Source organism: Megalops cyprinoides, chromosome 12, assembly GCF_013368585.1.
Source record: "Megalops cyprinoides isolate fMegCyp1 chromosome 12, fMegCyp1.pri, whole genome shotgun sequence".
Classification (NCBI taxonomy): domain Eukaryota; kingdom Metazoa; phylum Chordata; class Actinopteri; order Elopiformes; family Megalopidae; genus Megalops; species Megalops cyprinoides.
The window spans coordinates 4393348-4533259 of record NC_050594.1 but is presented as its reverse complement, the minus strand read 5'-3'; the positions used below and the strand labels follow the sequence as shown (position 1 = coordinate 4533259).

General features: G+C 43.0%; 7 protein-coding genes across 12 annotated transcripts; 4 read left to right on the top strand and 3 right to left on the bottom strand.

Annotated features, from left to right (window-relative positions):
* The first annotated feature begins 20606 nt into the window (after positions 1-20606).
* On the top strand, positions 20607-24864 carry zgc:113142 (uncharacterized protein LOC503524 homolog). The gene is made up of 5 exons (XM_036542914.1): positions 20607-20722; positions 22860-23343; positions 23471-23623; positions 23834-23967; positions 24119-24864. Exons 2-5 carry the CDS (start codon positions 22950-22952, stop codon positions 24497-24499), a joined length of 1062 nt encoding a protein of 353 aa, XP_036398807.1. The 5' UTR covers positions 20607-20722; positions 22860-22949; the 3' UTR covers positions 24500-24864.
* Positions 24865-26047: 1183 nt separating this feature from the next.
* LOC118787020 (centrosomal protein 43-like) lies at positions 26048-44314 on the top strand. Of its 4 annotated transcripts, XM_036542409.1 has the most exons (19): positions 26048-26157; positions 27641-27694; positions 28396-28450; positions 28680-28768; positions 29405-29533; positions 30028-30054; positions 30543-30599; positions 30969-31039; positions 31835-31896; positions 32120-32349; positions 34106-34159; positions 35288-35511; positions 36867-36935; positions 37693-37767; positions 38750-38809; positions 40001-40119; positions 41815-41851; positions 41980-42064; positions 43595-44314. In XM_036542409.1, exons 1-19 carry the CDS (start codon positions 26074-26076, stop codon positions 43667-43669), a joined length of 1656 nt encoding a protein of 551 aa, XP_036398302.1. In that variant the 5' UTR covers positions 26048-26073; the 3' UTR covers positions 43670-44314. The 4 variants fall into 4 exon arrangements, with proteins under 4 accessions (XP_036398302.1, XP_036398301.1, XP_036398298.1 ...); XM_036542408.1 differs by lacking the exons at positions 34106-34159; positions 43595-44314 and having other exon boundaries at positions 32120-32181; positions 41980-42097; XM_036542405.1 differs by lacking the exons at positions 34106-34159; positions 43595-44314 and having other exon boundaries at positions 41980-42097.
* Positions 44315-47787: 3473 nt separating this feature from the next.
* ccr6b (chemokine (C-C motif) receptor 6b) lies at positions 47788-54955 on the top strand. Its single transcript, XM_036542803.1, has 2 exons — positions 47788-47965; positions 53716-54955. The coding sequence occupies exon 2, from the start codon at positions 53734-53736 to the stop codon at positions 54832-54834; it is 1101 nt and encodes a 366-aa protein (XP_036398696.1). The 5' UTR covers positions 47788-47965; positions 53716-53733; the 3' UTR covers positions 54835-54955.
* Positions 54956-58855: 3900 nt separating this feature from the next.
* LOC118786708 (ras-related protein Rab-10-like) lies at positions 58856-66206 on the bottom strand. Its single transcript, XM_036541984.1, has 6 exons — positions 65549-66206; positions 63696-63756; positions 62691-62829; positions 61995-62084; positions 61404-61505; positions 58856-59997 (listed from the first exon to the last, which is right to left on the bottom strand). The coding sequence occupies exons 1-6, from the start codon at positions 65673-65675 to the stop codon at positions 59911-59913; spliced, it is 606 nt and encodes a 201-aa protein (XP_036397877.1). The 5' UTR covers positions 65676-66206; the 3' UTR covers positions 58856-59910.
* A 3589-nt stretch (positions 66207-69795) lies between these two features.
* Positions 69796-84309, top strand: LOC118786889 (microtubule-associated protein RP/EB family member 3-like). 3 transcript variants are annotated; one of them, XM_036542237.1, is made up of 9 exons: positions 69827-69902; positions 73027-73083; positions 77840-77903; positions 80027-80154; positions 80536-80681; positions 81192-81348; positions 81649-81800; positions 82282-82434; positions 83400-84309. In XM_036542237.1, exons 4-9 carry the CDS (start codon positions 80034-80036, stop codon positions 83466-83468), a joined length of 798 nt encoding a protein of 265 aa, XP_036398130.1. In that variant the 5' UTR covers positions 69827-69902; positions 73027-73083; positions 77840-77903; positions 80027-80033; the 3' UTR covers positions 83469-84309. The 3 variants fall into 3 exon arrangements, with proteins under 3 accessions (XP_036398131.1, XP_036398130.1, XP_036398129.1); XM_036542236.1 differs by lacking the exon at positions 73027-73083; XM_036542238.1 differs by lacking the exons at positions 73027-73083; positions 77840-77903 and having other exon boundaries at positions 69796-69902.
* A 4828-nt stretch (positions 84310-89137) lies between these two features.
* LOC118786759 (otoferlin-like) lies at positions 89138-114155 on the bottom strand. Its single transcript, XM_036542059.1, has 41 exons — positions 114107-114155; positions 112898-113024; positions 112465-112519; positions 112242-112373; positions 111663-111725; positions 111212-111296; positions 110510-110669; positions 110006-110192; positions 109713-109899; positions 109116-109339; positions 108322-108430; positions 108006-108192; positions 107342-107462; positions 106812-106912; positions 106257-106347; positions 105703-105819; positions 104933-105085; positions 104367-104556; positions 103964-104088; positions 103273-103407; positions 102588-102749; positions 102002-102121; positions 101718-101879; positions 101148-101310; positions 100681-100751; positions 100264-100293; positions 99903-100031; positions 99554-99609; positions 97886-98012; positions 97366-97503; positions 96965-97102; positions 96368-96495; positions 95752-95922; positions 95269-95429; positions 94403-94545; positions 94060-94148; positions 93598-93696; positions 92807-93048; positions 92381-92559; positions 91814-91914; positions 89138-89318 (listed from the first exon to the last, which is right to left on the bottom strand). Exons 1-41 carry the CDS (start codon positions 114153-114155, stop codon positions 89138-89140), a joined length of 5388 nt encoding a protein of 1795 aa, XP_036397952.1.
* A 12036-nt stretch (positions 114156-126191) lies between these two features.
* On the bottom strand, positions 126192-131053 carry LOC118786720 (superoxide dismutase [Mn], mitochondrial-like). The gene is made up of 5 exons (XM_036542005.1): positions 130931-131053; positions 128763-128956; positions 128159-128275; positions 127531-127710; positions 126192-126785 (listed from the first exon to the last, which is right to left on the bottom strand). Exons 1-5 carry the CDS (start codon positions 130957-130959, stop codon positions 126640-126642), a joined length of 666 nt encoding a protein of 221 aa, XP_036397898.1. The 5' UTR covers positions 130960-131053; the 3' UTR covers positions 126192-126639.
* Between the last annotated feature and the right edge of the window lie 8859 nt (positions 131054-139912).

Sequence of the window (139912 nt, the reverse complement as noted above, 5' to 3'; positions counted from 1 at the left end):
GATCGCTTCACTCGTTCGCTCCTCCTCGAAACCCTTGTTTGCGAATGGCCCTCCGAGTTTGAGTCACGCAAAGTGAGTCGAGGGCCAGCAATCAGCCAGAGGCCGCACGCTGTTCCTTCCGCCCGAAACGCGATGCGTCGTCTTTTTTTGAACACAGAAAGGTTGTGATATTCGCGGTGTTATTTGCAGCATCCCCTCTCGTGAGGTCACGGGCTGACACTGAAGCGAATCACCCCGGCAAGGAGCCCGGTGGCCCAGTCGAGGAGGGGGTGCGTGGGAGGTTTTAGTGCAGGCTCTGCTTTCTCTGCCGTTACAGTAACACCCCTCTCAGGAGTCACTGTAGAAGCTCATCGTGCTCCGTGGATGAGTTTCCATGTTAGCGTTCCACTGCTGTTAATCATTGTAATTTTTTCCTGTTGTTTTCAGCTCTACTGTTAAGTGACTGACGGCTGCACTCGTTAGCGGTTAAGCCGTAACTGCCTCTTTCACACTGTGCTTGGCATCGCCCGGACAAAGCTGGCATGATGTCAGTGTGTGTAACGTGCAGTATATTAGATAAATGTTGCAGGTGTTTTTAGGAACGTTTCATGTTCCCTAAAAAAAAAAAAATTAAAAGAATGCCATAAAGAGCAGCAGGAGGTTGGTGTAAAGTTGCATTATCTCAGTGCATTGCTTTCGCCTGACTCTGATACGTTAAAAAAACACCCACCTGCTTTTTCTTCCTTTTGTTCTCCAGTGTTATCTTTTTTCTTTTAACCTCACTGTTGCGCTCACTCATCTTCCTCTCCTGATTGCACAGACTGTGCTCATCCAACTTCACTGATTGCACAGACTGTGCTCAGATGTCTTTCTTGATTGGACATACTGCGCTCATCTGCCTTCCCTGATTGGACAGACTGTGCTCATCAAACTTCACTGATTGGACAGACTGTGCTCATCCGCTTTCCTGGATGGCACATCCACTGCTTACTGAGAGGAAGGGCTTGCGGGCCATGTGTCACCCAAGGTGCTCACGCAGTGCCTCTCCGAGTTCCACTGGTTCTGTCGAGAAACGCAGGGGAAAACCAGCCTCTCCTTCAGCCATATTTCTTCTCCGAATGTTTTTTCAAAGCCCCCTTTGTGGTCTACCCCCCCCCCTCCTCCCAACCCCAAAAACTCACCCCGCTGTCAGAGGAGGGTGTAGCGCTGCAGGACTGGTCATGCTATACCCACACTGTTTCAGAACGAGCGCTCCGAGTGGACACCTATCTGACCTTTGTATTGTAAAAAAATAAATAAATAAATAAAATTTAAAAAAAACAACAAAAAAGTAAGTTTGCCAAAGAAATGTTTGCACTGTAATGTATGCCTGTCAACCAAATTAAAATAGGCCACATTTTAAATAAAACCACTGTGCTCTTGTTCTTTATGCACGCATGGTTGTCATTCTCTTTAAAGTACCTGTGGTGTGAAGTACTCTGTGGTGTGAATAGGGGTCGCGTTGGGGATTTGTGGGGGTCATGGGACTCCCTTCCCGTACCTTTTGATGTCTCTGTGCTCTTTGTATTAGATATCCTATTGACTGAGCTACAAAGGTCACATAGTGAGGCCTACTGTAGCAGCAGTTGTTAAGTACAGTAGAAACGCATGAACTGTCAATTGTCCTGAACCTCCTGGAAATGTTCATGTATGTGATCTGTATGTGGGAAATGACAAACACGGTGTTGCCTTTAAACTAGATGAAAATCATTAAACTGGGAATGAGGATATAGACTGTAAATTGATAGTACATTTGTTCTGTTATGGTACATGAAGACTGGAGATGATCCAGTCATTGGTCTGAGTGGTCACACGGAGTTCAGAATGAACAACGGGTAACGCAAGACTGGTCAATTACTCTGAAACAGTTGTATCTTTCATAACAGAGGAAGACAGAAAATTAAAATTGATGAAAATGCTGCTGTTGCATAACGGGTCCTAATTGCTGTAGAGCTGGGAGTTCATCCAGGAACATATTCCATGAATTGTGCAACTGCTTCAAAGGAACCAATGTGTTACATTCATTAGATCTGTTAATTTCCATCTATTCCATAGCTGTTCTTGGATATGAGACAAATTGGCCTTTTAGCTTATAGAGAAGGCTGTCTTATGTCAGTTGTCAGAAGAGCACAGATATCAAACAGTAAAAAGAAACCAATAGATATTAAACTCTAATAGGACTGATTGTCCTACCGCATGATTTGTTTGGTTTGTACAAGCCAGTGATGGAGTGGCACATAGAAACTCCAGCCACTCAGCGGTTCATGAAGCCTCACTTTCCCATCACTAGTGGGCCCTATTGAGCAGGCAAAGCTCATCTTAATTATAGCACGGTTTTGACCAAACTGCTTTACCAGAGTATGCTAAGCTAGTGAGGGCGCCTTCAGAGTTTAACTTCTCTGGTGCTGCCTACACCCACCTAAATCCTGTTTATACAACTTTTTGTTTCATGTGTGTGTCATAAAAATTGAGACTAGTGTCCGAATGTTGAGTGGAGGTACTGCTTCCACGTGAAACCTCCAGGGATTTTGGTCGTCTGGCATGTTTTAAAGCCAGATGCGTGATTGGCCAATGGCATCTTGTTTTGCATGGCTGGAAGTGATTAGCTCCTTGTTAGGCCTGTCGCTAGGAAGTGCTTGGCGATGACAAAAGGACTTCCTGCTTAAACTTTGTGTCCATCTGGTTTTCTCTGTGACACAGGGAATTCTAGAAGTGGTGGAGCAACCAGAACTTTTCATACCAAGAGTAGACACTCTCTCTAAACATGTGTCATTCTGGGGTTTTTTCTTTGACCTAATTTCAGGGGTGAATGAAGGAGAGCCATTTACAGACGCCTTTACCCTGGCAGTTTAATCCACCGTGTCTTACGGAAATTCATTCTCTCCTGTTGCGCCATGCCACGGTTTACTCAAACCTTTCCAGGTTTGTGTCCGCTGTCTGCCATTTGGCAGAGTGTCCCATCGTTTGAATTTTCAACGGCGTGTCACCTGCAGCCTTGCTGCGGATTACTCTTCTTCCGCCGTTGGCTTGTCACCCTGGAGTAGTGCGCAGCGGGAACCTGAATGGTGTCATCACGATGCAGATCACTCACCGGGAACCTGGGTGATGTCATCACGATGCAGATCACTCCCCGGGAATCTGGATGATGTCATCACGATGCCCCCGGGCCAGATGATGCGGTCGCTCAGCATTGCCTGAGGTCACATTCGGAGTCGCGGCCGTCCTCAGCCGTTCCCTCTGCACCGTCTGGTATGCGCTCCCCGTTCCTGCCCCATTGCCCACAAATGCAGAGGCATGTTGACTTCACTGGCAGAAATATTGACTCCACACGGATGGAATGTTGTGTCGAAAGCAAAGGAGGTCAGACAACAGAGAAACGCGTTCACCAGAGAGACCAGTGCGTGCCATGAGGAACGGAGGTTTGGATAAGCAATCGGGGAGATGTGAGGCTCTGGATGAGTTTTAGGATTGAGGGTCAGAGTTAAACTGTGGGTCAGTAGTTTCAAACAGGATTAATGACTGGGTAAGTGTTAGACTGGGATAAAGAGCTTCATTGTCTGTAACTTCATGCAAAGCTCTACTACCCCCTGCCTTGAAATTAAGTGCATGCATGTGAGCTAATGTAGAAAATGATTTACCTGCTTGTATGATTACGTGTCCTTAAGGTTGTATAATCGTAAAGGATTGTTGCATTTCATCCTACCACACAGGCTACGTTTTTTTTTTTTTCTTTTCTTTTGTCTGAAACTCGTTTACCGTTTTTCTATTTGATGTCTGGTCCTTTGACACAGGTGCTGTGATCAGGGATGGAACATCGTGGTAGCTGCAGTAGAAATAGATTAACAAACAAACCAAGCAGATGCAGGAAGCATCTGGCATCTGGGTGTCATTGTTGATTTTGCGTCTGGATTTCCCCCACGATCGGTGTACACAGACGGAACATACTAAACAAACATCTAATAGGGGTTTGAAGTGTTGGCGCTCTGGAAGGTTTCGCAGGAAGGGAGAGTTGACGATCACTGCTTAACCCTTCCGTCTCTCAGTTACATCGATGTCGGATGTCTTTTAGGGAGAAATGAAGAGTTGTGGACCAAATATTTCTGTGTTCCATATAATAGGCTCCCACAGCAGTTACATAGCCCATAGCAGTTACATACAGTTTTGTATTTTATACTCTGAATGCTATCCATATGTGGAGATGGTAATGCTTTCTCTTTGCAGATCCGGGGTTAGAGGTAGGAGATGGTCAGCATCAATGTTTAAGTCTGTAAAAGGGGGCTTTCCTCTGACCTGGAGGCTCCATGTACACTTACTTGCACACACGTGGAATATGGCATTGGCTGTACACACTCTACAGCTTGGTGCTAGTGTTCAGCAGTTTTTGCAGTATTGAATGTGCTACCTCTCTGATTTAACACTGGAAACGGTAATTTTGAGAGCTGTGTGAGAGTTGGACGACCTCATTGCAACCTGGTTTCTTTGTGCATTTGCTTTCAAGATGCAAAGCATGATGGGGGAGTTTGCCAAAGTGAAGTTCATGGCAACATGTTTTCGGCCATGTCAGGACATACTGCAAGCATGGGTTAAGACTAACCCCTATTAGCAGCGGTGACCGATAACTTGTTTTTAGCAGGACAAGCTTACAACAAGATCTTATGAGGTGGCGAGTACGGACACACCCATGCCAAGCAGCGAAAAGGTGGGATTGACCTAACTTTACAGGCAAGTACATGCACTGCTTCACGCCTGGGAAGCTTATTCCAGTGGCATGTCACTGCGCATCTGAAGGGTCTGTCCCCATCGGAGCTTTGGAGTGAAGGGGGACAAGGCCCGACCGCAGTGGGCCCGACCGCAGTGGGCCCGACCGCAGTGCGAGGGAACATGCGGGTGTAATTACTCTCCCAAACATGCGGGTGCTAATCCATTTAATGCTTTGTTGGGTCAACAGCAGTTTTCAGCATCTGCTTTTGCACAGTAAAATGCGAGAATAACCCTAATGCTTTTACTGTGTGGCTCACTTCTCCAGTTTTCCCTACATATTTTTATGCATGAATTCATATAATGGCAAAATGCATTTGTCCGCGCAGACTGGGAAATTATTATTGACTTCCTTTGACTGTAACCACAGTGGTGTTCTTTACGTTATCAGAGTCAGTAGGCCCTTCTCTCCACCCCTGGCTTCTGCATCTCGGTCATCCATGAGTTCCCTCCATTGGAAGTGGTGGTGATGGCCAAGGCAACAGAAGTGAAAAGAAAGATAGAAAGAAAGGAAGAAATTGGCCGGGGTCAGCGCCGTTTCCAGTAACATATGACGAGCTCTGTCTGGCGAGGAAGAGGGCGGTATTACAAGGAAGGGATGACCCCCCGCGCCGTTTCTCGTTTTGACGTGATCCCAGACGCAGATTTTAGACACCAGATAAAGCCCTGTTGAAGGCCGCTGCCTCTCGCCTACTCCTGCGAGCAGGCGCCGTGAACCCAGCTAAGAAATGTCTCCTCTCGCCTGTCCCAGGCTGAAGGCCTCGTGTTTACATTGGAGGGAAACCGCCGTGTTATGTAAGCTCGCAGAGAGAGGAGAGAGCAAGCGAGGGAGGGAGGGAGAGGGAGAGAGAGAGTGCTGTTCCAGACCAGCGCTGAGGCAGACGGTGTGAAGCAGGGCAGCGGATACTACAGCTGCAAGCTGCTTCTCACTCATTATACTGTTAATCATTCGCAGGAATTTAATCTGGATGACAAGCTCTCCGCCGTTTTCTGGAATGCTCCGTCTCGCTCCGGCGTTGCTATGAGGGGAAAAACAAGCCTCAGCCTCCTGCTGTGTCCTGTAAGGCACGCGTTTGAAATGCATAAAAAAATAGCCTGCATGAAATATGCGTGCGATGCCCCATTCACCATCACTGTGCAGAAACTCTCACACGATTGCAGACGCGCTGTCCCGAGTTATCATCGCTTTATCCTGTCTTTGGTTGTAAGGATAAAGGGAACCCTACTGGTTCAAAGGTCAGATCTATCACTGCTGTGTGGCTTTTGACCCTTGAACCCATTTCATCGTAATGATGTCTTAGTTTGTCCAGATGGTGTCACCAACCTGTAAGCCGTAGCCCACCAAAGGAAGTCCAGAACAGACCGAAACTATCCCCATGGGTAAAAATTTAGCCAGGCGTTTCTGACATGGTGAATTAAGTGTGAATGAATTAATGGTATGAATGAATTGGATAGCACACTTAAGTTCTGAGAAGGAATGAGAAAGCCATGTGAAGGAGTGGTGGGATTGCTGAAAGCCCCTTAGCAGCGTCTGCTAGTAATGCTAGCTGTCTGTCTTCAGGTCCTTAGAAGATTAAATTGGATATGACATCTGAATTCAAATCAAACGTAAAATGGGTTGTTGATAAATTTTCAAATATTTGTTAACTCAGGGTAGAGGAAGGGAAGCCCTTGTTGCTTTAATGCAGTGAAGTTCTGTTTCTTAATAATATTTCCATGTGGCCCGCATACGGTCTGAAAGTTAAAGTTACAGTAATTCAATTTATGGCCGCAGCTCCGAGCCAAAAAAAAGGGGTGATGTTTCCCTCCAAGTGCATGTACAGAAAGGAAAATGCCAACTCTCTTTCCATACGCCATTAATTCTAATTGCCTAAACAGAACATATCCTGTGACTTGCGCTAAAGAAAAACTGGGTCAGATGTATGGGAGTGATTCGTTCGGCCGGGCCAGCAGATACCATCTTCCTGTTGGGTGGTGAGGGGGTACGCATGAGGTGTCATGAAGTAATTGGTGCCATTAAAAAAAAAAGAAACTAATCTGGTCTGAAGAATGACTGACTTCCCTCCATTCCTCAGTGGACTCCCAACAGGGCGCAGTCAGAGACAAAATAATCTCCTTATTGCCAGGGAACTTAATAAGCTCACGGTTATGAAATGCCCCTAATAGGCCGGACAGCTAATGTGGGCTTTCATAAAATGCAGGAATGTCTTACCCGTTGCCAAAAATGGACGCCTCTGTCACATTTGACCTATCACAAAACCTGGAAAGCAGTGTAAGATACAGCAATAGCTATTACCGGAGACAATCCTTTTCTTTAAGGTTGTCTGTGATTTTGGGGGGGGAGGGGGGAGAGAGAGAAAAGTTTAAAAAGATTGAGCGCTTTGTTGGCTTTGTGGGAGGAACACTGGAGAGACTTGTGGGAGCTGTAAATTTAGTCCGTGAAAGCAGACAAGGCCGCGGTCGAGTGTAACCACAAACCAGGCCAAGACTCTTGTCAGGTACAGTGTTGGACATTCCACAAAGTGTGTAACTGTCACACCACGTTCCCTTTTCCCTGATTCACATGCACAAATTACGCTCAGTGATTGGTTTACAGAGACTGAAGAAAGTCTTCATGTTGTGCAACTCTGCAGCCAAATATTTTATTCACACACATTGTTGCAGTCTGGTTTATTTCCCAAAATGCTGGTACTGCTGCACTGTTAAACTGAAGACCGGGGCCCTCTCCACTGGTGCAACGCACCGCAGGTCCATTGTGAATGTATCAGCATCGGTTGCCGATCCGTCAGCGTTGTAAAGATCGGGCCGGGCGATAAGAAGGCTGTTGTTTTCCTGCTCTGCTGTCAGTGGTAATGAGCTCCCCATTCAGGGCAGCCCCTTTAATGGATCTTGCAGAATGGAAAATCGCTCCTGAGCAAACACCATGCTCGAGTTGCTCCATGTTATATTTTGGCTGAGGGGAGCTCCAGCTTTCTCAGGTCGTTGGTCCTTAACCTCACCCTCTTTCCGAGGAAGTACCAAATTGGCTGCATTAGCACTTTCTGATTAGCTGGACTGGTCACTTCTTAGGCCTGTAAAGTGAGCTCTTGTACGGTTAGCCGATCTGGTCTCCAGTGTTTACAGCAAGCAGACTGTAACCTCAATTGATTGTGTGGACATAATGGCATGGCAATTAACAATCCGTTCTTTTATGGTCGTTTAAAATGATTAAAAGAACATCTGGTCCTGCCTCTTTCTTCGGTCCATAATTTCACTTTGACCGCTGTGTACTGAAGCTGCTCACAGCTGACCGTTCTGTCCTTAGTACAGGGCTCTTGGGTTTATTTAATGAAGGAAACGGAAACTTTTGAAACCTCTGTTTTGGTAAGGCTCACAGTGGCAGTTTGTCCACAGAGCCCATCTTTTCCGTTGAAACATCTGTGGAGCAGCTATACTGCGTGCAGATTTATCTCCTAAAGGCCGGTGGTGGAAGGAACGTAGTCACCGGTCACTGTGCTGTCAGGACAGGCCCAGCACCAACCTACACGCCCGTCCCCCAACTGATGAGACTATGACGCGCAGCATGGATTTTTCACATTCTCCGAGGAGCTTTTACAGAGTCAGGAGAGAGTACCGTGACTCCACTCCCTCCCCCCCCCCCCCACCCCCCTACAACCCCCCTCTCTAAGACATGGGGTTAGATTGTATAAATGTCATGTTGGCTCAGTGGGGAAAACGGTCTCCCCGCCCGAGATGTTTTTCTTCGGCGTTTGCCTGGGATCTCGGCCAAGTCTCGCAACCAGGCCATGTGCTGTCCAGTCCCTGCTCATCTGGAGGTGGGCTCGCCGCACGTAGGACAGTTCAGCGCCCAGGCCCCCCAGCCTCACTGCACCCCCCTGCTCTCTCTGTGGGGCTGGCTGACCGCCGCCGGAGGGAAGGCCTCCCGCTGGTCACAGCACAGAGAGATGAAACCACGCGAACACAAACCACTTACCGTCCCACAAGGCACAGTCTGTGTTCACGGTCTTTGTTTGCGGGGTCTGGCACGCAGCGGTGGAAGCAGAGAATTAATAAGGAGCTCAGACACCGAGAGAGATCATCAGCAGGCTGATATTTATTGCGAAGCTGTAACAAGCACTGCTTGCCACCATGCTTCTGGTTTCTGCCTGTTCGCAATCAGATCCAGCCATTTACAGTTTTGTCAGTTGGTAGACACGCTCACCCAGAGCGACATACAAAGTGAAAGTGTGAATTGCACATAATGAGGCCAAATTAGCAACAGTACATATAGAAAATGACAGACCACGTCGGAACAAGCATCAGGTTGTCACAGAGCTCCATAATAACCAGGCCCATGCTTGATATACAATATGTAGCACAGTAACAAATTTCAACAATTAGTGTCAAAGTACGATAATACCCAGCAGTAATTTGAAAAGAAAAGCTAAGATTTCAGTGGTAAAACTAGGTCGGGAGTGGGCAGGGGGGGAAAGATGCCATCAGATGAGATGAGGGTTGTTAGTCTGTGATGGAAGATGGCCAGAGATTCTGCTGCCCTGGCCGCTGTGGGAAGGTCATTCCCACCATGTGGGGGCCAGAACAGACAGGGGCTCAACTGAGATGTACGGCCCTGTAGGGGAAGAACAGCTAGGCATCCTGAGATCTCAGAACAGAATGGACTGGACCGTACACAAGGTCTGACAGTCTGACGGTAGTGCTGTCCGGTATTTTTCCCCTGCTGCTGTCTGGTCTCTGGGCTGTTCACAGGTGTCAGGCATCAGCGGGGCATCTGGTTCATGCTACCGCTGATTCAAATCGTCCATTTCAGTTCACAGTTGCTGGAACCAAAGTTCTTTTCCAGTCCATGGAAAATAGGCAGGGTCATGTGTTTTCGGTATGATGTCAATGGTGATGCTAATGAGATGTGGATAGCACTTTGCCACATCCACTTTCATTTTATAAAGAGTTTGCTTGTGTTTCCCAGGTTACTGCATCCATACTGCAGCTCCCTCTGTGCAGACTCACTACAAACAGACAGGATTTAATAGACTGACAAAGGGACTTCCTAACAGTTTGGTGACTACTGCCAATGTGGTAGAATAGCTATAGTCTATATTACATTACTGTCATTTAGCAGACGCTCTTATCCAGAGCGACTTACATAGGTATATTTTTTATATTTTATCCATTTAAACACATGGATATTTGCTGAGGCAATTCTGGGTTAAATACCTTGACCAAGGGTACAGCACCAGCACCTCAGTGGGGAATCAAGCCAGCAACCCTTTGGGTACGAACCCTGCTCCTTACCACTATGCTACGCTGCCACCCCTTTATGCGTATAACTCTCCCCTTTATACGTATAACTGTGCATATGTAGCCATGTACATCTCAAATTCAGGAGAAAGAGAAAGACAAACGGATGAAATGCGATCGCCATGCTTCTCGCCAGACGTAACTTTTCAGAGGGGGGCGTCATCCACTCACCTGCCACTGACAGCAGAAAGTTCACTGCTGATTGGCCGGTCCTCTGTGATTCAGCACACAATTCATGACACGTTGACCCCTGTGATTACCGCTCCTGATACAGTAAATTGTGAACAGATGGCCCCCCCCCCCCATCCCGGGGCAGACTCGGTACGCAGTGGAAGGAGCGTGACCTCTCCGAGAGCAGGGGTCATTGCCAGGGAAACGGGGGAAGGGAGAGCAGAACTGTGGCCGGCTCTTTCCAGGGCCCGGTCGGTTCAACTCGCATGAAGCGGCTCCGTGCTCCCACTCTCTCTGTGCTCCTGCAGCTCATTCCAGCTGGCACGGGGGCAGTCCCATCTGCCCACAAACAGCACGTCCAAGATCCCAGCGTGGGCCGGAGCTTCCCCTGGGTCGGGCTGTTGGACAAGGAATTTAACATTGAGCTCTACCTGCGGGGTGCAGAGCCACCAACACCGGTGCGTCACATGACCTGATGGGCTGAGTTCTGATCTGTATCGATGACTCCGCTCAGAAGGATGGTTCTAGACAAGCTCTGGCATCCCCTGATTCACAGCAGCTGTTTGCAGTGTGAATCAGTGTGGATTGAGCCAGTCTCTAATGTTCCCCTTCCAGTGCCCCTGCTGTGATCCAGAGGCCTTCAGTCCGGGACCATTTGGGGCACACGGCAACCAGACCCCACAGAGGACCAGCTGGGTGTCTCAGAGGATTGGCTGCTCTTCCAAGCTGCTCCTCCATCGGATAAAGAGGAGGCTGACCATAAATGGGCCACACTAACTAACTAATTGGGAACTAGTGGGTTCATCTGCAAAAGTGGAGGCAGAGACATTGCAAGGAAAAAAAAACAACATTTTTTGTTTATCTTAACTGTGAAAATGAGAACTCGTTTGGAAGACCCCTCCTCTTGTCTCAGCTGACGTATATATTGGCCCCGAGTTGTATGTCCGACATCAACTCGGAATGACCAGTGGAAAGGGTGACCTTTAAAAACACAAACCATCTTCAGGGACTGACTTTGACCCCTTTATTTTTCCAGTGAAGAGACATGGGCGTGAATATAAAGAGGTAATATTGGAGTACATTTCAAAATGACTGTGGAGCAGGGACATCTGGTGGTGAAGGACGGGAGGCCTGTGTATCTGGGTCATTACAAGCTGCAGACGTGAGACTGTTTGAAACCCAGCAGGCGTTTATGTGCCTTTGTCTTTTTAGGGTGAGCGTTTAGACTGCAAATCCATCCCTCGTGAGAAAAAACATCTCCTCAGGTTGTAATGTGAATATACAGAGCTGGCAGGTATGAGTATCAGAAGGAGATCCTTGTCTGGTTGAGTTCCTTTTCACAGTCGGTTCCAGAAACAGCTGTACAGGAAGTGTCCTCTGTTTTCCATGCTATGCATCTCTTTCTCTGCAGTCACTTCCTCCACGTATTGTTATTGTTTATGAGCTGTATTGTTTTCTAGGGTGGGTTGGCTTACATGACAGACTTAATTTGGTCTCATGGAAAATTCACTGCATAATGAATGCTGCTTCGTAAATAATCTTCTGATTTAATATGTATTCTCAGCTTGTGGGAGTGATAGGTAGTGTTTTCATAAAGGAACTATGAGCTTGCCCAGCTTGACAGTGCTCTGACCAGGAGATTTTTGTCCTTGAATATAACGACACAATTTCCAAACCTTGTTCATACCTGCTTGTGTTATTCCAGTTTTTACCAAAAACCAAAATGTTTTCAGAAAGTATATTTAATGTTTATTTCCTCTCATCTTGAATAAGTATTCTCAAAGTCCACAAAACCTGGTGGCTCAATATTAGGTAATCTACGTTTATCTTTGTATTTATTTATCTACTGTACACAATGTACAATGTGCCCTGTAGAGGAATTCAAGTCTGTGTGCACCTTTTACAGCTTACCATCCCCTCAGATAAGTAAAGTTCTGTATCAAACCAAACAGAAAAAGAGGTTTTGACCGATTCATTCTTGGTTACCACTAGGGAAAGTGGAGGAAATAGTTTAATATACACTTTTGAGGGCCTTTTTTGAGATCTCTCAAGAGCTATCTTTAATACCTTACATAACCATAACTGGTTTCATTAGGACAGCACTCTCACATGTTTTGATATTTTCTTTTTAAGCATGTTGTTAATATATTAATATACTGCCGTACAAAGGATAAAATGGATGGCATATAAACTTCAACCTTTTTCGGCTTGCTTAAGAATGAACAGCTAAAGTTAACCTCTAGATTCTACAGTGTTCAGTTCAGGACAGTTCAATGCTCACAGCAAAATGTACTTTTTATGGGGTGTGGCCATTTTGACTCACAAGACCTTTTTTATGGTTTTTATTGACCTATGTCCTGAAGATAACCATGTGCGTCAAAGTCAGTGGGAGTATTGGGAAGCTGAGTTGTCTGCCCTTTGCTGTCGCCAACAGGCCGCAATTAAGAAGAGATGAATCCAAGGGCTCACAGTAAAAGTGATAAAAGGAAGTTCACTGGGATAAAACTCGGCTCCATAAACAGCTTAAAGGAAGCTGGGGGTCACCAGGAAGACAATATCTCTCTGCCAGTCTTGCCCATAAAAACGGTATCTGAATGGATCTATGACTTAATCTCTGACAGCCCCTGTACCCACCCCTGCCTGTGGAGTCATCTATTCCTTTACTGGTGTGTTCTGGAAAGGTGATGGAGAGCAGGCCTGTTGGCCTCCTCTCTCTCACTCTTCATACGCACACCCAAAGATCAGAGCAGCTGGGGTCACTGCTCTCCAACTGGGCCGTGGCTTATAGGTTGGCGGGTCAAGGCTGTTGGGGGTGAGGGCAGCCAATCGGCACACTCGTCAAATCTTCTCAACTACTACAGGCCTCTGTAGTGTCCACAGAGGAATTCGGTCTGACTGCTAGCTTCTGTGTGCGACCAGTAGAGTCTATGAAAGGCAAGCACTGAGCAGGACCACCAACAAAGAGGGTTAATGTATTATTTCTGTCCTGAAGCGAAGCAGGCCAGGGGAGAAAAGGTGATTGGTCACGCTACGTGTTCTTTTGCAAGGGCATGTGTTTGTTCTCTCATTACAATGTGCTTCCTTTGTCTTTTGACGTTCAGTTCTGTGACCCAGGGGGTGAAAGGTCATTAACTCCCTTCAACCAAGCAGAGCAGGGCCTGCCACTCAGCTGGACAAGGTGAGTTCTCTAGGACAGAAATTCCAGAGAGACTGAAATGAGTTTAAGAATATTTATTGGCGGAAAGGATACAGTGTTAACATGAATGGGGAAACGGGTCTGCTGGGATCGTTGACCTGACTGGAGTCCAGTCCTTCAGGGAAACAAACACGTCCGCTCGGCTATAGTGCTGCACTCAGGGCCCGCCCCCCCCCCCCCCCCCCCAAATAGGCTTGTGCTCCAGACTAAAAGCTGAGCTGTGAATGACCACTATGTTACAGTGACGCCATTGTTAGCTGTGCAGTTTTGAAAGCTTTGAAGGAAGATGAGGTCCATCTGCTGAGCTCTATGATGATGCTGGTTGCGACTGTTCTGAAGTAGAGTGAATGACCTGAGCTATGGTCTCCAGAAAATCTGGAGGGGGTGAGCACTGCCCTCAGGTGTTTGTGGAACCAGTGTCAGGTGACAGGGTGGCTGTTCTCATTGGTGGATTGTGATTAAGACTGAGTGTGTGACTGAGTAAGGGCACAGGGTGGTTCATAAAGACTGATGAGCGTATTGAGTTTGAAATAGAATATGAAAACTCGTGCTCCTTGTTAGTTGGAATGCAAGATTTAGGGTTAGGTGAGTGTGGAGAAGGGAGGGGGGTTGGGCCAGTTTGGGATTTGCTGTTGGGGCTGATTTTGTGGATTTCTGCAGGTTGAAACAGGAGAATTGGTGACTGAGTGTTTTCCAGGACAGCCAGATCACAAGTAAAGTGAAAGCAGGTGGGAAATGAAGTACCAGCCTTCATGGAGTGATGCATGAGGTGAAACCGAGGCGACCAGAAAAATAGCAGTTCACGTTTGAAAAACAGGGCTTCTCAGTGTGATATGGGGACACGTGAGTGAGTTTTCTGCAGGGAATGAGGCCCTATACTGTGGAATTAACTCCGATACGAAGAAACTCCAACGTAGTGAAAAGGCAGATGTTTTGTTGAGAGAAATAAAAAGAGGTGCACAGAGTTAATTGAAAATGGAGACCAGGGTACCGAAATCTGACACAGGGAATGAAAGGGGATCACTGACCACGATCAATGACTCACTGAGGAGATCAGGGCAAATGGTGATTATTCAGCAAAATCCAGCACAAAGCTCTCAGAGAGGGTGGCAAACACTCTCAAGCTTCTCTTTACACCCGGAGGAAAGCTGAACGGGAAAGAAATGAAATTTCTTGTGCCAGCGAAACTCCGAACAAGTGCCAGGAATGGGGATGAAGGGGCATGACTCGGAAGGCGCTTATGATGTCAGCGTTGGCCAGCTGAGCACCGTGACCGGTGTGACGGATGGCAGTAATGCCATTATCAATGGGGCGGTGAGGGGAATTCCGCAATGCGGATAAGGCTGTTTATGCGCGGAATGTGTTTACTGTGATGGGGAGAAGGATAGAAATTGATCCTCTTTTTTTCCCCCCTATAATATTTTCAGGTCATGATACAGTATCAGTCAAAAGTTTGGACACACCTGAATAGGATAATGAGAAACATGCATTGAAAGATATTTTGATCGAAAGACTTATGCTTAATTGCTTGAAATTTGTTTCTTCGATAATTATAAATCACGAAGTTAACACATTTGTATAAATTTCTTTCCAAATAAATTTTAATTTCAAAAAATATTTCTTGGCTATTTTGAAGAATCTAAAGTGTAACATAGTTTTGATTTGTTTAACACTTTTTTGGTCACTGCATAATTCCATTTGTGTTATTTCATAGTTTTGATGTTTTTACTATTATTCTAAAATGCGGAAAATAGTAAACATAAAGAAAAGAGAAGTGTGTCCAAACTTTTGGCTGGTACTGCACCTGTCCAATTAACATTGTACGATTGTAAAACCCAGACTGGATTCCTTTTTCAGCAGGATGTCCTTGAGCATGTGGTTCAGAGTTAGCTGACTGTAAAATGGGGGCAAAGCATAGGTGGCCAAATGAGCAGAACAGGTACGCAGAGAAACGAAACCAGCGGCAAGCAGTCTGAGGTGTGAATGAGAGAACGGAGTGATGGATGATTGGTCATAAAGGGACCTGCACTGCAGTGAGGGCAGGGACGTGATCGGATGTGGAGATCTGGGCTGGCACGTTATTGGTTTATTGATGAAGGCGCACACAGCGATCAGGATGAATGGACCGTGTGACATGGGTGGCACGGGAGAAGGCAGAGGAAAACTCAGGGAAAGTGAGAACAGCTCAGTGACCAAAGAGGAACACCAACGGAGCCCGCAGATTGGAGGAGCACCATTTCTCATTGGAGAAGAAGGGGCAAAATAGCTCTTAAAAAATTCACTGTTCATGGCTGCCCTACTATCATAGGCTAGGAAATCTGCTGTGGCAAAATGGGATTTATGCAGCAAGCTCTGGCGACTGTGCACCGGGCTAGAAGCTAACAAGGCAGTATGGGTACAGGAGCAATGTATGGAACAGGAAAGATGAGTGGACTAGCCGGCTGTTTATATACGTAACGTGCTGGTTTTGGATTGCTTTGGGGGGAGCAAGTAGGGACACAGGGACTTCTTGTCCTCCTGAGCTTCAGTTTTTAAACTTTAATTTCTGGGAAACTTGTAGGGACCATCACAAGGTCAGCTGGTCAGAATTTACTTAAAGTACATGAATAAAAACAACGGTAATGGCCTGTTGTTTTGTCCTTTGGCAAAAGATGTGCTATTCTTTCCTAAAAAGATTTAGCACTATTAAATGGAATTTTTGACAGTTCTACAAGGCTTCTAGGCCTGCCCCTGCAGAAATATGTGAGTGCAAAAATTCAATGTTCCTTTTAGATGCCTCAGTTAGGGGCCCTAGATCAGTAGATTATAGAACATTACAGTCATTTCCTGCCTTTTTGCCAAGTTTTATTAATGCATTAGATCCTTTCTGCATAAAGCGAATCTGGCAAGGATGCTGTTCAAAAATTATCTGCTCAGCCTGTCCTCCCCTGTCTTATAAAGAATTCTTGGCTGAAAAGTTACACTATGAGACCAGCAGACACGGGTGACTGTTCTCTGGCCAAAACTGCATTTTGAGACAGGAACACGTGTCCCCTTTTGTGCCAGCGCTAATCAGCATGCAGCTTCTCCCCCGGCTCTGAGAGAATCCGGGAGATATGATGTCATGGGAAATCTTCAGTTCTCAGAAGCAGAGCTGACATCCTGGGAAACCTCAATCTCCGAGAGCACACGGAAGATCTTGTGTTATTGAAAATCTCTAGCTCTGATTGGGTCGGAGAAATATGGTGTCACAGGAAATCTCCAGCTCTCATTTGGTCGGCGAGATTTGACGTCACTGGAAATCTCCTGGTCTGATTTGGTGAAATAGATCTGATGTCACTTGAAATCTCCTGCACTGATTTGGTCAAAGAGATCTGATGTCTTGGGAAATCTCCAGCTCTCAGCGCATCTAAGAGGTCTCACACTGTGGGAAATTTTCCAGTGTCCGTCACCCAGGATCCCACCCTGCCTCAGCATGTGCACTGGCCATTGGCCAGGCTTTTATGATGTCACCATCTCCCCACCCCTTCCCAAAATGTTTAGCGCTCACTACAAAGGCCTTAGCATCCGTGCTAGGGAAAAAGAACCGCCGCAAGGCATGAGGGCAAGACCTCTGTATAGCACTGCACAGGAAATGGAGAAAGAGGGGGGGGTGGGGGGTGGGGGCCTACTGCAAAGAGAGGGGAGGAGACTCACAGTAACCGTGTGATGAATCACTGCAGACACACACACACACACACACACACACTCGCAGGGAAGAAGGCAGTCGAAGGGCAAAGTCATTTTGGTCATTGATTGATTTCGGTGGTGCTCCAGAAACTCCGCAGCCCTGGTCATTAGCAAACAGATGTTGGAGTGCACGGCCAGTGACAGACAGGGGGCACGCCACTGGGGTCAACCGGTCAACTCGTGTAATGCTGTTCCGCCGTCTGCGGGCAGCTCTGCAGGCAGGGGTACCAGTGTGCTCGGCTGCCGGGTAAACTTTCAGTAGAGTAGAGCTTCAGCTTAATCAAAGCAGAAATAGCAGGAGCAGTTATTGTTCTGTACTTTTTTCTTGATGCTCACGACGGATCAGACAGTACTTATGGACACCAAAGCTTTTCGCCAGCTGCCTCCAGTTCAGAGTGTCAGAGCTTTCTCCCAACTTTTGCCATTTTGTTAACTGTGGCTCGAACCAGAGCGCAGATGAAGCCTACGGACCCCGAGGCCGTCTTCCCCAGTGTACTGTTCTCTCGCATTCCTGCCTTTAGGAAAACAGAGTTCGAGTCTTTATCGTCATCTGGGGTTTCCTGTGCTGATATGAAGCGAGTCGCCCTGTGCTTCAGAGAGAGAGAGAGAGAGAGAGAGAGGGACGGCGAGGGGGTCGTTGAAGGTAACCAGATCCCGGCTATCCAGAGAGAAGTCGGAGGAGCCCCTGACCGTCATCACTATCCCTCAAAAGTAAGGGGCCCCTCTCCCCCCCAGCCCCCAGCCCCGGGCCAGAGCCCCACAGCAGCGGAGTTATCGGGTGACCCCGGGCAGATGAGGGCTCTGCTCTGGGCCTGCAGATAAACAGCGGGAAGCGTGGTTCAGAGGTGGGGTCTGTGGACGCTGGAACGCGGCTCCCGCCGCCGCCACGGCAACAAAGAGACGCGGCCACTCACATCCGCTCTGTCGCAGGCCCCAAGAAACCCATGAAGGAAATCGCAGATGGCGTGGAAAAATGATTTTAAAAACATTCCTGTACCCCACCCCCCACCCCATGACAAAACTGGCAGTGACCCAAAACTTCCCTCACACTCTTGCAGGCTTGCTTTCTTGATTGTTCCCCTTTCATTCCTCCTGTATAGTCCTGTTCAAAAATACCAAATTCCACAATAAGAAGTCATTAGCTAACATCATTAGAAACTGTTAGCTAATGATGTTAGCGAATGAATGAATGAATGAATAAATGAATAAATGTAAACTGCAGCAATCTTGGTTATTCTCTTGCCCTTTTTAGATCCTTATATTACATTTGCTAACCTGAGGTGACATGCCTTTTACGGCTGCACTGTGCCCTCGGAAAAACCATGTGCATGGTTAGCCAGTCATTTGAGCATCCTATTCAGTTTTGATTGGCTAAGATGTCATTAAGGAGGAAGCCCTGGTTATCTTCACAATGTTCATTTCCTGATATTCTGGCAGAAAGACAAAGTGGACATTCTTTTATTCCTATATTGGCAGACATAAAAGACAAAATAATAAACATACCTGACCTCAGCAAATACCAGCGCTAAACATTGTGTGCAATTAATCCATATTCTTCTCATGGGGGTCACTGCAAAAATATAACTTGCACATATCTTTCCTGCCTGTGTTATTCACATTCCTAAACTTAAATAATTTTCTTGATTGACATTAAAAATAAATGGAGGTTTCATCTGACACTAGGTTGTACAATAAAGGAAGTCCCTTCTAATGCTATTTTATATATTAAGATATTTTCACCAAGAAGGTCTTTACAGATTTGAGAACATTTACCAAAGGTGTTGACAATGTTTCTGAGATTGTGCCAGATCTGTCCTCTTTATCAACAGTGACACCTAGTGGGGAATAATAGCAGGACAGGAGGACACAGAAGGAATGGCCCTTCTCGGTACAAACTGAACAATGAATTTTCGGCACAAAATTCCGTATGTGAACATATAACCACTACCCTCAGATTGCATTGTGACTGCTGTTTGAACATTTAACTACCAATTAACAATTAACTGAGCCCATTTGGAATTAAAATCGTCATACAGAGCGGTCCAGAAGGTCCAGGTCTGAGAAATGCTGATGTGTTCCTTTTAAATATCCGTTAGCTGTCAAGTTGCCAGGCTAGGTAAGCGATCATTACAGAATTACCCGGCCAACAGCAGGTGGTGTATTTCTGAAAACACCTGCAGCTGCCAGTATCAGGGATTAAAGGAAAATACGGGATTAGGAGGAATCACTGTTGCGGTTAGCATTTACTAAACCCAGCTGCGGTGCTAGTTTGTTCCTTAAACATGCAATAACTAAAAACAATAAATATGTAAACATCATAAATTATGAACAGGTCTACCTTTAATCTTGGGATAACAGGGAGGAATACATCTGCATTAGACAAATTAGATTTGTTCTGTAAATCTCTCGTGTGCATGCGTAAAATTCACTTAGCTCCTCCATGCCCTGGATGAGAGCGTGTGAGTAAATCAGTGATGGAAAGAGAAGTAATTCAGGGAGAGAGCCCACCTAGGGGAGGTGAGGAGGAATACTCTTCCCAGGTAGAAAAATTGGGAATTTAGCAACGGAATACTGCATTCTGGTGAGTTTTCAATTATATACGCGTTAAGTGGGCAGTGGAGTGGGGTGGGGTCTACTTAATGCCACTTACTTGATGCCACCCCTGACTCCTTGCTTTCAGAGTTTGCGTCGGTGGAGCTGCTGAGGCGGCTTGCAAGATAAAATCTAATAGAAGATACTGATGAACGTTTATCACGTAGAAGTACCGGTCAGTATTCTCTAAGAAGGTAATCATGAAATCATTGACAAAACGCGTAATAGACAGGTCTACAATGGTGGTCGCAAAGAGACCTCTGGAGAGACAAAAAAAGCATCAAAGCACCTATTGATAAAGCTCCATTGTTCAAACGACATACAGGGCGTTGAAATTAAGTATAAAAGGCCAGGTAAAGCAATTTGTAATGCTAATTAGTTAATTGATGGCTGAATAGGCTATGTATTCAGATTAAGTGTTGCATACATAAACGTTCAAGAGGCCGCAGACCCATAGATGAGAAACCGCACGCCAAACTCACAGGAACAAAACTCAGCCCATGTACACGGTCAAAATATTGCTAACAACTCCGCTCCAAGTGAGGTTAAACAAACACTGCCTTCACCAATAGCCCATCCTTTTTAAAGCGGCACCCACAGGGATTGAAATCTGTCAATGTAGGATTAGATAACGCTGAGACAAACTACCGGTGAGCAATCGCCATTAATTAGGCAACACAACATTGATTACAAAAGAATGCGCTGATAGTGGAAATATCAAGTTATCGACTTTCCCGGCAAACACATTGTTGTTGCCCAGACTTCTGACCTCTTGGACATATAAACAGGCCACATTAACAATTAACCAAATTCTGCCGCAGCAGGGCAGGCAGAATGTTTTTTTTTTCTTTTTTGTAGCACACCTGCTTTGTGGATGGAATCTTTCGTCTGAAGGCAGAGACGACTTGCAGTGGCAATTCACCTGTTTTAACGGTACCGAGAATTTGGGTGTGTGACGGCCAGCGGCAGAAGAGACGGCTCCACGTGAGTCCGGTTCATGATTGCTTTTCTGGGGAGATAATCTTCAAAGATGCATACTGTGGGTGTAAAAAAGACAAACGTTGCTTTTCTCGGGTTGTATATAGTCGGTTTCCCTTTTACGGAATCCAGGTTGAGCTGTGGAAAGTGAAATGATGACGTTACCGAGTTTATGACGGAAAAAAACGATTTAAGACCTACGAATAGCGCTCACTAATTGTTGTATTAATTATACGTGGCCACTATAATTGTTTCCCTGGTTGATACTCACAAAAACACGTGGATATGGAACAGGGGAGTTAATAGGAATTAAATTACAAATATGGAATATCTGCACACCGGGATTTATTTTAAATGCTGCATTCATGCAACATTTTAACAATGACATCTATGTCCAGACATGTTTCTGTATCGCTTTCACAATGTTGTGAAAGTCGCTTTGGCACCATTTGAACCATTGCCTCACTGTGACGTTCTGCAGCGCTCTCTGTGGTGCGTCAGCTGAGAATGGGTATGGGTGAGCTCTTCTGTAACGTAGGGGCTCTTGGGTATAGATATATACCTTTTAATCTGCTTTTGGCTTTCATCTCCTCACTCAGTAAAAGGTCTCTGTTGTTTCACTCTCTTCAGATTTCCAGAATGAAATTTTATCGGTCATGATTTGCAAGTCACAGGACAATGGCGCGACAGAATGCAGTTTTGCGCTATCATGTGATTTGCGTTTCTCGGATGTGGGGTTTCTAGGTTTCCTTGGAACCAATATATCTAAGAAATTACAGATAAACTCAGAAATAAGCTTCAGTCATTATACAACAAAGAATTCAAAGAAAGCAGCACAGTTTTGGAGAATATGATGGATGTCATAACATCCCTGCCTCCTAATTTGTGCTTTTTCGTATCTGTCTACCTTTGTGTCTAATGCTGTGCTTCCCGTGATCTACAATGAAACACAACGCTTTATTCCCTGGAATGGTGTTACTCTCCCTTGACTTCTCAAGGAAACTCAACCTTATGCGGAAAGCTCATTTATAAGCCACCACGTTTGTGTACAAGTGGTTTTGGTAATTATAGTTGATTTGACACAACCTTATTTCTCCTTGCAGGAGAAAAGAAACTGGCAAAAAAAGTCAAAAAAAAAAAAAAAAAAAACCCCACCAAAAAACGACCACAGTCCAGGATTCAGGTGGAGTCCTAGATAAAATTCAAGTTCCAAAAAGGACTACCATGTAAACAACAGCATTGGCCCCGTGATAAATGAATCCAATAAACTGTGGAATTCAATAGCTCATGTCTGACACATTATATACACGTAGGTCCTTTTACAGCTGTACAGCCCCGTAAATGATGTCATCATACAAGAGTTATTTAAAACAGCTGCATCTTTGTAACAAAAAAATGATGCAAGTATATCTTTATAAACTGAAAATGTTTTTTCTTTCTGTTTGTTTTCTGTAACGTTGGATATAGTTTTATTTGTGATTTAGTTTGTGTTGCATTGTGCCTAACATTGGGTGCTTAACCTGTGCACCCAGGATTATCTTGTCCTTTATCGGTTGCTTTTTTGGTGTTGAGCTTTTGCTTTTGAGCCAGCCATTTTCAGACACAACTGAATGCCTTTATGTCCTCTTGAGTCTCTCCATACTTGAGTAACCCCTGCTGAAAATGTTTTCTTTCTTTCTTTCCAAGTAAGCTTGTCCTTTGAAATCATGTGCTTGCCTGAATCGTGTTTTTCCAGTCTTTGATGCCCCAAATGGTGCCAGATATTGGTGATATTATTTCATTCAGTCCATGATTTGGCCTGGTATAGCATGTTAAATTTTAGTGTTGCCAATCAATTGTGCTGTCTACCCTGGCAAATCACCATCATAACCTTATACAATGGATAAGACAATAGCCTTGAATACCAGTGAATTTGAGGGAATGTACCTTTATTTTATGAAAAAAGGTCCAGATGGGTGCTATTGGCCTGGGAGCTGTTTTTTCACATAATTTCCCGTTTAATGACCAGTAAATCCAGACCCCTTCTGTGATATGTTATGCAAAAGTTTGCTTTTTTTTTTCCTCCCGTGAAATTGCACCATGATCTGTGACTAAATACACTGATACATTAGTCTGATATTAAAGGCCTTCTGTTGTCTTTCAGATTCACGCTGTACGAGCAAGCTAATGCCCTGTGCTGGTTGAGAAGTTCCCTGTTGAAGTGAGATCAGACAGTCATACCAGTGAGGCAAGAATGAGCAGAGTTCTTTTTGGCGTTGTTGCCCTGGCAACAGTGGGGCAAGCGTTCTATTTCTATGGCCAGTTTATTGGCACCGCTTCCATTTTTGTGATTGTTCTCCTGCTCTTCGTGTATATGTTGCGCCGTCGGGAAAGTTTCGCAATCGACGGACATGGAAGGGGCGTGCTCATCACAGGCTGCGACAGCGGGTTCGGCCACAGCCTGGCCAAGCGGTTGGATGGCATGGGATTTGCAGTGTTCGCCGGGTGCTTGTTCCCCGACGGAGAAGGGGCTCGGAATCTGGTCCAAGAGTGCTCCAGGCGGATGAAGGTCCTCAAACTGGACGTCACAAAAGACGAAGATGTCGCAAGCGCTAAGGCGGTCGTCCAGGCAAACCTGCCAGAGAAAGGTGAGCATCTGCACATCCAGGTATTGCTAATACATGCTTATGTGTGTCCCTGAGCTGATCTACCAAACCCAAACCCATTCACATCTCACTGACTTCAGGTAACTTCTTTTTTGTTTTCCTCTTGAAGGTCTGTGGGCAGTTGTGAACAACGCTGGTATTTCTGATTGGTCAGAAACAGAGTGGAACACCATCAGTGACTACTACAGAATGGCTGATGTCAATTTGTTTGGTTGCATTAGAACCACTCTACCGTTTCTCCCTCTGGTTCGAGCTTCAAAAGGTCAGTATGATTTGGTGAAATGCTATATACAGTGGGTAATTGATAAGTACATGTGAAATGCATATACCTAGAGTTGGGTTATTATAATGTATATCTGTATATATGTATATATATATATATATATATATATATATATGCATGTGTGTAATGAGTTACAGTGGGTAAATGAGGGTGACATTTATTAGTAATAGAAGTTTTTCTCACTTGCAGGCCGTTTGGTGTTTGTCTCCAGTATTTTTGCCTTTTTTAACTGCCTGACCATGGGAAGCTACAGTGTATCCAAAAGAGGCATGGAGGCTTTTGCTGACTGCCTCAGGGTAGAGATGGCGAGCTTTGATGTAAAGGTAAGATTTGTGCGCGAGAAAGCTAAAACCGGGCAATCACGGTTTGTTTTCAGGAGAATTATGATTTGAAATGTACATCCTTCTTAGCAAACTGCAGTTCTAGTCAGTTCACTTCAACATTTGTGCTTCTTTGTTCTGTTAAATGCTTCAGATCTGCATCATCCGACCAGGAAACTTTGGCCCAGCGACGAAAATCGTGAAGGAAAAAACGGCAACGGAAATCTGGGACAAATTAGACGAGGACCGAAAAACAATGTTCAACAGACGGTACATCGAAATAGCAAATGAATATTACAAGTCGTTGTGTAAGGAAGGATCCAAGGACAGCAGCATGGTCATAGAGGCCATGGCCGATGCCATCACGTCCCCACGTCCAAAATTCCGATACCTCCTCACAAACAAGATGGACGCTGTGTTTTTCTACGCCTATCCATACCTGCCAACATTTGTTTCAGATGCTGTGTTTTCACTCAGTCCCTTTTACCATAAAAGAAAGTCCATGCTTTTCTCTCGAAAAAGGAGTTACAGTTAGCCTGCTCACTTTTTCCTCAGCTTCTCAGTCTAAGCTGGCAACCCAAGTTTATATGATTTTGCACAAAAAAAATACTGTGAAATGCTAAACCACAAGCAGAAAGAATTGTCTGTCAGCAGTTAAAGCTGGGCTTCTCCACATTGCTATAGTACACTAATTGGTGACTGCCATTTAAAATTGGTGTTCATGAAAAGTCCAGTCCAGTCTAGTCTACTCTCCCCAGTCTTTAATTCTAAAAAAAATTAAAATGTTGCTGTTTTGTGCAAAATTATGGTGCATAATCGTCATATTCTATCCAAGGGCTCAAACTTGTGGTTAAGCATGTCCCGCTGGGACACTGCTGCTGTACCCTTGGGCAAGGTACTTAACCCACAGTTGCCTCAGTAAATATCCAGCTGTATAAATGGATAATGTTGTAAAGAACTGTAACCTATGTAAGTCGCTTTGGATAAAAGCGTCTGCTAAATAAATAAATAAATGTAAAAATGTAAATGTTTATGTGAAACATGTTTATGTGAAATATGTTAATATTGCGTGTTTTTGAATCATACAACACTAATACTTTGAACTCATCATCACTAATGCCACAGTGAACTAAAGTCAAGAACATTACCTGTATTTAAACTAAAACTTTGCGCTTGTGTGTACCTCCACTGACATATCTACTGTGAATCTGTTTATGGTTATAGCCTACAGAAGTAATAAGTGTATATTGGTTTAGTCTTTTATTTTCACACTATTTCCTTGAAAAATACATCATTACTGAATCACTACTCACCAGGGCACTTTACTGGTTTTAGATTTCTTTTTTCCCTCTCTACATTTTTGGAAATTCTTGAGTATATATCAAAACTGCAAGTAAGGGCCTACATCACTACAAATGCACATCCAAACAAATTCATAAATGTGTCTTACCCATCTTCATATCGCATGGATTTATTTCTCATTCTGTGCTTTGGGCCATATTATTGGTTATTTGCTATACACTGGCATTTTTGTTGAATATTTTGATGTTGAGCTGCTATTCATTGCCTTGGATAAGGTTTTTGCCATGCTCATAATGTTGTGTAAATGATGTAGAAATAAACCTTGTCAAGCTTGAATGACATATATCTTTCAAAAACGCGAATTCAATGACTAAGGATAATTTAAAGTTAGATTATTGTGATGTTTGTATTCGTTACATGTCATTTACATGAGGTGGTATATTGAAAAGGAAAGATAACCATGATAACCTTTAGACACATTGGGTACACTTTTCTTGGTGTTTAAATGGTTAGTTAACTCACGAATACAGAATGTCTTTACTTGACTTCCTCTTTTCTGTTTCACATACATGGCTTTTCAACATCTTTCTGTAATTCGTCCTTCTATTTTTGGAAATTTAATCACATCCAAATATTTTAGTGCCTCGATTTGTAACTGACAGTCCGTGGAAACACCTCTCTGAGAAAAACACACCCACTTTCAGCGAACGAGGCGAATACAGCGAGAGTCTCACGGCTGGGTCTCTCTTGAATGTGCGAATGTGAATCATAAACTGGCCGCGTCAGCTGACGGTGGGTCGGGTCAAAATGTCTGCGGCAGAGGAAGACACAGAGTTACGGGATCTCCTGATACAAAACTTAGAAAACAGCGGGGTCTTAAATAAAATCAAGGCAAGAACCAACTAATCCACTGTCGTCTTGGCGTTTATCACACAGCCAGGACACATTCAGCTTGTTTGCGGCGTGCGTGGCTACGCGAGCAATGCGTGGGCTACTGGAATCGTTTGTTCTGTTTACCTGGGCCGTTTCGGTCACCCCAACGTTGAATCCTTCCAAATAAATGCAGTCTAGATAGCTAGTTTTTGGCAGCAGGGAACATGCCATTTGTCATTACGCATAGCCTGTGATACTTTTTTAAACTAAATTATCAAATATTTTGTCGTGCAGTTGTAAAATGGTTTCTTTGTGTTGCATTTTGGTGTCCAGCAAGGTGGAGCACTACGAAACGTAAACTTAACTATAAGTACCCCAAGTGCAAAGTAAAGTGATACATGTATACAGTGGTTACCACGTGTGCGATAAATAACATTAGCTAACTAATTCGCAGTAAATGGGTTAGGTAGTTAATATCTTTAAAGCGCGTCTGTTCTGTCGTCTAATCGCGAGTTTAACATTAGCAAACGAGACCTTACACACAGCTCGCTATTGGGGTGGCCAGGTGTGGCGTTATTTCGCTATATTTCCGCTGTTCTCGCACAGGTGTTGTGGCCTGTTTTGGTCAGAAAGTCTGGATGTATTTGTATTTTGTGTGTAAGTAGTGTGACGAAAACTGTTGAAACCGTAGTTATTTAAGTTTCAGAGCGAATGTTGTTGGGAGTGGCCGTGTATTGTCTTAGTTTTGGGTAATAGATGATGCGTTCGTTTGGGATTTTGTACATGCATGGCAACCCTAGCTACGTGATCAAGATTGGCGCTTGAAATTAATTTCACGTTTTCTGATCGATAACTCAATGTAAATATCAACAGAAGTTATCAGCTGGCAGTCTATAGCGCTTACCAATTCAGACTTTTGCAAGGCTGAATTATACATGTTTGATAGGTCCAACCAAAGAGCTATAGGGTGCTCTTAACCTTACTATTGTATTGCACTAACACGGATGTTCTGTTGTACAGTGTCATAATATGGAATATCTGTAGCACCAGCCCAGTCAGGTGCCATCCAAGAAAGCATTATCTAATCTTTAGCTTGGTACAGTTCAAATTAAGTGCTGGCCAGCTTACAGATGCCTAATCGGACAAGTCCTGTCTGGTTTCAAGATCAATCTTTAGCGATCCCGAGGCGAGTCTTAGGAAGGTGGCAGGACGTTTTGGTTCTCAGTTGTAATAAATTAATTTCAGCAGAGCAAATGGAGATGAGATGTAATGTTAGCATGTGAGAGAAGATGACTCTGGTGTTGAGTCAGGAGTTTGCTTGCTCATGGCAAACCAAGGGCGGGTGATGAGATTCAAGGGCACTTATATGCAGTCACATCACAAAGGGTGTCAGAGAACAATGTAAACCAATAGACCAGTCAGTGTGTTTATAAAGGGAATAAGGGCTGAAGGTGGAACTGTGTTGCATCATTTCTAAAGCTCTTTGTTGGTTGTTGTGTAGGCCGAACTGCGGGCTGCTGTGTTTCTTGCATTGGAAGAGCAGGAGAAAGTAGAGGTAAGAAGTGTCTTAATGTTCACACCATTATGGTCACAAGAGGCTCGGGTAGGGAAAACCTGATGCTTTCTGCTTTTTTTTTTTTTGTTTGTTTTTGTAGTGGTAACAATAAAGGTGCTTGGCCAGCCTATGATTTCAACAGTTTTCCTCCCATTCAAGGGACCAGCAGAACTTTTACATTGTCCTCTGAATGATTTGGACTTCATTGTACATAAAATCCATTTGAAAAGAAAGTAGGCATTTGTTAACGGGGCTTTCATCAGCCATGATCCTTAAAACATTTGTGTAACCGCACCATGGGGTGCCCTGCTATGTCAAATTAAGATAGAGAAGCAACAGTTTTGCTCTGTACAAAGTTGGTCAACTTTGGTCATCTCTATTTTTCAAACTCATAGTTATTTGAGTCCAGAATTTGTGCAGTGAGCATTTTCCCGAAAGTCAAACATTGTCAAAATTTTCTTGGTAATGGAAAAGGATTGTATCGTACCATTTCAACATTAAGATAAGGGGAAGTAAATGGCTGGAATGAGTCTATGATGATACATGTAAGGTCTCACTTTTCCTCACCGACATAGAATTATCCTCACAAAGATTAATAGACACAAATGACACAATTTTTTTCGTTTTTCATCTTGTTATATTGTTCATCAGCAAGTGATAGTGAAAGTGACACGTCTCCCAAATAATCTTTTGTCTTTTAGAATAAAACACCACTTGTCAATGAAAGCTTAAAGAAGTGCCTGAACACTAAAGATGGTAAGGTTTCATAACAGCAGATTAGCAACAAAATATTCAATGTGCGTCATTAAGTGAAACTTGACTTCTAACTGACTTCGTATGTTGCACGTTCTGTAATTTTAAGGGTTTCAGGATAAGAGTTACCACTGGTTGTTTGTAATCTGAGTTCTTTAGTTGTGGATTTTGTTTTTGGTGGTGTTGCGGTTGAATGTGAAGTTTTACTGTCACTGTCTTTGCATCTCTCCAGGGCGGTTGGTGGCCAGCCTCATCACAGATTTCCTGCAGGTCTTTAACCTGGACTTCACTTTGGCAGTATTTCAACCTGAAATAAATACTGTGAGTATTTATATGTATGTGTATGTGTGTATGTGTATGTGTGTGTATGTGTGTATGTGTGTGTGTGTGTGTGTGGTGCTTCTGAAGTTTACCTGGGGAGGCTAAAGGGGTTGTTTCACTTGCTAATGTGTTTACAGACTAATGCAGTAATGTGAGCTGATTTAGTGTACTCGTTGCCCGTTGCGGTGACCGAGGTACCGTTTTTGCAGCGTGACCTCTAGTGGTGACAGCGTGAGGCATCTTTAAGTGAACGGTAGATGCAGCTCCCGCTGTGCTGACAGTTACTGACTTGTATGACTTCCATGACTTTTGCTTAAAAGTTCAAAACAAAACATGACATTGGGTCACAAATGTGACACGGAACGTTGGTTCTGCACCATAGTTGGCTCAGAACCATAGTTGGTTCACGATAGTCACTGCTAACACACAGCTTCATTTTGCTGTTGCTAGTGACCACAGCCTGTGGTCAGGACGACTGTGCTGAGAGCTATGAAGGAGCCACAAAAACCCACAAAACCCCAAAAAGTCTCATGTTTTCAAGTCTACCATCCTCGACTTGTGCTTATTGTACAGCACAGCTCAGCCTCTCTGTCTGTCTGCCCCTCTGACCGTTTGTCTGTCTGTGTGTCCATCCAGCTGAATGGGTTGGAGAACCGGGAGGTGGTGGCCCGGGAGCTGGGCATCCCCGATCCGGAGGGGAACAAATCCACGCCCCTCCTTCTGGAGCTTATAAAGAGGGGCCGGCACAAGACGACCGGCTTTGAGGTAACAGGGCTTTGCCCGCATCTCTGTACACACTCTTATCCAGAACAAGAAAAGTGGTGCAGTCTTGACATCCAGATCTTGCCCCCCTTACACCATGGTAACACCACAGGTTTTCATGACTGATCTTGTTCCAGAATTTCTCCTAGTATTACGTTGGTGTTAGCATCTCATTCAGTGCTTTCTCAGTTAAAGACATCAGCTACATCACGCTGTATAACAGATGGTGCTTCACTCACAAGCTGACCACATCCTACATCCAGCATTGTCCTATTTTTTCAGCCTTCTTTCTAATTTAATACCTCAGCACGGTTTGGATGTCAAAAAAGATGTGAGGTGGGGCCTAACACACGAGAAACCTTAGACTCACCTGTACGTGACATCACACCAGCATAAGATCTCTAAAGGAGTCTGTTCTTTAAATGTCTTGACTTAGGTTTTTGTTTCCTTTTCTTGTTTCATCCACATGCTTTTCCCCTGTCTGCTTTCTCCATGAGGAGGATAGGGTCACGCAGATTCCAAAGGTATCGATTAAACCTCTTATTCTCTTCTGTTTTTTGAATATAACATGTTTTCTCTGAAGGTGTAAATACTTCAAAAAGTGTCAAAAGGTTCACATACGCATTATAGTTCCAGACGTGACATCACATTCACAAAAGATGCTCTTAGTACAAAATTAAATGCTACCAACAGACCTCTCACACTATCTGTATACAATCTAGGTCATATGTAGGTAGCAATTACAGAGATTTTTTTAAGATTGGAAAAAAAGGCCTTCCTGTAGATCTGTGAGTTTCTGCAAAACAAGTGTGCCCTACTTTTTCACATTGTTTAAGCTCTCCGTCATGTTCTCTTTACTTGATCTGTAGTCATGCCCTGCAGTGAGGGGCTGATGTAAGGCAGAAACATGCCTTCAGAGCTCCTCATATGGATGAAGTCACTTAAATACCCCTGTTTATGTTGAAAAAAATGCATGCAGCAGTAAGTAAGTGCATATGCTGTGTTGTTGTAGGAACTGTCTCCCAAGAAGATTGCTGATGCCAGGAGAAGATTTGACTTTTATGACAAGGTGACACGTTGTGTCTGTCTGCCAAGAGCGTAACGCCCTGTCTTCTCTCCTTACATTCTTTAAAGTACTTTGTTTTGGTACACAGTCGTCATATCGTTATGCTGTTATATTTGTTGAGCTTTACTTTGCAGCTCAATGCAGCGCAGCAACAGTGTGTGAAAACTGTTGTAATGTTGCGTTGCGTAATGTTTCCTGACCTGAGCTTTTTGATCCGATATTTCAGAAAGCTTCCAAATGGATTGCCTTTTTAATAAGTCCTCTTTGGCATGGCTATAGTCACAAATTGACAGTTTATTTCTGAAAGGCTGTAGATTACAGGAGAAAATGTTCTTGCCAATGATTGTATTAATATGTTAATCTTTCTTTTAGGACAAAAAGGGTGCCATAAACAAGGATGCAGTGAGGGCGTTGTTCGCTGATCTGTTCCCGAACTTCAACCAGTATGTTCTCCCTCCTCACTGTAGGTGATAAAAATGCTGTAGTGAAAATACGGATGCATCGTAGAGCAGTTTTAACATGCTCTTCATTCGGCCCACCTTGTGCTTGGGCCATGGCTAATCACTAGCATCTCCAGTGCTCTGTAGCTTTTTGGCTGCTGCTCTCCCACTCTGCGGCAAGATTAGCTACTCAGAGAACCGAGGCATAACAACAGTATCGCTGTAAGATCCCACAGCTACAAAATCCTAATAGTTCGAAAACCAGAGGAAAAACACCGGACTGTGTGCAGTGATCCCTAGGTGGCCTGTCTGAGAGCGACAATGAGACTGAATTCACAAGCGCATCTCTCTCTTTAAGAGTGCAGAGTTCTATCAGCAACCCACTGCACAGCATCAAAGCACAGCAGCAGTCAGGATTACCTCAGGCGAATACGCGGTCGTTACTGATGTGGTCACAGGCAGTGGCCAGTTGACAGCCTTGTTCTCTGTTAAGAGGAGGTGTGAACATAAACCCCGCATCTGTCCTTTTTAAATGACTGTACATGATGCATATTGTATGCTTTTATGCACGTATATACTGTTGTGTTTAGCACCGTTTGTTAGTGTATGCAGATTTACTGAGATAACTACTGTTTTGCGGATCACCTGCTTATGTTCTTGAAGGCCTTTTTTCCTGTCTGACATTACATTTAGTCTTGCAGTGATAGCTTTGGTATAATGTACACACCCATACACACACAAACACACATGTATGTATATAACTTGAATTGCAGCTGTGTTTTTATTTTCCAATTCTAGGAATATGCTAGAGAGATATGTAACAGATGAATTTGCAGCTCTGGACAAAGATTTCAGTAATGGTAAGTATTTCTGGGAGAGTGTTACAGCATTCTTTGTTTCCATTCTCACTGAATTCAGTGACTAAATGAAATGTTTAATGGATCGAATCCTTGATAATATATCTTACTACACTGAATGGAGTTTTTGTGAATAGCTGTCATGCACAGCACTTTATATGGTGATTTTAAGCATGTATAAGGGATCATTGAGCCCATCGCCTTTTTATTTGTTGTTTTGACACAGGAATTGACTTCCAGGAGTTTGTGGGGATGCACAGACGTTTTTTCATCCAGTGTAAAAGTGTGGTGAGTGACACGTGGAATCGTGCACATGTCCTTGCATGTCTGTGTTGTCTGCCTGTTATGACCCATTTATACTTGTCTTCCAACAAGGTCACAAACGATGTCTCTGACATCGCTCAGACTCCAAGTAAATTTATTGAGGAGAAAACATGCACTTCATCAGCTAGTAAGGTAGGCCAGACATTTCTATCAGCTTCAATTCGCTGGCTTTTACATAAATGGGCTGCCCTGTTCAGAAATGCCTGTAATCATACATACTGCTACTGTCAGTGCTTGTGAAGACAGTGGGATGGAAATAATTCAGAGAAGGTGCAGTCAAGCTCAAAATTAAGGATGCATGTTGCAGTGAAGAATATTTGCCAATATATTTATAAATGTGGATGGCGATGTCATTACTTTGTGGTTTTGGATATGTCATCCATGAATTTCACTTGAACCTTTGAGTCTACATCTGTCATAAAGACAACAGGAGCAACAAAAAAATGAACATTGGTGTAAAATGAAAAGCACATTGAGTAGACTTTTTCTGGCAGTGAGCTATGAAAAAGTGGATGAATCGTCTTTCACATGTATGTGCACCCCTAAAGTGTCCTCCAGTAGCACAGGGAGAGGTTGATTTTGCAGCAGTGAACCCAGTCATGGCTTCACTGTGACAGAAGGAACTTGTCATGTAGAAGGGAACTGTGGGGAAAGTCCCTTTCATCTGACAGACTTTTCCCCGACGGCATCTCACTTCTCTTTTCATATTTGCATATTCAGTACCTGCAGTTCAAAACATCGCACAGTAGCTGAGGAGTTTGTTATGGCCTGGTTTTCTTCCATGAGGTGGAAACCGAACAACCTCAAAAAAAAAGTGTTCTGTGGAAGGGCAATAGAACGTTAGCACTGTATTGTGGTTGTCTGCGTTTTGATTGGTGGAAGACCACAAGGGGATGGTCCCCTAAAGAGGGAATCAAAAGAACAAGGGGAAGGTAGTGCCCGTTTTTCCGCAGCGGCTCGTAGCCTTTTAGTTTAGGGTTTTAGCAATAGGCGCGTTGAGCCACTGAGCACAGTGTGAACAGTACGCCAGGAGCACTGAGCATGATTTCACTTAATTTACTGCAGGCCTACTGTGGTGAGTGGCCTAAAGTGAGCGGAATCACTCAGCATTAGGGATTTGAATCAACAATTGATTCAATCGATAATCGAGTGAGCGCGGAGCAATCAGGGAATTAGTCAGCCCCAGAGAGATGGAGCTGACCAGTGGACACAGCGAGGTTTCCGTGTAGACATTTTCACATCTTTCTCATATACTGTTTCACTCCCTAAGCCGAAATTGCATTACATTACATTCATTTAGCAAATGCTCTTATTCAGAGCAACTTCTACCACAAGAGAACAAAATGATACAGAATAATTGTTAAGACTCCTTGCAGGCCAACAAATTGGGGACTATGAAATTCACTCAGCAGCAACCAGGTGCACCAGTTTAAATGGCACAGAATCACATTTTTTTTTAATCGCATGAAAATTATTCTTCGCGCTCTGAGGGAGCACTCAGTTACTTAGCGCCGTGTTTCCCAACCCTGCTCCTGGAGGCACACTGTCCTGCATATCTTCTATGTATCCTTCCTGCTTGACTAAATCAGGTGTGCTCAGCTAATCAAAAGTGCCACTGATGAGTTCAGTCAGGTAGAGCAGGGATAGATTGAAGATATGCAGGACGGTGTGCCTTCAGGAGCAGGGTTGGGAAACGCTGACTTAGCGCACCTTAGCTACCTGACGAAGTCCCTTTTGTCTGTACGGGGAAATAACAAGCCTTCCCTGAACAATCAGTGCCATTCAGTCAGGGAGAGAAGTTCTTTTACATATCCCTCTTTAGGGGCTCTCCCCAGCGGCTTCTGACGTCTGTGTATGAAAAGCCTCATAGTTGTGTTTTTCTGCCCAGATCCCCAGGTATAAAGGATTTGTTAAGCATAGTAAGGAGCAGGCTGATGCCCAGGTAAATGCATGCCCACAGACACGCCAGAGTCCCTCTCAGCCTGGGGCACAGGGCACGCTCATTCTTGCACACTAACATCCGCGGGCCTTAGCCCATGGGGCAGGGAGCTTTCCCCTTCCAAACCTGTGGGGTGGAGGGTTCAGCCTTTGTGTCAAGTTAGTCTCCAGTCTTAGGGTGATTTTACCCTTCTCTTGTGTCCTTTCTATGAACGCCTTTTTTTCCCCACAGAAATGGTCCGGACTTGACCAATCGATCGACCGTTTTTGTGCAGCCTTGCTGGTTTTTCTGTGCAAAAAAAAAAGCTCTGTTAGCACTGCATGCCTTTGTCCATGAAGCGAGCAAATCCAATGTCGTGCTAGCTCGCTGTTTCTCACCTGCCTTCCTCTCCCGCGCCCGGTTCCTCGGAAGTGCAGCTGCGGCTCTTCCTGCTGTTTTTCCACCGCGGTGTCGCTGCAGGCTAACGGTCAATGTGTCGCGGACACGCTTACTGACAACGGGGGAAACTCCGTGGCTGTCTCACGAGCTTTTATGGCACGATTACATAAAATTCCCTCTTCCGGAGTAAACGCCACACGGAGATGGAGCCAGCAGATAAAACACTGCCCTTTTCTGCCTTCACCCCCACACCCCTGCAGCCCTCTGCAGATTGTGTGGCACCTAAAGAAGACCTAAGTCTGATGTGATCTGAGCTTGCTTTCCCGTGAAATGACTTTACGTGATTTTTATGATTTTTATGATTTTCCTAATGCCACATGCCCTGTGCATCGCGCTGCCGCCTTTGTCAGATGGGATTCACTGTTTCATCTTGCAACTGTTCTCTATTAATGAAAACGGATCCCTGAGTACCGATGATTTTATTATTTTGTGAAAATGGCTAGCTGTCAATACAATTACAACATTCATATGAAGGCCGCTGATCCTCTCTTCTGCTTTTTCTGTGTCCCATTGAATAAAGCTGGCCCCTCCCTCCTGGGATCCATAGCAGTCTGATTGTCTGCAGTATTGAGGAAGTAGGAATGACATGTAGCATTATCTAATGCATCTCTCTAACGGTCCTTTTTAAGAACAAATTGTAAATGCGGTAACACAGCGATTACATTTCTTGATCCCTGTTTCTGACGCATGTAGGTCACAGAGGTCACCCATAGCGACACAAGCGTGGCCTCAGGCTCCACGAAGGCCAAAGGTCACGTGCCGGTCACTTCCAGAAGCGCGAAGCTCGGAGATGGCAGCAAAAGGGAGACCCCCTTGCCAAAGAAGGGAAGCGCAGGGCTGGAGGTGGACGAAAAGGAAGACGAGGGAGACTCTTTCTTTGATGACCCCCTGCCCGCACCCCAGAAGACCTACGGCAGGTTAGTGGCTTCTGTATCGTTGCCCCTGTGTGTGAGAGACACAAGCCTGGCGCAGAATATTAACAGTATGGAGATGTGGAACCGAGTGTGATTGGTATTGAAAATGCAGTTTCCCCCATTGGCTGATGCTGAGTGGTTGAATATTCATGAAGGGGTGTGGTCTGTGACATCTGTCTGAAACATCAGTGGCAGTTTTAATAAAAAAAAAATGGGTCTCTGAGTATTGACAGTTGTTACAATAATGCATTTTATCTTTCTGCAAATGCAAAGTTGATTAAAACTACCTGCAACATATGTGAAATTGTATATGCGTGTTTATGAGGTGAATGTCAGGACAGAACCTAGCACATACTACTACTACAGACTACCACCATGCATGCAAGTTTATAAACCAACCGTCGTCTCAATGAAAATGCAGAATTCTCAGTGCAAGAAGGAATGTTTTACTGATTCATGACAAGCTCTTGTAACACAGCATTGTTATTATTGCCGGGCTTTGCTTGAACGAATGTTTTGGCAGTTATTGTCAGTTACCCTTGCTCAAGGTTAAAATGTCAAAATACAAAATGTTACATTCTGTGAATATATTGTCTTTTAATGGCGGGATTAATTCTTCTTTAAGTGATTACTGTCACACAAAGTAAAGCTCCCCCATGCATAGTTTATTTTCTGAATGTAGGTTTCTCAGCACCCCCTAATATCTCTAAATGCCGTCAAGGACAGCATCGCTGCCCTGCCTCAGTGAGAACCTGAACACTTCGACATGACATATTTAGTGTTTCTTGGTGCTGTGGGAAATATGAAAACGAGCTGTGAAATGTTCAGCCATGAGGACCTGGGTAGAGTACCAGAACACAGTAAAGCGTGGGCTTTAAATTTCAGCTTATTAAATTTATTTTTTGTTTTGCAAAAACCCAAAGTATCTGCCAGGCTGCTCATGACCGTTATCCGCAAAATACCCTCAATAGAGCTCCTCAGCTACAGCTGGAACTGCTTTCCTGAACCAAGAAAGATTGCAGGGTGTAAAATCTGCCTCACTGATAGTCTCTTTAGGTCATAATTGCAGCACATTGGTGTAAGAAAATAGAGGAGACTGTTTTTTTTTTGCTAAGAGCGGTAACATTGCAGTGTTATTAAACATTCATCAGGAAACATTATTCACAAGTAATTAGCATATGAAGTACTTAGTTAGCCTTCAAAGGTAGATTTGGAATGGATAAAGACCCATTCTCACGAACTTAAGTTTCACCCCCGCTGCTTTTCACTGGTCATATACAGCACAGAGATCGCGATTGTCCTGCAGATTTACTCATTATGTTGTCTCTCTCTCCCCCTCTTTGCCTCGTTAATGGAAGTAGTCTTTCCGTGGCAGATAAAAACAAATCAGGGGAAAGTCTTTCTGAAAAGATCGGTAATCACAGAGAGTAAGTACAGCAAGCTTCTTCAGGCTCTTCATCGAAATGAGTCTTTTTTTTGTAATAGTACACAGTCTGTCACCACAGCATGCATTTACCGTGAAATCTTTAACTGAAACATGCTCAGTGATCAGCATACTTTAAAGTGCATGGCAGTCTACAGTGACTCACAGTGGTCCTTGTGTGGTGGCTTATTAGAAGTCATTTGTTGCCTTCCATGCCCGCTTGTTGGTGGTAAGCAGTGCATGTGGGTTTGGGGTGTCATCCTCTCTGAAGGGCAATAGATGTGTGGCATGGAGTACAGCAGCGTTTCAGTTAGGGCTCGTTTTCCTGTTCTGTTTCTGTTTCTGGTTCTGTTCTGTTCTGTTCTGTTCTGTTCTGTTTCTGTGCTGTTCTGGTTCTGGTTCTGGTTCTGGTTCTGGTTCTGGTTCTGGTTCTGGTTCTGGTTCGGTTCTGTTTCTGGTTCTGCTCTGTTTCTGTGCTGTTCTGTTCTGGTTCTGTTCTGTTCTGTTCTGTTCTGGTTCTGGCTGTTTCTGTTCTGTGCTGTTTCTGTTTCTATTCTTTTGAATTCTGCTGGTGGTGTGCAGCTCTCCGTGCCACTGTCACATGCTCTTTCTCGCTGCATTTCTCTCCCTCCCTCTCTTCCTCCCTCTCTTCCTCCCTCTCTCTCTCCCTCTCTCTCTCCCTCTCTCCCTCCCTCTCTCCTTCTCCCTCTTTCCTCTCTCTCTCTTTCTCCCTGTTTTTCCCCACTTCCTCCCGGGTAAAGACTGAGCCGAACACAGAGGGAGAAGTGTGTTTCAGGAGGCCCCTTCCAAATGAGAAAGGAGAGTAGCCTGAATGAGTAAGTGTGCTTTCACTTCCTGGTCAGCTGGCTCTGGCTGCAGGGGTCTGGCATCAGTGCCTGTCCCGTCTGTATCAGACTGAAGGTCATACATGCAAGAGGCGTGGCTGAGTGTGTGACACCAGGACATCCTGGTGACATTGGCAACCTGAGGTCCTTTTTAGGAAGTGCATGTGTGTTTCCCAGCTAGCTGTGTGTCCATATCCATCATTGGATATAATTGGATTACAAGGGAACATCTCTTGTTTCGGTGTGTGCGCATACGTGTGTGTTTGTCATTAACCTTATTCTCTCTGTTGCATGTGAATGCCTGCGTGCATCTTTGTGTTTGTTTTAACCCATTTCCTCTGCCATATCTGTTTCTCCTGTCCTCTCCCTTTGTGCGTGCGTGCATGCGTGTGTGTGTGTGTGTGTGTGTTTGTGTGTTTCTGGTTGAACCTTTCTCTTCTCCTGTGCTCTCTGTGTGTGTGTGTGTGTGTGTGTGTGTGTGTGTGTGTGTGTGTGTGTGTGTGTGTGTACGTATGTGTACGTATGTGTGTGTGTACGTGTGTGTGCGTGCGTGCGCACGTGTGTATGTGTGTGTGTGCGTGCGTGCGTGTGTGTGTATGTGTGTGTATGTGTATGTGCGTGTGTGTGTGTACGTGCGTGCATGTGTGTACGTGCGTGCATGTGTGTGCGTGCGTGCATGTGCGTGCGTGCATGTGTGTGCGTGTATGTGCGTGTGTGTGCATGTGTGTGTGTGTGTGTGTGTGCGCATGTGTGTGTGTGCGCATGTGTGTGTGTGCGCATGTGTGTGTGTGCGCATGTGTGTGTGTGCGCATGTGTGTGTGTGTGTGTGCGTGTGTGTGTGCGTGCGTCCGTGTGTGTGTGTGTGTATTTGTGTGTGCATGCGTGCGTGTGTGTGTGCGTGTATATGTATGTGCGTGCGTGCGTGTGTGTGTGGTTGAACCTGTCCTCTCCCTGCCTGTGTGGCGTGTCCCAGCCTCTCTGCCATAAACAGCGATACAGAGGAGGACGCAGAGGGGTCCTTTGCAGACAGAAGGTGAGACCGGGCCAGACCCACGCTCAGCACCCACAACCCCCCCCCCCCCCCCCCACACACAGTGCCTCAACCAGCCAGACCCACGCTCAGCACCCGCCCCCTCACACAGTGCCTCAACCAGCCAGACCCACGCTCAGCACCCGCCCCCCCCCCCTCACACAGTGCCTCAACCAGCCAGCACGTCCTGTTCGGGCTGAATGAGACGCTTATGAAGAGAAGTTCTGCACTATGCCCAAGCACAGCATGCTTTATCCAGCAACACTTACACACCTGCTCACCTGACTCTGAGTTCCGGTGAACGCCAGGCCTTTTTCACACGGGTTTGCGTATTGATTCAGCCTAAAGTGTTATGTAGGAAACAGCTTAGCCACTTCCAGTGTGAAACACCAGCTCAAAGGGGCCCTGCAGTCCTTTTGTTGCACCTGTTGAGATGGAGGGGTTTAGTCTTTCAAGCCCTGTGTGTCAGATGTCGTCCTAGACAGGGAAACTTTTATGGTTTGCAGGGGTGTTTGGTTTATTTTGTCAGGCAGGAAGAGGGGCCTTCACTGGCCCTCTACTCATACGGGCCAAGTGCCCAGGTCTGGCCCTTTTAACCTGGCCAGTCTTGCAGAAGATTGATGTGTGTTGTTTTTGATTGTCCTCTAAACTCAGTTTCTTTGTCACCATGGCTTTCTTTTTCAGTGATTTTCAGTATTGTTTGTGGTTGAGCATTAGGAGAAGTTGAGGAATTATCAGCAGGCTGATCTGTGCTGTCTAATTTGAAGCAGAGCTTTGTAAAACAGTGTTAGCACCTGAACATCACTGCAAGCTGTCTCAAAAGAGGCTTGCGACCACTGCAGTCCTATTTTGACCTCTCGCTATCACAACCCTCCAAACAAAATGGTAATTATTGTTTGATGTTAATCACAGACTTGTATGAACCAATCATTTTGCTCTCAATAGTGGAATATTGTCATTGGTTCAGATCAGTCATTCATTGAGAGCAGGTAATAGCTGCATTTTGGGGTTCATGAAGCCTCAGTCTGCCGTCAGTACAAAATGGCCTTGAGCAGACAATGGTGGTGATGTAAAAAAATGGGCTTCCGGAAGCTTCCTGAATTCCCGTATGGCCGTTTACCTCAAGATTGAATATGACGCAGCTAGTCTGTCAGTCCACATGGTAACAAGGATGCAATCTTCTCTTTATCTCAGGAGGAGGGATCTCGGTAAAGCAGTGGGTGGGCCTACCAGCCTGTCAGACACACCTTTGCCAAAGACTGACCTGGGATCAGTGGGGCCGTCGCTGGAGGACCCATCGGAGAACATCAACAGTGAGATGACCGATCACAGACAGATTTTACCAGTGACTACTGCAGCCACTGAAAGAGTCTGATACAGTACAGTGATAGACTGTGTTTTTCACCAATCTGAATGATCATTGGCCTAAGAGGGCAAAAATTGTAGGCAGAGAGCTTACCTTTAAACATATTTCTAACTGCCCTGAACCTGCTTTTGGGCACGCCTGTGTCAGGTGAAGTGAAGCTCACCCATTAGCAGCCCATTCTTTATCATTATTTCTTTATTCGCATCTGCCGTAGCATCAAAATACCTCTGTGTGCTGATGTGATTGTGGGATTGACACCGGGTCACACAAAATAGTTTTTATTATAACAAAGTTGTCAGGGACGGGCTTGAAGCCAGCTAAATTCTCAGATGAGTTCATGTGAAGTGCACGGTGAGAGTGACCACTTAGATAAATGAATAAATCCCTGCAACTGGACTGGGTACGAAGCAAACAGGAGCAAGAGATTAGGGCACACATGGCAGGCTCCTGTGCAATGGGAACTGGACACAATAGTGTCCTGTTACTGTTCTTTATACTACTGTTCCATGTACCATTCATGTATGTATACTCTGAAGGTGATGCCTTGGGTCCACAAAGGCCACTTGTAGGAATGTGTTGCCAGGTGAGGTTGAAAATGGGTGAAAATATGTTTTTAAATTACTCCTGGTATGTATATTTGTGTGTAAAATGGAGGCAGCAGCGTGGTGTAGTGGTAAGGAGCAGGACTCATAACCAAAGGCTGCCTGTTCAGTTCCCTGCTGGGCCACCGCTGTTGTACCCTTGGCCAAGTTGCTTAACCTACAGTTGCCTCAGTAAATATTCAGCGGTGTAAAAGGATAACATGAAAAACTGTAACCTATATAAATCACTCTGGATAAGAGTGTCTGCTAATAATAAGGTAACATGGATGTAAATATATACAAACAAATACAGAAATATGACTTTAGGCGGTTTGGATTTAGTTGTGAGTTCGTAACACTGCATTTGTTGCCCACAGTATAGATGTTTGCCAGTGTGTTTCAGAGTCATATGATAGTTTTAGCAAGAGTTCCTTTAAAGTGGATTAGTTAAGTTGAAAATTGAACCTTTTTTTGTTGGCAAAACCACATGTCACGTTGGATACCCTGCTGTGAGGAACTTATGCCCTCTGTCCATTTATAGATGGTGGGGTTTGTGTCATGTGACTGTTGTTTTGGTCACTTGACTGTAGTGTAGCTTATGTCATCAGTCTGACGGATGTGTTGACTGGCCTCCAAAACTTGCGTGACAGTTAGGTGGTATTTACATTACATTACATTACAAGCATTTAGCAGATGCTCTTATCCAGAGTGACTGCCATCTCAGTAAAACGTTTTTTTTTCTTATTCTTTCTAGTTGACGGTCCTAACCTGCAGACTCCATGGCTGTGGTTTTTAAATCAGAGTTAAATTTGAAGTGTGAATAGTTTGAGTATTATGTGGAAAATCGAGTCATGTATGATCATATTACTGGAAGTACACATGGAAACTACATTCTCTGACATCCAGAAAACTCCTGTCCGTGTACATTTCCTGTCCCAAGAGTTCAGAGGGAAATTATTGCAGGGGAATTATATATCACAATGAAAGCCAGACTGTTTCCTGTCCAAAAATAACTGATAAACATTTGAAGTATTTTTTTTCTTTTTATTGTCAATGCGCAGGAGACAAGGATGATGACTATGATGATGATTTTAACAGGTACTGAGTTTTTAGGTCCCTCATACGTTACATGCTAAAGCTTTCTAAATGTGATGCTTCTGGCATACTGTAAATTTCCAGCTTGCCCAGGAAACTGACCGAAATTTTAATCTCTTTGCTGTGGTCAGCACCAGCCATCGTTCGAAAAGTGAAGTGAGCATTGGAGAAGAGATAGAAGAGGTTTCTATCGAGGAGCCAGATACTAGCGATAAGGTATGAACCATTTTCCAGCTTACCGTCACTACTTTCACCACACACCGCATGTTAATGACTGATAATTCAAGCAGTTCTGCTACTTTTGTCCTTTCGTCTCTAAATCAGAGGTGGGATCTGAGTGCTGAGGGAAGTATGCGAAGAGGAAGATAAGGACAGTAGAAGTAGTGGACATAAGGGGAAGTTAATTTATAGAATCTTGTGTGTAGTTCGAATAACCTCTCTGAGAGAGGCAACAGACCACCTTAGGGCTGTGGAGAAAAGGCTTGAACCTTAGATAAGATTCCCCTGAGAAGCGCTTCTTTCAGGCAGGGAACTCTGTTTTTTCCCTTTTGTCACAAATAGAGGTAGAAAATTACACATGGTCACTTTTATTAAGATTTTGCATAGTCTGCTCCGAAAACACACTCAGGCTGTGTTTCAGGTCCATCTTCTGTTGCCTCACTGTCCAAGCGAATTGTAAAAAGGATGTTTACCCAAGTGATGATTCAGTAAATTTGACATTGAAAACACATCTCCATTTGCAGGTCTCTTGCAGAGATTTGTTGTCTTACTGATTACCAGATACTCATTTCACCATAGCATAATAAAATATACTGTCAGAAGCACTCAGATTCTCAAATAGTTTTTTCTGAACAAAGTCAAACTTACATATGTCCGAAGCAATTTTCAGGTTCGAACATGTCTTTAATAACTGATCAGCTGTCGGCTGCTGTCACTGTAGGACAAGTCTCAAGTTAATTGAAAACTTGAATTTTTTTTTAAACGATTCATGTGTAAAATCATCCAGCTTGTGACTTGGGTCACGCATCAGTTTCATGTGAGTTTCCTTCACTGGTGTTGCCACCAGTGGTATCAGCAATCTAAGTGAACCCTCATACTGGACTGGCATCACATGAGCTGACAAACCACTGTGTGTCACAGTTAACCAAACTGTATCTCCCTTCTTCCTTAGTTTGAACCGCTTCTTTGTTCTGTGTGGCGCACTGATCAGCAATCAGGATTGGTGATGTTATAGTGGTTTAATGTCTAACCAGCCCACTTTGCAATTGCTAACAGCAGAAAGACTGTGGTTTGGTTTTATTTTCACCTTCTGAACTGAAGGCAGTCATAAAGAAATGCAAGGACTCAGTCTTTCTTGGCAGTTGGTTTCATGTGAAATAGTTTTGCGGTAAACAGGATGTCATAACCATAGTAATGGGGTCACCCTCCATACTCAATAGGTTTGATTGTCAAGCTGTCAACACAACAGCAGTTCATTCATCATTTCTAAGAGGAGAGGATGTTGTATCCATGATGCTAGCCATAGCAGAGTATTTTTTTTTCCTTTTGTTTTTAAATATGACACTGCATAAGGTGGGGGCCGAGGTGGGGTGTGGGGGGGGTGGGGGCGGGGGCGATTGCTGCATCTTCAAAAGTCAGAACAGGAGTCTGAAGTAGCTTTTTGGAGTTTCCTCAAGAGCAGCTTCACCCACGCGTGTGCGGATAACCCCGTTTCACCTCCCACGGCTTCTCTTTCATCTCTGACAGCTCGACGACATGACTCAGGACTGCAGCCTTTCCCAGCCTGGAGACGTGGCGGACTACATGGAGGAGGTCGCCTGATGTGGCGCGGGGTCACAGCTCTGAGGCCCTGACAGACAGGGGCCCTACTTAACAGTGGCAGTGTGTGTCTCTGTCTGTCAGTCTTTAAAAAAAAAAAAAAAAAAAAAACATAAAAGGACCCTGGACCCCTGAAAACAGGCTGCATTCTCAGAAAAAAGGAAGTAACGGGAAGCTCTCTCTGAACCCACATGTATTGTGTGACACACAGTTGTGACTTCCCAGTTGTTCCCTATACCTAGCTGTACAGGCTCTGATGTAAGTCCCTTTCTGTTCAGCAGTCATTATTTGGACTCTCATAATGACAAGAGAGAAGCACTTGTCAATATATAACTCCACACCTATACACATCTATATGTGTACATATAGAAATCAGCATTTATAAATGTACATGTCTGTTGCCAAAGAGTTGCCTCTCTGTTTTACCTTTTTGTTGAATAGAACTCAGTTCTGTATATAGTGGATTCTGTGTGGCCTTTTATTTATTGAGTTTCCATGGTTTTGAATGATGCTGTATCACAAGTCACACCCACATTTAATGAGCACGAGAAATGTCGGTGTTGGACACATTATCACAAGAAGAAAAAAAAGCTTCTGTCTGAATGAAGACCTTTGATACTTCATGGCAGTTGTGTTTTAGAATTTCTTATCTTTGTACATGGCTTTGATAAGTTTTAAAAGACACACGTCATGCGATCTGACTTTGCAAATTACATTAAAAACATGTTCAAACATGAAACGTCTAATTTGCATGTGTGTCCGTACGCGCTGTGTTTGAAACATCTTTGTCACAATAGGTGCCCTTTCTCTCAGACGTGAATTGACTTCACAGCGATGCCATTGTGCTGTTCCTGTTCATTTGTGAATGGATTAATTTGCCAGTCATGCTTTTCCAGAACAAGGCAGAATATATTAAATGCCTGTCAGAGGAGCCCGCCAGCACAGAACTGCGAGAAACGGTGACTGGGCATCAGGATGTTAAACAGGGCTACAGAAACCACATGCAGCAGTCAAAGGTGAAGAATACACTGTGTGCCCTAACATTAAGTGCAGTATTCTCACACACATAGACGCACACAGAAGCATATAATGACCTGTAAGAGCAATATACTCACACACACAGAAACAAATAATAACCTACAAAAACAACATACTTGCACACAAAAAGAAGTACATAATGACCTTTAAGAGCAACACACTTACACACACACAGAAACAAATAATGAGCAACATGTACATAACGAAACCAATAGTGACTTTGAAGAGCAAAATTGACTCATGTCTCAAAACTTTCCTACTAAACTATAAAAGAGTAATCGAAAGGTTTAATGCACCGATATCTGTTAACTGCAACTTTGTTTTCCTTATAAAAAATTCAAATCTATGGTTTCATGCACTCGTATCTCTACCAGCTAGCTTGTACCTTGCCTGGCCGACCATCGAAACCTGGTCATGCAGCACTTCTAACGTTGTTGACTCTTTATGGTTTTTTGCTTGTGTTGTACTGTACTTCACTTGTAAGTCGCTTTGGATAAAACACCATTTTGAAATTACTGTCCTACTGGCAATGACCAGCAAATCCCTCTGCCCACGCAGACATTGACAATTCCAAAGGAATTGTTGTGCAGTTATTAGACTATTCACAAAGCACAAATATGGAAATTTAATCTAAGATGGAACAGTCGAATGAAGTTGTTTGCAACTGTAAGTGAGGGTCAAGATATGAAGTGATAGCTGAAAGCCAGTTCTTGTCACCCACTGCATTGATACGAGATAGACGTTATTTGTTTTTTATCAGTAGCCATTGCACTTTGATGCTGGTGGGAACAAGGTTTTCCTACATTACTGAAACCCGCAGGGCTGAGCTGTTTGAGTTTATCAGATTTACAGTAATAAATTGTCTCTGTATGCCAGCGGTTATCATCTGAGCAGGTAGGTTTGCCAAGCATGAATCATATAGTGATTTTTTTAACATTTCCTGAGAACGTTGCTGGCTCTGTCTACAAATTCCCACAAGCTGCACATTCAGTTTATGAATTATAATTCTTGTCAATAGACTGCCTTATGCTAAAACAATGGTTTTACCAGTGAAAAAGGCATGAGTCTCAGGTGAAAAAGAGTTGTATTTTTGCCCTGGACTAGTCTTTGAAAGCATAGTAAAATTGGATGCCCCCAGGCCTAAGATGCTGCTGAATAGCTAGGGGGCAAACAGTGTGTTCCAGTTCACTGAAAGAGTTTAAGTGCTTACACATTTCCTGATTGAATAAATCATATTAACACAGCAGCAACAGTGTGTTTCTACAGAGGTATGCTCCCAGTCTGAAGGACAGGTCCAGGTGTGATGAGACCACCTTCTACATTACATTATTGTCATTTAGCAGACAGTCTCATTCACTGCAACTTACACAGGGTATAATTTTTACATGTTATCCATTTATACAGCTGCATATTTACTGAGGCAATTCTGGGTTAAGTGCCCTGTCCACAGGTACAACAGCAGTGCCCCAGCGGGGAATCGAACTAGCAACCTTTCGGTTACGAGCCCTGCTTCTTAGCGCTATGCTACACTGCCATACGCCGCATGAGTGCATGCGTATTAGAACAGCAGAAGGTTTCTGCAGTTACATTTTCAGTTCCACAGTGTCAGTGCACGGTGCACGGTGGTAATCAGCATACACCAGCTACCCAATCTGTGAGGCAGTGGAGTAGCACTCACATTCTAACCTTGTTCGGTGACAGCCTGGTTTGGTGACAGTCTGGTGCACTTTACTGAGGTAAGTATGCGCGCATCACCAGAGGGGTTCTTGTTACTCGCTTCTGCAGTAAGACATGCCTTCTGCACTGTGAATGAGCAGGTGAGACACCCGGCACTTGTTATTGGCTGGCCTTTGTGAATATATTATCTAAAGTTACATTGGGAAACCAAGGGCAAGAATGTTTTTACTGCTGTGGGCCCCTGACAGTTAGGTAAATTATTTTATGTAAATAGCAGGATATGCAAACCATTTGTTTACCAGAAAGAGTGTGAACATAGCAGACACATGCAAATAAAGAATACATTTTTAAAAAAACTGAATGGGCAAAGAACAACAGAAGAGGTACTCAACCTATTTCTCTCCAAAGTGAAGTCCACTGAATGCTAATTGCTGTCCTGATGAAATCCAAATTAATGGTGTGAATGAATGTTCTGGCTGAGAACATACAGAACCGCAAAGTTGCATTTGGTAGCTGTATGGTTCTGTGAATTGTGCCTCTCTTTCTCTCTCTGAAATAAATAATTTAATTTTGATTTTATTGTTAATTTTTTTTTACTTAGTTTTTTTTTTTTTAGCTTTGTCTCCTTATTTTAATTGTTGAATGGAAATAGAAATTTCTGTTAAGTTCCACGTTTTATTGTGTAAATACAGGATTCTAAAAAGTCACTCTCTCTCTGACAGTAGCCCACTTGCAGGGAACGGAATACCGTGCCTGAGAAGTGACCTACAAACCTTTTAAAAGTGCTGACGAGCTTTTTAGCCACAAGCTGAATAACCCCAATAACCTAAGTGCAGGGCCACCTTCATGCTGAACCTCAATAGTTTACAGTGAGTGATCTCATAACGCCAAGTGACAGGACTGACCAACTAAAACTACACATTCTCGTAGTTTGTTGTGAAGAAACTATTGGAAGATTGTGTACAAGCATGAATCTATTATATAATATTATTATAAAATATAATAAACTATAATATCAATATTATACTACATTTTACCAATAATGCAACCCCACGTAACAGCACAAAACTCAAAACCGTAGTGCCTAATCTAACACCATCAAGCCATCAATCAAAACCACATTTCAGTGCTACCCACTGAACTGAGTGTCCTAATTAATGTGTGTTGTTCTTAAGAGAATGGAAAACAGCCTCTTTAAAGCACTGGCAGCGTAACAGCATACTGCCTTCTCTCTTTGAAGCGTGCGGAGAGAGAGAGATGAGAGAGATGAAGAGAGCATCAGATAAGAGCACCAGGTGGGGCTGCCACGGCGCAGAGGGAGGACAGACGAGCGAAGCCTCAAAGCCCGACGCTCCCTTCAAATGCAGAACAGAGACTCAAACAGATCGCAAGAGGATCTGCAACACACACCACAGACTGCTGCTCAGCGCTCAGCAGATCTCAAGATCTCCTGCTCCTAGATCTCGCTGGGACCAGGAGAGCTTTGTCATTGGGACTCTGGACCAAAAGCCTCCGCTTACTGGAGCTCCCGGCAGTGAATTTCCCCGAGACTGTCGCTACCTAACACTTGAGTCCTGAGTACAGGTAAGCGCTGATCTCAAATGAAGATATATCTAAATGGATGTGTTGGCTTGGGCTAAGAGAAACAGCAGAGTAATCAATCAAGCAATCAAAATATGCATGTGCATTTTGACAAAGGTACCGGAGATGGAAATATTTGCTTTTTAATAGTGGCACCTTTATCTTTATTTGTGTTTTTGGATTATTTTAAAAATCCCCATTTCACAGTATTTGTCATAATGCTGTATATGATCTGTGTGAGTGTGTGAAACAGGTTACTTTTCATATATATTTTAAGTTAAGTTGTGTTAGCTTATTTGTTCACAGGAAGAGTACAGCAGCAGGCATGTACTATATGTAAACATAGCAGAATGCTAAAGAGAAGTTAGTGTTTAGTCTGAGCTTTGCCAGGTAGGGTTTCTTTTTAATTCAGATATTCACCTTTGGCTAACCTACACATTGCATGAAATTAAAATCCTTAACTCTAGTTAACAGATGTAAGAAAATTTTACTTTTGTTACGTGCGTGTTACGGGTTTGGAGGCTGAAAACATATATGAATAGTAATAACAACAAAATAACAAAAAAGCAGCACTTGCACAGACCTTTCAGACTGTGTCAATGGCAAACTAGGAAGAGGAAGGACTCAACGGTCTCCTGATCTTGAAAAGTTCTGCAAACACACAGACAGAAATTAAACTGCACCTTGCTGGTGAAAGGTCATGATGAAAACAAAAAGGTTCTATGTGTCTGTCAGCCAAACGAGGTGGAAATTTGATTCCCACTCTAGGAACTCAGAGATAAATAGAAGCATGCAATAACCTATTCCCGGATTTGTAGTGGACCCAGAGACCTCAAGAGTGCTCAAGACCAGCCTTGACATTGCACTCAATACATTTACATTTACATTTATTCATTTAGCAGACGCTTTTTATCCAAAGCGACTTACATAGGTTACAGTTCTTTACAATGTTATCCATTTATACAGCTGGATATTTACTGAGGCAATTGTCGGTTAAGTACCTTGCCCAAGGGTACAAACAGCAGTGTCCCAGCGGGGATCGAACCGGCAACCTTTCGGTTACGAGTCCTGCTCCTTAAGCACTATGCTACACTGCCACCCAATACAATACACTCAATACAATGGAGACCACAGGCAGACTGACCTGTCTAGCTGGGCTGTTCTTATCGTTAAACTTATGCTTACTGCCCAAATAACATTATTCGCAGCCCAACCCTCCAATAACCAAACCACAACTACTACTTGTGGAGAAAGAGAGAGCAGCAATACAGGTCACAGCTGTTAGTAAATGGTTAATTACTGGAACAAGTGAAGCAGAAGCCCTTTTTTAAAATAGGGAATACTTCACCCATGGAGTCATAAGCCTTGACTCAAGACAGGTTGTCTCTTGATTTCTTATCACAACACTGTTGAAACCACACATGTGCCAGTAACAACAGAAAGAGGACTTCCTACTGTTCCCCAATGTGGTATTATTACATTTGCCATCTCCACAATGTGGGTAGTTTCCTTGTGAGATATTGTGAAACCACACAAATGCCCCCGATTTTGCAGAGATGTCTGTACTCGTTAACATTCTTGGTATGATTTTAAACAGATTCACTATTGTGCCCTAAATATGACTGAAGCTTACAGAACCCATTAGATTACCATCGTGAAGCATTCCATGGCAGGTATATTTAGACCTTATCAGATGAAATAGCAAGTAGAGCGGGGAAAAGAAAAGTTGATTCCAGTGAACTTCCTGTCCACATCTTTTCGGTGAAATAATACAAGAAGGAAGGTGTCTTTACAGCCCTTCAGTTATGTTCCAAATGGCTTTGATCAACCCATCCCAGCATGCACGGCGAATGGCATATGACATGGAGATCATGAACGACATATCTCTGCAAAGCCAGCTGAGAATCCTACCAGTACCAAGAGGTAGCCAAAGACACAACTACGTCTCAAATTTTTGGCACTGCCATCCTGAAGTTAATTTGGAAGGTCTTTACCTCATGTTAGGCACTTATTCTGTATGTGATCCTGGACAGGTGAAAAAATGTATCAGTTTTCTAATGTCAACATAGATTGAATTAGATTTCTGGTTAGCAGAAATGTTAGTTGTAATAAAACCAAGTGAATTATCAGTAGGTATTAACAAGATGTCTGATAAAAAGATATAAATAACTCTTAAAAGTATGATTCTCATTGGTGCAGAGCTTTTTTTTTTAACTTTAACAAGGCATGGCTTATTAAAAAATTACAGTAACTATTTATTTACAGTCATGTGTGTGTTAGGTTCAGGTATTTCTGGGAACAACTAGGTTCAGAACAAGGGGCTGAAGGATTACTGGCATTGCTTACTTTGAAAATGCAGAGTAATTATTTCTAATGACCCCCATGCTGCAAACGATTTTAAATCATGGAAGTCCATGGACAGAACCTAAAATCACATCATTGTTCTAACCTGAAGGTGAAAAGAACTGCCTGAATGGTAGTTACTGTGTTCTGGAAAGGACCATGGTGGAGAAGTGAAGAAAGGAAGGAGAACAAAAACTGTTCCAACAATCAGAGACTTATCAAGACCAGCTCTATGATTGTTTTCCCTCATGGCGAGGCTGAGATGACAAGCACTATCGTATAGTTTCCACAGTGCATCATCCTCCATGCAATGCTGTCTTCTGGAAATCTTTCCTGACTTTGTTACTACTCGGGGCTCAATTTGAGCCCCTGATCTATCGAGGTCTCGGGTCACCTGTTGTTTCAAGGGGTCAGTCAGCTGCTGGCTGAAAGGTGCCCCTAACACTCTCAGAACCACTGCCACCCAAGATGAGGAGAAAACAGCCCTGCCCTGCTGGGTTGTGGGAAAGATGAACAGATTATGTGGCAGGGTGTAAACACTAGCAGACAAAGACTTGTGTTCTTGTCTTGCATCCTGTGTCATTGAATGTGAAAGCATTTCTTACAGGAAAAGGATGAGACTAAGTCAGTGTGTTACCCTGTGTCACTCTCTACAGAGTAGAGTCAGTCGGACTGACTTTTGCCTGGGAGTGTCTCTCATCAGGCACCTATTTAATTCATGGGCACACAGAGTTTCAGAGATATATCACAACCATATCCATAAGTCATTTATCATTTGACACCAGTTCACCCTGGAGTAGATTGTTTTGTTCAACACACTTGTTGATCTTTTTTCTTTCAAGCCCCCTACCCTGGTTACAACCTCATTTGGATCATTTTTAACAGACATAGAGAAAAATTTCTGTGAAGAGCGATCCCCAAAATAACCACCGCCATCATTCTAGGTGGTTCTTGTAGTTGATTTTGCAGTGTGACCATTTCAATTTGCCATTTAGGCGTTTTTGGCTGCTGTTGGTTTTGGTGCCGTTTTGTGTGTCATTCTCTGTATGATTGGGCGTCAATTAGAACAAGATAAGATGTTCTCAAGAACCGCTCTTTCATAAGCAAGCTATCTCTTGGCCGCCTCGCTGGCCTTGATCTTCGACTGAGGAACAGTCAGACGCTTACGCTAACATCCTGCCCTGTTCTCTGAGCTGGTCGGACCGCGTTTTCCGTGTGCATCTCTGCACGGCGTGTCCCTGCAGCTACGCAGCTTTCTATTAATGCGGTGGACTGACACAGCGCACGGACACAAGTGCGCTGACACGTCACGCCATCAGATAGCGCAGAATACAGCCGGTATCGGAGTGCCACTACGCGGTCGCACTATGTTTGCTTGGCAGGGATCGTCGTCCAGCATTTCAGTCATCTGTTGATTTTTTACGGCTGGATGCTCACCAATATCATTCTGGTCACGCGTTGCATTCAAGCATGCGACAGCAGCGCCCTAACCTCGAAATCGAAACCCTCGGGTTACAAAGCCACACGGGCGCCTGTTACTCCGCTGCTGACAGAAGGCTGAATGGTGTCAGGGAACCTGTGTGAAGTGAAGGCTCATTTCAAGCATTCCGGCTCTGTAGCAAGGAAAGAAACTGGACTTCTATCCATATGCAGAAATCATATAAATAGCAGACTACAGTGGCCTTTGTATTTACTTATGCCCTGATAAAACTGGAACAAACCACAATGTAATGGGGAAAAGTACTTATTGCATAATTTATATTAAGTCCATAGCATGGTTCAGCATAGCAGGGTTTCATATCATAATTTAGACGCAGGAAATGCTGATTAGTATCAGATACACTCAAACAGTTTACGCAATCAGAGCAGAGTAAATAGTATCAAAGAATATGCAAGTATGGTGGAAAATTTATGCAAGTATGGTGGAAAATTTATTAAAAAATATAAAATTGTAAAATGTAGATGCAGACGGAAAATGAGTGAAACGGAAATATGCACTTTTATCTGCACGATAAGCAAAGAATGTCAAAAATCAGATTTCAGAATCATAATGTCAATAACATCAATAATCAGATTTCCTTGGACATAAACAGATGCAGTGAGGTGAGCTCATATTTGTTTTGTCTGATTCAACCCCAAGTGACTCATTTTGGGAATCTGACCTTTGCATGCCAAGTTTCATCTGAACAGAGCCTATGCTCAAAACAAAAGGACATGAAAGATATTAAACTGTCCCCAGCAGTGTCTCTGTTTGAGATGAGACATCTCAGAAACCCATCTTTTCCCTACTGTATCAAATGGAAACTTATATACCGATACAATTAATTAAATTTTTTTTTTGCTATGCAGGACACTCAATGTGCACAAATGCTATTGCTATCGCAGAGGCTTCTGGGTGCGTTTTTTTGACATGGTCTTGGACCTGTTACTACATAGGTATTCCATAAGCATCTAAAGTAAAAAATGTAACACAGAGCAATGAGATAACATTGAAAACCTTGATGGTATTTATATCATTCATTATTGTGGAAGTATTATTCTAGTGTTATTGTTAATATTTTTTTTCTCTTATGGATATTATGAAATTCCTTTACTCAAGTTTTAATCAGGGCTAATATAAAATCTTTTGACAATAACACGTCCTGCCTAGCAGCTGAAGAGCAACATGCACACACATGGTCAAAGGCAATGTGTAAAACATATTTAAATCAAACTGAGAGTCAGAAGATCACGTTAATAGCCAGTCCTGTGAGGTTGAGTTTTGTGTGTGTGTCTCCCCCTCCCTTCTCCCCTAAGTTTAAGTTAATCACAGCCTGTCTGTTTCTCAGCACAGAAACTTCAGACATCAGTGTTTAGGTCAGACAAATCCACTATAGACCCCGCGCACGCGCATGCACACACACACAAAAACACATGCACGCACGCACACACAATCATGCTTAGGTCTGACACCACAATCCGTATTCTCATATTTAGCACACCACTCTCTGCCCATGTAATATCTGGCATTTTATGATGGCATGCAGTATATTTAATATTAGCTGTGATGTGACACAATAACTTGAGCTGACCTACTTGGAGGAAAAGTACCTTTAAGAAGTGCAATTTTCAGCAATTCTCAGCAAGCCCCGATGCCCACGCAGACTGTCTTATTGTGTGAGCTACTGCTGTTTTAGTCAGAGGTGGTGTGGATATAATAGGAGGGCCGTACTAAACAATTTTATACAGTAGCTGTCACTACATACATGAAAGTATGCCCAAGATAATGACTGAGCAGTTGAACTACAATATACCAAGACAGTCAGCACAAAGTTTATGTAAACTTTTACAAGGGCACACATATTTATTAAAATTACAGGTTTAGTAATAAAACAAAAATACTAAGTGTGTTCATTTTCATTCTTCCACAGAACCTCCGCACTGGCAGAATGGAAAACAGCTCTGAGTATGTGTACGACTACGACAACGAAACAGATCCCGAACAGACAGGATTCTGTATCCTGAGCGAAAATCGCGACAAGGAGCTGAGGGTGCAGGCCTACGTGCATTCCGCCATCTGCGCCGTCGGCCTGCTAGGAAACATCCTGGTGATCATCACCTACGCCTTCTACAAGAAGACCAAGTCCATGACTGACGTGTACCTGCTGAACGTGGCCCTGGCCGACCTGCTGTTCGTCATCGCCCTCCCGCTCATCATATACAACGAGCAGTACGACTGGATCATGGGGTCGTGGGCCTGCAAGTTCCTTCGGGGCATGTACAGCATCAACCTGTACAGCGGCATGCTGCTGCTGGCCTGCATCAGCAGCGACCGCTACATCGCCATCGTCCAGGCCCGCAGGTCCTTCCGCATCCGCTCGCGGACGCTGGTGTACAGCCGGCTCATCTGCTCAGGGGTGTGGGCGCTGGCGGTCGCCCTGTCCGTGCCCACGTTCATGTACAACGACAGGTACGAGGATGGCGGCGTGGCGGAGGAGCCTGTGGCGGTGTGCTACTTCCGCTTCGACCGCAACGAGAACGCGCGGCTGATGAAGGTGCTGGTGCCCAGCATGCAGGTGGCGGTCGGCTTCTTCCTGCCGCTGCTGGTCATGGGCTTCTGCTACTCCAGCATCATGGTCACGCTCCTCCGCGCCAAGAGCTTCCAGCGGCACAAGGCCGTGCGCGTGGTCATCGCCGTGGTGCTGGTCTTCGTGGCCTGCAACCTGCCCTACAACATGGCGCTGCTGTACCAGACGGCGGCGCTGTTTAAGGAGAGGGAGTGCGAGGCGGAGAAGGCCACCGCGCTGGCGCTGAAGGTGACCGAGAGCCTGGCCTACCTGCACTGCTGCCTCAACCCCGTGCTGTACGCCTTCATCGGGGTCAACTTCCGCAGCCACTTCTGCAAGATCATGGTGGACCTGTGGTGCCTGGGCAAGAAGTACATCTACGGCAGGCGGCGGTCCTCGCCATTCACCTCCGACGTCTACATCTCTGCCCGCAAGTCCAACGAGGGCTCCAACAACGAAAACGGCTCCTCTTTTACAATATGACCACCAAAGTTGGTCTGATTTTTACTTTGTTTTTGTTTTTTGTTTTTTTTTCCCCCCAATCTTTGAGGCAAACTGATGAAAACTGGTGAAAATGTTCTTTCATGATCTTCCACTACTTGAAATTGTGTATTGATTGCTTATAATATTTTTTCTCAAGTGTAAGGAAAAATGCATTGTGGTTGGACAGAATCTGTTGCTTCAGAAGGTTTGAATTTCGTTGATGTGTCTGTTTTAGTGAAGGTTACATCAATCAGCACATTACCGAATCTGTTAGTGTGATCACCAGAAAATATGCTTACTTGTATATAAATGTAAATATTGAATTCCTCATTTCAAAAACTGCCGTTTTATCCTGTACATTACTGATGACAAACCATAATCATAACATAAATAAGTGTATTTACAATCTTTTATGCATTTGAGATTACATAACCCACAGTGTAGAAATAAAAAATTCCATTCTTTTTGTTAACATTTGGTAAGGTGGGTGTTTGTTCACCATGTCAGGAATCTAAATCATTGGGACAGCCTAAAATGAGTAACACAGAAAAACCCACTGTTCTTTCAACCACTTAACCCATAGTTACTGCAAAATGAATCTGTTCTCAGCAATGTTGAAAGTACAGGGAGGCTGTAGTGTTCCTCTGATGATACGAGCACGATGACAAAGTTTACAGTTTTTCCATGACCATTCCAGGACATGTTTGGTGAACACTTGTCATTGCTTGAACTAATTTTCTCTGAAATTATTCTGTAAATATATACATTTTCCAGAGCACTTCATTTCAATGTACATTGTTTGTTGAAGAGCTGTTTGTTGTTTTTTAGTGTGTAATATGTTCATTTGTTTACAAGTACCTGATAAAAAGTTATTGTACATCTTTTTCTTTGTATCATTGAAAGGAATTTTTTTGTCATTAAACATTTTATTTTTAAATATATATGGCTATGATATTGTCTCTAAAGAGCTTCCATCGATGAATACTAGAGTACAATTGAGGCCGTTGACACAGAAATGGTTGGCTTGTAGAAATGCACAGACACGAACAGAAGATATGAAGAAGATACGCATGATCACTGCAGGCCATCCTACTGTGCTAAATCTGACCATCTCCCTTACCACAAGCGAGACACTGCGCCTATTTACACACCGCTTCACATGCATCAAGACTGAAGAGCGCTTATCTTGCAGGAACGGAACGCCTGTCAACACTGACACCCCACAATGACAAAGTGGTTGTACAGTCTTCCACTTTTTGCCCACTGGCACAACATTGTCCATTCGAATGGTCAGCAGACCCCTTTGTAGGATTTTGATACTCTTGGCGATGTAGAGGGCATTTCTAAGTCTTTCTCAGTCCTGCACCTACCCGTATATGCTAAAAAAGCAGAATGCAGACAAATATTGGGACCAGAATGCCTCTGTGTGTTTAGATCGTGCAATACATGACAGCTGACAATTTTGATAATTTGGAAAAAAGTCAGAACTTTCCAGTATCAGAGCTCATAGACAAAGCATTTGTTGGACACATTTTTATTATATGATGTGAAAAGCTGGTAAAATGAGAACACTTTGGCTTCCAGCTGAGAGTGTCGGACTCTTATCACTGTGCTCACTATTCTCTTTTACTGCCATGTGATTACGCTGCAGTAACATGCAGGTGCAGGATAATGTAGACAAAGTGTGTAGTGCCTGCTAAAATTACACACCCAGCTATGCATGTGTGAAAAGCCATGTGAACATGACCTGCATGCAGCCATGGGCCTGGCTCTTCAGCTGTATCTTTTCATGCCTCACTGAAGGTTGTCCCACCTCCCTACCTACGAACAGGTACGGTACCACACTTTGCAACAGCATTCTTCACTTCCTACTGATCTTGGCCTCAGCTTTGAAGACACAAACTAAGTTGTGTGAAATGGAAAGCGTATCGCTGTTGTGATGAATTCTGATGGGATTGTCCAAGTCTGTACTTATTTTTAAACATAAATTACAGATGAAATACTTTCACATGGAAATCAAATATATACTGAAAATCAGTTTTGTATTAGATCAACTGTATCAATTCAAATGAATTGCTACATTTGCAAATATACACAAGAAAATTATGATTTGTGACTTTGGCATTAAAGTCCATCAGAATTTAAAAAACACACACACTGAGTATGGCTATGCAGATACTAAAAAGCATCATTGTTAACAATAAATACAGTGTAAAAAAGGGGTCTTTGATGAAATGTAAGTAGAGAGAAAACGTTTGTGAAATCCTGATCTTCACAGGAACCTTCTCTGTCAGCCCAAAGGGACCCATAAGTAAGGGCTGTTGTACTGCTGCACATTTGATACAACTCTTGCCTTTGATGTGGTCTGTACGCTTACAGACCATAAGTTCACCAGCAGGTAAAATACTTTCCAGAAGCAGTGTCAGGTTTCACCATGTTGCAGAGAGAGTGGCCTTTCAGTAAGGGGAGAGCACTTTCTTTTAGGACTACAATTGCACGGCATGTTCCCACACACAGTGAATTCAACTGCAACATGCGCTGTCTCAAACCGCTGCCTCTGGTTTCTGGGTAAACTACTCTTCTACTCTTCAGCTGATACATTTGATGCCGGGTATTTATTGTCACACATCCCTAAATTACCAAGTTTGCTGGTTCTGTTGTACAGATACTCCAAAACAAGTTTTAATCTGAATGTGCGAAACTGTCCATACAGCTCTGGCTAAACTAACTCTCAATGCAAATACGATGGAGGAACTCACTATCATAAACACTCACTACCATAAACCTCCTAAGATGAGCTTGTTCATGCAGCATATTTCAATTGAATTGTGGATGAATAAAAACCCTTAGCACAGGATTACAGCAGACACTCAAGACCATCTATTTATCTTATGCCTTTAAGATCCCTGATTAAAAAAACCAAAACTTTTACTGTTTTTAATACCGCCTGACTAAATTACTGATTTAGAATGGACAGACTTGGATTTATGCCACCACCTCCAAACTTTCTGTAAGGAGCAGAGTACTGGCGCCACCTTCTGGACACCGCTGAAACTACAGAAATTCAGGGTCATTGTTTTCCTCCTGGCAATAAGCTAAGTATGGATGTGTACTGACGTCAAATTGCGCCATCTAGTGTTGACAGGACAATAATATGGTATCATTTTTGGCCTGGCCTGGCTATTATTGGCCTGGAATTCTATTCCTATCTATGAACAAATTTCTGTCGAAAAAAATTTTTGTATTTGTGAGGTTAAAAAACACATACCAACAACCACTAAACCCCAACACTTTCAATTTTGGTGTGAAATTTCTGTAGGAAAGTTGGAAAAGCACAGACAGCACCAGCAGCGTTGAGATATGCCACATTGTGGTGGAATTTCCTTTCAATGTGGGCTGCCATAAAAAGGTTAAGAGAGATTTCCAAACCACTGCTGACACTTTCCTACATCTTAAATGATCTACTAAAACTGAAAGCTTTGGGTACAAGGGTTATTTCCTCATCAAAACACTAAAGAGAGAGCAACTCAGGCTTATCTTCAAACTTCAAATACCAGTGCCTTATTTCCGGTTGATGGATGGATAACCTTTAGACAAGCCGAGTACTCATAGCTACCCAGCTTTAGTTAGAGGAGAAAGCCGGTGGAAGATTAAAAAAAAAAGTTTTCTACATCTAACCTCCTGGAAGGAAAAACTAAAACCTTGAAAATACCAGATATTGGAACATCTCCCACTGACTGCACAGTTTTCAGCGATGTCTGTATTTGTGGTCCATTGCTTGAACAATTCTAACCAGGAATGGCCAGTGAAAGCCTCCACAGATCATGTAGGGAGAGCCGATTTTGTTCAAATGCCAAGAGAAAGTAAGTGACATTAACTCAAAAACAGCATGGCCGCATGCAAAAGAAAACACCCCACATCCATTTTACAAGGACCATTAAACAAACACGCACACACACAGACACAAAACCAAAATAAAGGGAGTAACATCAAATATTAAACAAGCTTATTTTAATGGATCTGCAAATTGTTTCACTTTCCAAAGAGTTATTCCTCTATCCCCCCGAAACTGTGCAAGTTCAGTGCCATTTCTTTTAAGGACCAACTCGGCAAAATGAAGTTTCTCCAACCCAAAAGAAATCAGCATGCAGGAAAAAAAAAGACTAAAGAAAAAAATCATAACTGTAAAATAAAACACTGTGGAAAAAAAAAAAAAAAACAAACATTCTCCTTTGTCTATTACAAGAAATTAAAAATGTCTGCGCTTCCTTTTTAGTTCAATTCAAACATTTTCAAGTGTGTAAGAACTTTATATTAATATTATCTGTCAAGTTAATAGCAGTCAATGCACCTGCTAAGTGGGAACCCTGCCCAAGGTTATGTTCCTCCTACTCCACATAAGGCACCGAAAAAAATGAAACCCCACCATGAAAAATGAAAGCTAAATCTACAACGTTCGTCTCCTATCTTATGTACACAAACTACAATGACAATGTTGTACAGACCATACACTTGACTACTGCGCTGTACAAAATAGCTATTTCTAAGTTTGCATGATTTTTATTCCCGCAATTTTTTTCACAAAATAAGTCTTGAGGTTGATCTGGGACAAGCGGAGCATGCAAACCATTGCCATGTGTTCTGCTGATGTGCTGATGGGAAATGTAGTCCAGAGCTGGCTGAAATGCACTGTCACGATTCCCACCCCGGACCTCATCACCCATCAGCCCTACTGCAAAATGTGAGACGATGCTTTGCTCGCTGAACTTGCCCCTGGCATTGGAAAACATTACAAATGTTGTGGTGTGCTCAAGCCTGTGTCGCCATGTTTTTTTTTTTTTCGTTTTGGAAGTAAAATAAATGACAAAAGAAATATAACATGATTTATTGACATCTACAGGCCCTAAATGTTTTAAATAAAAACGGTTTCATCTAGCGGTCGTGAGTAGAAGAATACAGGGGGAGGTTAGAGGACAGAGAGATGGTGGAAAGGACAAGGAGTTAAAACTGAAACAGGTGACAAGGTTTATTTCCAGAAATAGATGGGGGGGAGAGCGGTGGCGAGGGACAAGCCGTTCAGCTGCAGCACTTGCTCTTCCACCCGGTGATGCCACTCCCACTGCTAATATCTACATTTTCACTGTTCGGCTCTTTCACCGGCGTCTGCAACCAATCAGAGCGGAGGAGGGACAGAGTGAGAGTGAGAAAGTGACCCAGAAAACCACCACCCAAACGCAGAAACTACGCTTAAAGACAGAAGACATGAACTACATTTTTACAAACCTTAGTGCTTCACCACCCACAGCTGCTGCAGCTTTGGCTTTGGAACACACCAGCATTGCCCAATGTGATAAATTTCATTAACAGTGCTCTCTCTTCTTTTAAGATGCTTAATCTTCCTTCTCTTAAACGCATACCATTTAAGGTTGATACACTTTATTTCTGCGCATTCAAAAACACCTTTTATATATATCCCTCTGCAAGACGAAATGTTGCCTCCAACTTGGACAAAAAAAAAACAAAAAAAAAAAAAAAAAAAAAAAAAAAAAAAAAAAAACCACACACACACACACAAAAAGACATCCTTCCAGAGGACAATTCGTCCCAAAAACACAGAAGAAAATTACCGGATAGGCCTTGAAATCAGCTGTTACACTGTTAATGAAGAGCAGCGCGAGATTAGCCGGCCGTGCTCTCCTGTTGTGTGTGCAGACAGCATGGCGGAACGCCAGGTGATATCCTAATTTAGCCCCATTACCTTATCAACTGAGTGGAGTGGGTGCACAGGGATCTTACATAATGAATGGGCTGAATACATACACCCATACAACATCACTGCGCCAGTGATAATATGTCTACAAGGAATTATACAATCTGCTAGAGAGAGGCAATGTGGGGAGAAGGAAACATTAAAACAGGCTGCTTTGTTTCTATTTAAACTGACATTTGTCTGGAAATGTTCCTAGAAAAAAATCTTTTAAGATGCTTCATCAATGTTTTTTTATATTGATTAACAATGAGTTTATAAAATTTTTTTGATAAAATTAAATTAATGTTTCAATCAGTATACACGTATTTACTCTGCTAATGCATAATGCCAGCTTCTGGAATAACGGCAGCACACTGAACTGTGGAAGGCTTTGCTTTTCTTCCTCCTCTGTCCAAAGCACCATGATAGATGAGAGTGAAAGTGAAGACAAAGGAAGACCCTGGCAAATATGATTAGGTTTGGCTGCCCTACTGACTGAGTTTATTTCAGAGTGCTCAGAACGTCATACAGCCAAAATAAAATGCTGGCTCTTCCTACTAGATCAATGCTTTGGGCACTCCATCCCAGCAGATAGTTCTTTCAACGCATTAAAAACAACACCGAGGCTAATGAGTGCCTGAAAAGTGAATGATGTGTTTACGAAAATATATTACGGGACATTTCTTTCTTAAGATCAATTTTCATCTTTCACTGAAAATGGTCATTTAGACAAATCGGGTTACAGATGCAAAGGACGCTTAACTGTAGCCTGGAGGCCTTACTGAGGTCTAACACAGTCTGCAGCATCCAAAACACCCACCTTTCGAAGTATGTCTTCTGCTAACGTCAGGAAGGCCTTCTCGATGTTGATATTTGCTTTCGCGCTCGTCTCAAAAAACCTGATGCCGTGCTCCTTCGCAATCTGGAAGAGAAGGGATCACGATAATGTTCCTCCAAACAGGCACCGTCAATGGCAGACAGATAGATTCCCCAAGCTTAATGGTGCTGCTTACTGTCTGTAGATTTTATTTTGTGGCTGCGGTGCCACTGCCCCCTTGTGGACAAACAACATTCACAGCTGCAACTTTATGGAAAATGTGTGTCTGCCAGGAAATGTTTTCACATGCCGGTGTCTTATATTTCAGTTGGAGATTTCAGAAAAGTGTAGGGACATTTTCCAAATGATTCACTATCAACACAGGCGTTTTGGGTTGGTATAGAAGTGCTTGTGATGTGGAAACGCTTGTTAAAATAAAGAAGCCAAGACCAACGAGGATCAAAGAAAGTAAAAAGTAAAAAAGCTAAACAGTATTTTGCAAAGCCAACTTGCAGAGGCGACTTTCTAAGAGATCAACCCTTGTGCTTGACTAAGACGCTGCCAGGCTAATGAGGGGTACCCAGATGACCTCACCTGTTCTCCCTTTGCCTTCGGCACGACCCGCTTGTCTTCTATGTCACACTTGTTGCCTAGCAGCATTCTCTCCACGTCCTCATTTGCATGCTTAAAGAGATACAGCACATCAGATCCTGGAGATACGTCCCATAGGTTGCCAAAGCTAAAATGACTTCATCCAAAAGAGAACACCGTTCAGATCAGATCCCACCACTAATCATGAGCAGTTTGCCAGAGAAGGACCGATGCACAGGTGACTTCAGTTATCGAACTAAAAATACCTGTAGTATTGTTCAACAATGAAATCAAGGCGCAGATCTGCCATTTCACTTCATTGTGGAAAAAAAAACCCCTGAATGTTGCTTACTGCTGAACTTAAACATGACACTTCCAGCTGCAAAGTAAAAACATTATATTCCACAACAAAATGTGCAATTTAATTTGCATAGAGGAACAGTGCATTTTCAAAGCCACTATTAATACTTAAATGCAGAGTTCTGACTCATGACACCATTTTAACTTTTTTTGGCCCATGTCATCAGGTGTGTATTATTTTGCTCAGATGCCTGTATCCATGGCAAACTTAAAATGTAAAGGGAGGGAATTAATAGGGAATTGCACATCTGGGTGGCATGGATGGCAGTGCAGAAAGGAGGGACAGCCCGTTGCAGCGCAGCGACACAGTGCTGTCAGACCTCCGCGCTGGGCGCTCACCTCATCTATGTTCCGCAGCCACTTGCTGATGTTCTCGAAGCTCTTGGCGTTTGTGATGTCATAAACCAGCATGATTCCCATGGCGCCTCTGTAGTAGGAGGTGGTGATGGTGTGAAAGCGCTCCTGCCCGGCCGTATCCCTGCATGCACAGCAACAGATTAAAAAAAAAAAAAAGCTTTATTGTCCATTAAACAGTAGATTAAAATGACTTTTTGTAATCTGTGCAATCATCTCATTGCGGTTTAGCATGAAAACACATGACATCATACCTACATTAATAAAGCAATTACAACAATTCATTACAGAACAACAGTAACTGGATCCACATTTTGTCCTGTTAAACACTGTATATGTTAAGAAACAACTGCTTAACAGAGATCACACACTACAGGCTGAAACATGATTACTGGGTCAATAATGATTATTGGCCATATGTAGCAAATATCCTCATCCAATTTCCCCCCAGGAGTGCGTTTTACATGAAAACGACTCATGTACTGGACACTTTAACCAGCATAATGGTAACAATGCAAATACCTTGTCATTGTTGCAAAATATATCATTTTCACATTTTGCATGGGACATGTCCCATTCGTTAATCTATGATAGAAGGGAGCAGATAACATTAAGCTCATTACACTTTTATAACAGATACAACCCATGTCACACGATGCATAGAGTCTTTATAAGGTTTAAAAACAAGTAAAATGTTCATTTACACTGTTGACATCCAGTAGAGACTCTTATCCGGCACAATGTACAAGACGAGAACATATAACATTGCACCTGAGAAAAATGACATGTTTCTCCTTTTAAGTGCCATGGCATGTCGTAAACCATGCAAATTTTACATATAGTTTTCCGTTATTCAAGACCGTGTTATTAATGTAAAAAAACCTGTACATTCAGTCCTTAACGATTACCAGCCACACCACTTCATTTGCTCCAAACAGCTTAATGTATTAGTGCTTTTAGTGGCTGTGTTAGTAAATGACATTTACTCACCATATTTGTAATTTTATCTTCTTTCCTTGTAGTTCAACGGTTTTGATCTTGAAATCAATTCCTAAGAAAGAAATATGCAAACAAATTAACTTTGTGCCATCTCATCTACAAAATTCAAAGAAACCTGCAAGTGGACATTGCTGTAACACATTGCTGTTAAATTTTTGTATTTTTTTCTTTTGTGCTGCAAATCTATCCCAGCACCTCCACACTGAAAAAAGCCATGAACATGCCCAGCACTTACAATGCTACTGTGTTCACTAAAGATGACACTCCCAGAGACATTACTGACAGCACTGCATCTCTTGAAGTATCTCCCTTTATTTCTTGACTAATAATCAATATTAATGGAAAACCACTTCTCTTCTCTTTCCATTAAAATCCTCTTAATTCCTTTGTACCCATAAGAACAGGCAATTGTCCCCGTATACACATGTGTTCATGACATGGATTTCCACAGACAATCTTGTTGAATGACTCACACTCTAGATTAAGACAGAAAAGTTACCAGAAAATTATTATGTTTACGACATGGTAGTGGGCAAAAGGTGTGGTGCAAGCATTTCAACCTAACCAACATCATCCCTACATGAGTGATATTTACATACTTCTTCTCAACCTACAAGTGCCCCCCTCCATTAGAAGGAGAGACAAAAGGAACACTTCCACTGCTCATACTTAAAGGGACTACCAAATTGTTATCCACCAGTCGGAGACCAAACATCCTCAGAACGGAGCCAATTCCTTTCATTATAAGAACGCAACTGCAGAGTCTTAAGGGTTTACTATCACTGGGATGATACCTTTGGTTAAACAACAAAATAAATCCACATCCCTAATTAGGATGCGGATATGACGTCATGACCACACACACACACACACACACACACACACACACACACACACACACACACCACAAGTAAAAGTTAAGGCATGCATGTGGTACTGAAAAGAAGCTTACTAGGATATTAAGGTTAGAATCACATCCTAATATTGAACGTTTGGTCTCATGTTACCCCACAATTCTGGCTGAACATGTTTGGGCCACAAAAGAATTACCCAGCGTGACTCTTCTCTAGTCTGTCGCTCAAACTCAGCGACATTCTGCTGGTAACCTTACTACATGGTCAGCATGCTCTGTGGATTGTACAAATCACTGAGGTGTAGCTGTTTAGCTACCATCTACTGAAATAAGTCTGGTTTAAACGGCATTTAACATTACCAAACCGTGGCTTGAAGCTGTTGTGTGGGCATGCACACCATGTCTGGTAACGATTTGCAGAAAACGGCAGGACTCAGCGTTTAAATTTGTCTAAAACCAGATGCGTCTCTTAATTTCTACAACGTAATCCATATCGGTGTTCCCATTACTAATTTATGTTAAAACACCCAACCTGGCTACACCCGATTTCCACGAATCACTAACCCGCAAGTACACAGGCGTGTAACTTCGGATGAGCAGCTGATTTCGTGTTAGCGAAATGGCCAAATTAGCTAATTGATGTCAGATATGTAACGTTATGCAGCCAACATTAGCCCACTGAATGGAGCGGGCTATTAGCCATCTGCCTGTGTGACCACACATGTGGCTGACGTTGTCTCACTTGATACAAATATGACACAAATTAAAAAGTTACCTTAGGTAGTTTGATCCCATAACAGATATCTGCCTATCGTTCGTATAAATTGGGTAGCCAGGATACCTTTCTGGATTCAGACTCTCCCAACGTTTAGCTAGCTAACAAAACACACCGCAGATCAAAATTGAAACGAGCACATGTACAATGTAGCTAAGCTAGCCAATATTAGCTTAGCGACCTCAGCTAAAAACAAAACCCACGAGTGCCTCTTACCTATGGTGGAGATGAAGGTGGTGTTAAACGCGTCGTCGGAAAAGCGAAACAGCACGCAGGTCTTTCCCACGCCTGAATCCCCGATCAGGAGCAGTTTGAAAAGCAGATCGTAGGTCTTCTTCGCCATTTGGCATTTAAGCAAATTAGCAAATTACTGTACTGTTCAAAAACAATGGCAAAGCCGATCACCCCAGATATACCCCCAAGAGTACCAATCCAGCTATCCAATGTAGCCAATGTTAACTAGATAGCTGCAGTAGTTTATTTAAAATGACTACCTAATATGCTGGTTCTTGCTTGCTACCTAGACGAATCAGAAACGTCGTTTTCCAAAGTTTTCCTCGTTCTCCCTGCTTACTTAACAGCTCAGCTCTTTCAAAATGTTTCTCTAAAATTTATTTCCTACTCCTCTCTGCCAGACAGGACAAAATGGCTCCCAGTCTTTCAAGCCGGTACTCTGTCCAAACTAGCTAGCTAGCAAGGCTGCTAGCTAGCTAATTCAAATGATCGGCATCCCTCTCTTCACGCCCTGACGTTTAAGGGGTTAAGATTTTGAAAGGCTCATGTATTTTCAAAATCTTAAAGTTTATTTATTTACAACTACGATTCTATGACGATTCTTTTAAGACACAAGCCGTCTTCAATAGAGTAGGCCATAGACGACACCCTATTTTAGCGTCACGACCTGTCTCCGCCCCTACTTCTTCTTTTGGATTTTCATTGGTTGCTTTTTATGCTCTTCAAATAAAGATCTGATTGTGATTGGAAGAATGAAAGGCCGGTAAAGGGAGGGTCATACAATCACGCCAATATTGTATATAGTTTTCTCCATTATGTTTGGTCACAAAAAGCCCTCATACACTGCTATCCAGCCCACACCTGCTCTGATTTACTGCTGTAAATTATTCTGCTCTTGATTGTTGGTGTTGATTTTGTGATGGTTTTGTCTTTTCAGGTACAAGGACTGTTGGGGCAGGGCCACGTAGAATGTTCTGTGAACATGTGATATTGCCTGGCACCCAGGCCTGTAAAAAGATTATGCCCTGCACCATATGTACAGTGTATAAACTGTTTGCATGCTTTGTATAGAATCTGTGTGTTTGGGGGTGGGCTGGGGGCGTTATCCTGAACATAATCTACATTGTGACGCTTGTAATTTTTGTGTTGGTTTTTCTATTAAAAAAAAAAAACGTTGGCCACGTTGTATACGCGCCAAGTAATACAGCATGTTGACTGGAATTAGGTTCGGCCAGACGATGCGTGGACTGACTGATCTTTATAAGGTACCCACCACACAAATGCATTAACCATCGGTGTCCAGCATTATTAACATAGAGATCTGTGCGCCTGCGCAGGACCTGCTTCAAACTGATGTCCGTGACTAAGCAGCGCCACCCACTGGATGAAAATAACTACATTTGGGGATGAGCGTTCAACGGCTGCAGGAGAGAGCTGTAGACATGGAGCGACTGTGGGTCTTGTCATGCTTAACTGTAAAAATTGTTATCGGCGTGCATCAACTGGAAATTCTGTAATGAAGGAATATTAGCTGGCGAGATAGGTACATTATGATGGTGAATTCACTACGAATATGCTAACTAGTTCTATGTTCACTATATTCACTAGTGCCCCGTGTTGCTATGAGTCCATTAGAGGAAGCTAGCCAGTATATCGACTGTATTGAGGTGAAGCTGAAAAAACCTCACAAGCTCAGTGGGAACGGGCGTTGTTCGATTTGAAAATCTTGAAGTCCGTAAATTGGCAAAATTCTAGTGGCCCGGACATGCTATAGAGAACGTGTTGGATGTGCATTTACGTACCTCCACGTACAGGTTATGGAAGTACAGCATATCCAGTTTAATTTTGGGTACTCAATTGCTTTCATTTTAGCGAATTTTGATAGCAATTACCAGTGAGTTAAATAAACTGTTGAGCTGCTATGAACCACTGAATCAGAGGAGCTTTCTCTGTTGTCAGTCAGCACTTCAGTGATTTGACGGAATTATTGTGCTTGTCTGTAGTGGTTTATGAGCCAGTAATCGACAGCAGATGGCAGTCCTGCCCATTACAGTGTCAATTCTAAATAAGAGTTCAGAGTAACTGATCTAAATAAGCTAAAGCCCATTCATTTTCACAAAGCAACAGCTCTGAACAGACCATATCCATCTACAGTCCAGTCCATTGCACTGCTCAGATAAAAAGAATATCCCAAATAACCACTATGCAGCCCTTCCTCCTGTCTTGAAAACATGACTGTGTCATCATCAAAGAGCACCATCATTCATATATTGGAATGCACTCAAAGGCACTCATACTATCTGCATCTTTTATAGCCTAAGTTAAAGGTTGTTTTATCTGTGTTGTATTTAAGAATGCTTCACAGTGTTAACAGAAACATGAAAAAAAAAAATATATATATATATATATCATAAATAAAATAATAATTTAGACTAAAAAAATTCTAAAATGATGAATGATTATGTTGTCAAATACCCTTAAATTGGAACAATAAATGCACAAAAATAACACCACAGATCAAAATCATATAATACATATAGTTAACTTGTAGGTCTATACAGTATTACAAGGCTGGACTATCTGTTATAAGGAAGTTGAGTCTTGCTTAAATCTGAAGGATGTCAAAGCTGAATTGTTAATAGTCAGGGACTTGGATGTTAAGTTGCATTAAGTTAAGTTGCTGCGTATTCCTACACATGTCTAATGACTAAAACAGGAGTTCTAACTTTTGGCAAACTACTTTGACAGTTAGTGATGCTTGCCAATAAAAACAAACAAAAAAGGCTTTCCCCACATCCTGAATTTAGCAAACTCAGCTCGTCTGCAGCTCTGCGTGTTCTGAAGTGTTTAACAATCGATTATTTGCTAGCGAAATCGTTGTCTAGACGCGGAGGCGTGCTGCAGCGTGGTTTAAAAGATGACGTTTGCTCGTTCCTGCTGCAGCACCCTCCTGTGTTGTGATGTAAAAAAATGAACCTCGCTAGCCATATAGCCATTTTTGTTCTGAAACTCCACACGGAAAACCGCATAACCTCCCAACTCGTCACTTCGAACGAACCGGCATTCCGTGGCTCACACCGACCGATCGCAAATCCCCCTCATCAATTCCCAGCAAGAGCGCAGGCGCATTTTGCCAGGGCACGTTGAAGCGTAGCAGCGGGGTTGCCTGAACGGGTAGAAATTCGTCATTTTCTGAAAGGGTTGCCAGACTACTTTTTTTCCATCATTTTTGGAGAATATCGTGGTCAAATTTCATGGCTAGATGAATTAGGAAAAATATTTAACTTCAGGGATCCCTGTCAAAATACACACAGAAATAAACGATGTTTTTAATAATGTACTACAAAACTGTATTACATACACATTTCACAGTTACTTTACTCTGCTACATAAAAACACGACTTTACTTTACTCTGCTACATAAAAACACGACCAGCACAAGCATCAGTAATATTATTGACTGAACAATCACCAACCATTGTACCGTGTAGCATTTTTTAATTGAACGTATTCAAAGGTATTCTTTTGCTGGAGACCTCTAGCATACATGTGTCCCTGGTTTAAGGAGCAATCAGTAATTAAGATTTCCACATATTTCCACACACATTGATGTAGCATGTCCCAAAAATAAATTCCTTGTGTTCCAAAAAGGCTTTGAACACAATTTTGTTTAACACAGCAAAATGCCATTTTATTTATTATTATGACTTCTTGCCTATACTGCCAAACATGGCATTTTGTCGTGCTAAACGAATCAAGCCATTTGGTGCTGAATCCCCTTCTCATATAGCGGAAGGAATAGTGATAATGTTATAAAAGAAAGTGAGGTCTCTGTAGTTAAGAGATGAAGACAACAATAATTGGATTATAGTGTGAAACCTGGTTGAGAATATACTTTCGATGACTGAACTGGCAGGAAAGTTCTGGAGAGACAGGGCCTAGCCATTTCCACCTGGGTCACAGATGTATATTGCAAGAACGTTTCAGTTTTTGTGGTATATCATCCGGATTATATTCAATCTTTTTTCCTTACTTTTCCTTTTTGGCCTACTGTGTTTCGTTATTTCACCAACTGCACGAGGATAAACCAAAAGCAACCCTTGCACTCCGCGCGCAGGGTCACCGATCCTGTCCTTAAAAAGCACGACGAAATATGAGAGAGATTCTTTCACCAATAGGGGGATTTTTACGTGTAGTCATCTGGCAACCGGGACGAGCGGCTTCCCAGCCTCTACAGCGCGCAGGAGCTAGCAACGGCAGCGGCGACTGTAGGGCTACGCATAAGGAGTACTGCTAACTGGAGAACAACGGAGGACGGGGAAGCGTCTGGAACGCAGTAAGTGGGATAAATCCGCAAAAAAAACGTCAACATGTCTATATCAGTGCACCGTGCAAATATGGCAGGTGACGGCGCTTGGCCATTCTAAGGCAGAAATCGCCGGTTTACAGTCAATGAAAAATATGTGCTTGCTCAGGGGATAACGCTGTCTCCGTTGTATGAGATAACCAGTGAGGCCTGCAGGGGGGGTCGGTATAGAGGCGTCATTGTAACGTTACATTTTTGTGCGCAGGTGAATTTCACCCCCGTGCGCCGTATTATTCACGGCACATTTTTAACATTTTCGATGCGTATGTTTTAAATCTATTTCAATTTAGGGCTAGCTACCTTTGGGGAGTCTGTATGAATAGACTTTTTTTCCGACCGTGTGCACAACATTTTCAAGTCAGGTGGGGATTTGGTTGTAATGCGGAGGCCTATGGCTAACATTAGGGCTTGTAGGATCGCGCATAGGAATAGATTGATTTAGAGACTCCCCGTCCTACCCTACATCGCTCCGTCGCTGTATTGATGACACCGCGCAATTTCAGATTTTACAATAGCTTGTTAGTTGACAAATCAAAGTTAAATCACGAACTCATATTCTGCGTGCAACTTCAAAGCGAGCTATTCAGCACAAAAGGGGACAGGCTACATTTTTAGTTAAGTGCTGTTGCCGCAACATGCATTCGCTAAACGGGTATTATCAGGTAATGGGTGTGTATTAGCCTATTTTGTACGCGCATTGAATTCAAATTTAATTTCTGGATATGACGCGAAGACGTAATTACACGGTTTGAAGTTGAATAGCACTGAAGTCATATTATGTCTAATCACGGCGCGCGTCGTCCTTAACTTTGACTGGAGAAGTGTTTGCATTTGACAAGACATTGACATGAGACATTGACAAGACATTTTCATCAATTCCTTTGGTCGCGCATTCCGTAACGGTAACGGAGAAATGTAACTGTTAAAAATGCTTAAATGAAGGATAAAGCGCATTGCGGTTAGATTGAACACGGGCCTATTTATAGTGGCATCAAATTGTCATTTGTCTTCAGAGACTTTCGCGTGTGATTGCAGCCAGTTAATTTCCTAATTTGCAGGATATTAGCCAAAGCTTCGGAGGATCAATATTTTGGTTTTACTGGCCAGTGGCAATAATTACTGGGTAATAGTCTGGAAAAGAAGGAAATGATTGATTGCGACTCAGCTGCCCCCGTCACATCCGGCACTGTGGCGCTCGCATGAGCCTCACAAGAGCCTCACAAGGTATGGAAATAAGAGTATATGCTTGTAGTGACGTAACGTGTCAGAGCCGGGTATCCCATGCCGTGTGAAATTAATCTGCAGCGCAATCAATATCAGAGAATTGCGGTTGACACAGCAACACTCGTACGAAATTTGACGGTGCTGCTTTCTTTCGACTTTCTGTTGTTGCTGCAGAAACTTGATCGTCATGTATAGTTTTCACTTTCATGAAGCGTTAGCATAAACGTAGCACTGCGTGAAGCCGAAGTGAGGGGGGCTTAGCCTACGTAGATTAGAATTCGTTTAACAAAAATATGTTAGTTAAATGGGTCCTACTCATGAAAGGTGCCAAATCGTCTGGTTGAGCAGTGAAATATCTGTTTTATGTGATGTGGTTTTGTAACACTACAATATTTCAATGTTGCATTTGAAAAAGGAATATACAACAATTCCCCAAAAACATCAAAGGCAGGAAATGTGTGGGGTGCAAGATATGAGTGAACTCAAAGAAGAGGTCAATTTAACTTTTAGAACCGTTAGTTTTTATCCACACTTACATACCATCACACATTTGATAGTCAGCTAAATACACAAAAATGCTGCTTCAGAATCTGAATGCCTCTTTAAATGATGCCGGGAGGGGAGGTATGGGATGCTTTTTGGTGCTGTCCCTGCTGCCTCCCCAAACCTGGGGGCTTTCAGCACCTTGGACAGGGGCGGCCTTAAACATAGGCACACATATGTACCTAGAGTTTATCAGTATCCAGCATGGGTGTTGCCTGGTACCATTATTGGCTTACTGTGTCTTAGGGGAGGGATCAGAATGGATGTGGCATAAATGAGTAAAATAGGACAAGTCTTGCCAAATGCTCCGTTTTAGCCTCCCAGCTCCTGTGGGAGGACAGTCCATGAGTCCGCCCGGTTATTCGATTTTGCCACGCCCTGTGCAGGAATTAAACAGCCAGGGGTAAATTTAAACAGGGAGTTTTCTGTGTGTGTCTTGTCCAATCAACACCCAGCACACTGACCCCACCCAGAGCAGAACCCTGTGCATCATGTGTAGGTCACAAGTTGAAGCACTTGGGCTTGTTCACACAATGCCTTTATGCAGTTTCAAGTTGCTGTTGGTCTTGCTAGAAGCAGGTAGGAAAATAGCTTGTTACTAGCGCTTAATATGCTAACGAACAATGATGTGCTTGATCAGTTAGAATATCTAAATTCTAGTAGTAGTTGCACAGTAGACCATTGTGGAAGGGCCATGATAAAACCAGCTTTCTGGCTACCTAATACCCAAAAGTATAATTTCATTTGGGGACTAAATATAAAAAAACCCAGGCAGTTTTTTTTTTTTCACTCTGAAGTTTATCAATAAGAAATATGTGAGAATTGAGCTACCAGTTTTCATTGAGTAACAGGTTTAGGTCTATACACAATATCTTTGATTGTTTTATGAAACCTCATGGAATCCCATCATTAATGAGCCTGTTATAATCCCTCACTATCAATGAAGGCACAGCCAGATGTGACCCAAGCAATAGTGTTACTAAGCACTCCCTTTAGTCCAGCTCTCATGGTCATCCAAAGTGTGGGTGACTTCTGCCCGTGCACACGTGTTTCTAAAACATGTGCTACTGTGAACAAACACGTAACAGCGAAGGTGTGTGAATGGACCCTTTAAGAGGGGACTTAAGCCAAACACTGGTATGGCATAGAAAATAACCACTCAAATGTAGTCACACGACGTCTCTTGTTTGATTTTATTAACAGGCACAACCAATATAGACCTTTGCCGTCGCAGTTGTGAGGCTGACCTGCTGTTGATGACATGCCAGTGTGATTTTTCACGCCACGTTCAGGGCAGAGTGTGCTGTTCTTTCTCTTTGTGCACAAGGTGCAGACTCGTCTGATTAGGCCAGGTACCCATGTGACTCGTCGGAGCCAATCGGAGGTAAGTGAATCTTGTGCGTGAAGAGAAAAAACAACTCACTAAAAATGAAATAAAACAAATAGTTATATATAATTTTAACATTTTACATATAACATATAAAGGCTTTAGTTAATTAATCATTCCCATGAGCCATTAATTCATACGTTGTAATTGATGTAACAGTTATATCAGGACAAGGGGTATTGTTGCACAGCGGAAGAGGGTTCTTCCCTGAAGACTTGAACAGGCTTGGCAGTCTCAATAACTATACCACTGTTTAAAAACCACAACTCAAACCTTAGACTGTAAAATTGTCTCATATTTGGTGTTGTAGTACCTAAGGCAGAGTGCAGTGGTTTTAGTAAGGTGCAGTTTGTTAAAATACGCTCAAATGGAAGATGTGGGGAAACATGTTTACTGCATAGATGCGAAGTATTTCTGAAACCTTGTACCTCATGCAGGTGAATCAACTCCAAGGAAAGCATGCTTTCACAATCAGAAACTTTTCATTTACGCTTAGCATTAATGCCAATAATAATTTGCAATCATTTCTACTGGAACATGATTCATAATTTATATCTCTACAGTTTTTGATACATGTAGGACCCCTTTTATGTACACTTTAACGAATGATAATGGAATCATTTTCTTTCACTGGTGTGGCACAGGCATTCTACATTATATAAATCATTTTTTTTGCATTAGAGTATTATATTATGTGAAAGATTAATCATTGTCTTATGGTTAGGGTATATAGAATGAGCAGAACAGGAGCCTCAGGACGTGATGTAGGCCTGCTATATCATCCGTATATAATCAAAATAAACACTGAATCTCTGTGACATGCCAGCCATTAATCTTTGTACCATGCCCCATTAAGACAGTTTTTACTAAACTGAACTGAAACAGATGACCTCTAAAAAGGCATGTCAGTTTAAAATGGTTTCATGTCCTCAAACTGTATCTTGTTCGGTAATGTGGTATAGAGTCCGTTGCACAACATCTAGGAAGGTGTTTATCCTTGAATATACAAGGTGAATGTAATTATGTGGCTGATTCGGTCTTGTTCCCATTTTCCATTTTTCTGGGTTGAGGGTCTTGTTTTCAGTGGACAATAAGTTAAAGTATACAGTAATGTGTAATATGAGGAAAATATTCCAAAATATATGACAAATATAGTATTATGTATAAACATATCAGGTTTTTCCAAATTTATGACATCAATGTTATTTTGTGCATATATTGTTGAATATTTAAGAATATTTCATACATTGATATTCTTCAAATATGCATATTGTGAAAGGAGATGGCCTCCTGTTCATGTGCTCTCTATTTGGTCTGGGTGCACTTTTGCATTTTATCACCATTTAAACAACAAACACGCGCATTAAATGCATCACCACTTCCAGAGTATGGTTATTCACCTCTTGCTATGAATGTTTTTTAATATAATATTCTAACAGGACTGTGGGATCACTGGCCCATCTTACACCATTATTACACTGCAGTGTCACAAGGGCACACATGACGTGTATCCAGATCGTCACCCATGAATTATTCACGCTGCTTTCTTGGGTAGGCCCCCTGCAAGATCAATGTCTGCTGTTCGGGTCCTCACTCCGCAGTCATACAAATGACCAGGCTTTACCTCTTCACACAAATCCGGCCCTGTCTGTCATTACAAAATCAGTAAACAGGGATTACCCATGCAAAAAAATGAGGGAGGAGGATCATACCCAACCAAGTTAATGAAGATTGATTTCCTGGCCAGCTAGGAATGTGAAGTTGAATACTACTCTATGACGAATGGTACACATCATAGTGTGTGCAGCAGTTTTGCAAAGTGGTAATCAGCAGGACCCGTAACCGAAAGGTTGCTGGTTTGATTCCCTATTGGGGTACTGCTGTCATACCCTTGGGCAAGGTACTTAACCCAAAATTTCCTCAGTAAATATTCAGCTGTATAAATGGATAACATGTAAAATTGTTACCTATGTAAGTCGCTCTGGATAAAGAGTCTGCTAAATGACAGTAATGCAGTGTAATTTAATGATGTGAGGAGGACGTCAGGATTATCCCTGTACACTCATGAAAATTAATTTCTGCCTGATAATTGGACAAAGATATATCTGTTGTACCAGTTGCTTTCAAGAAGCACGTACAGTATGCACAGTATGTTTGGATAGTGCCTGAAGCACTGAGGAGGAGTTCCTAAATGAGAATTTTATTTTAAAAATTCAGTAGTGGCTTCTCTGCCAAATTTTTATTCACCTATACTTCAAGTATGCATACCCACAGTATGCAAGTTAAAGCCCTGTGAATTTGAGAAAAATGCATTTGTCAGATTCTTTGCTGATAGATATATTAGAAAGTGAAATGCTTTCCAAAACAGGAAATCCTCACAGAAGTACTGCACTAAAATGAAATATATTAAAACACTTTGGACAGTATTATTGGTTCGCTCTCTGAAACATTTCTCTGATTTGTTGCAGAGAGATATCACAAAAGGACTGTGAAGGGCTCTGTCTTTTGGAAAGCATTGTTTTGATTTTAAATATTCATTTCACAGGGTTGAATATCTTAAATGGGTTTTTCAAAGTGCCTCACACTCCAGTATTAACAGAAACACTGGGACATTTGTTCGGATTGCGTCTTTTATTCCATTTTGGCACACTAAGTTTAACAAATGGGCTGTGTTTACAACAATAAACACGCGTTCCCATTCCACTCAAAGCTTTTCAGCATCCATCAAAACCAGGAGGCAAAGAGTACACTAATGATTTAGGTACTGCATCTTGTTTTGGCCAACAGTTCTTTTTTATTACCTTTTGAAACCACAGTCCCAGTGCTTTGCCAGTGTTTTAACATCCACATTAAGTAATGCAATCAGCCTGTAAAGCCCACACAGCTTAAGACCTCTTCCCTTCTTTAAGATGATAGCAGTGTCTATCATTATTCTAGTGTCAGGAACTTCCACCCAATCGAATAAGAGTTAATAGCCTTGAGAATGAAACTTCATTAACGCTAATGGAGTTCTCTAAGCATTTAGGTTTTAAATTATTTCAGGCAGGAGCAGATCCTTGAAGAAAAGGTCATTTTTACTGTTCTTCCTCATAGGTTTGACATGTGAAGTTTTGTAAGCATGTATGTTACCCTCTTGTTTTCTATTAAGTTTAGTATTTAAATTAAACCGTTCGATTCATTATATCCTTGTATTTAATGAATGTTATCCAGATATGGGCCTTTATTTAATCAGCCTGTTATTCACTAGATCAAGAAATCTACATTACAGTCTTTTCTTAAGCTAGGATATTCAACATTATTGACTCGTATAGCTCTGAGATCAGATTGATTTTCTTTTTGCTTGTGTTTAATAAGCATGTCTATTACAATCAGGACTGCAATGATATGCCTTCTAGACCATTTTACTGTCAGACTTCCACTCTGTTATCACTCATTGCACTGGCTGTAAATGCACTACGTATTGTTTTTGCAACTGTTGAACCACATAACCGAGAGTGAGACATCATGATCTTGGTGTTCTTTGTGTGTTAACAAGTAAATCAGAGTTGACTGGATGCAATCACTGGATTGCTGGTCGGTTTTAGAGGATGTGAGATTTAGCTGTTATAAGAAGCATTGGGATCATTTGGCTATATCTCATCTATTTTTGGTGGTATATGTTTCTGTCTGTGGTGGCTTTTCCATAGTTTCAGACAGGAGGCAAGTTTTTGTTTCAAATAATATTAATGTGATTCATATAAGTGGTGGGCATGCATGTGTCTATGAAGATGTTATATATTTTCTTTGATTTGTGCACAGACACATCCAGTGAAATCCTCTTCCCCATGCATTAGTCTCTTAGAAACAGCATCTTTACCCTCCTCATTCGTCTCAATGTGATAATTCACCCAGGGCAGTTTACACAGCTCGCCTGTACTTTACCGCTACTTTTGGCTCAAGAATTATGAGGTTTTCATCCGATATATTTTTTCGCAGAAAACAGAGAGAGGAAATTGCGATATCCTGTTCAGAATCATTTACGCAGGTCTCCTGTTGGAATTGTCTCCTATTTAAAATGCTCTTATTATTCAAATGTATGAGTTTTTCTTGTGAATAATGCATTTAAATTACTTTGGGGCATGAACTCATTGTTACAAAAGTATGAAATCAGGTGTTTTAATAATGTTTCATCCTCAACTAAAGGCAACATGACCCAGGAGCTAAGATGCGAAACGCTGAGATAATAGGCTCTAAATGGACATGCAGATTGGTTTGACCACCTTCCACATCCATTTTGGACCTTTTAACGTCAACGTTTTTCATTGACACCTCCGGAATGTTCTGCTGTTCTGTGTTTTTTAAGACACGATGTACGAGCACGAATACTTACAGTAGATGCCTTACGCTAAAGCCCTGTCAGTCTTGCTGTGTTTTTAGCTGAGGCAAATTGTATTGCTGTGGGTAATATGTAATGTTGCCTTGGATACAAACATTCTGCCCCAGATAAACAGTAAAGGATTTAATGCTTAAGTAGCTGTTTATTAATATAGAGAAAAACAGCGTTACCACAATCTCAATTGAATTTGTGCAGAGCAGTTATTACCATTATGAGTTAGCTTTCTCTCACCGGTTGGGCCTATTCTGCTGTTTTCTTATGGACATTATTTAAAAGAGCCTACTTGTGAAGCACAGTGTAAATTTCACAATATTACATCCAATATGAATGCATATTGTTTTCCCCTAAGGCTTTTTTTTGCATTTTTGCTTCTTTCAGGTTCCACCTGTACCTACAGGAAGCAAACATTACAACAGATCACTCCAAGACACTCTCTACAAAGGTAATATTATTATCGGGGTGGGGTGGCATACTATATTTCACATTATTTTATTGCTTTAAAAGCAATAATGTCATTCAGAGTCATTCACTCTGACTTACCTGTCTTACCTTTTCTGGCGGGTAAATTGGAAGGATTCGCTTATCGATTTATCGGTAATTTGCGTTCATTCCTCAGTGTTCTGTATCCCCTCTCCCCGGCCTGCCCTCGCGGGCCGGCTCCATGCAACCTCATCTTTACTACACTGGATGCACAGATAAGGAGGCAGTATTAAAAAGGCCTGTGAGGCCTATTCTTACCTCTGCCCTTGTGACAAACTTGGCCCCGTTTTGCAGCCCGGTATTAGTACGAATATGAAGCCACAGCGCGGTTCAGTCATTTATCTGCTTTCCGGTCGGCCTTCTCCAGCTGGGCTTATTTGCATATATATTGCGTCTTCTCAAGGATCTTGAGTGGCTCAGCTGTAGTGGGTGCGTGTTTGGGGCAGGCGAGGTAACTCTTTTGACTTCCACCAGTGTGTGGCATCCACCAGGGTGGTGCCCAGCAGCTGTAACAAGATAAGATAGGCATACATTTATTCAGCCGATTAAATTGGGGAACTCGGTGGCTGGTATGGGAGCCTGATTGGTTAGGACCCTTTGGAAACACCTGCCAAGTGCTATGGGTTCTTTAATTACCACGGTGCATCAGGTCCTGGGCATGACTCATCAAAGAGACAGCACCTCCTACAGCACGGTGTTCCTCTCACTGCTCCGGGCATTGATTTTTCATCCTGATACACAGGGACGACCGCCCCATATTGGCCTCCCAACACTATTCCTGCAGCAATGGGCTGCCCTAGGGGGTCTCCCTTTAATTAGTGTATTAATGAAGCTGAACAGCACTTAGCATCAGCTGTATATAGGCTGATGTGGCTGCTGGCATTTTTTTTTTTTTTTACATTTTATATATTTTCCATTTATACATATGGATAATTCCTGAGAGCCTGGCTCAAGGATGTTACTGCAGTGCCCTAAGCTGCAGCTTTGAGCTTAAAAGTCCAGTTTGCCTTAGTATGAGCCCTCATACCCACCCAGCCACTGTAAAACACTGACACAAGCAAACATCATTAGCGTAGCATTCGCAGCGCCGCTAGCACGGAATAATCAGTGCGTGGAGAATGCCGAAAGATGAATATTAACCACATGAATAAATTCATCAGTCTAATCAGCGGTGACATGGAAGAAATAAAGATCCATGCCGTGGGTAAATGGAGATTACACCCCGTAGTGAGGTCAGGGGTGTTGCCGTGCCGATGGTAATCAGCGGGACTATCCGAAGAACACTGACAGACACATATTAATCATGAGTAAATATGAGCATTCATCTCAGCAGTGATGGCATTGATGAGGTATGACTAATTAGAGAGGTATGATTAATTACACAGCATTTGGGTACCAAGAGCATGTGTGGAACAGGTATACTAGTAGTGGCTTGTGTGGATGTGGTTAGCATGTAGACCAAAGGGAGTGAAACTGTCTGGTTAGAACTTGCTGTTGTTTTGGTTCATTTTCATGACACTAGTCTCATGAGGTTTCCTCTTTTCAGGGTTATATTTTTTGCCACTTTCTTGTGTGCAGTGTTTTGCCTGTAATATAGAATATAATTCTTTAAGGTATATCATTCTGCAATACATGTATATTCTACAGTGTATACATAAAACAACATCAAATTGACAGTTATGCCTTTTATAATAAATGTGATTTGCTTCGACATATAATAGAACATAGTTTGAAAATATTGCACACTGTTTGAACATAGCTATCTGGCATGACTGAAGTGACTTTGTACAACCTATATTTCTTCTGTCAAAATAATGAAATTGAATATAATTATGACTTCCATGGAGGCACATGTCTGGGGTTTACAACTAATTAAACTTTAATACAAAGAACTGCTGTGTTGATGGGTGCTGGTTTTAAATATTCAGGTTCACACAGTCAGGTTGATACACTTTTGTTCACTTATGCTGGAACTAAATGAATGCAATGCAGTGTTCATGCCTGTGATGTAGATGTTAGTTTCAGTGATTTGTGGAAGGCGTGTTATCAAAGCCACCACTGATTGGCTCTCCCATTGCGTCGTAGCTGGGGGATGGCTGTGAACGTGTACTCCACGTCTGTGACCATCGATAACCTGAGTCGACACGATATGCTGGCATGGGTCAACGACTCCCTGCAGCTCAGCTACACCAAGATCGAGCAGCTGTGTTCAGGTATGGCCATCTCCGAGCACCACCCTCCCCCCCGCAACGCTGCACCTCAACCTGTGTGGTCGGCCTTCATGAAAAATTATCACAGGTGTTTGGGTCATTGCAAACAGCACTTATTTCACACCTGACTGTAATATTAAACATTTATATGGGTCATTATTATTTATAAATAATTGTTTTAAATTATTGCTCACTATTTATAAGTAATTTTTAAAAATGATCGTTATTTTACAAATCACTATTTTAAACTATTATTTTAAAAACAATTATTTTAAATTAAATTATTTTCTAATAATTATTTACTCATTTTAAGTATTAAAATGAGTATTCTCAGTGGGATTAGCGCAGGTGTCAGCCGGCTCTCTGTGTTCCTCCGTCCCACAGGGGCAGCGTACTGCCAGTTCATGGACATGCTGTTTCCCGGCTGCGTCCTGCTGAAGAAGGTCAAGTTCCAGGCCCGGCTGGAGCACGAGTACATTCACAACTTCAAAGTGCTGCAGGCCGCCTTCAAGAGGATGAGCGTGGACAAAGTGAGTGTCCCAGGCCGTCACTCACGGCTACTCAGCCAGGCCGCGCGGGTGACCCCGTGAACCACTTTTTCAGGGTAATTCACGATGTGCCGTGCTGTCGCAGGTAAAATATGGAGCCGGTTCCTGCATTGTGAATATCAAAGACTTGCTATCATCTCATTCCTTGACTGGTTTCAAACCCGGTTTCAAACACTTATTCAGACACTCATCGAAGACACATTCTGGCTGTGATTGGTTTCCCTGGACAGTTCATGTTGTTGACGACGGTGGAATTGCCTTGCACAAGCTAAGCCAGTTAGCACTCCCACTCTTTTCTTAAAAAGTGTCATGCTGGTATGTAAAGCTGGCTCTCTTTGGGGAAAGGACTAATTGGGAAAAGCACCTAATGTAGCTCATTTACTATCTTCAGTATGGTTCTTCCTCTTGTTTTGTGGCCCCCCTCAGAAGTTAAGGGATGAGTGCATTGCGTTTAGGCTGAGCGGAAGCCTGGGTTCTTTGTTGTGTTCGCAGATTATTCCTGTAGAGAAGCTTGTGAAAGGAAAGTTCCAGGACAACTTTGAATTTGTGCAATGGTTCAAGAAGTTCTTCGACGCCAACTACGACGGCAAGGAGTACGACCCCCTGCTGGCGAGGCAGGGCCAGGACATGACCCCGGCCCCCAATCCAGGTGAACTACATTTCCCGCAAATCTAAGGGCCTAAGGGTTGAAAAAAAAAGTTATAAATAGTGGCTGCATTTACAGTAGGTAATAAACATTCAAAATTGGAATACTTTTTTTCGTACAAACTTGAGGAGTAATTTGTTTTAACTCCAGGAGAACTGCAGGGGCACTGTGTATGTCGTGAAGAGCTGTTATGACAACCAGGCAGCAGAGAAACCTGTGGTTATGATGGTAATCACATTGCACTGGCGGCTGTTGACAGCTAACCAGGCAGCACAGTAACCACTGACATTGTGCTGCCCGCAGGACTGCCTCAGCGGACATCCCCGACAGTGCCCAAGAACATGCCCACCCCACAGAGGGCCCTCAACTCCACCCCTTCCACAGGCATGAGGAAGAACCCGCCCGTGGCCCGCAACGGGGGCAGTGACGCCGAGATTATGGAGCTCAATCAGCAGGTAGAGTCTGCCGAGAAGGCTGACAGGAGGGCACAGCCTGTAGGAGCGCCTGGGTAATGACATCTGGTGCAGTTCACCCTCCATCCCATAGGGGGAGCCGTTATAAAACACTCTGAGATTATTTCAGATTCCATTTCCATTACATGCACTCTTTAATTTTGTCAGAAGTAAATTTGTCTCCAAGTCATGCATTAAATTAGCACTCTGTACCATATTTTTTAAATTCTTAGTGTATTGTAATTCCATTATCACATTTGGTGTGATTGACCACCTTGAGATGTAGCATTACATTTCACCAAATTTCCGATATTTCCAAATTTCAGATATAATAATAGATGTGCTGTTTCACCTTTACATAAATGAAGCAGGTACATGGAATAACTTAACATTGCCATGAGATTAACTCATCCATCTCTTTTTGCCACGTGTCAAAAAATGCAGAGTACCTGGCTGTTTCTTAATGCTGTTCACCATTCCGCAGCTAATGGAGCTGAAACTCACAGTGGATGGGCTGGAGAAGGAGAGAGACTTCTACTTCAGCAAGCTACGAGACATCGAGCTGATCTGCCAGGAACACGAAAGCGAGAACAACCCCATCATCACCAAGATCATCGACATTCTGTACGCCACAGAGGTACCTACCACCCTTACCAGCATGTCAAACTGAACACAGACGGCAGAAAAAAAAATGTTTTATTTCTGAAGGTACTACACACCCAGAACATATTCAAAGGAGCTATACTCACTGAACAGCTTCAGCCTTCAGAATGTTATACTCCCTCTTGTGATTTGCAAGAGCCCATGGTAAGTGTAGCAGTTCGTTTAAAGTATACGGCTGTGTGGAATAGTCTGCATCTATAGGACATCAGTTTCAGCCAGAATTAAAACCAGGCACACCTCTTTTTGCACATCTACACAGTTAAAAAGAAACAAAAAGGTTAATAATATGGATTGGGCTATATAAATACTACCAGTCTCTGTCATAACCACAGTTTTCATCCGTGCCCCTGCACACAGGCATACTAATGCACACACACACACACACACACACACACACACACACACACACACACACACACACACACACACACAGTAGACAGGGAGGACTAGAGAGCCAAAGTCAAGCTTAGCCAAAACAAACAAGAAAACCACTCGGAATCTGCCTTGAATGGGAAATGACATAAAAGGCAAAAATAACACAGGGACTGAGGGAACACCAGATGTGCTCAACTTCCTGTCATCCCAAATAAACTATATTTAACATACCAATGGGGCTCTTTTCTCCCTCGCAAAAAAGTACATGTCAGAATACATAACACCAAAATTTTAACGAATTTATATTTGATACAGGTCACAGTATGATGCCTAAATTTGAAAATGTATTAATTATCTCCACTTTCATATCAGTAACTGTAATGCATACAGGATAGTATGTAATGCACAATTCCATATATTCCAAAATATAGTGTAACATGAGGTAATAAAATAAATTCAGCAAAGTCATTTCTCAGGATTGTTCTGGAGAGGGCGGAGTAGGAGCCAATCAAAGCGCTATGGCTCTTCAGCTGCATGACTGATGTGTAATTTTTTATGTTCCAGGATGGCTTTGCGCCGCCAGACGACGAGGACATCGACGAACAGCCACATTTTGACCAGGATGAATACTAAATACCTGCTTATCTCCTCCTCCTCTATCTGTCTCCTCCCTCTGTTTTCCCGAATCTCTCTCATCATGTCCTCTGCACGCTCTACCCCTTTCTCTATTAATCTCACCCTCTCCGTCACCACCCCTTGGCCGTCTACATGCACCACATAGAAACTTCCTTATTTGAGCAGTCTTTTAACCCCGCCCCTTGCTCCACCCCCCCACTCCTCCATCCAGCCAATAACAGACTAGCAACACAGTTGTGACGTTTCAGCATGGTGTTTGAAATGAAGAATGAAAACAAAACAAAAAACAAAAAAAACAAAAAACAAAAAAGTGACGTATGTGGGGGTAAGTCAGCGGGCTAAGCTGTGAATATTCTGACTAAAAGAGATTTTTTTTTGAAAACCTCTTCCCTCCAATTGACCCACGAGTGTAGACACTCACTCGTCTGAGATTCCTGTGCGTTTCCTCAACTCTGTTCAGACCTCTAAAGAATTGGAAACATCTCTACCTTTATTTGGACTCTCACAACCCCATGCTGGGGCAGCAGCGTGATGTAGTGGTTAGAGAACCTGGGCCAGAAGGTTTCAGGTTCTAATCCTGGCTATTCACTGCTGTTCTATCCTTGAGCAAGGTACTTAACCTTAAATTGCTTCAATAACTATCCAGCTGTATAAATGGGTAATCTGTAAAATATCATGAATGTGACAAGATGTCAATCTCTCATGGACAAGGTATAAGAAAATTCCAATGCTACAAAATGCCCCATCTTCATAATCAAATCAGCTGCCCCCAGCCAGTTGTCTAGCATCGGAGACTGTATTATACACAACCAAACAAACAAAAAAAAGCTACAAAAGAACAAAAGATATTTAATATGTATATATTTTTCTTAATGACTTTACTTGTACTTTGCGTATTGTTTCAAAGTCCTCAGTTGGAAAAAAAAACTGACTTGAAAACTATGATGGTGATGACGAAGTTAATGTTAAATGCAAGTTGTTTAAACTACTTATTTGTGTCTGAAAGAGCATGAAGCTTTTTGTTCTCATTTGTAATTAATTTTCTTTATGGTCGCTGATGAATATCGCCCTGTGGGGGAAAAAAGGAAAGGAAAGACAGAACACCAATTTATTATTATTTATTATTATTAATTATTATTATTATTATTATTTAAGGCAACTCACTATTTTTAGAATGCTCATTCTCAAGAACATACATATCTCCAGCGAGCATGTGAATGTCATTTTTGGTCAGTGAAGGAGACAAATATTTTGTAACTATTTATACGTGGGGATTTGGTCCAGAGTCGGTCAGAAGATGATGGCACAGCACCATTTTTGGTGTGTTAGCTCGGAGGAATGTGGGTCGCCGCAGACATGCGACTGGCGTTTCCGTGTTTATCGATGGCTGTTGTTCACTGAAGTGTGAAATACCCTCGAGACTAACGGTAAACCAGAGAAAGGCCACGCCGTCAGAGGTCTGTAAGTAGAGCAATCTCACAAAGGTAACAGATGTAAAAGCGTTAAAATTAACAGATGGTTTGCTGCTATGTTTTTTTTTTTTATGTTACTCTTTTTTTTGTTTTAAATTTGATTTTTTTTTTTCAATGTATTGTTACACCTGCAAAAATACCACAGAGGTTGTGATCTGGCTAACAGCAAGGTGGACCCGGAGGGATTGTTGAGTTGACTATGAGCGATTTTGAGGACTGGTTTCAGGAACAGCGTTAAATGGCACGCAGTCCATTTGGCAAATTAAACGGCGTCGCAGTCCAAACGTTCCCCACCCCCTGCAGCTTTTTTTACAGTCGAGCTCCACGGTCATCCGCACTGGACATTCTCACCCGCATATCCGCACATCTGCTACCCGATGGAACCGCCGTGGCCATGCAACAGTGGTGTGCAACACTCGCATCTGTTTTTGAGTTTTATTAATTAAATAAACTAATGTGGAAAAAAAAATGGACACGCTGGGGCGGGCTGTTTTGTTCTTGGCGTTGCTGAAGTGTTTTGACAGGTTTTGACTGTGCTGCCAGAGCAATGGATGCTACAGCAGGTCCAAGGTAGCAGCAGTCTAGGTCTAGGACATTTTTTACTCAGCCCTTTACCTAACCATTTTTACTGCCTTAAGTGAGCTGGTCTAACCACTCCTGTAATTTTCTACATCATTAGTCTATAAAAACGTCATCACCAGCCACTGTGGTACAGACCCATAATGAGATGGATGGAGCTCTGATTTGATACTGCTGACTGGCTTTTCAATTTGGTGGATTTTCAACCTTATTAGCTGGTTAACAGCTGGTTAATTACCTAGCCAGTTTCTCAGTCAAATTCCAAGCAAATTACCCAGCGATTAACTAATAAGTGCCTTGGCTGGATCAGTGGCTAACACACTCAATTGATCTTCATCCAGTCTTATTGACAGCCTTATTATGTAGGTATCAACTACCTCAAGTCAAGTCAATTTTAGACTCTATTAGCCAGCTAGCAGGTTAGCTAGCTAGTCTGATAAATTGATTTTCTTACTTCCTCTGTTACGGCCTTGTACACTAAAATCTTTTTATTTATAGGCTATTGCCTATAGGGTTACACTGCAATAATGAGGCCTATGTTCGTTATGCCAATAGGGTTAGGTATTTATGGAGGTGCTTACTTGAATTAAAAGATTTACATTTATTTCAACATCTCTGGTGTTATACAGAGAGCAATAAAACACAGAATCACTCAACAAAATTGCTCACCAATCATGCCCCACCAGAGCAAGATTGTAGGGTGTCCTAATGACTGCCTGTTCAAAACCCTCAATACACTGGAAATTAACCCATTACAAGGTAATGACCTTATTCTAGCTAGCCAGATAAACTGATGTTCTTACTTCTCCTGTTATGGCCTATACACTAAAATCCTGAGTTTATTGGCATTACAACTACCAACAATGAACTTCAGTCTGGACAAAACGTAAACATGTGAGTTTTTCAGTCAATAGTTTATGGTCTAAAATTTAGTGACAAAAAGTTATTGTCTAAAGCTTAAAACAGGGACAGTCCTTAATGCAGTTTAACAGTGAGAGCACCAGAATGCTTACCATTTTACACACACTTTAGTCCCATTGCCCATATCCTTCAGGCATGTCAATGGAGGTTCTCAGACTGCATATACATGTTTGCTAGCTCTCCTCAGTTAGCACAGAATATTATGCTATTTTCAAGAATGTATTTTTGTTCCCGTTGTCGTTATGTTGCTATATTAGCAAAAATACAGTATATAGTATTAACAATCTTATTGGTTATAGAGTGCACAATAAATATAGCATCCATCTATTTATGTTTTCATGTACAATCGGACACAGCAACACTGAAACAATAAAAAAGTTTTACAAGATACTTAATATAATGAAATAAACAAGTGATTAATGTATATATTTACATAACGATGCAACAAATGTGTAATATGTCAGTAAATGTAGGTGTGTAGGTGCAACACCCTGTTTCCCCCCAAATGCAAAAATCTGAAACTAGAAGTAGCAAATCCGCAAATGGCAGGGGGTCTCCCTAATGACAGAAAAAAAATGATCCAGTTTTTGGGGTGTCTTTTTTGGGGTGTCTGTGCTAGCCTACTGGAGAGAAAACCCAGGGTCATCATTTCATTCATTAATCTATTTATTCTTTATCATTTAAAACACACAGAAATAGTGCACTCTGTAGAACAACAAAATATAAATACACACTTATATAAACAACCAAAAAATAAGTGCACGGACAGGCACACAGACTCACTCAATTAAATTATGAATCAAATGTGAGTAGACATTTCAAGCCAGGGCAAGCTACCAAAGGAACCACAAACTGCAGACCCTGATGTCTAGACACATTAGGGTTATGTTCACATCCTAAATGTCTTTCCTCTACGATTTTAAAAGAAGGATTATTTCTCAGAAAAATGAAACACCCCACCCCCCCAATTTTTTTACTCTTTTAAGCATTTTATACAGACCAAAATTAAAATGTAAAATGAAAATATTACAACTGATTCGATAGTTCATGCAATGTCAACTCTAAACAACCAACTGTGATGTTAATTTTATTTAATCACCTTACTATGTCGGTGAATCCCAGGAGCTGCAAATAAAACCACATGGGCAGACTGTGTAACACAGCGCTGGAATGCGCAGTTGAAGCAGGCTGTAGAATTATGTCTGGTGAAAGGGAGCAAGTGGGTTTATGTGTGCCACACTGCGGGATGCGGGCAGACACACCACTTTCATCTGCCACAGTCTCCAAGCATCTTCTGAACTGTGTAGCCTGGCATGTTGGATGGGAAAAGCCCTTGCAATGCCACTGCCAGCAAGGCCAGCACGATCTTAATGACCAGCCACTTGCACTGAGAGTAACTGGTGAAACCGCCTTGGTAAGTGTTCGATCGATAGATGTTTCAGTAGGAGAACCTGTGTTAAAAAACCAGGACCACTAGGTGTGTTTGAGCTGTTGCTTGGGAGTACACGAGGTGAAGTACATGATGGCACATGCAAATGCACCATAACTTTAACCCGTAAATGCAATCACCATGAGGTGTGGCATCAAACATTCAATTCCATAAGGTTGCAGCATCAGTTCTAGATTAGCTAATGGTAGGGGCCCGCTGCTTGTAGATCTGAATGAGATAAAAATAAAGTCCGTAAACCAAATTGCAAAGCAAAACCACATCATAATCTTCTTCATAGGATTGGGATTTTATATATATATAAAAAACATCAACAAAACATAAAAAAGCAGACATAGCACATCTGTTGCAAGTGTCCATGCATTATCCATTGAAGAGAGCTGTAGAGAGGGTGACCGGAGGTGGGGCTGTGGGCAGGGCTGAGAAAAGAAGGGGGAGGGGTTATGTGTGGAAGCTCCGCCCTCTCTTCAGGCCCCGAGAAGTTTCTTCACCATGTATCCTGGCATGTTGTAGAGGAAAAGCCCTAGCAACGCCACCACCAGCAGGGCCAGCACGATCTTAATGACCAGCCACTTGTACTGGGTGCAGATGAGGTAACGAATAGCTTTTAGAGGGCTGATGAACCAGAGGAAGGCGGTGTCAGGACGACTGTAGCAATACGTTGCAAACAGGGAGGAGAGGCAGAAACAGGTGAAGCAGGAGTTAGTGGTTTAGCACTGCTGAGAGGAACTGGTTAAATAGCCTTAATAATTATTCTATCAATACATGTTTCAGTGGATGAACTTGTGTCGAAAGGTTAGGACCCCTAGGAGGGTTGGAGGTGTTGCTTGGGAGTACGTGAGGTGAACTGCATGATGGTAAGTACACATACACCATACCTTTAACCTTCACATGCAATCACTATGCAGCATGGCTTCAAACATTCAATTCCATAAGGTTGCAGCATCAGTTTTAACTTAGCTAATAATAGGGGCCTGCAAGTTGAAGATCTGGGTGGGATAAAAAATAAAGTCTGTCAACCAAAGGGCAAAGCAAAACCGCATCATAAGATTCCTCATAGGATTGAGATTTTATATATGTATATAAAAGCAGCAACAACAAAAAAATAAGCAGACATAGCACAGTTGTTGCAAGTGTCCATGCATCATCCATTGAAGAGAGCTGCAGACAGGGTTACTGGGGGCGGAGCTGTGGGTGAGGCTGAGAGAGTAGGGGGTGGGGTTACGTGAAGAAGCCCCGCCCTTGCTTCAGGCCCCGAGAAGCTTCTTCACCATGTAGCCCGGCATGTTGTAGATGAAGAGCCCTAGCATTGCCAGCACCAGCAGGGCCAGCACGATCTTAATGACCAGCCACTTGTAGCGGGTGCAGATGAGGTAACGGATTGCTTTTAATGGGCTGATGAACCAGAGGAAGGTGGTGTCGGGACGACTGTGTAATACATGGGAAAGGAGCAGAGAGGGGTAGAGACAGATAGACAGAGCAGGTGTTAGTGGTCAGCAACAACAGGAACAGCTGGTTAAACCGCTTCGCTAGAGGAGCCTTTGTACAACTGCAAAGACTACAGAAGCACAGGTGAAACCAGTGGCGTTTATGCCTGCACAGTGTTTTTTGTTTTACAGTGGTGCTCATGATTGCAGTAACCCTGTGGTTCCCAGACCAGCGTTCAAGTACCCCAGTGAGCACCTGTCGCTTGGGAGTGCTTGAAGGGACATGTGATGGGTCTTATGTGCATACATACAGTACCACTCAAAAGTTTGGAACACACCTACTCACAGAATGGTTTTTCCTGATTTTCACACATTTTCCACATTTTACCATAATAGTAAAGACACCAAAGCTATGAAATAACACAAATGGAATTATGCAGTGACCAAAAAAGTGTTAAAAATCTATCAAAACTCTTAATCTTATTTTTTAGATTCCTCAAAGTAGCCAAAAATATTAAAAAAAAAAAAAATTTTGGAAAGAAATTCATGCATAGGCATAAACTTCACTATTTATATTTGTCTAAGAAGCAAAGCATTTAAGCATAAGTCCTTACATCAAAATGTGTTTGAATGCATGTTTTCCATTGTCTTAATCAGGTGTGTCCAAACTTTTGACTGGTATTGTACATACTTGTGCTCCATAACATGAACCGTTGCGTGCAATTACCGTGCAGTGTGTGGCTTCAGACATTCAACTGAAGAGGTTGGCTGCATGAGTTTTAGATCAGCTGGTGTGTAAATAGCAATGGGCATGCACAAAGTGGTCTGGAAGGGATGCACTATAAAAGACAACATCCGGGAACCAATGGGCTAAGCAAAACCACATCATAAAATTCCTCAAGACTGGGATTTTTATGTATACCCAAAACAATAATAATTAAAAAAGACACGTATTACAACAGCTGCAAGAGAACTCTGGGGTGGGGGGCGATTTAGTGGGCGGAGTGGAGCTAATGGCAAGGGGGTGGTGTCATGGGGTTGGAGGCACCGCCCTTGCTTCAGGCCCCCAGCAGCTTCTTCACCATGAACCCCGGCATGTTGTAGAGGAACAGCCCTAGCATTGCCAGCAGCGGCGGGGCCAGCACGATCTTAACGACCAGCTGCTTGTACCGGATGCAGGTGAGGTAACGGACTGCTTTTAGAAGGCTGATGAACCACAGGAGGGTGGTGTCGGGGTGACTGTGGCAATGCAAGGGAAGGGAGGGGAAGGGAAGGGAGGAGGGGCAGGGGCAGATGCCCCCGAGGCAGGAGTTAGTGGGTGGCAATGATTGGAATGATTGTTGAAACAGTCTGGCTGCTTCTCATTTCCATTTGCATTTACCACCACCTTTTTCCTGGGCTGAGAAGAGGAGACTCCGTCAGCGCGACCAAGAAAACTTGGGCCGACCCAGCAGGAACTGGTTAACAGTGGAGAATCATCAGACACCATGGCAACTTGCCATGACGAGCTATGCCAGATATGACCAAGGAATGATAGGTAAAAAACAAAGGGCAAATGCAGTTAAGAGCGTGTGCTACTCGTACTATCGTAAACGATTACAGCAATGGGTTTGCGATGCCATTTGGACAAAACTCAGCCCCGGTACCGAAATGTCACCAAACCGTTTGTATTATAAACTGCTAGTTTTGAGTGTTGCTGTTGTACAACAATGGTAGGAGACCAAACAAAGTCATTCTTTGAATACCCTTGTGACTACCGAGGTTCTGCAGAGGGTTGCAAACAGGGTTGTGTTGTAATCAATGCATTCATTATAACATATTTCCACTTACAATGTATCATGCTACTGGCCATGAGCATACCTTCTACAAACTAAGGCACATTGTCCATTAATAAGAATATAAACTGCAAAATAAGAGAAATACTTACAAGTACATAAGTATACAAATACATACAAGTTAAAATGTACCATATATATTAAAAGTTATGCAAATCACGGGCACTTTAATATATGTAATTTAATACTTACATTGTAAATTACATATATTTCAAAATATATTCTGTAATAATGCACATAACTGGCAATGATATATTTTGAAACCTGTTCTGTGTATATCATTGAAATTATGCATTCAAGAGATTCTGCATTTTGTATGTTAACACCTGTGGACAGCAAACTAGAAAGGTGGAGCAATGAATTCTGGGGTTTTTGTGAGCATTAGACAGTCTGAAGTAGTTTAGGAAACCACGAAAGTATTTCAGAGGGATTAGCAAGTGTTCTTCATCATGAAAGCAAATAAAGGGCTTTTCAACATGGTTGCCTACTGTTTTAAAAAAGGAATGGCCTATTAAAAGTCCAGTTTTCACTGATGTTACTTGTTGCTACTCTCACCCATCACACACACTATCAACCAGAATTAAAAACTGTGCACATTGCAAATGTGACACAGACCCAGACACACATGCACGCATGCACGCACACACACACACACACTTACTTTGGTTTCTCCAGGGGTTCTGGCTCATTGCGTCCCAGGCCGACGGGATTCTTCTCCGCCTCTTCGGCAGTCATGAGGTGCAGCTCTGCCTCTACTTTGCCCTGTGAGGGGTGTCCAAATCATTGGGTAAAACACAACAGTCCTGTAGACTAAGGCCTAACGCCCTGAGAGGCCAGTGACCGGTGACCAAGCAGCGTAGATACCTTCAGACTCTCATGAACAGGACTACAGAAAATCCAATTTTTTAGTCTCAGAAACCTTGTCAATTTCAGAGGGACACAGACAAAATATAGACAGGAAACTACAGACAGGAACAAATGATGTAGGACAGGGACACTGAGGTTGTTTCCCTTGAACCAGATTTCCCTGCATGCACGATAAAATGCTACAACATGAACACACTTCTAACCAGCTTTAATCTACTACTATCACACACAGACTGCTCCACTACGGGTGAGGTTTTTTACCTACCAGATGCTGTTTTTCTTGTGTGACGGTTCATTGGCTGACATTTTGCCCCCTGTTGGCAACAATGTCTAATGAAAAAACAATCCTTTCTTAATTTACCGTGAGCTCCAGCTCGTCATTTTCATCCCGGGCAACGAAGGGCCACCAGCCTTTGATCCTCTTCTGCTTAAAGATGGACACCATGGGCATCTCCTGCTCGTTCAGCACCATGTCGATGGAGCACTGTTTTGCCGTTTTCGCTCCACGGGGGAACCGGTTCAGGTCCAGCTCAATCGCCCCTAAGCAGAGACAGGTACTCTCAGACAGCCATCTTTGTTACATGCATAAGGACATCTATATGATTGTTTCTAAAATTGTTTCTAACCTTTCAGATTGCTACAAGGACATTGAGATGCAATAAAAGATAGCATGACATTTTTTGTCTAAAACATTTCCTGTGCAACTGCCTAATGGCTCCTACTGTCTCAAGAGGAGGAATGCAAAATGAAAAGTTCGGGGAGCTTTTGTGAAGGCGGACTGCCCCACCCAGGAAGTCGTCTGCCGAGAAGTGGTCGGCATCCCACACTTGCAGGTTGAGCCGAGCGGGGATCTTGTACTCGGTCTCGTCCCAGGCGAACATGGACTCCTTCTTGGACATGACGATCTTCTCCTCGGCCAGCAGGTAGTCGAACGGGTAGACGAAGCGCCAGTTGAAGTTGCCCTCTCCTGTGAGCGAGTGGTAGTGGACGTCTGTGTCCTGTTTGTCCTCCTGCTGACCTTTCAGCCAACTGGCAGCGGGCACACGCCGGCAAAGAACCAATCAGACAATCACTCCACATAGAGGACTCCATTTTGTTTCATTACAATGACTCTCACTCACGTGTCATGTACAAACACATGGTTCATTTGCAGAAGAAATGAGAGAAAGAACCACCCAATAAAAGGAACCAGATTCTATATTCCAATTACATGTTGTATCATCTAGTACAGCCTTGGGTGTAAGCATGTACAGTATAAATATACAGGTATTGGGGTCAGCTAATGTAAAGGGGGATTGTATTGTCGCACCAACTAAAGCAGTCTTGAAAACACTTATGTTGTACATTAAAAACAGAGGTCCTGACTTAATGAGTGCAAATACATGCATGTATACTCTTATTGTCTTTCCTGCTGTATACATTTGTATTCACAGATAATTCAGATATCAGACATTGTCAATATAGTATCACATGATCCATGCTCCAATGCCAAGCTCATGTATGTGATGATAGCAGGACTGTAATACAGTGGGCAAAATCATGATCAAAGTGCAATTGACGTTCGTGCGCCATACGCACCCTCGCACGAAAATGTCGCTGGATTTTTCTCCAGTGAAGATGTCATCGTCCTCCAGAACGACCTCATCCGTGTTCCAGACGATCACCCTCAGCTCGAATCTGCCAGAGGAAAACAGGAGAAAAGGACCAATCAGGTGCGGACAACTCACAAAGGGCATCACAACAGTTCCGCTGCTTTTAAAACCTCCCACAGACCAACCGATTTCCCACAGGAGCAGGATCAGCCTAACTACAAAGCGGCTTTCATTGTTCAGCCTGAATTCAATTCTGAAGTTGTGATCACAATATAGTTCAATGAACACAGTGTCTGTTATGGTACCATAGGCAAGTGTGCTTACAATTAATGTTGGCTGTGCCCAGGAACAGCCTACAACTTAAAGCTACCAATCATCTTTGAATTTGTTATGCACTGACTCTTTCATGTCACTTTGGACCTTTTTGTTGAGGTAGGAAGAAGCTTACTTCTTGGGCTTCCTGGGTGAGATGTCAATAGCAGGCCCAGGTGCCGGCATATCCTTGGGGAACATGTCCACCCACATTTCAATTCTGCCCTGTAGAACAAGAAGTCATTCAGGAATTTAGGGATGTTAACCATTTAAAGTTCCAAAGGCAGAGCTCAAAGTGTTTGATACTTGGTTTGTCAAGGTTGATCAGTAGTCTGCTCTACCTGTTCGATCCCTGGCTTGTTTGGTTTAGTGAAGATTCTGCTCTACCTGTTCGATCCCTGGCTTGTTTGGTTTAGTGAAGATTCTGCTCTACCTGTTCGATCCCTGGCTTGTTTGGTTTAGTGAAGATTCTGCTCTACCTGCTCGATCCCTGGCTTGTCTGGGTTCAGCAGGGGTCGGGTCTCCACATGCTCGGGTATCAGCTTGCAGCCCACCCGCGGCATGTCCTCCCAGTGCCTGAGCACCGTCAGGGCCAGGTGCTCGTCCGTCTGCTTCTTCAGACCTGGAGGATGTCATGTTCAGCATGTCACTGTTGCCCAAATCAGTGGGGCACTGACTTCAGCATTGGGAATCCACCGCCATGTGCCCAAAACACCATCCTTCCAAAGCTCGCTTAGACCCCCCTGTGCCCACCCCCAAAGTACTCACCTATCACATTCATATCACTGTCCTAAAAACAGTTCTGCTATACTTTTATGGAGAGGAGATTAACTGTTTTTGTTTTGTCTATCTGTCTCTCTGTGAACAGGCTAACTACAAAAATGGTGAATGCATTTGGAGAAAACGTGGAGAAATGATTGTGGAATGTCTGTGGAACAAGGAAGAAATGATTAGATTGGTTTATTTGGCTGCCATGACTGCTGTTAGGTGTGGTTGACATATGCACTGCACCAAGAGCCACTGTAGTTTATTAATCACTCCACACTGGGAAAACCATATGAATGAAAACTGTTACTCCATCTTCTAACATAACTTACTTATTATTTTATATTTCAGATACGGTCTAAGCAAATATCAGTATCACTTTAGTAATACCTGCATGACCCATGCAAAATGATTAACAAAAATATCAGGAAAGTGATAATGGTTTATTCCCTATTAGCCCTATTTCAGGAGATTCAAACATTCAAACATTCAGACATAATGCAAACATTAAGCACTGATGATTTATGTTTGGCAGTTGCTATGGCAACATTAGGAACAACAAAAGTGGACAATTCCATACCGTTCTCGTCTTCGATTTCGGTCGGTCCCAGGTAGACTCGGTTGGCCACCTTCACTCTGCCCCCAGGGCCGTAATGAGGCCCGTCCAGCTTTCCATCCTTGCACAGTTTGGTCAGGATCTGGGTCGGCTTCATGGGGTCCCTCCACACGTTGTAGCCGTGTCTGAAAAGGCAGAAACATTCAGAGTGAAAGTGCTCAGATACAGGCTTGCAATTTGGGAGGATAATGGGGACTTAGGTCCTCTCAATTTAAGTGAACCTAACTGGAGTTACTTAAGTTGTGCTGTTCTCATCACTCACTCCAGAAAATGTGAAAGGGACTATTTGATCTCCATGTGCATCAGAGTAAGATGTGTTGTGTTAGTCAGAACAAACAGCAATTTGCTGGATTTGCTGTTACTGATAATATGCCACTGTTGATATGTGACGGCTCCAACCATTTTGAGGTTCACAAAGCCTCTGTCCAATCACTGAGAGGGACTCACATGGCGTAGTTTGACGCAATTCCACAGGTGGCTCTGTGCTTGCTGTAGTAACGGTTCTCCAGGTCGATTTTGGTCTCGCCAATGAGATCATCAGTTCCCACTAAATCCCAGTCGTAGACTGACACCGTTAGCAGGGACTCCATGGGGAAGGTGGCCTCTACGTCAAAGGACCTGTGGTTGAAAATATGAGACATTCATGGTGTTCGTGCTCCAATAAGATTGCTTGCTTTTTCATTCTTGTGTTAAAATCTTATGAAGAGAGTTGACATGTCTGAGAACAATGCTTTACGTGCGGAGGTTCTTGTGCAGAAGTTATTCTATACTGTAAACATTTTATAGACAGCATTCATCAAATAATTGCACTTAATTTCTTCAGGCAAAGTATATGTGAACATATTGTATGTGAGTATATATGTCTTTGAGAGCTACTCAATATTATATGCCAGACGAAATGTGTCTCATCAGTTAGAACAGCACATGAAGCCAGTCTGTCCTTAGCTAATGTAATTATTTAATAGATTTTATGTAGTGTCATATCAGATCATATATTCTAAATAGACAACTCTGGAAAATACTGTAGAACATGAGGAGCTTGAGCCCCAATGCGTCAACTCACTTTCCAAAGATTGGGTTCAGCTGTTTGGAGATGTAGTTCTCTTTGTCTTTGACTTCGGACTTCCCCAGCTTAATGGCAATGTAAGGATCCGCCTTCCCATTGATGTCTGCTGGGTGCAGGTCTGTTGCCTGCCAAATTAAAAGCCACGACAAAAAGACAAATTAAGAGCCACGGCAAAGGTGATGATGCAGTTTTTTATTGTAGCAGTCTTGTATAGTGGTGGGGAATGGGGCTTACAATCAAAAGGTTGCTGGCTCGATTCCAGCTGGGGCACTGCCATTGTACACTTGGGCAAGGTGCTTAACCCAAATTGCCTCAGTAAATATCCAGTTGTATAAATGGATAACGTCAAAAATTGTAACCTGTAACCTAAGGTAAGTCGTCTGGGTAAGAGCATCTGCTAAATGACAATAATGTAATGTACTGTATTGGTTCACATGAATTGGTGATTTGTAGCCCATATAGTCACTGAACTCATTATAGGGTTCATGAAGCCTCACTCTGCCATCATTAAAAGTAAGCAATGTACATTCCCGTTGAGCAACCAGAAAACCCCATGTCTCCACATGAGAGACCTGCAGTTGTAAAAGTACGTACCCTGATGACATAGACGCGGACAAGGACGTTGACGGGGTCATTGTGCGGAATGTTCTGGAACATTCCCATGCTGGGGTCGTAGCCCGGTTCTCTGGTGATGTCATCGGCAATTGGAATTTTGTACATACACAAGGAGCCCTGCAGCACACAGAGAGTAGGTGTACTGTCAGCTCCGCCTCAGGAAAAAGAGACAGAGGTCTATATGGGGTCAACGATTTGGCTCAGTAAGGTAGGATTCAGGTGACAGGACAATGCCCCAAGAGCAATTCAGATCATTTTACAATCAACCTAAAATGTGACTATAGTATAAAACCTCTCGCCATTTACGTTTCTGTGTCTGCGATAGCTGTGTGCTTTATAATCCTATGAGAAATAACAGTAATTCTATGACGCCCCCTTACTTTGAAGCGGCCGATGAGGCGGTCCTCATCAGGCACGCTCTGGTCGTCGTCGTCCCCGCTCTTTCCTCGGTACAGGTTGAAGGTGTGAAGCCAGTCCTCAAAGCCATCAAACTCCTGCTCCAGCTCTTTGTTGTACACCTGTGTGTACACAGGAGTGCAGTTATCGTTAACCTCAGAACACTCACACACTACAACAGGAACATTTCAGACCTCAAAAGTAGGATAGAACATCTTGATTTTAACTGTTAACTCATGATCCTAACTATTAATGTGAGAATGTTTTTTCATTGTAATTGCAAAAGAAAAATCCTCATACGGCTACAATTCTTATCAAAATGAGAATGGAAATGATTTTTCATACCATTTTTGATTTTCATGTGGAAAAATGGAGTAACACAACAGTCATTAAAGGAATAACACCGTTTGTTTCATCATAAAACACCAAATAAAGAAAACCATTATATGCTAACACCCTGCAGTTGGTAACCAGTCGTCCATTGGCTGAAAGGGGGCCAATCACCTGCAGCTCATCGATTTTCGCCTTCCGCCGCTCTGGCCCCTCCCCCGCCTGGGCCTTCTTCTTGCCACCTTTGGATTTTTCCTTCCCTTTCTCTTTCCCCTTGGACCCTTTTATGGGAGAGTCATTGATCTCTGAACACAGGGCAGGCACAGGAGGGGCGGGGCAGGGAGCGGAAGGGGGGTGGAGAGAGGTGGGGAGGGGCAGGAGGGAGTGGAGAGAGGGGTGGAAAGGGGAAGGGGGAAGTGGAGAGGGGCAGGAAGCAGTGGGGAGGAATGGGGAGGGGTGCAAACCACTCGAAACATGAATTCCCCATGAAAGTTGCTTGCTTGTACTCTGGCTAAAGCCAGAGCAAAAAGTCAGAACATTTTAAGAGGCCATCAAGGTCCCTGTGACATCATTGATATATACAGTTGTGTACATATCATTTCATGGAAAAAATACTGTTTATTATTAAGTATTACTATTTATTTTATAACCATTTTAGAATTATATTTATCAGCATATGGTCTGGCTGTAACTGGTTAACTGACTTTAGATTAGGTTAGTTTACTTCTGCAACATATTTAAATTTGAGAGTGTTTCTTGGACCAACTTTCATGACAGCATGGGCACCCGGCCCATGAAACAAGCAGAGCAGACCACAGAACACGCAGTGGGAGACAAACATTATCATGCCTTTTTATATTTCTGCATGATTCATTGATAAAGGGAAGAGGCGTCACCCAGCATATGACTGCGTATGTACATGGAAGCACGAAAACACAGCAGTCAGATCGTCAGTTGGTGGCATGTTTCAGCCTCAGTGGTCAGAGAGACAAAGCACTCCTTTAGCAGCGGTTTCATTTAGGGCCCAGCAAAGAAAATACTAGCACATGTTAACTGAATACAAAAATAAAAATAATAATGAAAAGAATTAAATAAATAAATAATGATGGTGATAAAAGATGGTCATCACATTCATTATCATTGATATCTGTTATTATCGTTGCAAACTCACTAAGTGTTGGCAATCACTCTGAGTTATCTTGTAAATGACTAGTAATTACCAGAAAGGGCAGGTTCACATTCAACTTCACCGTAAGCTATACACCGCCTTAAAATGGCAGCTTGTCAGTCTAATATGTATTTATGGAATTTGACCATTGTAGTGACATCCAAACTTATCAAACTAAGTCAGATGTAATCTAAAATTTTCACATATTAATCTAGAACTTAATGTCTGTCCTTCTGGTATAAGGTCTGTTGTCTGTTGCCAACAGTGTTTTTTTAAAAAACTTTTGAAAAGCAAACAAACTGCCCACCTGCCCATTCTGGTAGTGGCATTCTTATGAAAAGTTCATTACAAGAAACCTTTGTTAATTGATTAAGCACACAGGGTCCTAATTAATAGCGTTCTTCCCAGCTCTTTCCAAGGGATAAAATCCACTGGCATTATGTACGGTTTGAGATTCCTCCATTATTTTAAGCGGCCTTGTGTGAACGCCACAAAGTCAGGAGATAAGAACAGAGCCTACAAGTAAGAGTAAGACAGAAAGAGGTAAATAGTGATAACTGGCCAGCTTTTGAGCAAATCACAAATCCCTACAATGCCCTGGGAGTGCCGCGCCCCCCCCAATCCCGTGCGGGGGGGTGGCTTCTGCGGAATTACCTGCCCCTTCGGCTGCGATCTCCATGTCCTCCCTCTCCTCCGCATCTCCCATGAGTGCCTCCTGGGCCCGCAGCATCTGGAAAACACCGATATCCAGCTCTGTCCTTCACACTCTGTGTCAAACGCCACTGTGCTGATACTAGATTTTACAACATGGTAACCTGATTTGATTGCAGTGCTTTTTTTTTTTTGTTAAGATCATTATGTTAAGCAGCCCTCGTTTGAGCAGTTACTCGGTTAACTAATGTGTAACTGCTATATACCTTTAGGCCACACTCGCAGACAGAACTGACAGAATCATCAACATCTGAGCTATCAAGAGATCCCGTCAATACAGGGAATGACCAATCCCCCCCCGACGGCACTCACCTCCATCAGAGTTTCGATGGAGGCGAAGTACTTGGACCACCAGTCCAGCATGCTCTCGTCCAGCTCCTCCTCCTCCACCTCCCCCTCCCCCTTCTTCCTCTTCTTCTTCTTTCCCTTCTCATCATCAGACTGTGGGGAACAAACGGTAACAAGCATTTCCACACTGCGCTGATTGTGTTTACCAAAGTGGTATTAGTGGTGGTGGTAGTAAGAAAACGTATTGCTATATTACAATGCGCTAAGGTTGTGCGTAACTGTATTTATTTCAGTTAATGCAACACCTCTGCTGCACAGGAAAACGAGGACTTTTTTTTTTGCCAGAGCCAATCAACTGCAATCTGTCCGATGTTCTGGAACTTACCACATCCAGCTTCACCACCGCATCAGAAGTCTAGGGAGAGAGTAACACAAAACAGAATAAAATTTAACATGAAGGACAAAAAAAGACAGTGAGGAACAATGGCAGCTAAACATATGCTTTGAATCAACACCTCTAAATAGCCCTTAGATTCTTTCTCCCTGTTCAGCGTCAGGAGGAATTGAAGATGGAAGAATTGAAACCATTCAGGGAGGATAGGACCGCTTAGAAATGAGTTAACTACTGGTAATACAGCCTGGAGGGTGTTCCAGCACAGCTACAGCTTGGGGGAGACCTCACCCCCCAGCCCTTCAGAGTAACGCACTTCGGGCTCTTAGATAGGGATGAAAAACACTTTAAATGCAATTCTTTATCATTGTAAGCCCTCTTTGTCACAGACGAAATGGTAAAAGGACTTACAGAGTCCAGCTTCACCACCGTCTCCACCTTCTTGATGTGAGGCTCGGGCTCCGTGTTAATGACTATTTCCTCTGTGGGACAAGAGAGAGGCTCCAATTAGTCTAGTTCAGTCACACTGAGTTCCTACAAGGCTGTGAGTACTGTACGCTGGTTTTTGCTCCATCTCATTCCAACGATTTAACCTTATGCATTTGCATGCATTTCCTATGAAACTGTGTAATGCATCAGATAATTCATTCCAAAATATTTGCGTAAACCTGCAAGTAGGACAGTCAAAATAAGTGATTATCGCTCTTATTAAGTATATTTCATATTTGTCCTATACATTAAGAAATTCATTTTTATACTGAAGAAGCCGGGACCATGGGTACCCTGACTCGGTAAGCAGAGATTGAAGCAGCAGTAGCTGACAGAGAATGGGGCAGTGCTCTGAGTGGGTGCTAATAAGAATGAAGGCCTTGCAGTACCTGCAGCTGACCAGTTGTTGGCGCTCTTGTCCGCCGCCCTGTAGATGAACTTTCGGAGGGTGGTGACAGCGGTAGACCCCACCAGCGTGTAGCGGCCGAAGGCCCTACAGTCCACCACACGGATATTCAGGGGAGGGTGCAGGAGCTCATTTTCGGGGAGGTCCTTGGGGGCAAGAGCGGCACAGAAATTTGATATGATCCAGGGTGGCTGGGGTCAGTGAGAGTTTGGTGACCTGCCTCCCTTTGGCTTACTACGCTCTGTGATTTAATCAGTGAGATGAGGGCAAATGAAGTTAAACACAGGAATTATCGAAGGTAAACCTGTTAGAATGCTGCAGCTATTACACGACAAAAACACTTGAATGCAGAGCAACAAACTTTGTTCAAAATGTCACGTTGACCCTGCACATAGTGAGAAGATTCACAAATTCACTGTTGTCTCTACAGACTTTTCTCTCCCTCAAACAGGGCATATAAGACCAGCAGTGCTCACCCACTGGAAATATGATTGCACTGACTACATGTGCTTGGATTGCCACTGGCCTTCTTGTGATTCTATCAGACACTCACCACCTCGAACCACTTGACCAGGGTGCTGAAATTCGGGTTTTTCTTGTAGTTCTGGATAAGGGCAGACTGGACCCCTTTTCCGGCACATTCTATATCCACCCGGGGCCGGTCCACCTGGGCCAGGTTGACTCTCTTCAGGTCCCTCAGCCCCCAAAACAACACCTGTGGCAGAGGAGCACTTCACTGATTCTAATGTCTCCTTCCAGAGGAGAGGGCAACTACAAAAAGTTTTCATTGTTCTGGTTGTCCTTTGGAGACTCTAACCTCTGAACAAAGCTCCTTACCTCGATCCTGTACTTGCTGAGAACGGGTCTGATGCCCAGGGGGACTGGGAGGATGGGGCCGCGGTCCATGTCTGTGGGGCCGTCGATGGGGGGCAGGTCAGCTCTTCCACCGATACCAAGCTACATGAGCAAAACAAACACGTGTATCTGATGGCTCTCTCTGTGAAGGGTCTGATTATAAGAGCTACATAAAGCCTTTATAACACACTGCACAACACCTTAATAAGCACTGCATAAACATTAATAAATAATTACGAAACAGACATGGCTGTCAAGCAGTGCCTTAGCTCTGCCTTAGTGCCTGTAGTGAGTGTGCTGTATCACCATCAATATCATAAGTGACAGTACAAATTACATTTACATTCCATTTTACTATAAAAAATATATACGCTATTTATTTTATATATTTGCTCTTTACTGCATTACATTTGCTTAGCGGAGTATATTCACATATATATATAATGTACCTAGTGATCGGGGTAACGCTAAATCAAGAGGTCACGTGTGAGGAGAGCATTTCACGCGTTCTGTGTGTGGCGTGTTTGACTGCACACGGGATGCGTGTCCCATGTTTCGTCCCGCTCACCTGCAGCAGCTCGAAGGCCGCCAGCAGGTCCCCCGCCGTGCAGTTGCCGCGGTAAACCTGGTAATACTCCAGCTGGGGCGGGAAACGGGGAGGCCCGTAGTCCTCGTCCGCCATCTTGGTGATGGGTTTGGCGAACGTCCTGCCCATGAACTCGGCCTTGCCCTGGAACACCACCGCGAAAAAAAAAAAAAAAAAAAAAATGCATCAGACCCAGGACACTGAGTCCACGGGGAAAAAACTAACACTTCAAACTGACAGGTGGCCAGTCAATACATCAATTGTGTGAGTTCTAGGTGTTGTAATCGCTTTGCAACTGATATCTGATGCCATATGATTTGGAAGTATAGCTGTGGATAGCCTGAATTAATTTGTAATTCATGGGATCAATTCCTCCTTATTCAATCAATCAATCAATCAATCAAGCCAAATTTGCAGAATCTGCCCTTTGCAGATTTTATTTTGCATTTAAAACAATTTAAAGGAATATTTAACAGACAGAAATAACCCAGGGAGAAGTCCTGACAGACAAATTTACAGAAACACAAAGCAGCTTATTTATATGTTCCAAACCGATTCATAAGACTATTTTTTTATTAAACATCAATTAGTTTCTAAAGTATACTCAGAAACCTTTGTGTTTCTGTTTTTCATGCACTCTGAGTGAGGAGCACGCAGAGACGCTTACGACGGTGTCCTGGTCGTAGATCTCGATGACGATGATAGGGGGGTCGTCCCGCAGCTCGTTGGCCTCGCCGTACAGCTCCACGTTATCGAACACCAGCAGTTGGTCCCACGTCGGGCACAGGGTCTCATTCAGCACCTGGGCAGGGACGACAGCTGGACTCAGCTCACACAGAGACCGTTTTCACATGTTTCTGGGTTTCTTCGAGTGAAAAACATCTGGATAATTTACCTGGTTCCAGGTAAAATGCTTGCTGCCATTCACACCTATAAGTATGGATAGGACTACACTAACTTACTAAAAACTTACTAAAGCAGTGCTGGCAAGGTCATAAGCTCTTTATGTATGTTCTATGGATATCTTATGAAAGTTCACTTTGGCCTTTATTCAGGCTAACACTAGAGTTGTTAAACTCTGAGTGATGACCTTGAGCAAATTTTGCTTGTAAAATTTCTTATATGAGAGAGAAAGAGAGACAAAAAGAATAAAAGTAAGATGCATTGCTCAAAGTTTTTGACAAATCCTATTGCAGTTAGGTTGAATAGAGGCCAGCATATTCAAGGGTTACCCACTCGCCTTTTCTGTCTCATAAATTGTTAAGTAAAATACCAATTGGCTTGTGGGTTCATCACTTTTTTACTGCTCTGTGAAGCTTGAATGGAGACAGAAATGCTTGCCCCGTGCCCTCTCTCACCTCGGTGACCTGGCTGTGCGTGGAGAAGAAGACCCTGGCGAAGGGGTCAGACAAGCCGGTGCTGTCGGCCGCGAACAGGCTGCGGGCCTGATACATGTGTACCCTCAGCTGGAACACCTGTTTCACTGTGGGGCGACATCGCAGAGAGAGAGAGGCGTGAACTGCGCTGCTTTTGGCCTGAGAGAGCGCTCAGAGTGGTGGCTGCAGAGTCCGTTAGTCTCATAGGAGCGGGTCAGTCAGGGTGCTTACTGGTGTGGGTGAAACTGATGAGTCATTCAGGGTGCTTACTGGTGTGGGTGAAACTGATGGGTCAGTCAGAGTGTTTACTGATGTAGGTTAGACTAATGGGTCAGTCAGGTGCTTACTGATGTAAGTGAAGGTGATTGGTCGGTGAGGTGCTTACTGGTGTAGGTGAGGCTGATCGGGGGAGAGGACTGCATGCCGGGCCCCTTCACGGCCTTGTTCTCCTCGAAGCCGTTGGGCAGGCCACTAAGGAAGTCCTTGCGCTGCTTGTTGAGGCCCAGCCAGAGGTAGAGCTCCGTCTTGGCCTGCACCGTCCAGCCGGCCGACCCAAAGCCTTTCTTACCCGGGAGCTGGAAGTAGCAGGACATGGACAGTTAGAGACACGACGGGTTTCACTGAGGCCATGGTGATCCTATGAGGGAAGGATCTTATGGGGATTCAGGGGAGTTCATGAGGGTTCTCTCTCATGACAATTCACGAGGGTTCCACTCTACTTTAAAGTAAATGGTCAGCGTGACTTCCAGATAAACCTTAAATGGAAAAAATGATATTTGCAAAGGGTGAGTTAAACCAAACAACTTACAGTGTGATTTTGGCATTTCCAGGTTTTAGGAATAATACTTTTTCTCAGTGATGTTTCTATCAAATGTGTTCACACAGAGAACAGGACTGTGAGAAGTCAAAGCAGGTGTTTACAGACAGCGCAGAGGGAAAAATGAATCATACCTTGAAGAAGATGGTTTTTACTTTTCCGCAGTCCTTCCCTGTCTCTTCCTCCACTGTGGAGTACAGGATGTCCTTGGAGGGGACGCGGGCATACGCAATGCGCTTCTGGTTGCTCATCATCCAGATGTAGATATCAGGAATGCTGTGCTGGGGCTAAACACGGGCATATGCAGAACTCATTATATTACATTATCGTCATTTAGCAGACTCTCTTGACCAGAGTGAATTTTATAGGTTACAGTTTTATCCATTTGTACAGCTGGATATTTACTGAGGAAATACTAGGTTAAGCACCTTACCCCAGGGTACAATAGCAATGCCCTAGTGGGAATTCAAGCCAGCAACCTTTCGGTTACGACTCCTCCTTCTCACCACTGCGGCACATTGTATCCCATCTCATTTTATTATTTCATCAAAGTGAAATTGGTTTTAACTTTAATTTAACTTTTAACTGAAATGAACATTTCCGCATTTGACTGCAATCACCATTTTCAACGTTTGAATTAAAACTTACGACGTCTCAGCAGGGTGGCTACTACTGTTTAGCTTCCATGAAACATTATTATTTTATGAATAATGATTTTGGGGAGGGAGTTTGGCGGGGGGGCATTTAGAGGAGGGCTTGAATAATCCATACTGGATGAAAAAAGACTGAGAAACAAAGCTCTTAGATCTGAAACAGACAGTAAGAAGCAAATTTGCATTGTTTTTCTCTTTAGAAACTAATGGGGCATGAAATTAGAAAGGGTATTTGGAGGGGAATGGATTACCTCATCTGCCAAGAAACGCAGTTTCTGGAGAAAGTTCTGAACCTGCTTGAGTTTCTCTTTGAACGTGTTTTTCTTCACCTGAGAACGGATAATCTTCGCCTGCTGGCCCATATTTTCCTAACAGACAGCAGAACAAGACTCAACCACGGCTATAGTCAGTAAACTCAGCCATCTCTCAGCAGTCAGACAGCATCTGAAACTGTTACACAACAGCCATGACATAAATTATGACAATGTAAGATGACATGACATTATAATGCAACATAAGATAAAACAAAAGATGATAATGTATTATGAACACAACCATAGCAATTTCCCCTTCCTTAGCTCCTGCAACTTAAAACCCCAACATAAAAAATAACCGTGACAATTTTGATCCTGATTTTGATCAAATGGCACCAAGATTTTCTAGTCTGTTTCATACTCATGTCTTCTGAATATGACACTTCTTGCAGATGGTCATTTTGTCCATTCAAGCTTGGTGATAAATAATGCTTTTAATCACTACAGTACTACTTCATGACTACAGACAGACATATGTATGTGGGTCTCACCAGTTCCCTCATGCAGGATTTGAGTCTTTCTCGGTCCAACTTCGTTCTCCCAGCCTGGTTCTGGTCCTTGTTGGCCAGTGTTAAGAAACGACTGAGCAGTTAAAAATGGAAAAAAAAAATAGAAAAAGATTATTGTTTAGAAACAGATGATGCAAAAAATGTTAATATAATGCATTTAATGCAATGGGGGAAATAACAACTCCTCAAAATTCAGACAACAATTCAGCAATGTGAGATTGATCTTTGATTCAATTACACATTATTGTGAAGACTGGTCAGGTAGCTTTTTAAATCTAGCCGTCTAATCTTCCCCCTATTTTTTGGCTGAATAAATGTTTCCTTCTCCAAAGCCATCTGATGCATGGTGGACATCCTGACACAAAATATCTGACATGAATTGCGCACCTAATTGCATGCTACACAGTGGTGGTGGTTTAGGTAAGTGCCCCATATCCATCCCTCTTCACAGTAAAACCTTTTGAGGGGAGCATGACAGGTAATTTACGAATGCAGGTCAGTGACATTAACACCACCCCAAAAGGCCCGGATTCAAACCTGCAGCCCTCACTGAGCTCCTCTAGGACGCCTCTCAGCCGGCGCTCGGGATACGCCTTCTCTGTCTTAATCACCTCCTGGACGTCATTCAGCCCCTCCTCCTGCGATAAGGAAACCCAAATGGTGAGCACATGGCAAAACTATACAACACATCAAGGTTTAAGTTCTTCTGAAGTGGATGAAGTTCATTGAGGTACTGCTTAATCTGTCTGATGCATAGCCAACCAAAGACTACCAGCTTGTTGATGCCTTCACTCTCCAGTCAACAATTGATAACATAGTGACGCTAAACAATTGTAAATTTATACTTTTTTATTTTCATCCTGAACATGGACCTACTAAGGTATTGGCTACCTTACTTCCATCAGTGCATACAGAGCAACACCAGTGTATTTGTAAAGTCATGTGCTGTATTTAGACGGTTTATCGAGCGTATTTGAAAAGTCTCAACTCCATATTTCATTTTACAGATGAAATGATGTGCTATGGTAAATAGAACATCAGTGTTGCATGATCAGAAAGGGACCAACCAGCTTATCAGCGATCTGATCCATGATGTTGGCATTGTAAAGTCGTCTGCGCTGGTCCTGCCACCAGCTCTTGATGTAAATGCAGGGCTTATTCTCAAAGTAAGGCAAATGGAAATAATTCCTGAAAAAAGTTTAAAACATTTAAAGAAATTGTGAGGTTTTTTTGTTGATGGAACAAGTTTCAGTGGCATCAAACTACAGATGAGGGAACATTGCTATTAGATTTAAAGGGTCAAAGTTCAAAACCTAAACAGTTCAACCTGAGCATCAAGAAGACCAATAGAGCAGGTGTAGGGAGGAAACAGAGGAATAACTAAGGCTCTGCTTTTGTAATTACAAAGGTTAACCAATAAATTAAGAAATGACTGTGAAATCTTGGTAATGCGTGTATAAAATATGAGGGGGGAAAAAAGCAAACTGAAGTCAGTTTGTCCATTTCAAATAGCTAGTAAAAAGGCAAAAATAGGCTTGCTTCTCTCACTGAGGATCTAATGACCCCTTTCCATGCAGATTTATGAACACCCGGAGTGTCCCCACCACGTTCCCTGGGTTTGACTGTCTAATAGCACAAGCCCGGGTTTGATGCCCTGCAGGGCCAGTGCACCATCACGGAAGCAGTGAGCCAATGAGATGCCTCCGCACCGCGGATGATTCCGGGCCGAACCTGTCAGTGATGACCGGCTTCATGGGCGGGGTGGAGGAGACCGAAACAAAGTCCCGGTCATCCTCCGTCTCGTCATCGCTGCACGCCTGGATGAGCTCTGATTCTTCCTCATCGCTCTCTCCACCCTCCTTCTTCCTCCTGGCCATCTTTGGCTTGGTCACCCCATCAATCTGGTTTCCACAGTTACCTAAAAAAGCAGGCACCCACGTAAGAGACGACCCTGCCAATGTGTGACCTCTGCTTTGCTTGACAAGGAAGCCTGTTGCCTACTTGATCTCAAGATGAAAAGTTTACACGGCTGCGTTAATGATGTTACCTATTGTCACTTCAAAGCTGATGGGTTTGTCTCCAATCTTCCTGTCAATCATGGTGGCCTCCAGGAAGGCTCCAAAGAGAAAGAACTCCTCAATCTTCCCAGTAGCATTCTACAAAACACCGGCACGATGAACAGCGTTACAGCAGTAAGCTTAAAGGCAGGCTGAAAGGAGACTCTTTAACAAAACAAAACTAACAGAAAATATTTAGTTAGACACACTGAAGACAATCAAAGCATTGGATTCAAACAAAACCACCTGGTCATCTTAAAGGAAAAGCAATATTGAATAAAATGTAATTAATCCAGTGCATTAACAAAAGTGGGACAGTTTTATGGAATCCAAGGGCCACTTAGCTTTTCCTGCTGTGATATTTGGGTAAATTGAAGTGTGTAATGCTCTGAGCACCACTGTTTCTGTCAAACAGAGGTCGGGTTATGAATTGTTTAATTGTGAGGTATTACAGCAGAAGTCACTACTTTGAAATATTGCTGAAGAACTGTTTTCTTTCAGTTTCACTGCCTGTGTTTTATATAAAATATTTACATGTCATCCATTTCCCTAGCTAGATATTTGCTGCTATTTGTTGTGCCTTGCTCAAGGGTACAACAGCAGCACCCCACCCACCTAGGACTTTTAATAGCAACGGTTGAGTTATAAGGCCTGTTCTAAACCACCATGCCACACCACTGCACCTCTCATACCTACTGTTCCAGTGACCCAAGCTGTCACAGGGCCAAACCAAGACACCCCCCCGCACCCCCACCCCCACAGACGAGCACTTCAGGCCACCCACCTCTGAGATGTTGGGGACGCCCTCCACCTGCACCTCGGTGGAGCTCACGACGTCTGGGGAGGTGGTGTCCAGGATCTCCACGGCCAGGCTGACCAGGAGCCGTGCCCGGAAGGACACGCCCTCTCCTAGGCCCTCGTTCAGGTCCTGGTGCTCGTCCATCAGGGTGTAGTTCCGCGTGGAGCCGTACATGTTCACCCAGGCGGGGCCCAGTGTCGGGAGAAAGCCTGACAGAGAAGGACGAGGGCTCAGAAGGCACTCCAACGTCATAATTATAATAACCATAATCTGACAAACTGTTATTACTGTAGTAATTAGCAAGGTAACTTTACAGTAACTTGCATGTATATCACTGTAGTTACACTGTAACCAATTTGGTAATTACACATTAACTACACTGCAGTTGCCATTTCAATTGCATGTCATGCAGCCAGTTAATTATGTTCTGTGAAAGCAAAACAATCAAGAAATCAGAAGGTAGAATAAAAAATTCTTCCTTGTATTTAACTATCTACATGGCTACATGGCTTGGGTTCTTTTGAAACACAATGACATACAGATTCCATCCTAAACAGAAGCCATCACCCAGCCTGGCCTTACCTTTGTCTCCATCATTGGAGATCTTGCGCAGGTCGATGAAGTGAGTCCCGATGGCTACATCGTTCACTTTGTCCGAATCACGGATCTGCACCTTCATCCGCTTGCAGAGAGGTGGAAACATCTCGGTGAAAATGATCTGCTCATTCCAGATGGGCTCATAGCTGCTCTTCTGAATCGAGGTCTTCCCCTGTGCAAGGAAGAGACACTCGGTTTTTATTAAAAAAAATGAAATAACAGCAGAAAACACCAAAAACAAAATTAAAAGAACAACATCCTTATGGGAGAAGACTTGCCTTCTGTCCTGCAAAAAACACTTGCACGTAGGGGTCCACCAGGTCTTTGTTCTCTCCAATAAAGGCCTTCTTGACGTTGGCCATGATGCTGGTGTTCATCTTGGGCAGCCCTTCAGCCCTGTAGATCTTCAGGTAGAAGCGTGCCCACTGACGTTCCGCTGGAACGCCTTCTGGCAACAAGAGGTTCCTGAAACACAGCAAAAACATTCCATAAGTTCCACACAGGACACGGTGCATGATGGGATACCTTAAACAAGCTCATGGAGGTCTCAGTATGAATGCAGTTTAGAGTTTAATCTCGGCAAGGGAAGTACTGAGGAACATACACTACCAAATATCTGTAGTCTGTAAAGCTGTTATATTAACCATGTTATGTTGAACTGCTACTGTTTTTTTGAAAACAGTTGTGGTATTTTTGGCAGCAGGATTTTAACTGATCTGTTATGCATCACAGGGTGTAATTCACGGCTCAGTTTTGGCAGCGTGTCTTCAGGCTTTGTTTACCCCTCTATGTCGTCCTCGTCCGTCTCGTTGGCCTTGTGTGGGGTTTTGATGTTATCCCCCTTCCCCATCACCGCAATGTCACACTTGATATAGCCCTTGCACCCGGCAGTGATGTCGTCAGGGTCAGACAGGAAGGCCCACTTGTGGTAGAACTGGTGCTCTTTGAGGGCAAAAGATAATGAATAACAGGTGCCAGGAATCCATTTTAGTGTCTGGAAACACTGCAGGAGTGATTTTCACAGTCATAATGCAGATAAGAAATGCAGCATGCAGCCGACTGATGTGGACAGGCCAGAAGGTTGAAAAAAGCTATTTTTGGGGCCTAAACCTGAGCAGAAGACTCCGCCGCATGACAGAAAGGAGCCAGACGTGGCTGGAAAAAAAGGCGTGACTATCGATGGCCAGGCCACGCAGTAACACTGCCTCTCAGCTGAATGATTAACAAGGCATGACACACAACATAGGAGCTCCTTTCTCCCTTTTCTTCTCACACACAATGTGCACTGTCCTCTAACTGATATTGAGAGTGTGTCCCCATCTGACCCCTCTGGGCCAATCACAGGCACAAAGACACGTCACATGACCCTGTTTGTTTACACTAATCTATATCAATTATTATCTTTGTTCTATGGTAATAGGTAGCAATGGCATGGCAGTACTACTCATTGGTCATTCAAACAAATGTTTCTGTGCGTGCCCTACCAGGCTGTGCATAGACGGTGCCAACATCCAGTTTGAACTGTCCAACCAGCGTTCCACTGCGTAGGAGGTTTTTGGAGTGGATCACCTGGCAACAGATTAGAAAGAGATTATCTTTTTTACCCTATTTGTGTGTTTGTCTTAAGCTCTAAATTGATCTGAATGAGAGGCTGCAACACCGGGACAGTGTTCATTTCATATGAACACTCCGCATACATAGACGTCCCATAGCTTCTAGACTGTCTTAGTTTCAGGTAAGCACAAGTAAACTTGTCTTAACACTTGAATGGTGTTGTGCATGCAGCTGGTGGTCTAGGAGTGTTGTTAGCCCTGTCTGACTCTGTTGCTCATATAACTCGGACAAGTCGACTTCTGTTCTCTTGGGCAGCTAGTTGCTTTGGATAAGGTGCTAATAAATGAGTGCAATATGATGTCATGAGTTTGTTCCGCTTACCGACAGCTTTAAAATCTTGTCAAACATGACATCTGGAGGCACATGGAAGTCAAAGACAAAGTACTGAAAGAGAGGACAGGAATGAATGAATGAATGAATGAATGAATGAATGAATGAATGAATGAATGAATGAATGAATGAATGAGGTTCACATTGTAGCAAATCTCATTTGTTATTGCTTTTAATGCTATCACAGGAGCCAAACAGTGATTTAGATTTTAAAAGAATGGGGGGGGGGGTCACACAATCACACAGATGAAGTTTAATTATATCACAGGTGGCTATTTTACTCAAATGACTCCAGTTAAACTTCTTCCATGCTTCAGTGGTAGAACAAGAGTTCCTGCCCTGAACTCTAACCTGATGTTCATGCAGAAACAGGTTATCTGAACTCCAAGTTTAACAGGTGGATTATACTGCGGTCTCTGGGTTCTGTTCATATTCACCTCTACGAGGAATTCAGTGCAATGACATAAACTCTCAGGATGAGTTTGGCAACACGTTATTACATTGGGTTATCCCTGATCGCATGATAAATCACATGAAAAAAATGGATCAAATGAAACAGAGTCTGGTTACCTCATTGTAGTAGGGGCAGGTCGTTGACTCCTTCATGCTGGTGTACTTCTTCTCATCCCCGATCTCCACACAGACCACAGGATCCATGTTGAGTCCCACCAGCTGTCGAGCCTCAATGATGGTCACGCTAACCTGGAGAGAGTCAGAGTCATATACCGTGCTTTCAGCCTGGGTCTTGCTCAGGTACTGCAAACCCATAACCTATCTGGATGGCATGCCTTACCTGATAATCCATTGGCCTCCCAGCACTGGGCTCCATCTTGATATCAGGCTTAGATCTGAAATTTGTTTTGAATAAACACATGTGAATATTGATTTCAGATATATGTAATGATAAAAATATTACATTTATATGATATAAATCACCAATTACATTTATGATCATTTTTCTTGCCTCTCTCAACCTATCACTGAATTTCCACCTATCCTCATACATGACAAATAACATAAAGAAATGTAGAACACTGCTATACACTGAGACACTTGTGCAGCTTCTTTCTGTATATTCCAGATGCATTTATGACAAACTAGCACACATGTGCAAATGCATACAATATGACACAAAAAACCCAGAGCATAATGTGAAGAGGGCTCAGTGTCGTGCATGCATATTACGTATGCATATGTGAGTGATCTGCTTGGTTTTCGGCACTTGCCTCTTATTGGAGACGTTGGTGGTGACAGCGGTGACGGAGGCCAGCGAGATGGTGTCGGGGTCAGGAGCCCCTCCCAGGTGCACGTCCCCCCCATCCAGATCCTCGGTGTCCAGGATGGCGGGCTCATCTGGGGAGCGGACACATTGCACAGGGCACATCAGAGATCTGGGGTCAGGGTTCAGAATTCATACACCACAACAGCTGATTCACCACAGCACTCCCTGCTGGGGAAACTCAGGAACAGCAGCCTATGTTTGAAGCTTTCAGGCAATACTGACCTTCAGTACTGGAATATTTACACATAAAGGAAGAAAACATGCTGCTTAAGCAATGAGATGAATGAATGAAGGGTTGAATGAATGAATGAATGAATGAAGACTATATCTTGTGTCCGAGGTGTCCCTGAGAGATACAGTATATGATATATATGAATTTTAATCTTATATTTCCCTTTTTACTTCATTATTGCGCATAAAAACCGTAAAATTTTAGTAACAACAAATCTAGCAATTTCAGTGCGTACACCTCACAAAGACACTGACTTCAAAACACAACTTATATTCCTCTCCCACCTTTCTCACTCCCCCATGGAATACCTCCTAAGAATGGAAATCTTTGGGGAGCAAGGCAGCTAATCTGGGCCAGACCACAAGTACGGATATATTTCAAAAAGAGGGGTCAATATTTCAGTGCAGCTACCAATATGCTATTACTTTACAGGGAAGTTTCTACCACCTTAACAAACTTGATGATTTTATCACCATCCTTTCAGAGCACAGTAGTGATATTTACACTCAAAGTTGCTAGATTTGTTTACAGTTTAATATAAAATGTACATCTTTCTGTGCTTATCACACTCCTCTGAATAATCTCCAGTTCAACCCTAAACAAGATCTTTTGTCAAAAAGACTTCTTGAGGGTAATCCTGCATTCTTCTGTGTTGAGGAATTGACAGTATTGGTAACTTTGTCAAACTCTGTTAGGCAAACCTTCACTTTGCCCTACTGGCAGGTGGCTGTGAAGCCTTACCTCCTCTCTGGTGAGGCTGTGAAGCCTTACCTCCTCTCTGGTGAGGCTGTGAAGCCTTACGTCCTCTCTGGTGAGGCTGTGAAGCCTTACCTCCTCTCTGGTGAGGCTGTGAAGCCTTACCTCCTCTCTGGTGAGGCTACGAAGCCTTACCTCCTCTCTAGTGAGGCTGTGAAGCCTTACCTCCTCTCTGGTGATGGTCCTTTGAGCTTCTTGTCTTTCCAAGCTTCATGGCTGAAACCTCACCCTGTTAAGATCTGTATGGTGGATAAAAGCTAATGTTACATACGGTAAAGATGTAATGGAGTCACCTTCCTAAAGCTTTTAGGGACATACAGGGACTTTCCAGGCATCTACAAGTCTTTATTGCATAGCAATGCAAATGTATGTGGGCCAGCTTTGATTTTTCTGTTTCATGAATGGCAGATTATCACACAAGGCCTATCACATGACTTGAATGTCTTGCACATTGTTAAGAATTATAGACTACCATAAACTGCCCTGAGAGTTAAAAAAAAAAAAGCCAGCTCTATGGTAATGCCCTAAAAGAACTGTACTGTATTCTGTAAAAGGAAATTATGAACTGACTTGTCAGTTAATGACATAGTTCATGTCGAACATTATAGTCAGAGCCCTGTGAGTTTTTCAAATTTGTACCGAGTGATGTAAATCTTTGTTGAAAATTCTCCAACATTCAGCACATATATGTTTAGCATAGGATGGATACTATTCTATGATTCCACTCAAAGGTTTTTTTATATTTATTTTTGTTCTGTGTACTTTCCCAACAGTTCTTTGATCTGTTTCTAGCATATTCTCTTCTGTTGTCTTAAGTTTTCATTTAGTGGTATCACACTAATTATACTCAAATATCGAGATTGCTTAAATCCTGGAGCCAACAGCGGCCTCTGGTGGTGTCACAATAGAATGCAGGTCATGTCAGTTCACAGCTCTCGAAGTCAGCACTTGTTTATGTGCTGTTTTTTTTTTTTGCCCCAGCGTTTGCTCTGTATTTACTCAGTTTGACTTTTGATGCCATCATGTACCATACTTAAACAAGCATTTGACTACAATGTATTTTGGGAAATGCACAGGTGTAAATGTGTCAGACTAACTCATCGGACCAATTAAGCCAAGAGAATCGGTTGGTAGAAAGTAATCATTGACGCTGGCTATCTAAGAGCTGACAGTCCTGCTTTAAATGAAGGTTACTATTACTCATCAAAAAAATAATATCACCTCATTATATTAAGTGGGTCTGGTGGCTCCTGGCATCCTGGCAACTTTTTCCAGACAATGTTTTTGTCACATCTTCATTACTCTTTTATCTTTGATCAGTGTTTTGCTTTGCAAGTCTACACCTCATACTCTCAGCACAAGCCAGCACTTCATATAATAAGCTAATCACTGATCTCAGATCAGTATTGCTGATGGGGAGTAGCAGATGGTTTGGAATGCAGTCCCTGTATTCCACAAGTCTCAGGTCTACACTTCCATGAGTTTGGGGGGGGGGGGGGGGGGGGGGTAAGAGTATATGCGCGTATATGCACAATACTCTTACCGCGTACACTTCAGATTAAAAACCCGAGTGCTCATTCAAAAACTGTCCCGTCTTGCCTGTCCCTCATTTCAATGGAAGCGAACATTTTCGCAATGCAATGAAGTACATATATCCCGTAGATTGGAACGCTGTTAGGTGCACTTAAATATGATGTCACTGATTGTTCTTCAGGTGAAGGTCGTAAATTATTCAAGTGAATGGCCTTAATCCATCTGTCAGATATAGAGTTGAATCGTCAGCCGTGTTTATCGCATTCTTTATGCTATGTGGGAAAAACACACAAAAAAAACAACATGCGTAAAAATTGCACTTTTCCCTTTGCATATACAAAGCTGATGATTATTAACGTGTGCTGCACGCAATTATAACAAAATGTTGTGATTTCGTCATCGGAAAAAAACAGGTTGTAGCACACTAGCTGTAGCTCAAACATAAGTCAAATACGAACGTTGATCGCTCCAAAACAGCTACTCTTGAAATCAGCATAGATCAGAGTTAAGAAAGTTTCTCCTGACGAGGATATTTGGGCTTTCTTTGCTGAGGTTGATGACTCTTGTACAGTAAACAAAGTCAATAGCATCTGAATGCATGCAGATCTCCATCTCCTCCGTAGTGCAACGTTAAGGAAAAACCCACCACATCTATGGAATGAATGAAAACTATTCCGTAAGAACCCAGAATCTCAGATGAACAGTTAAAACTGAAATACGTAGGTCTACGATGAATGCGCTACTGTCCCGTGTTTTAAGAGAAATCATTATTGCCAAAAACATCCTCCACATAACGTTTTAACAATTTCCACAGATGTTTGTCATGGATGTCTTAGAATCTTCTTATCCCGTCTCTGTGAATCGATTTTTATCTGTTATTTTTTGTATTTTTATGTTTTAAGATGATCAAAATATAAAAGATACTACCTTTATTTTGAGCAGCTACAAACCCCGGCAGTTGTCCTAAATAACTACCAAGAGTACACACATCAAACAGAGAAACAGGTGAAACTGTCTCGGTGGTTTAGTTTAGGTAGCTTGTCCTACTGATGGAAAAACCTGGATTTAGCAGACAACTGTTTTCACTTTGTGAGACAATATACAGATTTCTGATCTGGATGTCTGTGATTTACTTATCTGTTGAATGATGTATTCAAAAACGACAAACAGACCCGATTAAAGAGCTCTTTTCGTCTTTTTGGTAAATACAACGGGAACGTTGCAAACGTGGTTAATCTGTAAACTAACACTGAGGAAGACTGTTATCGCAGTACACGTCCTTAAGTACAGTGAACTAAATAACCTGTTTTCTCAAGGATGACCGTTAACTGCTGGAGCAGATCGCTGCCAATAAGTTGTAAAGAGACATTTTGGTTACGTGCAGCTGCCACTACAATTATGAGAGTTTACTGTAGTAAAAATTTAGTGTGCGGTAGTAGCCTATTTAAGCAAAACAACGACATTGAATGCTCCACATTTTCTTTTGAACCATAACTCAAGCAACATTTAAGCACGAAAATGACTGAAATTCCTCTCAAAACACTGTCAGATAGTTGACATTAAGTATTTGTTCCTCTTTGGTTATAATGGAAAAGTTACGCGGCACCTTCGTGGTCGTTGTGTCATCATAGCGCAATACAGTATTACTTATACGCAACAGACTGAAACATTGGTAAAGCAAACTAATACATACCACATAAAACACCACTGCCTTTTCTCTCTTCAAGCCGCGTCCAGAAGTGTCACAAAGATAAGTCAACACTAAAAAACAGGAGTTTTCCCCCCAAGCAGACGTCCTACATTCCCATTTTTTTAGTTTCCATCATAGTCCACAAAAGTTGACTTGCACGAAAAAAGCTGGTTTGGTGAAAGGCAGGAATTGGGTTGTGGAGATGCGATACGTTCATAAATAGTAGATTAGGATAGAAACCGAGACAGCGGTAACTATGACTGGAGCCCTCTGATATTTCACCACGACGTCATGGAGACGTGAGCTACCTAAGACACCCACCTTTGGACCATAAGATGCAGACTTTTTGTACATCAAATGTTAAATAATTTTTCAATACTGAATAAGTGAAAATGTCGGCCTGTGGATTGGCGCAAACTGGACTGACATTAAAAGTTCATTGCTCGTTAAAGCAATCACGTCACTGTACCCTCTTTTCAGTTAAGCCATGGTGCATTAACAAATAGTTCGAGCAAGTTTCAGTGAATTGGACTGCATAGAGCATCACCTTCAAAATCCCGTCCCTTTTTAGCGCGTAGGAAAGCGAGACCATATATTGCAAGACTCTATATGCAACAGCGTTAGCGATGCAGGCAGTCGCTATGCACTGCCACATCCTCCCCCCGTTCCCCATTGCTGCTAGGCAATGAGTACCACCAAACTTCAACCCAGATTTTACGCGCCTGCTTGCAAATGCCACGTAGCCCCCTGGAAAATCTTGCATGTGTAGTGGAGAATTGTTAGACAAATGTGAAATCTAGTATAAAGGTTAAATTTGATAAAACCCTGGGAAATTTACAATGTTAAGGTGCTATCACGTGAACTTCTCCAAGAAAGTGTGGCTCGACGCACAAAAACAAAAAGCGGAATAACACCGAAGACAAGGTGTCTCGAGCAGCAACTGGCCACCAATCACTATGTACCGAGTATAGGTATGTATCATTAATGAGTAAATTCACCCAGCATTGGACATCATTTTAAGCAGTATTTGCAAACTACATGTGGCGCAAAACGGATTTAATTGCTTTCCACACCCAGGTGCCATTGCACTGGCTTGTCAGTTCTTCAGCATCCAATCCCACCTCACCTGGGCCTCAGCTGTTACCCGCACAGCTCAGTGAAAGAAATAAAAAACAAACTTAAAACCACAAGATAACAGTGTACGCCGATAATAATGCTGCATATCAATTTCTTTACGTTTCAGAAAGCTTGTTTGATTTGCCAAATTTAATGCTAATCGGTCAGTTGCCATGCAAGTAAATACAAAATGACTGAAAAGTATTTAACTACTATTTATCATTTCAGCAAAGTAACACTTTGAACGAGTAGAACCTGAGATACAATCTTTTTTTGTTATCTAAAAAATGTATGTAGAAAAAGAGGATGACAAAATAACAACAGGTGGAGTCACCTGTGATGAACTTACAGGAGCAGATTTAGGAGGGGCTGCTGAACAGCCATGAGAGGACAAATGAATTCAACAAACCTCGGTGCCTTTCTCAGCACAACTTTCCCTTCCTGACCCTACAATCTCACATCCCTTTGTCAGATGGTACAGATTCAAGATCTGTGTAGAGTTGAGAAGAAGCTTTCTATAAGATGCAATATTGTGCCCCACCCCTTCCAACAGCTGACAAGAAACACTTTATCCTGGAATTGTTGCAGCTGTGATTGCCAAAATGCAACAAAGACCATTCAGCACAGACGCCTTAATACAATACTTCACACCCCCGCACACATTAAGCCGGAAGTGCACATATAACGACAAATTTCTTTAGAATTCAGAAAGCCTACAAAAGAAAAGTAATTTGTGTTTGTTTAATAATTCAGCGCTTAGCAATTCTTTTTGCAGGGTCAGATTACAGAAGTTCATCACACTGACCTTTGAGGTTTGTGGTTTCACAGTGACAGAATATAAAATGTGCACTGACCTCAAACGATGGAACTGGGTTTCAGACAAAACAATAAAATCTTGGACTTTTAAAAATGACAACCTGCTTGATGCTAATCCAAGTACGATAACTAAATAAGGAAGGAGGTGATGAGGTTAGCTCTCCCAGAAGGAGGTGAGATGGCAAAAACAGCTCCTGTTACGAATGCAACTTATATGATAATCACAGACAACATTTAGGGCAAGCTGTTACTTAAGAACTGAAATTCACTGATGAGAACAGGCCATTCAGTTTGACTAAGCTTGTCATTATGTCAGTAGTCCAGAGTGCATCTAGCACTGTGTCAAGCCTACTGCCAAGGGCGATAGTGTAGCATAGTGGTAAGGAGCAGGACTCATAACCAAAAAGTTGTCGGTTTGATCCCCCAGAGAAGCACAGCTGTTGTACCCTTGGGCAAGGTACTTAGCCCATAATTGCCTCACTAAATATCCAGCTGTATAAATAGGTAACGTATAAATTGTAACCTATGTAAGTTGCTCTGGATAAGAGCATCTGCTAAATGACAATAATGTAATGTAACGTAAGTAGCCTTGAACACTCTAATGGTCTTTGCTTCGACTATCAATCCATGCAACTATTCCATGTATTCATAACTGCTAATTTACCCAATGAAAGTATAACTTCATTAAAAAATTTAACCGTAACATTCTTTTGGTGAGACAGTGTCTCTGCATCAAATACATCACAACACCCACAGACGCCTCAATGCAGATTTACAGCGAGACCCCCTGATATCTGTGGCAGTGCTTTGGAACTCAGCGATGGGGGAATTCTGCAAACGATCGTTGCAAATAAGAGCGACAACCTTCCAGAGGAACAAAGATTAAATAAAATGCACAGAATGAATAAATGAAGACGAATGAGGAGGGATCAATAATTGATAAGAGGAGGCTTCACGCTGCCTGAGATAGCAGTGGACGGAGTTAAAGTTTCATTGCATCGGGCTAATGAGCAGTCTCCCCAGGGAGAGGCTTTTGTCAACCGGCGATCAGGGCCTTCTGATAGTGCTTAAGACTTCGGGCCTGTTTGCACCTGTGCTAGAGACCTTCAATAATGCATGCTCTTCGACCATTTGGGTTATGTACCACTGGCCTTTAAAGATGTGTCCCTTCTTTGTGTATTGTATGTGGGTCACAGTCTGCTTCGGATTCAGGAGGAAAATGAGACGAGATTGTTCTTCCTTTCCTGAGCGTGTAGATTTATGTGACCCAGTGTGATCTCTCAAAAAAAATATGATAGAGCATGGTTTTTGAGTACTTCCTCCTAGCATGTGTGACGTAGAAACACACACACACACACACATATGCATGCATGCGCAAGCTATTGCAATATTGTGAAGGTGTGTGTGATAGAGAGAAAGAGAGAGGGGGGAAGGGATAGAGAGAGGGAGAGATAGAGAGAGAGAGAGGGAGAGATAGAGAGAGGGGAAAAGAGGGGGAGAAGCAGAAACTAATAAATAAATTGTCAGATCATACATGGTAGAGTTTCGTGTTGGCCAGCGCCAAGTCAGAGTGTCTCAGGTTGGATCCCCATGTCTTTAATTGTTAATGGTGTACGTTTCCACACGGGAACTCAATGGGGTTATGGAGCCTGGCATTGTTCTGCCTGCTATTGTCTAAAGCATCCGGCTCTGGTCCAAAGACAGGGCGCATGCTTTCTGCTAAATGAGCCAAAATGCCCCCCTGGCTGTCTTAATCTTCACCTTCATCACCCAAAAGGCAAGGACAGAAAAAGGAGTCACGTTTACCTAAAGGTTCCATTAGGAGGTCCCGAGGAAGAGATGGGACAGACTGATTGAGATCATTTTAACACGACCCAATCCATTCCTCTCACTTTACTGGGATGTACTGCTCTGTAGGCCAGTGGAGCAAACAGAACTAGCAGCTCTGAGGAAATCCACAGCATTTACCTCCAGTGCCCCCCCCCTGCCCCCCCGCTTTTCGCTTCCTTTCTTCCTTCCTACTCCAGCAGGCTGCGCCTTCAGACAAAGTGTATGAAGGCGCAGTGTAGCGTAGTGGTCCACTGCGCTAAGGAGCCCTGCTTCTTAGCATAGTGGTAAGGAGCAGGGCTCATAACTACAAGGCTGCTGTTTGATTCAGCGCTGAAGTGCCACTGCTTCTGTACCCTTGGACAAGGTACTTAACCCCAAATTGCCTTACATGTATAAACGGACAACATGTGGATGACCTTTATAAGTCACTCTATAAAAGAACATCTACTAAATGACAATCATGTAATGTAATTTAACTTACAAGGCTGAATAATAAGTGCTTGGAAAGTTCAACCAAACCCTTTCCATGGGTTTTATTTCCTCAAAGGACCAGCACCCACACAGCAGGCGCCTTTTAAAAGAGTTTGAAGTCTGTGGGTAAATGGGATTAATGGGGAAAAAATTAATCTGATGCACTGGACAAAGATGGAAGATCACACCCCTGTACTGTAATTTTGCAGTGGCCACCCTCTCTGCAGCAGGCCTTTCCGCTCCCCCTCTAAGGAGAGGAGACTGACAGGGAACATGACCAGGCCTCGGACTTTACTCCGGACGAAGCCCTCCGGACTGATATTACACACCTTAAAGGATGCCCCCCCCCCCCTTTCGGCTATCACCACACACTGTAATTTGCTATGTTGTTTCACAACAAGTATCACCATTACTCCTTGGGAGGTGATGATATGAGGTCAGAGACCTGAATCTCCTCTCAGGCAGATGTCTGATGCAGACATAATTTGGCCTGGATTTGGTGCCAACTAGGATTCCATACCTGCACACTGGGGTCACACTGCTGTATGAAAAAATACTAGCAAAATAACAATCCACTTTATGTATTTTGGCAACAAATGAGACCTCCTGTTGAATGACTAAATGAATAAATAAGTAAGGGAACATCCAGGAGAGGAACAGAAAAAGGATTGTTGTTTTTGAGAATGTGAGGGGTTTTTTTTTTTTTCGGAACTAAGGGAGAACAGCGACAGGGAGTGCTAGACAGACATGACAAGTCTCCTTTGTCTGAACTGAAACAAAAATGAATAGAAGTAAAATATTACTAAAAAATATAGATTTAACAAAAAAAAATCCTAATAAATCCATCTCGGATGTCAGAAGCACAGTGATAAACAGACACAAAGAACACTGCATACATGCGTCACGCACAACTTTCAGAACAGTAAGCGTTTGACTTACTGACTGACAGAGAGAAGCCGGAGCTGACAGGCTGAAACTGAAGAATCCCTCCTGCGCCTCCACTTTAAACACACATAGCAGGACTTGGGGGACGATGACAGCTGTGAGCCGGTGATCTCGTAACAGGCGATGCAGGGGAGACGGCAGCATGTTGCCCGAGCGCAGCGCCTGTTTGGCACCAGGTAGTGACGGCTGAGACTCTCACGCTGTGGCCATGTGTCACTGTCACTCGTACTAGGCAACCCCCCAGCCAGGACTCCATCACCTACAACTGCGGCCCATCTCAATAGGTCTGGATCAGGACACAAGCCTCAAGGCTCTTAGACTTGTGAAACAGCAAATAACTGATACGAAAAGACAATACAGAGCCTACTGTGAAATACACATTGAAACAGGCTCATTAAAAGCAGCTAAAACCCTAAAAATTAGGAGCTCACAGGAAGGTATGAAAAGATATGAAAAGAACTCTTTGGCCTATGACCGCTCCCCAGCCAAACAGGTCTGGATCAGGAAGCAAGTCTCAAGGCTCTTAGACTTCCAAAACACAGCACGTTAGTGAAGGAAAGATGATTCTGAGCCTTACCATGTAACAGAAGGACAAAGGATAGCTTCATGAGCAGAAAACCAAATTTAAAGTTTACAGAAGTATGTCTGCCAAAAAAACAGAAGTTTCAAGGAGTGATCAAACAAGTTTTATTTAGTTTATTTAGCATACATGTTCAAAATGGAGATTGCTCAAAAAAAAGGGAGCATTAAAACAAAAAAAGGTTATGACTTATGCATACTGATGCCTTTACCGTTGCGTGACTGATGAAGACATAAGAAAAGCTTTTTTAAAAATGAAAAATATGAAACTTATTGTAATCAGCTCCCAAGAGTGCCTTTAATGTTTGGGATAGGCAAACATGGACTTATTCAAGCTTACAATCTGTGCTTGCACTTGCAAAGCCATCCTGTCTTGTTTAGCTAATTTCTCTACCGTTCACCAGTCTAGTGACCTCCCATGGGAACATGCAGAGATCACACACAGCAAACAAAAACTTCCAGGAGGAACGTCTGCACCGGACCAGTCTACAGTGCCAGTTCCACAAAAGTTCAAACCCGATGTATCGTTTTGGAAAAGTTTCAGAAAAATATTAACTGCAGCTCATCCAGAAGCATTTGAAGTTCAGCATATGAAAATGAACATTTTAAGTAGATTTTGTGAGACAGAGGGACCGGCACCAGCAAATGTGTGAGAGATAAATCTCTGATTATATTTTCTGTTTTTGTGATGTAGCAGTGCCACATCCATAATTCAAACACAAAGCACCCAAGGTTGCGGGTTTCAGTCCCCTGTAGGGCACTACCCTTGCGCCCAGGAGAAAGGCGCTTGACCTAAAAAGTCTCAGTGTAAATGGATAAAGGTATGGCTACCCGAGTCTCCCTGGAGAAAGCCTTAGATGTAGGCCACGAGGAGATGACCAGTCCAGTTCACAGACAAGATCCAGTCAGCCCAGAAGAGAGGCTAAACCCGGGTCCGCACGCAGTGGCCAGGCTGGGGGCGCCATCGTGCCGGCGCTGCCCTCATACTGAAAAGCGCCACATCGCGGGCGATTTCCCGGCGACGTGACGGAGACCTTGGCCTGATGGGGGACAACGCGCACAGTGCTTGTGGAGATGCCTACATTATTTAACACCTCATTTCACCCGATACCATCGGCAGCATTGAATGTCGGTGTATGCCTTACACGTCGTATGTGTAATTGATGAGGCGCAGCGATCTGTTTTTTTTTTTTTTTTTTTTTTTACCTCGACCTCGCCCGGCATCGGATAGGAGTGGCCAAGAAGTGGCCCGTTTATTCATGGATTGCAAATGGAACTGGGCCTGATTCTGGCCAATAACATACAAGAATGATGCAGCATCTCTGAGGTTAAAGTTCACTGCTCTAATTATGGATGGAGAAAGGTCACTTTAGATCAGCGTTTCCCAAACCTCTCCTGGAGGACCTTTTGTCCTGCATGTTTTAGATCTCTCCCTGCTCCAACACAGCTGATTCAAATGATCAACACGTTATGAACTCCTGGAACTGCTTAATAACAAACTGATCATTTAAGGTTGTGGCAACATTGCTATAATGTTTCATTATTTAATGACAGGTTTACTGAAAGGGATGCCACTTCAAGTGATGGGTAGAAAAGACTATCAACTCGGGCAGAGAGTTCCAGAGGCATGTAGAAAAGCAATGAGATTTTTGAATTTAAATTCTGCGTGGGGGCACATGAGAATGCTTTTGTTCTTTCAAAAGCTAACTTAGGCTTTCTCCTACAGCCAGACCAATTGTGTAACTTTCCTGCATAAATGACAAAACACGCTACTGAGCTATTAAATCCGCTGTTGTGGTGTGTAATCCCATACAGTGACGTTTCTGCCTGAGCCATACAAATCTGTGAGTGTTGCCTTGAGCTTCCCTTCAGGTCTGGACCTGACCTCAGCGTCAGTTCCCTGGCACTTGCCGAGATACTTAATAACCTCATTTATTTGTTTATTTGCATTCCTTCCATTCTGCTTCTGTTCAGTTTGATCATCAGTACCTCTGCACAATGAGCTCTTCCTCCAGTTTTAATCTCCTTCCAATTCAGCAGGTGACATCGTGCACACCTGAGCAGAAAGAACCAAAACAGGCTGAAGGTTAGTTTGCTTCACCTCATGCCCAACAACTCACAATGTCAACAGCCACAAAATGGCATGGCTTTTTACTTTAATGCATCAATCACAGTTTGCATGTAACGATGGCATACATGAGAAAGTGGCTGTTAGTGATACATCTTTCAATTTATGTGGTAAGATTTGCGGATATGAGACTTCACCACATTGCTTTTTGGAGCACAACACATATTACATGGTATTATTTTCATTTAGCAGACACTCATCCCGAGCAACTTACATAGAGTTGATTACAATTTACACAGCTGGATATTTACACAGGCAACCGTGGGTTAAGTACCTTGCTGAAGGGTACAACAGCAGTGTCCTAGCAGGGAATCGAACCAGCAACCTTGTGGTTACAAGCCCTGTTCTTTACTACTACGCCACACTGCTGTCCACATTTATGGCTCTTTTGTATGTCTATTCTTTCTGCAAAGGTTTCAGCAGGTTTATTTGCTTTGTAGTGTCTTTAATTGCACTACCCGAGTTTCCTGGAATTACTGTCTCATAGTGAGCACAGCCTAAATCATGGCCCATTGTGACACAGTGCCATCTAGGAGCTACGCCCTGACGTGCCGCTCGCTGTGAAATCTTATCCCTGCGCCCGCTGGGGCACTCTTTCGGCTGCAGGTCAGTTACCTCAATGCGCTTCTGCTCCAGTGACTCTGCAGGTGTGCCACCTGGCACAGGTGCACAGTGTCACCCTGTCACCTGACGCACCTCTGGGGTTTTCATCCACATCGGCGGCTCGCTGCTGGGACCACCATGGAGCATCGGCATTGTGTGATACTATTTATAGCCCAGCCATACTTACTGTGATAAAGTCATGGTTACAGCTGCCACACACCTATTTTGCTTGAGAGCAAGAATGATGCTTTCAAAGGAACAAGTACTACAGGCTAGCTACATGTGCCTGTTGTAAGATTTTCCCATTACTCACAGCTCAGGTGCTGTGGCATTTGCCAACTACAGCCCCAGCCTGACAAAAATCAAGGCCAAGTCCACAATCACCCCCGAGCCCCTTCTCGATTCCCTGTCAAAGATCTGAGGGGACTGGATGGATATCAGTAATATAATAATATCACCACCTAACCTTAAGCTAGATGCAGTTTTGACCATATTGCTTACACCTATCCTTTTACATCTGTGAGGTAAGCACTGCATAGACTGCGGGGCCACCTTCCTTGCTGGTTCTCATTGTTCTTGGTGAAAAACTGGGGGAAACAGGCAGTATACCAGTGCCATGTAAACATGTACTACAGCAATGTACTACAACAGCTGTGCCACACACAAAATTCCCACCTGCAACATCCTGGCTACAAATATAGTTCCGCCCTGCCTCTACAACAAACGATAAATAGGTATGATCAACTCACACAAATAAAGTAACTTGCATTTTTTTATTAAATACATCAACAAAACTAAACCTTCAACACTTGTGGATTCTGACATGACTGATTCCTGATGAACAGCATTTCAGTAGGGTTATAGATTACTTTTCAATCTGGTGTCTTCTGAAAAACCACATGGTATAGTGATCTGAATCTGTATTCTGTCTCTTGGCGAGCTGGTAGATTCTAATGAGAATTATTCATTATATTTGTATGATTAGGGTTATTTCTTTGCAGACTGGAGCCTCTCGGCCACATTTTCCCAGTTCACGACATTCCAGATGGCCTTGACGTAGTCCGGTCTAACATTCTTGTACTGGAGATAGTACGCGTGCTCCCACACATCAATTCCAAGGAGGGGGATGAGACCTGGAAGAAAAAGAAAAAAGAAACACGGTTCTTGAAATTCACCATTTTGTAAAGCGTTATGTAGGATTACCCAAGATGTCTGATGCTTGTGGGAAGCAGTTAAAAGAAAAGTCACTTGAGACAGTGGGACTCCCCCTTGTGGCCACTGATGGTACCATCAGAGCCATGTGTCAGATTTCAACGATTCCTCCAAAATGCCCTCGTTGCCTTTCCTCACTCGGAATGAGCTAGAGATGTGCCACTGAAGTTATTAACTGAATTTGTTAATAATTACAGTTCATTACATTAAGTTATAGTCACAGTTAATAATCTCATCTGATTTGATGTTGTCCTGCTAGGTTGGAAATACTCGATATGAAGCAGCCCTTACGGGTGATTCACCTGTATAAAAATACAGAATAGGAACAAGGACTGTAATATTTTGGAAATTGTTGCATTAGTATTCAGTTAATGTAATACAGAGATATACTGAAATACAAGTAGGGTACATTCACATTTATCTGCACAGAGTTGGGGAAAACCATGTTAAAACAATGCAAAGGGACATGCATGAGTTGAATAAGCTGAATAGAGAATTGTAAATGCTCAAGTAACAAAAAGTGACTGAAACACATATTGGGTGTATCAACTGCTTATTTAATTTTATCTACGCTGTCCCACCACCAGGGATTTGGCCGTGCGTTCTTAAGGTACAATCCTACGACACCACACTGCCCCCCAGAGGCAAGGCCACGTCACTGCGCACCTGTGGTTCCCTGCAGGGGGTCCTGATTGCTGCAGGCTGCGATTCTCAGCCGGCCGCTCTCTTTATCGTACCCCAGCCACCCCCAGCCAGAGCCCTGCACAGCCACGGTCGCCGCCGACATCTTCTCCTTCAGCTTCTGAAAGGAGCCAAAGTCTCGCTTAATCGCCTCCATCAGCTCCCCTGGAATCATGACAAAAATGTATATGAATTTATACGCATCAATATGCACAGAATATGCTACACAAACAATCTGGAGTCATGGGAAATGTCACTGTATATACTATTGTGTATACTATTCGTAATTACTTTTTACTTTAGCAAGTACATGTCTTATTATATTTCAATGCCCAGTAGGATTTCACATATTTTATAGAGCTGTTTTTTTCTGGATTGACACTGTCACTAAGTGAACAACAGAATAAATAATTCTTCATGAGGTGATAAAAGTATCAATGCTCCCAGAATGTGTCATTCTAAATTCAGGAATTCAAGCAAAATTCTCATGACAGTACAAGCTCTCAACACCAAGGTCAAATCACATTATCATTTTGACACACAGACAATGCAGCAAAAAAAAAAAAAAAAGAAATTAAATAGATGATAAAAACAGATGTTCTTATCGTATTACCTTGTGGTTCACCTCCTCCATTAGGAGATAAGTTCGTCCAGAAAATGGTGTGGTTGATGTGGCCGCCACCGTTGAACTTGAGAGCTGGCTGCAGTGCAACCTGTGCCGTTACATCACCTGAGACACATTCACATAAAACGTGTCACAACAGGGAGTGTGTGCCTGTTTAGCACCAAACATACATCTGCAGTAACCCATATGTTTCATCTTGAAGCAGTAGTGCAGATCCAACACTAAAACTGACAGTTCTTTGCAATTAACCTTAAAGAAACAAACTGAAAAAAAATTAAACTACAGCAACTTTTCAGCCAAAAACACACTGCCTACATGCGGTGACACAGGGCGTCAGTGTAGCATAGCAACAGGACTTGTAACCGAAAGGTTGCCGGTGCGATTCCCCACTGGGGCACTGCTGCTGTACTCTTGGTCAAGGTACTTAACCCACAATTGCCTGAGTAAATATCTAGCTGTATAAATGTATAGTACTGTAAAAGAAACGGTGACCTACGTAAGTCGCTCTGGGTAAGAGTGTCTGTTAAATGCCAATAATGTAATGTAATGACTAACAGCAGAGGTTTGTTTTTTTATTTTATCACAGCCTCACCCTTGGCCAGTGCCTCCTGGTACTTCTCCTCGGCGGCGTTCAGGTTGTTGACGTAGGTGGCGTGGTGCTTGCTGTGGTGCAGCTGCATGATCTCAGCGTTGATGTGCGGCTCCAGGGCCCCGTAGTCGTAGGTGAGATCGGGGAGCGTGTGCTTCTGCCTGGCGGCGGCCACACAGCTCAGAGAGGTGGCGCATCTACCAGTAAACGTGAAAAAAAAAGGGGCGTTTTTGATTTTGGGGGAAAATAATGCTTTCCCTCTTACATTACATTACATTCATTTAGCACACGCTCTTATTCAGAGCAACTTCCAGCACAAGTGAATAGAAGTGCATCCATCTAACAACACTCCGAGACCAGCGAGTGTGAGCAAGACAATGTTCCAGCCCTACCACAAGTTAACTTGTGCGACCTGACCAAACAGCCTAGAAACTAAGGGAAGCTAAGTAAAGCCAAGTATCTTATGCCAAACTCTCCTTGGTCTGACAATCACAGACCTCTTCACATATAAACAAAAGCAACACAGTTAGCCTGCCCAGCACACAGATACACACTAGGATTCTGACTGGTGGGTGAGTCTAGGAGGGATTGCCCTATTTCAGTTCAGCAGACTCTGGGGTATTGCTAACCTGTGGTATGACCTTTCTGAGCCATGGGCTGGTCATAACTACAAAACTTGAACCCTTGCACCCTTGAGTACCTGCTCCCCTCAATCCCGTGTGGACTCCTGGTAGTACCCCTTTCCAAGCGACCAAGGGTCTGACCACACCCCTTTTGAGCCCTTTCAGTAGGTCTGCATTTCTGCAGATTCAGTTGAATGGACCCGCCCATAATTCTATCATCACCCACCTGTCATTCACTGACCAGTCATGGCTGGAGTAATCTGGAGGAGGCTGGCAGTGAAGCTTGTGCTAAAAGCAGCAGTGAAAAAATGGAAAACCAATAGCTGTACTATTGAGAAACAAAGATAGTAACCGTTGTTAACGGTCAAAATATTTACAGATTTATACATAGATTTCCCCTTTATTCAACTAGCTAATTATCTGTACCCCTATAGCGATCATTCAGCTAGAAAAGAAAAAAAAGGCTAATGTGTAGTCTATTTAAATATGCAGGATAACGCAAGTCATTTCTTTTCGCTCTGAACAGGATCTTTGTTAGCTCTACAGCGAAGTTTTTCTCCTCCTGGTATGTATACCATCCAGATTAAGACACAGAGGAGAAGCAGCCGTAAACCTTGCCTGATTAACGGATCTGCACGGTACCTGCTCTGAACTGATGTCTCTGTGAAAACAGAAGGCCAGGGTTGCAAAGTTGTACACCGGTACGCTGGCTGTGACGGACAGACTTGAACCGGTCAATCGTAGCGCAAAACTACTGCATTTTGTACCCGTGTCACCCTTGTGTACTTGAACACTTCGAAAAGACGCCACTAAGGTCTGCATCGTCCAGGGCTCGCAGTGCACGGTCTGGAAGAAGGCCATGTCTCTGCGTTACCGGTCCTAGACAGAGGGGTCTTGACACGTGACGTCATCGGGGAAGCATATGGATTCCGCTCTCGAAGACAGTAAAGTCTATTTATCTGTACAAAATATTTATACAGTATGCTAGCTATATAATAGAACCTGATAATCCTTCATAATGTATTTTTCGTAATACCTACCTACATGGCTAAGCTAGCTTTCTTAAAACCAAGGTCATAAAGTGTCTAGCTACCTTGCTTGCGGTTTCCAAGAGGGAAACAAATCTTTCTTTCCAAGAAAGTGACACCAATTAACAATCAGATTATCTAGTCACCTGCTGCACTCTGCTTTTAGGTAAACGCAACACTAGCAGTTAACGTTAGCTAGTTGCACTAATGTCTTTCCAAGCAAATCAGGGCAACAGAGCTACCTATAACTAGCTAGCTAGTCAGCCGAATGTCAAAGAACGAATTACCCATAAAGGAAATAAACACTGTAAGTAGCTAGGCACTGTTTCCCAATTTTATTTTAGGAAACGAACAGAATCAAACCGTGTAACGTAAGCTAATATGTTATGTCGCATTCGGAAGCAAACTAGCTAACTAGCTACCAATATACTAGCCACCTAGTAAGCAAGCAATGGCTTTAAACACAACAGTGCATCAAAGCCTATTCCCGGGTCCTTGGTATCAGCATAGTAACCTGTACCTGCGAACGTGGTTGAATCTGCACAGCATCCCCGATCACCGTGTTACAGCCAGCAGGTTTTGCTAAATCCCTGCAGTTTCCCTGCAGCAAGTTCACAATCCTTGCGTTTGGACTTGCCTGTGAACTCAGTGCGCCCTTGACCTTTCAACTTCCTCAGGAAAATGAAGGGATCACTGCAGAAATGTATAGAGATAACCGCTCGTCAAATGTACGGCTCTGGGCTTGTTATCAAGTACAGCTACATAAAATGTATATCTACAACATATGTATGATCAATACAGTTATGGCATCAATGTTAAAACGGATACAGCTAAAAGAAACGACGCAAATCCCCCCTCTCCTTCTCAATGGATCTGTCCACTCTGTTGTAATGTGTCGGCGCGTTGCTTTTCTCCTCGCACTCAGATAGCTGTAAGTAATGCCTATTCCCAGCTGGGACACAACTCAAACCAACGATTGGTGCGCGTTGTGTGCGGAGGGGTCAGCGCTGCGTTTTTGTGAAAGCGAATACTTCCAACCGAACGACTGACGGTGCGGTTTAATGGAGAGCAACCTGTCCGGGCATTACGTTGCTTTTGTGATTACAGTAGTTTCTCAGCCGTAACCCCACGGCTGAGAAACTACTGTAACTACTGTGTACCTTCAGCAACGGGCCTTAACGACTGTGACTCTGAAATAGTTGCATGTTAAAGTTAGATTTTGAAGATAAATGTTTGTAAAAAAAAAAAAAATCTATGTTTACAATGCAATGTATTATACGATGTTACTTTTTACCGAAGCCCTTGCATCAAATTTATCTTGCCGTGACGGACTTGTAGGTTGCTCCTGGGGTAACAGTGTCTGAACAAATACATTGATTTTATAGAGTTAAATTAAACAATAAAATAAAGTTTGATAAACTGTGAACAAAAGCAGGAAACTTGAAATTGAACCGATATTTAATAATTTTTCACAATTGTCAGACCTTCAGGTTTTAGAAAGAAGTCACCCATGAGCATCAATCAAATTGCAGTCTGTTGGTGTAAACACATTTTCTTGTTTTTAATCTAGAGCGCAGTACTGTTAGATCTGTATGTTCCTTGTCTTGTTTATTCTCAGACACCAGGTTACAGCAGCTTCAGGGAGCCTTTATAGGCGTTCTTCATCAATGTTTCTTTTAAACAGATGGAATTAAAATTAACAATGTGGTTTTAGGGGAAATAAAACTGTTGGATGCTTATCTCTCAAAAGACAGTCATGGCACAACATACAAATACAAGGCCGTTTGTTCTCATATGACCAACAGTGATTCGAAGGAGGGGAGCTCTTAGAATGAAATGGGGGAGAGCTTTGGGGGGAGGGGCTATGGAACTTTTTGCGACCAACCAGTTTAAGCCATGTAATATGGGTGTGTCACGTCTTCAATCCATAGACGTATGAGCATGCTGGTTGGGATCATCACAGAACACACGCACTGAGCTTACTCTCATCTCAGTTCCACGTCTGAACTGCTTGGTAATATCTGCAGTTGGTCATCTATCTGGCTGGAACTCATAAGCCGCCGCAAAGAGCTTTGTGGGATTTGGAAAACTCTGAGCACCACTTTCTGGCGTCGTCCTCCTGGAAAGGAGCAGCGCTAGGTGCCTTCCAGCACACGGTCACGTCAGGCCGAGCCAGCGTCTCGCTGTCTCACTGTTCCGTGTGACTCCGTTCCTCCCGGCGAAAGCGCTCTGCTCTCTGTCCTGTTCTTCGCTGAGCGTTTCAGACCCCTGGAGCCGGCCTCTGGTGGGGGACGAAGGAAAGGAATAAGAGAAAGTAAAGGACTGTCACTGTGTGTGGCCGTCACAGTGGACCTGTGCCCTGGGATTGGTCCACACTGACAGAAGGAAGCTGTAGCATTGTGCGTCGGGACATAAGATACGGAGCATTAAGGAGAACCCCTCTGTGGCATCTCTGTCACCCCTCCTGTGCTGGATTAAGGGTTCTCCTCTGGGCTCCATTTTTGAAAAATCCATTTTTTTTGTCTTTATTCCCAGCCCTCTTTCCCCACTCATTGGCCTTCTCACTGGCTGGATGTGGGTAGGCAGTAAATCAGTCTCTCGACATTCGTTGCTTTGAAATGCACCCTTGAGGAGATACCTGGGGCACTCTCCAAGCTGCACCAGGGACCTCAGAAACGATTTCCTAGAAAGACAAATGTAAACAGAGGTCCCTCTCTGAAGCATCGGTGATACGCTATGCCAGGCTTGACCAGCACAGTACAACAGGAGAGGCAGGGGAAGGGGGGCGGCCGGGCACTCTTCAGCACCACCGACGGTGATGCCCAACCTAGGAGTGGCAGAGCCACCTGGAAGAAAGGTAGGCAGGGTTGCGGGACCCTCCTTCAGCCGACAGCAAGCGATCTGTCCCTTTTCGGGCAGGGGACGGTCCCTTGTCAAAAGCTGATGTGACTTTTGACCTCATGTGTGACACCAGTGTCTCTTAATGGGAAAATTATCTTTGTGTCAGCCGGAGTAATCTTTGCAGGCTCGGCACCCAGAGAAAATACAGAGGAGTGGAGTGTTACTGCAGAAAAGGTGATATCTTCTAAGAGATAAATATTATTTAGACATCGGGATATGAGGAGACAACTGGGGGTGAGCTGAGGTCTGTCTGGGAGTGCAATGCACCCGTAAGCACCCCCATAACGCCGGCCCTGAATCCTGGTAAGGTTTTGTTGTGCTGAGACCATAAGAGCGAACCATTAAGAAGCCACCTTATAATGATTATAAACTTCGAGATAAACCCATGTGAAATGGTCTGCTTGTTAAAATAAACTGCTTATAAGAATTAAATCTTGTTTGACAGGTGGAATGGTAATACTGGAATGTTGGTTGCGGTTTATTTTAAGGAGCTGTTGCTACTGCAAAACATATAATAATTAGTTAGTCAGTACTTATTAAGTATGTTTGATTGTTAAAACAGTTAATAAATGCACACTGAGAAGGTAATACGATTGCCACTTTGGTTTGGTCCAGACCACATTCATTTTTGTAAATGTCAAAGTCAGAGCCTAACACGAATTCAAAATGACAAATCTGAACACATGAGAAGCAAATTTATAGGTGTACAACAGACTTTCCTATGTGGAGAACCCTTTAAATCTAAGTCCTTAGGTCATGACCACATTTTGCCAGTTTCATAGAATCCAGTCTGGGTATAAAATAAACACAGTCCGCGAGTGGTTCCTCCCAAACACACACAATGTCAAAGCTGATATTTTCAAAATTTGCCCCCAGGTTTGTTGCTGGGGTTTTCAAAGGAGCCATTCTTTTTAGTTTTCTAAGATGCCTTTAATAAAAGCACACACACACAAAATCCCTCGGTCATGCCGCAGCGTTGGGGACTGTCATTTGATCGGCCCAGGCCTTCCTCCTCTAGGCAGTGGCTGTGCTTCTGCCGTTGCTAGGGTTTTGAACATGGTGGATTGCTCCTTGATAAACTGAAGTGTCTGGATGCCAGTACACATCAGTTACACATTCAATAAGGGGATGTGTAAGATGGGTACACGTTTCAGTGCGTCTGGAGGTATCATATCAGAAACTGAGAATAGGTAATTATGCCTGAATGTGATCATCATCAGAAGCATTTCATTGGAATAATAATGTCTGAATATTACAGGGTTGTTCCACTAGTATGAAAGGAATTCACATTTGCAGAGTGCTACATTTGCAGTGATTTGTTTGTGTCCGACCCAATTAGGACATGCAGCGGTGCTGGATTAGAAAATTCAGTCCGAATCAAGTCAATGTGATGTGCTGTCACTGGGTCTGGACTGGACCAAGCTGGTCTTTGGTGTCTCACCTTAGAGAAATGCATGAGATGAAGTTTGCATGAGTGAACAGTGCGTACTTATGAGGGGAAACTGAATGCCCACATTGTGCCAAGCATTATCGGGACTCAGACAACGTGCCCGCTTGGTCACTGCTATAACATAGTCTCACCGTACCAGGGATTGGCTTTGAGACCATTCTGGCCAGCAGCCAGTTTTATAAGATTGATGAGACTTTCCAGAAAGTTGTCATGGGATCTCCCAGGCACAAAAGGACCATTCATTAATCATTTAATTGTTGGCTCTACCAGGTTTTCTGCATGAATCTCTTGCTCGAACCAATAAAACAGTATTGCTGCTGAAAGTGGCGCATTGTGATTGGTCCAAAGTAGCGTTTAATTCACAACAGAATACCTTGCCCAATTAAGGAGTTCATAAAGCCCCACTCGTCCAGTACATATTATAAGGGATTAAGATGTCTGTATAAGATACATTGGGGAAAATATATTTGATGCTCTGTGGGTTAAAGTAAATGCTTGAAAAATAGTGTGAAAGTGCACAGGTAGCAAGTAAATCAGTGCTAGAACTTTTGGTTTAGTTTTAGCCAGGACCCTTGCTGCTGCATTTTGCATTAATTGAAAGGAATTTATGTTATATATGTTATATAATGTCATATAATATAATGTGCTATAATAGCCTAATCTTATTGAGACTACTGTTTGTGAAATATTTCTGTGTGTTCCAGGGATAGGATGTGTACAGTTACATTAAAGTTACTTTAAAGCTAAAAAGGTTAGGCAAGGTTAAAGGTTACGTAAGAAATACTAAATCCAAAGTGTCACAGTCCGATAGCAGGAGTCATTACATACCACATTCTCTTAAGTGTCATAGAAAGGAAGAGTCTTTTTTTGTATTTTCATATCTGCCACCTGGAAATAGGCTGCTCTTAAGATGTTTTTATAGAAGCTTTGAAAGAAAGATTAGGGTTATAACTAAACGGAAGAAATTGAAATCCAGACCATTTTCGAAATGAGGTTGTCACATTTCAAATTTGGTGCCCATCTGCCCTGCAGCTGCTTTCATTGAATGTCCTGTCATCAGAATAGCAATAAAATTCACTTCATGTCTGTGAATAATATCTCAGAGTGATAATAATTAAGTAGGCTGCAGAAAGCATCCACAAAATTAACTCCATATTTACAATGTGAGAGGTCAGAAGAGTTCTAATTGGTAAGCTTCAAAGATATTTTAATCTATAAGAGGCAAATCGCTAAACTATAGCTTTAGGATTTTTGACAGGAAGGGAGGCTTTCCAGTTGGGGAGGAAGTTTTGAAGACTTTATGGCTAAAAATTAGGCTGTACCCCTCCTTGTTTCTTGTACTGCTTGTGATCTGAAACCCTGTGGGCGAGACAAAGGGGGCTTTGTCTTAGCAGAACCTTGTGCCACCCCTCTGTGTGTGTGTGTGTGTGTGTGTGTGTGTGTGTGTGTGTGTGTATGTGTGAGTGTGTGATACAAGTGCCAGTGTTTGTGTCATCATCCCGAGTAACGGACCACTCCTCCCTTTTGTCAGACGCTTCAGTGTTCCTGGATTTCATAAATAATCTGCTTTCACAGAGAGAGATGAAAGTAAATTACTGCCATTCCTGCCCAGCCTGTGTTGACTTCTTTGCTCGATCATGTCACATAATTTCAATGTTATTTGCACCCCCATACTTGGAAACTGGGAATAGTGGGTTGGTATGCTTTATGCTGACTTTGTCCATTATACAGTTGCGTATTTACTGAAGCTGTTAAGGTGAGGTGCCATGCTGGAGGGCACAGCAGCAGTGAACCCCACCCACAGGGTCTGAACCTGCAACCCTCTGGTTATAAGTGTGGTTCCCACACCAGTAGGACTGTTAGTGGGTTACATCACAGTGTGTTCGGCTGCAGACTTTGGCAGCGCTGACCGCCGGTTACCCCCACAGCTGAGCTGCAGCTAAGCTGATTTCACCGCAAACGCAATATGCACTGCGGTGAAGTAATACTCTTGCACCAGTCTCCTTGCAGAAAGTTCATGCAAGGAGACAGACTGTGTATGGGAGACACAACATCACAGTTACAGATGCAGTGTTGGGTAGACATTTAATTGCATGTGTATTTTTTTAGATTATTTTATTTACGTTTTTAAAGGGGATATGATGTGAGCAGGTATTGCTTCTTAGCTCTGGGAGTTTTAATTTTTTTTTTCCTTTTTTGGCTGTGTTTGGTAGTTTTCAGAGTTTTTTGCCGGCAGAATGCGGGACGGAACGACTGTCTCTCACAGAGTCCCAGAGACTGACCTGTGAGGTATAGTAATTAACAAACTGTCAGAAACTCAACCCAACTGGAACCTACAGTACTGCCAGCATGACTGATTCAACAGGTGAGGAATGGACTGTCTTGTTTTGTGCAAGGGTTTGGGTACGCCTCAATGAAACCTTCTGCAACGGTTTGATGACTTAAAGGCATGACGAGTAATATTTCCTGAAGGGGAATATTCTCAGAATCTTATTTTTAATGAAAAGAGAGCTATATTAGGCACTAAAACAGAAAGAAACACCTCAATTTTCACCAATCCATCAGCGGTTTGGCTTACAGTAATGTTGTCTACGTTTACTCATTTAATTGAAAGCTGACAGTATACTGTACCAAAGGAGTAACAACTGATATTTTCAGCTCTAAAATTTAGCATTAGCATTTTAAAAAGCATTAGTTTTAATAATGTTAGTAATGTGATTATTATTATATAACCTACATTATAAAAACTAATGTAATTAGTTCATTCAAGTGTATCTGGAAACTCAAATTAGATCATCAGTTTGTGAGCCATTGTCCACCGAAAATGGTCTTTGTGAATGGGCCACTTAGACAATTTTCTGCTATAAGAGTCTGAGGATGCTTTGCACAAACCAAGGGAAAACTACATGGCTGGATATGTAAGGCCACAAATAGCACAAGCTCCATAAAACCAAGTCTGAGTTGACCTTGGGTCTCTGGCAATTAAAGCACATACTAAACCTCAGTCAATGAAATGGCCATATACCAACAGTCATGTATGGGTACTGTAAGGGCTCACTGAAGGTGTCAATTTATGTTCATACAATGATGCATTCTGTGCTAAATTCAGTGTCTAAAACTCAATCTCTTCCAATTATTGTGAGGTAAATAAACCCCTCGGGCAAACAGTGGTAAGATTTATCCAGTGAAAAATGCACCAAAGCCGATTAATGATAAAGCTAACAAATTAACCCCCGCCCTCCAACACAGAAAAAGAAAATACAGGCAAATTGTGTGAAATGTCAGCAGCTTCCCTCTTCCAGTGTTGTGTTCAGTGTCTGGTGTTTGTCTGATGTTTTAGCAAAGAGCAGCCATATTTTGTAAGAGGAATATTGACGGTATTCATGACGTGAAAGCAGTGTAGCATAGTGGTAAGGAGCAGGGCTTGTAACTGAAAGGTTGCTGGTTTGATTCCCCACGGGGCACTGCTGCTGTACCCTTGGGCAAGGTACTTAACCCACAATTGCCTCAGTAAATATCCAGCTGTTTGATTGGATGACAGGTAAAAACTACCACCTATGAAAGCTGTTTTGGTTAAGAGCATCTGCTAAATGCCAAAAAATGTAATGTAAAAAAATGTAATGTACAAAAAATGTAATGTAATTTAAAATGGAATATAAACTGGTGTCCCTCCTGTCCGAACTTGAAGCTCCTCTGTTGTTGGTCGTGCTTAAAGACTGGATTGAGATATGATTTCTGCAGGCTGATGTCTACATGAGCCAGATGAATAAACAGTAAAATGCAATGTGCTCAAACAAAGGGAGAGCTTTAAGCTAAATTTAAGAATCAGACGTCAAGTCTCAAACTTATAGATTTAGGAGAAATTCTTCTCTATCTACCATCTGAAGGCTGTTGTGCCCTCTAAGCCTCTATTGCAAAAGTAAGGATACATTCTTTTTATTTGTCAGAATATTAACAGCTTTAGATTGTTCATCATAGCAAATGGTTGTAAATACAATAAGAAGATATACAGTCTGAACGACTCTGAACTTCAGGAGTTTCACTGCTCAAGTTCATTATTTTTCAATATTATTTCAAGTATATAACATTCATATTCCTTTTTTCAGTTGTGGGCCTCTGACAAAGAGGAATTTTTGGCATAAATGTGGTAATGTAATCCGTGACATTTTGGGCCATAAAACGTAATAATCTCTCAAAACCTTTTTGAATGCACAACACGGAACATGTGAGCACGGTCATGAAACATACCCTGAAGACAATGTCCCCTGAAGAGCTGAGACACAGAGGGTGCCTCTTTGATAAGATGCAGAAAATAAGCATATTTTTCAAATTTACCTTAAGAGTCTGGTGTTCCTTGAGTGGCACGTTGGTTGAATTCACTCTCTCTCACGTGGGTGTTGGTGAACAGAATGAAAACATGTTGTTTTCTTTCGTGTTTCAGTCTCTGTACATGTGATAGGCCTTTGGCTGGCTGCATAATATCACAGATTATTGTGATATTCTGATTAGAATGTTGTGTGGGAGTGATGTTTTTTTAGGAATCATATTTCAGTATGCGTATTGTTGGTCCTTATACTGTCTGTAATAACTTACCATATCAAGGTGTTTGTATTACGCAGCTGCACTCTCGTTTGGTTCCAGTGTCACGGTGCATGACAGCTACAGGCTTCTAATTCAGATCTTTTTGAAGTGCTCTGTGGCTCCTCATGGTAGAGGAATTGTCTCAGATGGTACCTGCCAAATGGAATGGCTCATCTTTAAGATGTTCCTTTGACGTCTTGCATGTGGTTGGCCCCACTGCACGAAGGGGTGAGATTCTGGGTTAAGACAGAATCCACAATTCACAATTCCAGTTTCAGGATCTCGCAGAGGGGCCTTGTTGCTGGACATTTTCTAAAATTCTTTTCAAATGATGAAAGAGGGCATACTAAAAGAAATTATGGCAAGAATTTTATAGATTATATTTAACACACAATGTCACCTTTCTTTTGGCAAGACAATGAAATTATGATACACATTTTAAAGTGTTGTGCACGGTTACTCCCAACTGTGGCCACAACAGCTGTGCTGAAGGGACAGTTCAGGCATAGCGCCCAAGGAATCACATGAGACAGTGAAGATTGAATACTGACGAAGCCGTAAGAGACACAG

Coding starts and splice junctions, on each gene's coding strand:
- zgc:113142 (XM_036542914.1), top strand. CDS start 22,950: ATGAGCAGAGTTCTTTTTGGCGTTGTTGCCCTGGCAACAGTGGGGCAA. Junction 23,344..23,470: donor GGCAAACCTGCCAGAGAAAG/GTGAGCATCTGC, acceptor TTCCTCTTGAAG/GTCTGTGGGCAGTTGTGAAC. Junction 23,968..24,118: donor TGGCGAGCTTTGATGTAAAG/GTAAGATTTGTG, acceptor TAAATGCTTCAG/ATCTGCATCATCCGACCAGG.
- LOC118787020 (XM_036542409.1), top strand. CDS start 26,074: ATGTCTGCGGCAGAGGAAGACACAGAGTTACGGGATCTCCTGATACAA. Junction 30,600..30,968: donor GATTTGACTTTTATGACAAG/GTGACACGTTGT, acceptor TCTTTCTTTTAG/GACAAAAAGGGTGCCATAAA. Junction 32,350..34,105: donor GCACTTCATCAGCTAGTAAG/GTAGGCCAGACA, acceptor TTTTCTGCCCAG/ATCCCCAGGTATAAAGGATT.
- ccr6b (XM_036542803.1), top strand. CDS start 53,734: ATGGAAAACAGCTCTGAGTATGTGTACGACTACGACAACGAAACAGAT.
- LOC118786708 (XM_036541984.1), bottom strand. CDS start 65,675: ATGGCGAAGAAGACCTACGATCTGCTTTTCAAACTGCTCCTGATCGGG. Junction 63,757..65,548: donor CACCTTCATCTCCACCATAG/GTAAGAGGCACT, acceptor TTTCTTTCTTAG/GAATTGATTTCAAGATCAAA. Junction 62,830..63,695: donor AAGATAAAATTACAAATATG/GTGAGTAAATGT, acceptor CTGTGCATGCAG/GGATACGGCCGGGCAGGAGC.
- LOC118786889 (XM_036542238.1), top strand. CDS start 80,034: ATGGCTGTGAACGTGTACTCCACGTCTGTGACCATCGATAACCTGAGT. Junction 80,155..80,535: donor GATCGAGCAGCTGTGTTCAG/GTATGGCCATCT, acceptor TCCGTCCCACAG/GGGCAGCGTACTGCCAGTTC. Junction 82,435..83,399: donor ACATTCTGTACGCCACAGAG/GTACCTACCACC, acceptor TTTATGTTCCAG/GATGGCTTTGCGCCGCCAGA.
- LOC118786759 (XM_036542059.1), bottom strand. CDS start 114,155: ATGAAGCTTGGAAAGACAAGAAGCTCAAAGGACCATCACCAGAGAGGA. Junction 112,520..112,897: donor ACCAACGTCTCCAATAAGAG/GCAAGTGCCGAA, acceptor AACAAATTTCAG/ATCTAAGCCTGATATCAAGA. Junction 105,086..105,702: donor TGCGTTTCTTGGCAGATGAG/GTAATCCATTCC, acceptor GCCCGTGTTTAG/CCCCAGCACAGCATTCCTGA.
- LOC118786720 (XM_036542005.1), bottom strand. CDS start 130,959: ATGCTGTGCAGATTCAACCACGTTCGCAG. Junction 127,711..128,158: donor TGGAGGAGGTGAACCACAAG/GTAATACGATAA, acceptor TCATGATTCCAG/GGGAGCTGATGGAGGCGATT. Junction 126,786..127,530: donor CCCCCTGCAGGGAACCACAG/GTGCGCAGTGAC, acceptor TTTTTCTTCCAG/GTCTCATCCCCCTCCTTGGA.